The sequence below is a fragment of the Trachemys scripta genome, chromosome 15, assembly GCF_013100865.1.
Source record: "Trachemys scripta elegans isolate TJP31775 chromosome 15, CAS_Tse_1.0, whole genome shotgun sequence".
In the NCBI taxonomy this organism is placed as follows: domain Eukaryota; kingdom Metazoa; phylum Chordata; order Testudines; family Emydidae; genus Trachemys; species Trachemys scripta.
Genome location: NC_048312.1, coordinates 25,127,586 through 25,271,764, shown reverse-complemented (window position 1 = coordinate 25,271,764; position 144,179 = coordinate 25,127,586).

Sequence of the window (144,179 nt, the reverse complement as noted above, 5' to 3'; positions counted from 1 at the left end):
TGATTAGGGGGCTGGGGCACATGACTTACGAGGAGAGGCTGAGGGAACTGGGGTTATTTAGTCTGCAGAAGAGAAGAGTGAGGGGAGATTTGATAGCTGCTTTCAACTACCTGAAGTGGGGTTCCAAAGAGGATGGAGCTCGGCTATTCTCAAAGGTAGCAGATGACAGAACAAGGAGTAATGGTCTCAAGTTTCAGTGGGGGAGGTCTAGGTTGGATATTAGGAAACACTGTTTCACTAGGAGGGTGGTGAAGCACTGGAATGGGTTACCTAGGGAGGTTGTGGCATCTCCATCCTTAAAAACCTCTAAGGCCCAGCTTGACAAAGCCCTGGCTGGGATGATTTAGTTGGGGTTGGTCCTGCTTTGAGCAGGGGGTTGGACTGGGTCTCTTCAAACCCTAATAGTCTATGATTCTATGATTCAATCAAATAAGACTCTCAATACACCTGAAAGCATCATTATCCACTTTTCTCAGAGGGGAGGGGTGGAACTGATGGACAGAGAGAAGTGAAAGGTCACAAAAGGAGGCAGTGGCGGAGTGAGGAACAAAACCTTGATGTCCTGACACCCATTCCATTGCTCTAACTACTAGACCCCCACTTCTTTCCATGCACAAAACGTAGCCGTGTCCATGGACCACTATCCCCTTGGTTTCTGCCCAGAATTCTAGGTACATGTAGGCAGAACTCATCTGCTTGGCCTGGATATACTATGCCTGTTCTGAGAAGAGAGAGGCGAAGGAGGCCAGATATTGGTTTTCATACTGTGCGGGGCTTGCTCTACTCACCGCTGTACGGCGCCGCCTGCTGGGAGTTCTGGCGATAGCTCGGTCAGGCTGACACCCCAATCCAGCAATTACACCCCATTGGTTTCTGCTCTGCAGCCCCTCTCTCACTCTCAGGAGCCGCAGCTGTTCTCTTTGTGACTCAGCCCTCCGGCCAGGTCACTATTGTGGTTTCCCCTTCCGTGGGGGAGTGTATCAGGATTCCTGTGCTCCAGCAGTCTTAGGCAGTCTTCTGCTTCACTGTCTCACAGTACCACTCCTGCAGTGGCTGGCAGGGGAACACGGGCCTACCCTCTACTCCAGGTTCCGGCTCAGGGACCATTACTGCACCTTGCTGCCTCTCCCTGAGCCGCTTCCACTCCTCTCGATTTGCCAGTCTCCTCACTCCCTCCCTCCTCTCAGGGAGTAACTTTGGGCCACTCATCTCTGCAATCTCCAGACACTCCCCGCTCTTCCCAGAGTGGGACTGCAGCCTTTTCCAGACCCCCTTTCTGTTCCAGCCTCCTGGCTTTTGTAGAAACCCTGCCTGTCTCTAGCAGGTGAGCTTCTCTTTTATTAGCTGCCTCCAGCCTAAGGCTCCACTTTGTAGCCTAATCAGCTGATTTGGCCAGGTGGGCCCAATGCAGCTCTTGCCAGGCCAGTGTGGGGAGCACACCCCATCATACATACCTGAAGCCAGTGTGGGTTTCATTTTACTGAGCCTCCAAACTTCCAGTAGGACGAATTGGACAAAAGACTCTGATTTTGCCTTATATTTTGTTCCACTGGTATCAACAGGACACTAATAAGTGCTAGCAGCACAGACAGTGGGGAAACTCACAGTGTAAGGCTTAACTGGACAGCTCTGTGATTTTTCTTTTGGCTTTTACAATATTTGCTCTTTGAAGATCCAACAGTGTCACGGCTTAACTTTGAAAATGCCTCGTGACAAATCACAAGAAAGCAAACACACCAACATCATTGACTCAGCTGACTCCTTGAGTGACCTTGATATCCTTAGACCCAGCTCTGCCATCCTAAGTAACCTTACTTCGCAAGTAAGTAGTTCCAGTTGATCTACTTGTGGAGCGAGGTGCATTAATTAGTGGCAAAGAAGTTGGGTTGGGTTAGAGTTATGGGCAAACACTGAAGTAAAGGATTATATTGTAGTTAAGACACTGGACTGGAGTTCAGGGCATATGACTTCCATTCTTGGCCCTACCATGTGACACATCACCTAATCTCACTATGCCTCAGCTCCTCCTCTATAAAATGGAGATATAGAACTTTCTTTCTGTCTTGTCTATTTAGACTGTAAGAAGGCAAAGCCTGCCTCTTGCTGTATGTACGGACAATACCTAGCACAATGGGATCTCCTTCAGGGCCTCCAGGAGCTACTATGATACAAATACACAATAATAAATCAGTCGTCCCATCTTGTCACCAAACGACACTTTGGTGTCTCCATTACTGAAGCTCTTTTGATCCATATTTTGGCTAGAGCTGATACAGAGCTGGAATTTTTGTTCATTGCGAAATTCCAATGGTTTTTGTTTTTTTTTTTTGGTGGGGGGAATGGTTCTGAATTGGAACAAAAGCCAAATTTCCCACCAAACAAAAATTCTGAAAAATTTCAGTTTGATAGTGTTGAAACATTTTGTTTAGATACTGTCATTTTGATTCATTTCTTTTTGATTTTTATATTATATACTATGTGCAAAGTAACGCACATTGGAAAACAATCCCAACTGTACATACAAAATAATGGTGTTTACATTAGCTGTTACCACTCAAGAAAGATCTTGGAGTCATTGTGGGTAGTTCTCTGAAAACATCTGCTCAATGTACAGCAGCAGTCAAAACAAAGCTAACAATGTTAAGAACCATTAGGAAAGGGACAGACAGAAAATATCATAATGCCACTGTTTAAATCCATGGTACGCCCACACCTGGAAAACTATGACTAGTTCTGATTGATCACCCCATCTCAAAGAAGATATATTAGACATGGGAAAAAGTACAGAGAAAGACAACAGGGTTCAAAAAGAATTAGATAAGTTAATGGAGGATAGGTTCATCAATGGCTATTAGCCAAGATGGTCAGGGATGCAACCTCATACTCTGATGTCCCTAAGCCTCAGACTGCCAGAAGCTAGGACTGGACAACAGGGGACTCATCACTTGATAAACTGCCCTGTTCTGTCATTCCTTCTGAAGCATCTGGAACCAGCCACTGTTGGAAGACAGGATACTGGGCTAGATGGACCATTGGTCTGGCCATTCATATATATTAAAATATGCATTTATAATACATTATATTTGATGATATTTTAATTTACATACAAGTCAAACGAAACAAATCAAAAGAACACTAACAAGGTAACATTTCAACACTGCCAAAATGGAATGTTTTGACACTATTGAAATGAAATGGTTTGACTTTTTCCCATTGAAAAATGTAGTTTAAGTTACACATCCTTGAAAAGCATCCAACTTCTACAAAAGTGCATTTTTCAATAGAAAACTCTTCCATCAAAAGGTCTGGAATTTTGACCATTCATATGGGGCCAACACAGATTCCTCCCCTTCTTTCCCACCCTTATTTCAAAATCAGCCTCCAGTGAATATGGCTGCAAGTTTTTTTTTAATTTACACTTGCACGACAGCATTGCTGCTGCCATCACCTCATCTTTGGCCACGCAGTTTTGGGGTAGAGCCAGTTGGCGCAACTCAGTAGTCTTTTCCTGTGGCTTGGCATATTGCTGTGCCCAAAGGATACGCGCAAGCACATTGTAACAGTCGGAGGGAGGATGAAGTTACTTGACAGTCTCTCTTTAAAGATCACAGTGACTCATACTGGAAAATTAAATTAATTTCTTTCAGAAGAAACCAGGCAGACTGACTTCTGTGTTGCTTTCTCAGATGAGTGTAATATGGTGAAAGAGGGAAGACTGACCACCCTGGAGAATGAAGCCTTCCATTCATCCATGGTGAAATTTACCCCAATGCAGGTGGCCAACTTAATATTTAGGCACCACTTCTTTGAGGTCACAAGTGAGACGTAAGTGGCGCACAGGTCTTTGGGCTGGCCTTCTCTTTTACATACGGGTGAATTTTACTCTGAAGAGACACAGCACCCGCCATGGCAGTGCAAGCTGCCTCATGCCATCATGCCTCTGTCAATGAGTCTCCAAGCCAAGTCAGTCTTTGGACCTTCTGCTGATGCTGGCCATCAAGTGTCTGTTCCAAGTCTTCCCAATGGTGATGGCAGTTTTGGGGAGGCAGAATCCTCCACTCCTCAGAAATGAATTGAGACCAGAATTCGTTTCACACGGACCGCCAAACAACCATCAGATAATGACCTTTAGTCTCTAAGAATTGGGACTGGAATTGAACTCATGACCAATAGCTGGAAATCTCTCCAGCACATTGCGTGAATGAATTCAACTCTGACCCAAGGCAGTCTGCATTCTGATCAACCAGTCCAGCATCAGCCTGAGACAGGAGTGCGAGAGAAAAACCAGGAGAAGTAGATGGGAAATTGATCTGGCCCAGCTCCACCTGCCGGCACAGCCAGGCCATGGTTCAGCCTTGGCATCAACCTCAGATTTTATTATATAAATACTTTTGCCTTGACCTCATTTCAAGACCAGAAAGTCTAGAATGGGAACTGGCTGTGTAACAGCTACTAGATAGCACACAGCTGGGGCTGTGCCCCTCAAGAAGGAATTTTCCCTAGTGGGTGGAGATTTGTTATGTCCTAGGCTTGAAGGTTTTTTTAAAATTTAATCCCTCTCCCATTCACACGTCAGGCTACCCTTCAGGCAAAGGTAATGAAGGAGGAGGCACCGTGACAGAGAAGTATCAGTGGAAGAGGTGGCATCGGGAATTGCACTCTGTTGGGTGTGATGCACTTGAGTTCAGCTGACAAATCTGACTGCAGGAGACTCTCTTTGATGCTATCGCCCATTACTGCAGTTCTCCCTAGAGCAGCAAGTGCCCTATATCTGCGGAGAGCTACAAGCCAGAGTTTTCTGAACACTATGCCAGGATTAGTCAGAAACAACAACAACAAAAGTCTGACAGTGGGAACAGACGCAGAAAGGGCATTTCAGGAAGAAAAAAAACAAACAAAACCACCATGCACATGGAAAAGCTTAGCCGTTGCACAAAACCTGGCACTGGAAATCAAGAAGGAACAAGGACTGGGTAACCAGACTGCACACAAGTGAGACTTAAGTGGAGCACAGGTCTTTAGACTGGCCTTCTCTTTTAGACAAAGGTGAATTTCATTCCAAAGAATAGACATAGCGCCAGCAGTGGCCGACAAGTTGCCTCATGCCACTGTGCCTCCGTCAACGATTCTCCACGCCACTCTTTCAGCAGTGCGGGCTACAGGGAATAGTGTAAGAACACTGGCTTTGAGGTTGCTCCACCTTATGACAGCCACAGTCTCTCCGAGCTGATTGTTGGGGAGCTCCCAGCTATTCCAGCAAACCGAGTGACACCAAAACTTTTCGTGAATTCAGGTAGATTTTGCTGAATTGTTCATTTAGAAAACGATTAAAAAAAAAAAATCTTACGGTGATTTTTTTTGAAAATGAAGCATTTTGAGTTTGAAATGACTTTAGAATTCCAAATTTCCTTTAATTTAAAAAAAATATATCAAAAATGTTTTGAAATGGTTGAAGCCAAAATGAAAATGTTTTGATTTTGTCAAAATGAAATGTTTCATTTGACCCAAAGTGATTCCCATCCCCACCGCCCTCCACACCTGATTCACCAAAAATGTTTGGTTTTGGTCCAACTCAATTCCCCCCCCCCCCCTCTGTTTTTCAAAATCCATTCTTTGCTCAGCTCCAGCTAAGACAGATGAAGCAAATTCCCTCCAAAAGTTCCAAGTAATCATAGGACTGGAAGGGACCTCAAGAAGTCATCTAGTCCCCTCTCCCGCACTCACGGCAGGACTAAATAGCATCTAGACTATCAAAAAGTAATATTTGTGGGAAGTATCTTGCCACTTTTCAGCCAGCTCAGTTCTAAATCCTGCCTCTCGATTGGCTGGAACACCTTTGTATTCCCAAATCTTATCAGAGAGCTGGTTGGGAAAACACCAGCTTTGCCAGCCTCAGAGATATCATGACGATACTATCCTGTCTCAGTACAAATGCTACATTCATCAAAAAATATGCAGTGGGGCTAATCCATTTCTCCAATAGGAAGAACTGACGCTCTAATTTGCAAGATGCCTATTTTCTTTCCATTACATTTAAAGGGAACCCACATCACGTTATCTAAAGCCAAGTATTGAGGGCTTGGAGCATCAATATTACTGCCAGCTTCTTCTCCCACTACTTTCATTATAAGGCCCTCTAATGCTGGGCTACAAGGCAGAGGGCCTGCACTGTGGCCCATAAGTGCACCACCTTGATACAGCCTGCTCCACAATGGGGTGAAATTCACCCTTATGTGGAAGGCCTGGATGAGGCTTATGCACCCCGATGTCCTCAAAAACAGGCCTTATGTGGGACGCTAGCAATGCCTAGGTTTTGTGTTGACCCTCTGCAGTGCACAGAATTTCACCCAGTGACATACAAAGCCCCTTGCGTACCCAGAGATCTCCCATCTAGAGCGGGGGCTAGGCCATAAACGCAGGACTGATTTGTCTCCCTGCTCTGAAAGTCTAGGTCAAACCCAGAGCAGCGATGCTTGCTATCTCATTTAAATATTCAGCGAACACTGCAAAGATTAACATTTTCCTCTTTTGAATATCTAAATATTTGCCCACAAACCCCCTGCTAATGAGCAAAGACAAGTGCTGGTAAGTGGCAAGCAGCATTAAGCCTAGAGTCAATCAAATGAGTACAACAGGCCCTTCAGCACCACCACAAGGCCCATGTGAGTTAAATTCAAAACTGGTGGCTTGCAAATGGCCCTTCTCTCCCCCTAACTTCTGCCCCCCCTCCTTCCCCTCCCACCCACACATTCCTCTCCCTCCCCTGCTCTCCACCATCCTTTCTGCTCTCTGACCCACTTGGGGGCATGAAAAACTGGTACTGAGAAACCTGCCAACTGCTTTAGACTTTGGAATGCAGGCTCCGGTCTTGTCAGCTCCGAGCCTTCTGCACAATGGAAAAAAATTACACATTTCGCTAGCTAACTACTGCGCTGCTCATTTACACGTCAGAGGCAAATACTGGCAAGGTCGCAGCCAGCAGTGTGCTGTTGGGAGCTGCTGCTGCTGCTGGCAAGAGGTTAGGGCCTGGAAAAGCACAGCTTGGGAAGCTCTTTAAACACCTTGGAACGGGTCCTCCGCCTCAGAAGTCTGAGGTGTGGTGACAGCAAGGTGCTGAAACTGCACTTTTAAGAGCTATCAATCATCATTAATCCACATCCGCAGAGAATCTGCAGCCAACACCTACAGCATCATCTTGAAGGGTGCGTAGGAGGAAGGGAGAGAGAAGGAGGCAGGTGTGGGGAGGAGAAAAGAGAATACAGAAACATGTCTTTTCTCACTACTGTCACACGGAGAAACGTCCACCCCTCCTGCTTTGCAAAGAAACCTCGTGGTGGTGTATACTGTGAGGGTAGCAGCGACCTTTAGAGCTCAAGTGGTACTAGTCTAGGGAGGCAGAGTGGCCTCTATGCTAGAAAAAGAGCTAGAGAAAAGCTAGGTACTAATTATTATTATTGGTGCTTCTCTTGAAGCAAACACTACTAGGTGAAGCTGGGAGTGAAGTGGCTGTGACTTCTCGCACCAACGGCACTTTTACACTAGTCCTTAGAGCTAGTTGCAAAGGAAGGGCAGGACCAAACTAGCTGGGAACTGCCCCTTAGCCATCAAGCATATGCTGCCTGATATGTTTGGGGTGGGGGTGTCTGTCTACACCACAAGAACTACAGCTGCAGCATAGACACTTGCTACCAGCCCCAGAAGGGTTTTTCCTGTTGCTGAAGGAAATCCACCCCCTTGAGAGTAATAGCTAGGTCAGGGGTGGCCCACCTGTGGCTTCGGAGCCACCTGCAGCTCTTCAGAAGTTAATATGCGGCTCCTTGTATAGGCACCGACTCCAGCGCTGGAGCGACAGGTGCCAGCTTTCCAATGTGCCGGCCCCCACTCCACCCCTTCTCACCCCCTCCCCTCAGCCTGCAGTGCCCTCGTCGTCGTTCCCCCCACCCACCCCAAACTGCTCATCGGGAGGTGCGGGGAGGGAGCGAGAGGTGCTGATCGGCGGGGCTGCCAGTGAGTAAATTGGTAAATTCTGGCTCCTTCTCAAGCTCAGGTTGGCCACCCCTGAGCTACATCAATGGAAGAATTCTTCCATCCACCTTGCAGTGTCTAAACTGACCTAACCCCCGATATAACTATGTCTTGAAGGGATGTGAATTTTTCACACCCTGGGACGGCATACTTAGGTTGGTCTACGTTTCAAGTGTAAACCAAGCTTGGGCCTGGAGTGAGGTGCTTCTTCAGAGCAAGTACTGAGAGGGGCTGGGAATGGAGTCGTTGGGAGCTTGTTAAGACCTTTCGTTTTCAGTTTTTACTGAACAACTCCCAGCTTGGACAAGAGCTATTACACGGCTTTCAAAGATTTTCACCCGACTTTTGGACCACTCAGTAGATGACAATACTGACTCTGTTAAGACAATCCAATACATGATATAAGATAGATGTGTTTATGTTAATAATAAATTAGTTAAAGAGTAAATGTCAGGCTGTCTGTTAAAGTAAGGCAGTGCAGGGGAAGAGACACGTGCACATGCTGTTACCGCACACCTCATGAAATAAGCCACAGCATTAAACTTGCACTTTGGACACTCTTACTTTTCCCTTCTGTTGCTTTTTTTTTGGTCCCATCCCCCAATATCTACCCAGAAATTGGAGGTTATTTTGGCATTGATTTTTACATTGTTTAAAATTTTGTAATAAACAGTGCTAAATTCCCTGGACATTTTAAGCAAAATAAAAACTGCAGCCAAAGGGCCTGAGGCTGGGAGTGGCTCCCTCACAGCCAGCACTCACATTCTACAGCATTTGCTGTGCCCGCAATGGTTCGAGCTCCCCAGCCGTCAGGTGGGAGAGGTCTGGGCTGTAATAGTGTGCACCACCCCAAAGCCAGCGTGCTTATACTGGTCCCTGTAGTGCCCACTGCCGAGCAGGCTGGGACTGCAGTCACGTTAAGCTTTTCTAGCCAGCCATTTCTCCTGAACCACTGTCTCGAGTGGGGATAGCCTATCACAAAATGCAAGCACCACTTTCATAGGAGGATGCAAATTTTCCAAATGTAACATTTTCAAATTGTCAACATTTGAAACGTTAATGAGAATTTCCCCCTACTCTCTCTCTCTCACACACACACACACACACACACACTCTACATTTTCCCAGTCCCCGCCCTCCGCCCCCAACACACACACACACGCACACACACACACTCACTCTACATTTTCCCAGTCCCCGCCCTCCAACACACACACACACACACTCACTCTACATTTTCCCAGTCCCCGCCCCCCGCCCCCAACACACACACACACACCCTGAGTTTTGACCAGCTCTAACGCTTTAACCAAATCTCTCCTGCAACTATACACCCCAAATGCTTTTATAGGTAACAGGCGATTTCTCGCTCCGTCGGCTACTGTGTGAGGGACACGGGGCAGGGAAGAAAAAGGTTTCAGTGGGTGAGCAAGAAAAGGGTAGATATATAGAGAAGTCATTCCAAGCATCAGGAGTTGCAGAGAGGCTTCTGACAGCGGCAGCGGTATGAGAAACCAGTGTGAGAGGACTAGACAGGCAAGGAATGCTCTGCCCTTTAGCCAGACTCCAGCTTTCCCGCTCCTCCGCTTTACACCCCATCCCTGGAAAGTCTTCTCCCAGCTGCCAAGGTGGGCAGGACTGGTGTCAGACGCAGAAGAAAGCCTCCGAAGGAGTTGGGCGAGAAGCCAAAGAGAGCGCCTCAAGCAGCTGGCAGGGGAAGGCGGGAGGGCGAGGGAAGCGGTGCAGAGGCCTGTGCGTGAGCTGGGATGGAAAGGGTCAGGAGCAGGGGGAGGAAAACACTGAGTCACTAGATCTGAGAGAGGAAGAGAAATGGGGGATGGGCAGGAGGGGTGCCAGGGTTTTTGGCGCCCTAGGCAGGGGTCCTTCCGCGCTCCCGGTCGTCGTCGGCAATTCTGCAGCGGGGGGGTCCTTCCGCGCTCCTGGTCTTCGGGACACTTCGGCAGCAGGTCCCAAAGCGAGTGAAGGACCCGCCGCAGAATTGCTGCCGAAGACCCGGAGCGCGGAAGGACCCCCCCCCGCCGCCGAATTGCCGCCAAGGGTGGCAAAATGCCCCCCCCCCCAAATCCTGGCACCCTAGGCAACTGCCTAGGTCACTTAAATGGAAGCACCGGCCCTGGGGATGGGACAGAACACTAATGCACTGGGGGTGGATGGGTAAGTACCTCAGGATTTAAAAACAGGCAGCACAGATTTGAACGAGAGAGAGAAAACAGTCTAGGGCTTGAGAGAGCTCCTGAGAAAGCTAAACTCCACCTGGAGGAGCAGACCTGGTCCAATGGCCACAGACAGATGGGTGAACTTCAGACACCTCAGAACTCAGCTCCTGATAAGCAGCCAGGCTCCTGCGATCCAAACCTCTAACCTTCGTGAGGCCTGTTCACCTAGCATTGGCTAGAACAGGATGCTGCTGCATTGGGTCATAACAGTTATTCGTCCGGCAGCACTTATCCCACAAGGGATGGGGGCTCCCATCCCTTCCCCACCACCTCAGAGCGGCCGGGTCCTTCAGAACCCAGAAGGCTTTTCTTAACTTGCAGTAAGACGTACCGCCACAGGGGAACATCTGATCCCATCTCCCCGCCTATCAACTGCCTGCAAGTCTGACCTCCATCCAAGTGCTAAGCAGGCCCAGCACAAACTCCTGCTACTAGAGGAGATCACAGGCTTACGCATTCAGGCCGTGAGGATCTGTCCCCAATGAAAGCAGATGCTCAGGCAGAACTGAAGTAGGGGCTGGGTTTTTTGTGTCTGTGGTTTCCTTCCCCAAACCCTAGTATTATTACTTATAAAAGCAACGTTTTCCAACAGTGCATGTAAGAAGCTGCTGACCAAGCCACACTGGGGGGGAAATGAATTAGAAAGTTTGAGAGAGTTGAAATGAAACTGTCCTAACTACAGCTCTTCCCTGTAAGAGCCTATAAACCATATCAGGCACCGAAATCTTAAATATTTATATGGAATTATGCACCCTACTTATTCCATATTCCAGAACCTGCTTAGCAGAGAGGCTATAATTGTAATGGATTTAATAAAAGCTATCATATTCCATAATTCAGCAGGAAAGCTTATGCATCGCCCCTAGACGCAGCTAAGAATAGCTAAGTTTCTTTATGTTGGTGATTGTTCCAAGAGTCAGAAAGAAAAATGCCCTGTCCCTTCTTCTCCCCATCATGTCTGTTAGAAGCACTATGAGGCTGGTGCCGCTATAACCCATCAGCCGTGAGGCGCCATTGGCCCAGCCGTGGCCTCTAGGTGCCGGGAACGCTCTGTTCCCCTCTTTCTGAGCTTCAGAGTGCTGGGTTCATTAACCCTTTGGTGGCACAGGTTCTCAGTACTTAGCACTTCCAGAGACTTCTCATCCATGGACCTCAAAGTGCTTTACAGATATGGGTGAGCATCATGTTTTACAGATGGGGAAACCGAGGCACCAAGAGGTGACTTGTCCATGGTCACAGAGTGAGTCGGTGGCAGAGTCAGAAATCAGATCTCCCCCAACTCCCAGGCTTTTATCCAATTCACTGAAACATGCTGCCTCCCTTGCCAGTTAACTCTTTCCTTACCTGGGGTAGTCACAGGAGGAAGAACGGATGGCTCCCTTATGAACTGACAAAAAAAATGTGAAGCACCTCTTTAGGGTTAAGCAGTGAAAAATAGACCCACCCGGTCAATGGCACTATGCCACAGCTGTTTTCACCTTACTTTTTAGAGGTATTTTCCTCATTCGTCATGGGGACAGGGACTGTCTCCAAGTCCTTATTATATTTGTACACTCTGCTCAGCAGAATGGGGGTGGGGCCCTTATTTATTCTGGTGGCACCTAAATAATAATTCAGTCGTCACAATGTTTAATCCTAATCTCCATAATTCTTCTGAATTCTCACCCTCTCCGACACAACCTCCCCACCTCTTTTCCTGACATGGACCTTTGCTCTTATTAAAAGCTGAAAACCTTCATTTTGCAGGGGCTCCGATTCTGATGGGTGGTTCCTGGGAAGGCCACCAGTCCTGGTGCTGTCCCAAAGGAGGAGAGAAAACAGAGGTTCCCAAAAGGGGTGGGGTGCATATTAATCCACCCAAGCTTCATCTACATAAGTATGTTATCAGATCACACACCTATCAGCTTTCTAAAGTTACCTCAGATGACAAGGAACATAATAAATAGACCATAATATTAGGAGGAAAGACTAGGGATCTAGTGTGGGGGAGTCACCCCATATCTTTATCACCATATATTTTGCGGGAGCCCAGTCACTCTAAACTGGTCAGTATTGATTCCCATATGGACTGGTATCCCCCCTTTCAATGCAAAATCGTGCTTAACCCCAGAAACCCTAATGCAACTGTATCCTATCAAGAGGCAGCTTGTGCTGCATCCATCCCATTGGGCATCTCCATGCCCAGGGGCGGCTCTGTGTTTTTTGCTGCCCCAAGCACAGCAGTCAGGTGGCCTTCGGCGGCACTCCTGTGGGCGGTCCGCTGGTCACACGGATTTGGCGGCGTTTCTGCAGGTGATCTGCCGTTCCCACGTCTTCAGCGTACCCGCTGCCAAATTGCCGCCGAAGCCGCGGGACCGGCAGACCTGTGCTGGTGTCTGGAGCCGCCCCGTCCATGCCATAATCCTGCACATTCCTCTCCTTTCCCCCAGCCTCCTCCCTCCAGCCACATTTGCCCTCTTCCCGTCTGCCCACACCTCCCCTCCCTGTACTAACACTAATGTTTTTCCCAGATGTCAGGACAGCAGCACAGGGAAGTGGTGAAATGACAAATGAGAATTTTCATACTTTAATTTATTAGGGCAATCGTGCCTGGTCCCGCTAAGCCAATTGAGTCAGCAGAAGGGAACTTTGTGCCAAGTCAGTTACCCACCCCCGTTACTCAGGGATCCTCCTCCCTCTGGTCTGCACTCAGATTTATTAAGCCTCATTTTATTCATGAGTACATATTAACCCCAGCCAAGGCTGCCCTCTGCCACCAGATACACCCAGGGATCAACCGAATCCAATGGTGCTATACTTCCCCCGGACCTCAGTCAGTCCTTTCTGGTGGCTGGCAACACATGGATGTTCTTGCAAGGCACCCCAGTTGCTTCTTATCCCTTCCAACTTGTCGTCATCCTAACTGGCCTTTACAAATCTACAGGCCTTCAAGGGGAAAATCAGGATGAACCCTGCTTCCGAATGTCAACACCCATGGAGGGTAGAAATTAGGGGTCCACTGTGGCCCCACTTCCTCCCATTTCCCTTTATTTACACACATTATGGGGGCCCCCCACTGAGCCCAATACAATTGTCCTTCCTTCTCCCTCCCCACCCCATCAGCCCTGGGTCCAAACAGAGTGTTCTTGTATCCCATGCATGCTACAGAATGGGGAGCTGCTGAGTCACCCTTTTCTGCAGTTCTCCTCCCTCCCTGCTCAGCCATGTGCTGGTGTTACCACCCAAGCCAATAGCTGGCACTGTAGAAACCTACAGCCAGTCTTAGTTGACATTTGGTAGCCCTCTAGAAAATCCACTTGTTCCATCCCCTCCTATACAGCTAGAATAGACCTGTGTCTGGATAGAGAACACCAGGACTGTCAAGGCATATCTACCCCCACTGAAGGAGCATACAGCTCTGATTTAGCTGGTATGTCATTTAATTCTGGAGCAGTTAAAAATACAGGCCAGATTGGGGCCTATCAGCCCTCACTAGCTTAGGTTCACCCTACCACTTTTTGTGCTCTCCCAATACCCTTTGGCCCCTAGGGGTGCAACACTCCTGCCCTTTCTTTCTGCAGCTTCTCTTCCTGAGACGACACCAGGCGAGAACGTCAACAGGATAGTACACAGCTATGAGGGGCTCTTATGGATTTTATTTCTTAGATAAATCTCAGCTAACAGGCCAGAAATTCTCTGCTTGCAACTTCCCCTAGACACAAAGCTACAGTCAGACGTATGTTCATGAGCTGCAGAAAACAAAGAGTAACTAGCCTGAACTGAACTCCGGCTTGCAACTGGATGAACTACTCAACTACAAGCTTTTACACTACTGACCCTCCTGTAGAGGCCATAGATAGTCAAAGTACCAATATTCTCCCTATAAGCACGTGCCATCCAACCAGACAGACGTCTGGATCCCCTCACAGGGTTTGATTAAGGCAAGTTGGTTCTGGGCACAACCCACAGCTCCATCTCCACACCATGTCCTTCCCCTGAGCCATGATCCTGCCCCAGTTTGAGGTGGCAGCAGGTTTCAGTTAAAATGAAAGGAACAGTTCACACCACTTAGCACTATCATTTCAGGCAGGGGTTGGTTACACTCCAGTCACATTTCCACGCTTTTCTTGGCATCCATAGGCTGGAAAAACTTCATTAAAAAAAAAAAAAAAATGAAAGCTCAGATCTCATCCTTCACCTCCAGGTGCTGGGGCTCCAGGCATGGGCTAGCATGCTCATGCCTTATCTATCCCTGACTGCTATCCCTTCTATTCACCCTCTTGCTGGTGTATCCTTAACAGCTCCCTCCCCAGTTGCAGAATTCTAGGCCTATAGATTATATGGCTCGGAGGCCAAGTCTAGCTTTCAGCTGTTGTTCTTGTGGAAGGCATTCACCACATCACCTTCACATATCTGTTCTGTGAGACTCGCCGGTGCTGGCATGCCTCTTGGAAAGGATCTTAGACATTGTGCTTCAGGATTTAAACCAAACTAACTATTTGGATGAGATTGAACACAGAGGGCAGATTACACTGCATCTGGCTAGTAGGAGCCAAGTTAGTGGACTAGATGGTCCATGGATCTGATCCATGGTGGTAATTCCTACATTTCTAAACATGGACCAATCTTGGCAGCAAATTCCCTCCCCACCACTGCCCCTTTTGTCAATGACTGGTCAGCTACTCCATAGGAGTTTGTGGAGTTTTCCTCTCTGCCCGCCTGACAGAAAAAGAGGGCTATACAATGGGTTAATTCCCCCCACAACCCCTGCTGCAACTCAGCTGAAGTAACAGCTCTCACGGCATAAAAGCCAGACTAATGAGATTTACCTCCTTCCAGTAACATTAAAGATAGTTACACTTCATAACTTCCAACTGAATTCACTGTACAGCCAAGTGGTTCTAATAAGTCTCCCACATACAAACAGAGCTTAGCGTCCCTAATGATCATGCAGTAATGGTTGACTTCATTATGTCACTTTGGCAATAGCTAAGTTGGAGAAGAATGTGTCTTTCTTTTGGTAGGAATCACCTGAGCCTCTACCCTGCACTTAGGGGAAGGAATAGTGCAGGAGTGTTCGCCTTGGGGGGAGCTCTCCATTCTCAGCCTTTCCCAGCAGGAAGCACGGGATGGATTAGTATGAGTGCCTGCTATGGGGGAGCTGCCAGATATTCCAAGCCCAACCTCTCCCACCCCAAGTCTCCACTGAGGGAGGTGTGGGAACAACACCCAAAGGGAGGGAGCTCCTAGCTATTCCTTTCTTGACCTAGGTTTGCACCAGGAATGGTATAGAATGACCTCCCAGCAACTCCATTTTTAAAGTGCTTAGATAGGAAAGCTCCATGTTCTTCAATAGTTTTTCTGAAAGAAAGAAAGAAAGAAAGAAAGAAAGAAAGAAAGACACATTGCAGGGTCGAGAGTCAGATTTAAAGACGCTCCTGACATTCTTTCCTGTGCATTATTCAGCCCAATCTGTTTAATGGGTCTTCATCAGTGATTGTGATTGCTGATTTGTGCTGGCGACATCATTCAATGCGACGCTCCTTTGAAGCAGAAGAATGATTATTTCCCATCTTTCGAAAGACCATTTAATTCACGCTCCCCAATCTCTGGGAATAGATAACCCACATCCCTCTTAGTTCATTAACTCGCTGGGGCTGTCAAAAGATTCTCAGCCGCTTGGACAGAGATTGTGTCGTTAGGAACTTACAGCATAGGAAAGAAAGCTTGTAGCATCCCTTTAACCACAGATTTGCCATATCACCTTCCTAGGATATGGTACCGCATTGTCCCAACAGCTGTTCACTGCTTAATTCCTTCCTTTTCCTGCCCCTTCAACCCCCACCAGACAATAAGCAACGTTCGCTTGGGATGGTGTTTCAGTCTACACGGAGGCACTGTTAACACAGCCCAAACCAGTGTCTTATTTTGCAGTGGCTGCGCTGGGGGAGGGAGCGGGGAGGGGGAAGAAATCAGTGCCAGTTTGAGCCGCCGCAACATAGCATCAGCACAAGTCGAACTGACCGTGGCCTGCAGAGAAAGTCTCCTTGTGGCCGACACAGGAGTTGGCTAACAGCTAGTTTTTGGGCACAGCAAAAAGAAGCACCTGCATTGTGTACTCCAGCACAAGCCGAGCAGCGGAAGGCCCTCAATGAAGCAAGGGGTAATGGTGAGAGCTGCTGATTTCTCTTCCCAGTACCGTTGCACAACTTCTGCCGCCCTCCGGCTAGGGCTGAGTGCAGTCCTACTAAAAGGCAAAAGGGTGGGACAATTACAACCCAGAATTCATTTCTTACACTGAATTCTCCTGGGGCTAGTTCTGCAAGAGCGGGAGCTGCAGTCAAAATGCTCCACTTAAGAAGCTCGATTTGGAGTGGAGGGCAGCCTCTTAGCTAAATGCCTTAAGTCAGCCTGAACCCTTTCTTCAGGACGTTATTTATTGCCCAATTCCTCTCAGCCACATTGCCTTCTTAAATGCACCTTTATAGTACATCAACATAAGGGAGGTATTTCAAAAGTGCTCAGCATGGACCTGACAGCTTTCTCCCTCCTTATTCCGGTAAAACTGTCACTGATTTCAATGGGAGCAGTGTTATGCCAACACCCAGTGCTTTTGACAGTCCCACCCACAACAGAGAAAAGGCCATAGGCGCCGAGTCCGTGGGTGTTCCAGGGCTGGAGCACCCACAGGAAAAAAAGATAGTGGGTGCTGAGCACCCACAGGCAGCGCCACAGATCAGCTCCTCTCCCTCCCTCCCAGAACCTCCCACCTGCCATGATCAGCTGTTCAGCGGTGTGCAGGAGGTGCTGGGAGGGAAGAGTGGGGACAGGAAGAGGCAGAGCAGGGGTTGAGCACCGCCGAGGAACTCAGAAAGTCGGTACCTCTGGAAAAGGGCGAGGTCCAGTGAAGCCAGGAAATGTTTGATTTGAATCCTGGCTTTGCCACTGACTCCCCCTGGGTCCTTGGAGAAAAAAAAAAAAAAAAAAAAAGACACTCTGCCCAATTAGCCACTATTTGTAAAGTGCTTTGAAAATGAAAAGTGCCATATAAATGTAAGTAGTATTATAATTAAAGAACAGTTCTGGCATATGGCTTATATGTAACTGCAATGGACCATCAGTAACCAGAGTAGATTATTCCGTTCTCCTGCTATTCCCCAGGCCTCTGGGATTGTTTGTTAGATTTTCATAGAGGGGAAAAAATTACTTCCTAAAATGTTCAAAAGCTTTTCTTCAGTTTGTTATTAAAGCAATTATCTAGCATAACACACTGAAACAGCTCAAAGTATCCTAATGGGAAACAAATGTGCCAAAGAAGTGACCAAACTTGGAATCTTTATTGAAAAATGAGGGGAAAGCGATTAGTAGAAGAGGCAGCAACGGAAAGATTTTCCACCTGGCCTTGGGCAACACATCAAACAAACCTCAAAAAGGATGCTATTTATAATTGTTGTCTGGCTGTCTTTGGACTCCCCCCATCTGTCTGTCAGTCTTGTCTGTTTTCTCTCTCCACCTCCTTCCCCGACTCTGCACCATGTGTCCTGTGTGTGAGATGTTTGCACAATACACCCAGGAGTTAAGGAATCTAAAATCGTTTGAACCTATGGGACGGATTCTGATCTCACTCCCATTTTATTGTGGTTTAACTCCATTGGCTTCAGGGGGGTTATAATGATGCAAGTGAGTAACTATTGTGTATGGGGGTCTGTCTGTGTACTTACACTCCCAGCAAGTTTTTCACCCCACAAATTTACCTCGGCTTTCCAGCGATTTGCAGGATTACCAAGGCAGGCGGATGCTAGAGCACCCCATTGGCCAAAATTCAGTCACAAACTGCTTATTTCCTCAACGATGGACTCATTAAGAGAAAACAGGATGGGTTTGTGAACGAAAATGTGGACTGTATTTGCCATGAGTTTCAGTCACAGTAAATAGTTCAACCATGGCTAATAGATACAGAGGCACACACACAAAAACCAACCCACGCAGACACATACACAAGACTTAATTAACCAAAAAAGGAGGATCTATTTGAAGTTCAAATGTGAAAAGTACATCTGATTTCTCTCGGTTCGACTGCATTTCTCCACTGATGTCCAAGCCTCAGAGGAGTGAGATGTTCAGTTCAGATAATCACCCGAGACTTTGAGCACAGTCAGGTTCTAGTCGAGCTATCCCAGTCTCTTGTATATAAAGAGCAGGAAACCTCATGAGAAGCGAGATTCCCACCCTAAGCTTGTTGATACATTCTGCTTTCACTCTGATCATAAATACTGCAAGAGCAGCCTTTCTTGTAGTAGTTTAATGCTTCCCATCTCCCTCAATCCTGCTTAGAGCGATGCATTTGTAAGTGTATATATACACTGAAGATCAAGCCATGGGAAAAGTTGCATAAAGGAAACAGCTATTTTGCATGGAGATAGGGTGCTCCGAGCATGCTTACCGGATCAGGCCCCACAAGCAAGCAGAGGAACCTCTCTCTTGGAGTGAGGGTGGGCACCTCTCTCATCCCAGATGTCACTCTGGCAGTAGGGGTTGCTGTACTGCTGGTTTGGAGTATGGGCTCCTGGGTGTAAGTCTTTGGAAAGTATCCCCACCACCTGCAAGGCATGACCGCAGTCCAAGGAGGAAGAGAAAGGAAACAATAACCCCAGTCTGGGCTGCCCCTGCTGCTCTGCCCAAAGCAGAAGGTAAGTAGTCTCTGAAAGGAGCTGTGTTCCTAAACCCCTGAGCCTCTGAGAGGCCCAGGTTGAGTGCCTAGGGCTCTAATGTAAAGCAAAGATGGTCCCGCTACATCTCCAGAGGGTCCAGGAAGCAGAGGTTCTTCAGCAGCTTACTGGGTGAGCAGCCCCTACTCTGTGGGCCTAGGGAGCCGTAGCTCTGGCGTCTCTCTGCGTGCCACCCTGCAGGGGGCTCGGATCCTCCCCCATAAGGAGGATCAGGCATTACAGGTGCACCAAATTGGGGCTGGATGTGCTCAGAGGAGCTCTTTAACCCCTTCCTGATCAGAATGGGAGCCTGTGCCACCACACCCCAGTCTGAGGAGTGCTTAGATGGGAGATGGACACTCGTATCCTTAGAATGAGGGCACAGGGGCCATGCCCAGAAGCAGAAACTGAGGTGCGTAGGGAACTTTCAGAAAAAGTTTAGGCACTTACATGTTTAGGCAGTCACCAAGTGGGGGTTTTGTTGATTGCAGGAGTAACTACAATGGGGATTTAGGTGCTAGAGTCACTTGGTAGATGTGGCCCTCAACTACCAGAACTTCATGGGCCTCAAAGGGAAGATTTCATGGGTTTGTCTCCAGTGTCTTCTACCCTTATAAACTCAGCACAAACTGTGGTACGCCAAAGCCCCCGATGTCCCAAGAGCCACAGGATTTCAGCATTGATCCAGCAACTGGTCCATTCACATAGACACCGAGCATCCTTTCACTGCTCTTTGAGGCTGCATAGCTAATTCCCTGCTAGTACCTGACCCAGCTCTTCAGAAGAGTGTCAGTACTGAGGGGAAATGCACAGACGCGAACTCAGATGGCTTTTGCCTGTGAGCGGAACATGCTGTAGGGAGCAGCTTTCCTCTGACTCTTCCAGAGCTAGACATTATTGAATGACACCGTTCAGCAGGCAGATGGGGAGTACAGATATATGTAGTTAAACTACTGCCTTGAGGCACCATCTGGTTTCAGGGCCACTGTTGTGCAAGGCGCTGTATGCCTAATAAGAGAAAGCCCATGCTCTCAACAGCTTACAATCTAAAACAACAAGGAGTCTGGTGGCACCTTAAAGACTAACAGATTTATTTGGGCATAAGCTTTCGTGAGTAAAAACCTCACTTCTTCGGATGCATCAATCCGAAGAAGCTTAGCTTACAATCTAAATAGACAAAGAGTGAAAGAGGAAACTGAGGATGCAGCTTGCCCAAGGTCACATAACAGGTCGATGACAGACCCAGGTTTTGGACTCCCCATCCTGTGCTCTGCCCATTGGACCACACTGCCTTATATAGAAGCTGGATAAAGCTATGGACTCGGACGGGTCCTTTACTGGTGCCTCATTAGCACACAGAAAAATCGTTTTGTGCATGATGCCTCATTTCTTATGGGGAAAGAATATAGAGTCCAGTTTAATACTATAAAGACATTTAGAATAAAGATACATCTGCACTGAATTCATTCTGGATAGATCTCCCGGGAGAAAAACCCATGCTGAATTGGGTTTCTCTGGGCACTTGCAATAGAATTTGCCATTAGAGGAGCAGAATTTAACTGGGACTTTGGGTGCACTTCATGTGTGGAGCAGGACCACAAGAGTGCAATTATTCTCTGTGCAGAGGACCAGCACGAGACCTATGTATCATGTTAGCCCATGATGGTGCATGGACTGTATGTTGGTTGTCAGTACGTAGCACAAATTCACCCCGAATAGATTTTGGTGCTCATCTAAAATGGATTTTGAATGCAGATGCTAGAATGAAGAAAACCTAAAACTGATCTCTGAGACCACATACAATGCAGTCTGGGCATAACCCTGTCTGCAACGTAGGCGCTGTGCTTCTGGGCCTTTGTAGAAGAATACCCTAGCATAGTGCATGATCGTCCCATCCCTTCCCCTCTGAGGGAACGGTGGCTTGCTTTTGGTGAACATATTCCAACAGCAACTTTCCCTTCGCCCACAACTTCCCCTCTCCCCGCCCCTCCCAACCAAACCCCAAGCGCCTTCAGCCAAACACACTGGAATAGTTAAACATGCATGTCTTCTAATCCAGGGCTGGCTGTATCTGCAGAGCTTTCCAGGAGACAATGGCTTTATTTTCTCTTCTGACAAAGCCCGTAATACGATATAAGAAGAAGTCAGGTGAAGCACAGCAAGCATCAGCAGCATAAACTCCTGTGGAAACCATCAATCTTGAATGCATTGTCTGGATTCTTAATTCCAGTTGCAGAAGAGCATCTATGGCTGAATTACACAGACTGTCTCAGTCTGGTTTCTGAGCAGTACAGGCTCAGGGAAGACAAAAAACAAAATCGCTCTGCTCCAAAGGAGAGTTTTATTGTTCACAGCTGCCATTTTGGAGTGACTTTGAGTGCTCACAAAAGATGAGCTAGTCACATTTAGAGCCAGGGGAAGCACTAACAAAACAGCCCCGTTCAATGCCTCCTAGGATTAATTTGCAGCCCCTCTCTGCCTGAAATGGGCATGTCCTGCTCTCTTGAACAATGATCGGTAACGGGCTCAAAACTGCACCAGATTGTCAGATGGAATTTCACTTTTTTTTCCCCACTAATGAGCAATTGAGACTAAGGTAATACAATCAAACCCATATTACATGTACGCACCTATAAGTTACAGCTGAATTCATGTCTCCTCCAGAGAAGAAAGGCTGGTTGTTCTTTCCAAATGGTACTTTGTAAAGCTCAGAGGACAGTGTTGTTCTAGCCTAATATTCTAGCCTCAGAGTCAAACAACCTGGGTTCCAGTCTCAGCTCCACCACTGACATGCTGGGTGACCTTGACCGAGTTACTTCACTTCCATTTCCCTATTCTCTCTGGTCTGTTTAGATTGAAATCTCTCTGGCGCAAGGAATGTCTCCTCCTATGTTTGTCCAGTGGCTAGCACAATGAGGGCCCAGGAGCTGCTAGGTACTTTGCAATGCAAATAATAATCTCACCTATCTGTCTTCAGCCTGCTCTGGATGGTGATTTACTGTATGGAAAGGAGATTTCTCCAGCCTCTGGTACAGGGGACATTTTCTGGGCTGACTTCAGAGACCATTACCTCATCTGCAGGAGTGTGACTAAATCAGGAGTGCAGACAGCTGAAACCTGGAAAGGGGAAAAATAAATAACCCACATTTTCAACAACCTGTGAGTGTTGGCTTGTCAAAGAAAATCTCCATCTTCTCCTCCCTTAAAGGGCCAAGTGAAGGAATGGCTAAGGCTAGAAGTGAATTGTGGGATTGTATCGAGTTCTCCAGCTTAACTGGAAGCATTGGCTTGGTACAATAGTAGCATATGGCTATTTGTGTTATTGCAAATGAGGATATGCTGAATATCTTGTTAGCATTCAGTGTCCATGTATAGGGCCAAGGAGGGAGGCAGGTAAACCGAATCTTTACTCCCAAATTGGAGGCAAGGTCTGGGGTACCTTTGCAACATGGCTGCATCCAGCTATTGCTAAGTATGAGGAGTAGTCACTGCACATCCTACTAATCCTCTGCTACACAAGTTTGTGCTTATGTAGGTCTATGCTCTACGGGATCTTTCTGCCATGCCTCCAAAACACACTCATTTCTTTTCCTTCCTCCTCACTGCTGTTGTGAGTTGTGGAGACCCTACCATGGAGATTTATTCTCTGGCAGGCATGAATTGCTTTGCATGGGTTGCCATTGCTTTTGTGCACCTTCATTTAGCAGATCCACAGTTTTCTAGACATATTTGGCCCTTACACATTCACAGAGGAAGAGACTTAGAGCACCATAGAAAGCTGGCTTCCTGGACAGGCTCCTTAGTCCAATCCCTACTGAATCTCACAGAAGCAGTGAGACAACCAAGTGCTATTTCTCTCTTTGATGGAAGTGAACCCTAGTGGGTTACACAAACATACATAGATCAAGAGATGTCACAAGTTTGACCTCTGCCTTTCCTTGCTGGGTCACTGAGGATACATCACTGGCTGTCTCAGACTAGATGATCAAATACACAAATGCAACACCAACAAGGCCAAAAGAATTCTGGCCAAAAAGAGGGGATGACGACAAAAGACTGAGGGGAACAGATGAAAGGAGGTCACTTGGCAACTTTACCATTTTACAGCTACGAATTGGCTCTCAGTGGGGCTGATAATAGCTCACTTCCTGCCAGCTGATTTCAGAACATCATTTGGGTGGGCCTAAGAGGCATTTTACTTGTCCACTCTTGCCAGTGGGTGCTGCCCCTCATCCTTCCTGCTAGAGGGTCAAGTTTCTGCTTGCTTAATTCACTAAAGTCAATGGAGTTCAATCAGCAGTTCATTTGGTGCATTGCCTTCAGGGGAGTAATGCCAAAGTGGTGGTAAAGGTACTACACTAGGATCTCCATCTCTGGTGCAGGGTACAACCAAGGTAACTACAGGGTTATACAGAGTCCCTTCCAAACAAGTATCTTGATTCAGGTTATTTCTATGGCTTTCCTTCTAGCTGCATAGACAGCGAAGGCACTGCTTTGCAGAGGACATTAGGGCTTTCTGTAACATTTGCCATACTCAAGTGACCTGCTGCAGATACAGTCCTAAACCCACAGCCATACAGTTATTTCTGACTACTTACTGGGGAGAGATTGTGCTACATCAGAAACCAGTGCAAGTGTCAGAACTGTTGGCAAATGCTAAAATTACCAAGGTGATCATGGTTAGTCCCTGGAAGGGTTTTTAGTGCTCATACAAGGTGCTAGATTAACCCGTCCCCTGGAAATCCAAGTCTTCCAGTTAGGCCAGATTCTGAAGTGGAGAGTGGCTGCATGACCCAGGGGTTGATGTGGGGGAGGCTGTTCCACAGCTGCATTTGTTCTGAAGACCGAGATCCTGGGCTATGAACCTCAGCCGTTAAATGGTGGGCAGGAATCAGCCCAGTGAGCCAGAAGGGAGCTCATTCTCTACACGTTTCCATCTCCACTGATAACATCCAGGTTGCCACTGACGGCTTTTGGGCTGTGAATTTTAGTCTGGTAGGGACTGGACTGGGAATATCAGCTCAGGTCACAGAACAACCTCTGCCAGTCGCAGTGTTCAGTAACATTCATTTGTTACCAACATGGGCTGCATTTGAACTAAATGTAAGTTTTAACTGGGGCATAGAAAGGCTGTATCCATATGCCATTACATATCCCCTAGTACACTGAGCCCCATGCCCACTGGGGGGCTTTGAGGGGTCCAGGCAGAAAGTCATCCAGAAAGGGCCCTAAAAGAAATCCCACCCAACGGTATTTAAAGGAACTCAAGGCTGGTCTCTTTTGCTGAGTTCAGTAATAAAGCTCCCATTGATTTCAATGGAAGCAGAGTTAAGCTCGGAGCATCGGCCTTAGAACAATGCCATCCTGTAACACCCAGTGACTTTCTATTTGTAGTAGGAAATAAGTGGCATTTACAAGGGATCTTGCTCAACCTGGAAAGTCTCTTGAACATGTCTAGACAAGGATCAGGCAAGATTATGATCTCTCCTAGAACAGTCTTCATCATGTCTGTTGCTCTTTGCTTCCTTTCTTGTGCAAGGCTTTGCTCATTGGTCAATGACTGGAGCCTTGTATATTTTACAAGTTATACCAGAGCATGGGGATTATAAACATATGTATTCAGAGTGGTTCTGCCATTCATGCCTTGGAGATCATCTCCATTTTCACTGAACTACTGCCATTGGAATCATAAAATATCAAGGTTGGAAGAGACCTCAGGAGGTCATCTAGTTCAATCCCCTGCTCAAAGCAGGACCAACACCAGCTAAATCATCCCAGTCAGGGCTTTGTCAAGCCAGGCCTTAAAAACCTCTAAGGATGGACTCACTCTCCTCTACTGTTAGCAATAGCACCATTCTCTGTTTAAACACCACTCCTTCCAGTTCAGTGGCTTGTAGACCATTCTCTGGCAAAACAAAGACTTTTTGGGTAGTGGGCATCTAAGCTTCCTGTTGAGGGCAAGAAAGCAAGAGAGGAACTGTCTTGATATAGCCAGCACTAATGATTCCCAAAATCCCATCTTTGCCATCCCAAGCAGCGTAGCAAGGAAGGAGGACATTGCTGACTTACACAGCAGTGTATCCTGCATGGGATCCTCTATGAACATACTTTTCCACCAACAAGAGAATTACCCTTTTAGCAGGTCAGCTTTGACACACGTGAGGTCATAGTTAACACAAGCATTTCAGTCGCCACATCGAGAAAGTTATCAGTATTAAAATGTAGACCACCTTAACATATCACAGCCATAGCTTGCTGTCAAACCCTGTGATTACTAGAGGGTTCTACTTTACCAACAAAAACAAATTATTTGTATTATTGTAGTGTCTAGGAGGCAGTCATGGAGCAGGACCCCATTGTCCTAGGCACTGTACAAAAACAGAACAAAAAACAAAAAGAGAGAGTGCCTGAAGACAGCCACAGAAATCTGAAGGACCATGGGTATTTCAGCAAGTGCTGCAGTGTGAGGGGCTTTCTTCAAAATGTCCCCCCCCCCCATCATTTGGGTGACTAGCTGAACCTTCCAGGTTCATACATTACTAGTACAGAACCTCAATCTAAATGTAGACTAGGTGAGGTTTAAAATAGCTCATGCTATTATTCTTTATTATACCATTGAAAGGCTCCAACCAAGATTGGAGACCCATTGTAAAAACATACTAAGAGACCATCCCTACCCTAAAGAGCTTAGGCCCAGATTTTTAAAGGTAGTCAGGCACTGCTGTGCTCAGCGTCACAACACCTAACTGATTTAGAAGCCTAAATCTCATTTTCAAAAGGGATTAGGTACTTAGAGCTTAAATCGCACTGACAGTAAATGGAATTTTGGCTCCTAAGTACCCAAATCCCTTTTGAAAGGGAGACAGGTTTTGCAATGTTAAATACCTTTAAAAATATGGGCCTTATCAAGGAGAGATAAAGTGATTTCCCCTAATATTATATAGCAGAGCCAGGAAGACCATCTGGGTCTCCTGACTCCCACTCTAGTACCCTATTCACTAGACCATACTGCCCAAGTTGTTTGGTTTTTATCTTCATGATTCACTGAGAATACCCAGAGGATCAAAGACCTGCCCTGGCAAGGAGAGTACATCACCTGCACAGTTACCGTATAAAATAAATATACTGACAATGACCGATTTACAGTATCAAAGGGTGCCAGCTGCTTTACAGACTGTAAGAAGGTGAGATTCCCCGTGCCCTCTTAAGTCACACTGCCACAGACAAAGAATGCAGGATGTTACGAAGCACAGAGCACAGTGATTAAGTGCTAACGTTCCCATTGTATCATCTTAGTACCACAATATTTGGATATGTTCAAATGTGTAGTCAGTTTGATCACCACATCTTTGAGGAACATTGGAACAAGATCATATGGGGTCAGGAGAGGAGATCATGAATCACTGCTACTATTACAATAGTGGCAAGACGGTGCCGCCATGATCGAGGCTCCATTGTGCAAGGTGCTGTATAAATATGAGAGGTCTTTGCCTCAAAACACTTATCTAAATAAGATCAGAGGATGAACAGAGGTGAAAGGAATGGCTGACGATCACATGGTGGAAGACAGGTCACCTGATTCCCATTACACCAACCTACCCACTATCTGTTGTTGTTCCCACAGATAAGCAGGGGAAAAACAGGTTATAAAGATTCCACTAAACTCATGTTAGCAAATAACCTTGATGATGCCCAAGTATTTTTCCAGCTGAACCTGTGGCATCCATGTTCTCAGTTAAACCAAAGACTTATGGCCTTTCTGCCTTGATGAGCACAATTGCATTTTTCAGACAAGAGGAAGGTGTGATAATATTATGTTTTCTACACACTGCAATGTTTTCCCCAGTGGAAAAAAAAAATCCACCTTGCAAAAATAACACCTTGTTTCTACATATATTGGCACATGCACTGCTTCTGTGTCATGTTTGCTCTGTCAAAACAAGTTTTCCTCACCCCTCAGGGTCAACCTAGCTTTTAAAAATCAAGCTGTCATCTCCAGGCATCATCACTAGCAGTAGCCAGATAACAGACTACGAGTTCACATTCCAGAACGATTATGACTGGTGATGAACGAGCCAGCTCAGAGGCAGAAGGAATTTCCTATAGGTTAGGTTGACCTTCTGAGAAACATGTTTGTGTGTCTTTGCAAAGAGAGAGCAAACAGAACACTGGAGAGAGAGAGAGAGAGAGAGAGAAACACCACACCTAATTACAACCATGGTGAGAGCTTTATTACAAGAAAAAAATAATGTAATGAATATGTATCTGTGCCGAGTAGACACCATGTGCCTCAACAAAACATAAATGCAGAGTTAGAAGAATGAATATGCTCAAGTCCTTCTCAGAAGGAGAAAAATGGAGTAGATGCAATAGGTTACAGCCTGATACACATCATAGAACCTAAATGCATCTCTGCTTAGTAGTCCTTCCTGGAACAGCATCCCATGGTCAAGGAACTTGAAAGCCTCCTGCTGCAAGAACGGTGTTTACAGGAGGGCTTCAGCTTCCTTGAGCATGGGATGCTGTTCCGGGAAGGACTGCTTAGCAGAGATGGGGTCCACCTATGCGGTAGGATCAGAGGCTAAAATAGGGAAAGAACAAGTTAAAAATTACTTAGAAAAAATTAGATGTCTTCAAGTCACCAGGGCCTGATAGGGGGGAGGGATAGCTCAGTGGTTTGAGCATTGGCCTGCTAAACCCAGGGTTGTGAGCTCAATCCTTGAGGGGGCCATTTAGGGATCTGGGGCAAAAATCTGTCTGGGGATTGGCCCTGCTTTGAGCAGGGGGTTGGACTAGATGACCTCCTGAGGTCCCTTCCAACTGTGATATGCTATGAAATACATCCTAGAATACACAAGAAACTGACAGAAGAGATATCTGAGCCATTAGTGATTATCTTCAAAAAGTCTTACAAGACAGGAGAGATTCCAAAGGACTGGAAAGAGGGCAAATCTAGTGCCAATCTATAAAAAGGGAAATAAGGACAACCCAGGAAATAACAGACCAGTCAGCTTAACTTCAGTACCCGGAAAAAATAATGAAGCAAATAATTAAGCAATCAATTTGCAAACACCTAGATGAATTTGTCAAGAACAAATTGTATCAACCCAACCTAGTAGCTTTCTTTGACAGGGGTAACAAGCCGTGGGGGAAGTGGTAGATATGGCATATTTTTACTTTAGTAAGGCTTTTGATACTATCTTGTATGACCTCCTCATATACTAGGGAAACACAACCTAGATGGAGCTACTCTAAAGTGGGTTTATCTCTGGGAACAGTTTTCCAACCAGTTAGTAGTTATGAGTGGTTCACAGTCAAACTGAAAGAGCATACTGAGTGGGGTCCTGAAGGGATCATTTCTGGGTTCTGTTTAATACCTTCATCAATGAATTAGATAATGGCAGAGCGAGTACACCTATAAAGTTTGCGGACGATACCAAGCTGGGAGGGGTTGCAAGTGCTTTTGAGGATAGGATTCAAATTCAAAATGGTCTGGACAACTGGAGAAATGGTTTGAAGTAAATAGGATGAAATTCAATAAGGGCAAATGCAAAGTACTCCACTTAGGAAGGAACAATCAGTTGCACACATACAAAATGGGAAGTGACTGCCTAGGAGGGAGTACTGCAGAAAGGGATCTCAAGGTCATAGTGGATCAGAAGCTAAATGAGTCAACAGCATAACACTATTGAAGAAAGAAAGAAAAAAAAAAAGAGCAAACATTGTTCTGGGATGTATTAGCAGGAGAGTTGTAAGCAAGACACAAGTAGTAATTATTCTGCTCTACTCCATGATGGTTAGGCCTCAACTGGAGTATTTTGCCCAGTTCTGGGCAGCACATTTTGGCAAAGATGTGGACAGATTGGAGGAAGTCCAGGGAAGAGCAATTAAAATGATTCAAGGTCTAGAAAATATGACCTATGAGGGAAGATTGAAAAAATTGGGTTTGTTTCGTCTGGAGAAGAAAAGACTGAGAGGGGACATGATAACAGTTTTCAAGTACATAAAACGTTGTTACAAGGAGAGGGGGAAAATTGTTCTCCTTACCCTCTGAGGACAGGACAAGAAGCAACGGGCCATTGCTGCAATTTAAGCCATTTAGATTGGACGCAAGGAAAAACTTCCTGTCAGGGTGGTTAAGCACTGGAATATATTGCCCTGGGAGGTTGTGGAATCTCCATCTTTGGAGATTTTTAAGAGCAGATTAGACAAACACCTGTCAGGGATGGTGTAGATCAGTGCTTCTCAAAGTCAGGCCGCCTCTTGTTCAGGGAAAGCCCTTGGCAGTCCGGGCTGGTTTGTTTACCTGCCGCATCTGTGGGTTCGGCCCATCACGGCTCCCACTGGCTGCGGTTCGCCGCTCCAGGCCAATGGGGACTGTGGGAAGTGGCGCGGGCCGAGGGATGTGCTGGCCGCCCTTCCCGCAGCCCCCATTGGCCTGGAATAGCGAACTGCGGCCACTGGGAGCCGCGATCGGCCGAACCTGCGGACACGGCAGGTAAACAACCCGGCTCAGGCCGCCAGGGGCTTTCCCTGAACAAGCGGCAGACCGGCTTTGAGAAGCACTGGTGTAGATAATACTTAGTCCTGCCATGAGTGCAGGGAACTGGACTAGATGACTTCTTGAGGTCCCTTCCAGTTCTATAATTATTTATATAGCATATATCCCTGTAGTGTGCAGACATTGTAAAAGGATTACCAGTGTATTAGGATTCCTCAGTAGTCAGTCCTTTGTAGTAGCACTGCCTTTGGCAGTCAGATAGTCATCCTACTCAAAGTTGGGGCTGGATTTCACCTAGAGCATGAGGTCAGTTCTCGATCCCACTCAAGGTTTTGGGATGTTACTTCTGAGAGTCCTGTTGAGTTTTCACTAAGGCATCAAGGATCTCAGTACAGCCAGGGGAAAAGGGGGCTTTTTATAAAACACTTATTTTGAATTATACAAAGGATGCTATTTAAAAAAAAAAAATCTCCAGGCCAATCCTCAGAGGGTGTAAGGCAGTGGCTCTGTGTTGATTTATGTCAGCTGAGGATATGACCTTCAATAGTCATCACCACCGGCACTGGTAGTAATCATGAGGTGTTAGTACAGGAGACATTGCCGTAAAGCAATCACTGCAGAGGGGATACACAGATTTAATGGTGCCTATCAGGTTACTACAACTGGCTATTTCTTTTCTTCCCCATTTGACAAAAATTTCAAAATCTGAAATAAACATTAAAAACTGGGGATAAGAGCGATGCATTTGTTTGTAAATCCCATCTCCATTTTTGGCCAACTCTGCAGTTGGCTGCAGATTTTAAGATTTCCTTAGATTTTTGAGAAAAAAAATCTAGAAAAAAAAAAATGATGAAACGTTGTGAATTTTATCCCTTTTTGACCTTCTGTAGAGCTGTTGAAAATTCAAAACAAGAGTGTTTTTTGGGAAAGGGTGTGGGAACAAAACAGGAGAGTACTTATGAAAGTTTTGATGACGTTATCTGATTAAAATATGACCATATAGATCACTGTTGCAGCCACTGTTACATATTGGCAACAAATCTTGTACAAAAGATTGTCAAGTGAGGTGTCTATGAGGTGGTTATGATTTGCTGGTTACAATTATGCTATCTGTGTGTATGTATCAGTTTTGTATTTGAAATTATGAATATTGGCTCTATACCTGGATTTCAAACGTTTGCTCCTGGGGGTAATGCCCATGAAGTAATTAGCCAGCACATCTTGGAGGGACTATTCAAATTGAGTGTCCCATCCAAAAGGACATTTAACTCACAATGGACCATGAGAGATGCCTATCTACACTGAATGGACTGTTCTATAAACGTGCTGTCTGGAATATAGGTAATGGCTTCCTGCAATGATTGAGTGAAATTGGGCATGAACATGTGAACCCCTCCATTTTGCCTCTATCCTGCTCCAGCCTCTGGACTATATTAATGGGAGCATTCTAACCAATGGATTGAGGTCCTTCCAATGGTTTGGAAGCAACCAGATACTTATTAAGACAGCAGTTTATTCCATCACTGTTACAAGCCTGAACCAAGAACTTTGCAATTACTGTATGTATTTGATTCCTATAACCAATTTTAATTCTCACCTTTCTTTTTCTTTCTATGAATAAACCTTTAGATACTAAAGGACTGGCATCAGCATGATTTTTGGGTAAGATCTGTTATATATTGACCTGGGTGTGTGGCTGGTCCTTTGGGATCAGAAGAACCTTTCATTTGATGAGACTGGTTGTAAAGAACCACTCATCTCTGAATCCAGTGCTATAAGACCTGGAATGCCCAAGGCAACTGCTTTTATGACTTCTTGTTAGCCAGTGCGGTGAAACAGGAGTTTACTTTGGTTGCTAGTTTGGTATAGCTTATGAAAGAATAACCACCAGTTTTGGGTTGTGTTTGCCCTGTTTCTCAGCAGTTCGTCCTGAATTTGGCATCGTAAGTTGTGACCCACTGAGGCATGGTTACAGTTTCCATAATTTTTTCCCCACCACATCTAAAAATGACTACGTCTTGCGTTTGGCTGAACCAGAAACATTGAGGGCAGCCTCTATTTTAGAACTTCCTTCCACAGCAAGAAAAAAAAATCCAAACCTCAATTAAAAGTTTGGGTTCAAGTCAGTTCTCATTTTTCCATCTAGTTCATGCAACCCTTGTTAACAGTTTCATATGAAAGTTATTGACTTTAGATCAGACAAGGCAATGCATGGAGTAAGTAGATTGGTTGCTAGGAGTAGTGACAGGAATGCAGCCTAACTCACTGCTCAGAATTAGGAAATCAGGACAAAGGGACCTCCTGGGTCATCAAGTCCCATCCTCTGCTGTTGCAGGCAACCATCATATAGTCCCATTCATAAAACGTATCAAACTAGGTAAGTTGTTTGCCAGCCACGACTCCAGTTGGAAGCTGCTCCAGAACCTCCCTTCTCCGATGGCTAGAAACCTTCCAGCTTAAGTTAATTGATGGCCTATTTATACCATTTGTTCTAAAGCTTTGCCTCACTGCTGTTTATCCCCCATGTATTTATAGAGAGCCAAATCATATTCCCCAGATGATCCTTTGTTTTGCTAGGCTAAACAAGCCAAGCTCTTTTAGTATCCTCTCATAAGATAGAGTCTCCATTCCCTTGATCATTGTAATAGCCCTTCTCTGCACTTGTTCCAGTCTGAATTAATCTGCCTTGAACATGAGTGACCAGAATTGTACCCAGTATTCCAGAGGAGGTCTTGCAATTCATGAGCCTCGTCACCGAATTAACAGTAGAAATAATATTTTAAATGTCGTATATTTAGTGAACACATTAAAGTTTAGTGTGAATCATGATTCTTAATTTCAGGTAGAAGAAATAGCATCACATAAAGCCCTGTCTCAATGATCATTAGTTGGTCACTTTCTTGAAAAATCTCACAAGTGAAGGACGATTTCTCAGGTAAGGCACAAGGACTGGGACTCAGGTGCACTGTTTTCAACCCTTAACTCTGCAACAACCTTCCTGTGTGTGACTTCTGAACATTCCACTGTAGGTAACCTCCCCAATGAGTTTGGTGTCTATAGAAGTTAAAGCCCGATTCCTTTTGAGCATTCCACCTCCACTCTTTCTGTGCCTCAATGGTCCAAGAAAGGGGGATCATAATCTTTGCCTCCTCTCGTCTGTATTATGGAGGTCAGGAACTGTCTCTTAAGACAGAGGTTCTCAACCTTTTTCTTTCTGAGCCCTCCCTCCCCCCGCCCAAACAGACTATATAAATTCCATGGGCCACAACAACTGGTTTTCTGCATGTAAAAGCCAGGGCTGGCATTAGGGGGTAGCAAGATAGGCAATTGCCTGGGGCCCCATGCCACAGGGGCCCCCCAGAAAGCTACATTGCTCAGGCTTCAGCCCCAGGTGGTGGTTCTCAGGGCCCTGGGCTTCAGCTGCATGCAGTGGGGCTTCAGCTTTCTACCCTGGACCCCAGCAAGTCTAATGCTGGCCATTCTTGGAGGCCCCCTTGAAACCTGCTCACAGCCCCCCAGGGGGCCCCAGAACCCTGATTGAGAACCACTGTCTTAATGTGAATGTGAAGTACCTTCATAATGGGGCCCTAATCTGGTCATTATTGTTCTTTTATTCATTATTGCAATAAATCGCAAAGACTGGACTGACCTTGGTGTTGGAACTGAGGCCAATGTTGGGTAAGGGAACCTTGCACAGTAGTTACCTATGTTACTTGCTCCAAAGATAAAGCCATGACTCCACCATATGGCATCTTTCACCAGCGTATCTGAGGGATAACCCAGGTAACGATCTGTGTACATGCATGTGATTGTGCTTCTGATTTTGGCCTCTGAGAAGGAGTTTTTCAATTAGATGGAGTGGTCAAAAACATCCTCTAGAAACTCTGAGAGAGGCTTGAGGCAAAGTTTTCCAAGTCATTTAGGTGCTTTAGGAGCCTATGTCCTGTAGGTGTCCTGGAAAAGATTTACCCCTAGTTTCCGCTACTCTTAGCTGAAAGGATCGCTGCTTAAAAGGCAGACGCTGTTTCACCACTGAGGCAGAAGCAGTTCCGCACACCATATAGTTTGAGCCCCACTATTGTAAAGATATTAAATACAGCCATGTCCCCCTGGACTGGGGGGAAAAGGAAACACTCACAAGTGAGAAACAGGGTGGGAGGTGGTAGTTATCCCCCCTCCCCGCCGCAAAAAAATGTACTGCAGCAGAATGGCTGGGTCAGCTGGTTTAACAATTTTTCAAACGTTATCACTGTTTTTATTCCTCCCCCACTACATCACATCATATGACTAATGAGTTTGACCCTTCCTCAACCCCCCCAACCCCCATCTGCAGTATCTCACAACTCTGTCACCGTTTGCTTCCTGCCTTTATTAAATCAGATGGGCTGTCTGTGCTCGGAGTCCCGGAGCCAAAGGAACACAAGGATCAAGAGACATATCGGCCGGCCTCCCTGAGCCTCAAGGCCATGGGCCTCGCATTTCTTCTCAGTTGTGTTGCACCCTTTTTTTCTGCCTTCCAGGGTAAAAACCTTCCTGCTTTTTTTGGAAAGAAGGGGGAAACTCTAGGCCTCTCCATAACGTCACTCTGGACTGTGTATGACTGCACATCATTTTTCCAAGGCATCTACCACGGCAGTTACTTATACTGGATGGATGGCTACTGCAGCCTCTCCCTTCTGGCATTTTCCCTCACTATATCTCTCTCTCATCGCTTTTATGCCTTCATTTTATAGTTGCTTTTTGACAAGTCATTTGACCTCTCTATGCATGTTTTACCCATCTGGGAAATGGGAGTGGGTACTGTATCTGTGTAGGTGTTTCTAATGCACCTATCACAGATTTCTGGAAACCATAATTGCCTCCTTCACAGATGTGTTGGGATGCTTAATTCAGACCATCTTCCCATGTGTTTGTACCGCACTTAGCACATGGGTTGTAAGAGTTCCAATAAAATATTCTTCTCACCCCCACCCCGGCCATCAGAATTTGCTGATTCATCAAAATCAAAACATTCCACGGAGACAGTTTGACTTCAACAAAGTTCTGATGGAAACCAGGTGGGGACCTGATGGAGAGCTGCCCAGCCGGCTCCTTGGCAGTGAGCCACAAAGACTGCCCTGGAGTCAGGGATCCCAGGACATACAGCAGCCCAGACAGACTCCCTGGAGTTGGCCCTCCATTCCCTTTCAGAGAGAATTTTGAAAAAAATTTGGTTTTCATACTTAATCAGAATGAACCCAAGTTTTGAAATATCAAAATCCTCTGCAAAAATGAAATTACTTTTCTCACACTGGGCCCCCCCAATCTGGATATTACAGGCCAAGATCATCAGGGACACCTGACAAGGACTTTTGCAGTTCACCTTTCACTACCAGCCCTGATGACATCTCATTCAGCCACATCTAAGCAGGAGAGTTGTTATCTAAAGTAGTCCCATTATAGGAAGTGGGACTTGGAGGCAGAAACCTAAAATGTAAGGTCACATAATCTTAAAGTAGATTTATATAGTGTCAATCAGTGACTAATAGATTGTTAGTCACTTGTCATTGACTTTTATGGAGTCAAACTGATTGTTTATAAACACCTATAAACATTTTCTATTAATGTGCTTATAGCTGTCTCATTATTATACATAGTACCATGTCTGCAATATGCTTATAGCTTCTGTTATTAGCCCTTATAAACCATTTATAAGTCTACCCTTAATATAGAAGTGTGATCCAATGAAATAAAATAATAATAGGAGATAGAATGAACCATGAATCTTGCATCCAGGTTTGGCTCTTACGCAAAGGAGGTGTCCCAGTTCAGGGGTCCAATCTGGGCTCACTGCAGAGGATGGGCCTGAACCAGGTAGGAATCTATACCCACACATCCTCAGAATTCAGTGGGGAGCAGTTTAGATCTAGTGTCCTACCTCAGAAAGTGAGAAACAAGAGAGGGGAGGCAATGAGATGTCTGATGAAAAAACAGAAACCGAGGAGGTGATGGACACAGCCAGAGTCTCCAGTGAGGAAGATGGTAAGAGCCTTTGCAGAATCTCTCTTTAGGCAAAGCTCTTGGTAGTGTTATGGCAAGACTGCCATCCCATGGGTGCAGCCACTTAAAAATAAGAGAATCCACGACAGACCAATGAAGGGAAGGAAAATGAAGCTCACTACATCACATGAGAAAGACATCACCTGAAGGTGTGCAAAGAAATCCCTCCCTTCTGGACTCCATGGTTTGTCTACTGAAGTCAACAGCAAAATTCCATTTGACTTCACTGGGAGCAAGATCAGGCCCTATGTATTTTCAGACTAAGTTCTTGTCATAATGCATGATACCGAAAACAGAACAGGCAGCAAGCTATCCAAGAAGCCTGGTTCTCATTCACACTAAGGCCCCTTTACGCCATCGTGGCAAAGTGAATGCAAGTTATGCGCGTTTTAAATCCCCTTTACCTTTCCAGAGTGGCGTAAGGAGGCCTGAGGGTGAATGAGAATCAGCCCATATAAGTTTATTTGCGGGAGAGTGGAGTTTATTAGCCCACAATACAAAAAGTCAAGCATTTAAGGCATATTTCAGCAATAGTTAATGGGACTTTCCCACCAGTAAACCATGCACTAAGTGACACATTTCAACAGGAACGGAATCAGAATTTCATTTACAGATTCACAGTGTTTGTACTGAGGGCAACGCTAGAGGAGAACTTGCCAGAGAAAACAGAAGGCTTATAGGACAAGGGCTCAAGAGTATTAGAAGAAAAGCTGCCCTTTTTTTTTTTTTTTTTGGTATCATATTAGAAGAAAAGCCACCGTGGTTGATTTATGATGTTGCTTCATTTCTTTGTATGTAATTTACATGCAAAGTAAATTTTGGTTTTTGCATTGCATTCTTAGGCCCTGATCCAAGCCCATTGAAGTCAATGGAAAGTCTCCTAGGCTGCAAAATGCTACAGTCACCAAAAAGCTGGTGTGTTGTATACAAATGTTCATTAGAAAGGATTTATCTTCTAGCAATGGGTAAAGATTCAGTGATTTAGACTCCAGTTCAGCAAAACACCTAAGTACATGCTTAATATTAAGCATATGCTTAAATCTCAAATGGTACTAAAGCACACACTTCATTGTTTGCTGAAACAGGGCTAAAGTCCAGATTCTTATCTGCCCTCACTGCACAGTGATCTGCACAGTTGGGCTAGAGATGCTAGGCTGTCCACAGCTCAGGGAGTTTTAGACTCTCATTTCAGTCCTATCCAGGATTAAGAAGGGCGAGGCCGATGATGAAAAACAAAAAATAATCTGAGTTGTTCAACCTCAGAAAGCACTTTGGGGCCAGTTTAATTCTTAGGTAAAGGTTTGCACCTTGTTTTGTATGAACATCTTTGCTCATCCCTGTTATGCTTTTCTTATTTTGCTGTCCAGAGACTGCTCTGTATAAATCCTCCTGCCGCAAGAGCAGAAGGAATTGCTTATCTGGGTGGCAAAACAAAGCCATGTATCTAAGATCTTTGTGCCTTCTGATCCTTATAATCCAGAGTTGGCGTTGTCTGGACAAGATGACCTCATAGATTTTTCCATTAAGATCTTAGAGATTGACCAGTTCATGTGGGTCAAATGTGGTAATTCAGATATTTAGGACCAAACTCACCACAGGTAGCCAGGTGCAAAGGTGGGGTATGCGTCACATCACTTCTCAGACACACATGCCCCCAGTTGCAGATTGGTAGCTCTCTCTATCCAAGATATTGATATAGGCCTTATTAATGTAGTATGTGAACTCCTGTGAGGTAGGGCAGTGCTGTTATTCCCATTTTACAGATGAGGAATGAAGACAGACTAAGGCTTGGATCCACAAAGAGATTGAGATGTCTAGGGGAGGAAAAACAAGACAAGAGATCCACAAAGTACTAGTTAGAATAAAATATGCAACTGTATTATCCCAAAATTTCACCAAGAGTGGGAAAAGATTGCGGGGGGGGGGGGGGGCATTATTTTTATACCAGAAGGGACCACTTTGATAACTTAGTTCAACCATAGGATTCACCCTAATAGTCTGCACAGGGGTGGGAGTCTCAGCTACATGGTTAACTTTAACTAGGAACTATCCCCATGCCTCTTTGCATTGCTAGCTTGTCCCAAAGGAAGAACGTGAAGTCTTGCAGAAAAGTGCCAGTCCAATACGTGCCAATAAGCATCACAATTTTTCCTGCATTTCTGTGAACGGACCTTCCAAGAAAGGAAAATTTGTGCTAGAGTCACGGTAACGGGCAGGAGTCTCTTCGCTGCACAGAAAGGACAACGGAGTTGCTGGGGAGAGATCGAGCTGCATTTTGCATCACTGAAAGCCACTGGCAGCAGCAGTTAGAGACTCCGCCCCCAGCCTGATTCCAGCCAGTGGATTCATTGAATAGTGAAGACGAATCATTTTCAGCCTGTGTGGCGTTTACTTCAGCTATTTTCTATGTGGTATTTGTACTGTGTGATTGGTCATGTGGTATTGCTTCCACGCTCCAACTGGAGGGTGGAAACTTCTAAACCAGGACTACAGCAAAGCAGTTTGTTACAAGTTTTCAGACCAGGTTCAGGGCCTGAATTTTCCTGTAGGTGTTGCGTAAAGTATTAGTCACTTTTTACATTAAGTGTACATTTTAGAAAGGGTTCATTAATGATGATTAGATGTTAGGAATACACTTGGCTAGAAGACAATTCTGATTTGCCAAAAATGTGTGTTGAGGTTTGTTTTTGTTCCGATACAGAATGAAAGTGAGACCTTTCAAAGTAAAATTTTTTTTTAATATATAAAGAAAGAGCGCAAAGGACTCACCCCAGCATAGCCAGGGATTAGGGTATTCCCCTGAGATGTGGTGAATTGGTTTGAGCCCCTGTTCTGCCTAATTCTGTGGCTAGACTTGAACCTGGGTCTCCTATGTTACAGACAAGGGCCCTCACACCCAGGCTAGAGAGTCAGTCTCTCCTGTTGGCGCTGTTCTATTTTGCATAATTAAATATTCCTTGGGCCAGACAGAGAGAGACAGACTATAGCCTCTTGGCTGGGACAGGGCCTTGAACAGAGGTCTCCTAAGTGACTGCTCTAATCACCAGACTATTTGTTATTCTGGGGTGGGCCTGTATGTCAAACTTTCCCATCAAAGCTGACATTTTTCAGCCAAGAAGAGTTCGTCAAAAAATTTCAACCAGCTCTAGTTGTGAGCACATAAACAGATGAGTAGTGTGCTGTAGATGGTAATGAGCGCATCCGCAAAAGCGGACCTAGATAGTTATAAGCAACCTATTAACCTGTTGGACTTTAATAGTGTAAAAAGCGATTCTTTGTTAAAACATCCATTAGAAATGTATAAGCTGTTTATAAGTGTACCTTTGATATGAAGTTATTTATTCTGTCCAATAGTGCTGGGTGCTGTACCAACTCAAAGTTTCCTGTCTAGATGGACACTCTAAAGATGGCTTTGCTTTTGGGGAACGTCTGACATCCATATGAAAAACGGTTTTGCTGCCAATGCAAACTCCGATTGCAGTGGTCCTCACAGCTCTGTTTGCATTTCAGTCACTGCGTTCAGCTTTTTCCTCACGCTCTCCTTTAGCCTTCCTTCCCATGGGGGACCAGATCCTCCGCTGGTAGAAACTAGCAATGCATTGTTGATTTCAGCTGATGTTCATAACTGTGTTTTCAAGCATACAGGTCTGTCAGCCATTAAAAGGCTATCTTGTATTGGGCAATGCACTGTAAGTTGAGATCCACAAACTCACCCCCATTTGATCACTGGTTCTAAGGAACAGAACTCCCCAGGGAGTCAGACAGCACCCTGGATTAGGGAAAAAGTCAAGGAGAGAACAACGTTGCTGCAGTTTAATCTGCCTCCAGACTCTGCACTTTGCAATGCCAGCTCCTTGTAAGAGCCACGTCATCCAATCTCCCACAGTGATCCGTTTTGTTTTGGCTACCAGTAAGCAAACAGGAGAGGGAATGATGAGGTTCCCCCCCCACACTTTGGAAAGAAAAACAAACCATGATGTGCCATCCCTGAAGGGGTTAGAAACCCACACTAATAAATCAGAGACATTACATTCAGAGCATTGCTTAGGTGCAGAGTTTACATCCCATTCCAAAGAGCCCTTTACTGCTGCCACTCCCTAGCAACCTGTAAAGAGCAGCTTGTTTTACAATTCTCCCTAGCGCCTTGAGGTGTGGAGGGCTGACCTATGCTGTGCACAAGTCATTAGAAGATTAACATTTGTGCTTTGTAGCTTTACGACTCGGGGGGGGGGGGGAAGAGGGAAGAGAAAAGTCAGGGATAGAGTCATGCCCCTGACAAATGAGACCTGTCCTCGCTTACAGACAACCCCCAACCTGAAGCAAATACTCACCAGCAGCCACACACCACTGAACAAAAACACTTACCCAGGAACAAAGCCTGATGCCAACTCTGTCCACATATCTATTCAAGTGACATCATCATAGGACCTAATCACATCAGCCACACCATCAGGGGCTCGTTCACCTGCACATCTACCAATGTGATATATGCCATCATGTGCCGGCAATGCCCCTCTGTCATGTACATTGGCCAAACCGGACAGTCTACGCAAAAGAATTAATGGACACAAATCTGACATCAGGAATCATAACATTCAAAAACCAGTAGGAGAACACTTCAACCTCTCTGGTCACTCAGTAACAGACCCGAGGGTGGCAATTTTGCAACAGAAAAGCTTCAAAAACAGACTCCAACGAGAAACTGCTGAATTTCAATTGATATGCAAACTAGATACAATCAATTTAGGCTTGAATAGAGACTGGGAATGGCTGAGCCAGATTCAATGTTTGTAATATCTCCCCTTGTAAGTATTCTCACACTTCTTATCAAACTGTCTGTACTGGAACAGAGAGTCCTGTGGCACCTTTAAGACTAACAGATGTATTGGAGCTTTCGTGGGTGAATGCCCACTTCGTCGGATGCACCCACGAATGCTTATGCTCCAATACATCTGTTAGTCTTAAAGGTGCCACAGGACTCGCTGTTGCTTTTTACAGATCCAGACTAACACGGCTAGCCCAGTACAGACAAGTATCAGAGGGGTATCTTGATTATCACTTCAAACGTTTTTTCTCTTACTTAATTGGCCTCTCAGTTGGTAAAACAACTCCCACCTTCTCATGCTCTCTGTGTATATACACATCTCCTCAATATATGTTCCATTCAACACCCACCTTTTCATGCGCTCTGTCTGTGTATATACATCTCCCCAATATATGTACCATTCTATGCATCCGAAGAAGTGGGCTGTAGCCCACGAAAGCTTATGCTCAAATAAATGTGTTAGTCTCTAAGGTGCTACAAGGACTCCTGTTCTTTTGACAAATGAGTGCCCATTCCATCTCCCATGCAGGGTATTGCAAACCCTTTGGCATGAAACGTCTGCCACTAGGTGGAGGCTAGAGTGAACGCATTTTCAAGCTTGCGGGTCTGTCTGCTGTTTAGAATGAAGGCTACACCATAATGATCCTGACACGGAACACCAACATCAGATCAGAACCAGGCTATGGATATTTTGGACCCAATGTGTTTTATCGGCCCACATGTTTTAAGTGCAAGGAAAACTGGCCAGTTGTGTCATATAATAGTCATATAATAGTCGGTGGACATCTATCCCTTCTGTTAAGTGAGCCATCCATCAGCGGTAGTACACTAAAACACACACACACACCCCAGTGCATCATTCCTACTAAATCCAAAGGTGATAGGCAAGGAAAAGTTCACAAGGACTCTTCTCTGATTCTCAGTACTTAGCCCATGAACTCTCCTTGCAGCTCCTTCTCTAATGCTTTTGAGGGGCCAGATTGTTAATCCTAGGATCTGAAACATTCTGTTTAGAGCCACAGAACAAGTGAAATACAACATCACTTGTGCAAACTCCCAACATCAACATGCCTCAACCCTGAGCCGGATGGACCACCTGTTAGGGAAAGGAAGGAAGGAATTAAATCTGCATTGTCAATTCAGTGCTTTGCCTCTGCTGATGCCATCAATAAAGGTACCAACAAATGGCAAGGATGTGGACACTGTTTACTAGGCACCTAATTGAAACCACCACCACCTTTCATTAGGGTAGTCCCCTGGGACGTGGGAGACCCAGGTTCAAGCCCCTATTCTGCCTCATTCAGTGGCAAGACTTGAACCTGGGTCTCCCAAATGCCAGGATAACAAGAAAAACCTCAATCCACAAAGTGAATGACACTCCACCATGGAAAGTGTAGAAGTTTGACATTTCTTCCCTCTCACTCTGAGCTCAACAGCCGATTCCCTGCACACCAATTTGACAACACAAGTGGCAAGAAACACTGGCTGTAGCAGTTGTTTAAGGAAACGCCTGGGACAAACAGGTGCTGAACTGATGCCACTTCTAGGGAATTCTGACCATGCCTAGGTTGGATTTAACCAATGACTACTGTTTACTATGCAACCCTCACATGTTCCACTGTTACTTCATTATTTTCTCGTTCCTCGTCTATTTGTCTAATCCCCGTGTTGTGAATTGAAATATGGGTATATGTTCTTTGGGGCAGAGTCTATTTGTTTAATATATGTGCAGCCCCTAGTGCAATGGGACCTTCAGAGCTACACTAATCTGAACAATTATTATAATAAAGTTAGTGCTGTATTAAGCATCCATCCTGAACTTCTGGTTATGTCTACCCTGAAGCTAGGAGTGTACCAGCTTGGGTAGGCAGACACTAGTTCTGCTCCACCCGGCCACCCAAGTACAAGCCCACACAATCACCTGGGAATGAAATATTTTAGTCCATGTGTGTTGGAGGACATATAACAGGGTGAGTGAAAGAGAATGGACTAGGTGGCCATTTGTGGTTATTTTTACTCTCCTTTCTTATCTGATGGTCCCTGCAGCCTCAGCATCAGCTACCTAAGGGGTCATTTGCCTCCCAAGGGATCATGTGTGAAAACCTCATCTTTAAGTTACCAGCATGTGGTATCTAATTTACTGTCACTTTTGTTATTCGCTGGCTTACACAAACCCTGTTGGCCCCAGCTACCTTGGAAGTTACAGCACATTTCTCCTATGCCAGCTTTTAGGTGTTGCAGACTTACTCATCCTTTAACCATCAAGCTGACACACTCCTGATTTGCCCAGACTAGAGCTGGCAAAAGGAAAGGGAATACTGGTCAGCTCCAGGTGACTCACTCCCAGCAGTTTATGAAGTCAACAGAACTTATGTTCAGACATTCTACATAACTTTGCTTTTCCTTTTTTGGAGCAAGGACAGCTGCTAAACCGTGTATACACATTCATGATGCTCCTTGCACGTTTCTGGAAGAGCTGGTTTCAAGTGTCCAGGGTTCACATATTTTAGCAGCTATCCTGTTATGGGAGACTCACTTCTACCTTCGATGTCCTGGCCTCTTCACAAGCACTTAAGTTTCTGGATGCTCCACTGCAACATTTCTAGACTCTTCCAGTTTTCAGATACCCATCTGTCCCCCCATGCAGATCCATCTCGCCATCCAGTTTTCAATACTGTGCTCATCATAATGGCATGTGTCTCTTCAGACATCTCTGGATATGCCACCCAGTGTCATCCAGCATCTCCTTCAGCCATTCAAGGAAAGATGGGAGTGGACTGATTTGGGCACATGAAGGTCATAGACCTCGAGAGGTCATCTAGTCCAGTCCCCTGCACTCATGGCAGGACTAAGTATTCTAGACCATCCCTGAAAGGTGTTTGTCTAGCCTGCTCTTAAAAATCCCCAATGATGAAGATTCCACAACCTCCCTAGGCAATTTATTCCAGTGCTTAGCTACCCTGACAATTAGGAAGTTTTTTCTCAATGTCCAACCTAAATCACCCTTGCTGCAATTTAAGCCCATTGCTTCTTGTCCTATCCTCAAAGGTTAAGGAGAACTATTTTTCTCCCTCCTCCTTGTAACAACCTTTTATGTACTTGAAACCTGTGATCATGTCTCCTCTCAGTCTTCACTTCTCCAGACTAAACAAACCCATTTTTTTTCCAATCTTCCCTCATAGGTAATGTTTTCTAGATCTTTAATCATTTTTGTTGCTCTTCCCCGGACTTTCTCCAATTTGTTCACATCTTTCCTGAAATGTGGCGCCCAGAACTGGACACAATACTTCAGTTGAGGCCTAATCAGCACGGAATAGAGCAGAAGAATTACTTCTTGTGCCTTGCTTATAATACTCCTGCTAATACATCCCTGAATGATGTTTGCTCTTTTTTTCCCCCTCAATAGTGTTATGCTGTTGATTCATTTAGCTTCTGATCCACTATGATCTTGAGATCCCTTTCTGCAGTACTCCCTCCTAGGCAGTCACTTCCCCTTTTGTATGTGTGCAACTGATTGTTCCTTCCTAAATGGAGCACTTTGCATTTGTCCTTATTGAATTTCATCCTATTTACTTCAGACCATTTCTCCAGATCATTTTGAATTTTAAGCCTATCCTCCAAAGCACTTGCGACCCCTCCCAGCTTGGTATTGTCCGCAAACTGGATCCAGCCCATGAGACTTTTTAAGCCGGCCCACGAGCCGCACCACACGGCTCGGCCCCACTCCGGCCAGGCGCTGGGTCGGGGGCCGCACCACGTGGCTCCTAGAATCTGCAGCATGACCCTGCTATGGCTCCTACGTGTTCCAATGGGAGCTGCAGGGGCAGTGCCTGCAGATGGGGCAGCACGCAGAGCTGTCTGGCCACGCCTCCGCATAGGAGCCAGAGAAGGGACATGCCACTTCTTCCAGGAGCTGCTTGAGGTAAGCGCCGCTTGGAGCCTGCACCCCCTGAGCCTCTCCTCACACCCCGACCCCCTGCCCCAGTCCTGACCCCCTTCTGTCTTCCGAACCCCTCAGTTCCAGAGTACCCTCTTACACCCCAAACTCCTCATCCCCAGCCCCACCCCAGAGCCTGCACCCTCTCCCGTACCCCAACTTTGTGAGCATTCATGGCCCGCCATACAATTTCTATTCCCTGATGTGGCCCTCGGGCCAAAAAGTTTACCCACCCCTGCTGTATACCATTATCTAAATTATTGATGAAGATATTGAACAGAACCAGACCCAGAACTGATCCCTGTGGGACCCCACTCATTTTGCCCTTCCAGCATGACTGAACCACCGATAACTACTCTCTGGGAATGGTTTTCCAACCAGTTTTGCACCCACCTTATAGTAGCTACATTTAGGTTGCATTTCCCTAGTTTGTTTATGAGAAGGTCAAGCAAGACAGTATCAAAAGCTTTACTAAAGTCAAGATATATCATGTCTACTGCTTCCCCCCTATCCACAAGGTTTGTTACCCATCAAAGGAAGCTATCAGGTAGGTTTGACATGATTTGTTCTCGACAAATCCATGCTGACTGTTACTTATCACCTTATCTTCTAGATGTTTGCAAACTGATTGCTTAATTATTTGCTCCATTATCTTTCCGGGTACAGAAGTTAAGCTGACTGGTCTGTAATTCCCCAGGTTGTCCTTATTGCCCTTTTCATAGATTGGAAAAAGACAAATATAGTGCCAGAATCTCTCCTATATTCCATGACTTTATAGAGATAAGTGAGCTGAGCTCCACTCTGCCTTTTGGCTGTCCCAGTCTCACATCAGCTGTGCTTACAACATGGCACTAGAACCAGGTTGAGAACCTGAGGTTGCAGAGAGGTAGGCCAGATGTCAGCATTCCTTGAGCATGCAGGTGGCACCCTTCGCACTGGATCTGCAATACCCCTCCTGAACATCCAGTTTATTAGCTGTACACAAGTCTCTCCCTGCCCTGCCCCCCAGTCTTTCGCCAGATAGGAACACCTTTCTCCAGATGGAATAGCAGAGCAAGATAAGTGGTGACAAGGAAAAATTGGGCCCAATCCTGCTCCAGTGAAATCAATCAGAGTTTTGCCAATGGGCCCCGGCTCAAGCCCTCAAACAAGCGCCAGCATTAGGTCATGCCAGCAGCGATTCAACGAGTGAGAGAGACGGACTGTCTGGATTGTGACACGGGCTGATCATGAACTCAGAGTCTACTAAACCAACGTCCCTTACGGTTTGATGGCAATACAGCATGCAAGTTGTAATCACAATTATAATGAAAATTCCAGTAAGAGCGAAAGCTCGTCTTTGAAAGAGGACTCTACGGTGGGTCAAATCCTAAAGCGCTTGCTCAGTCCTCCAACTTCAGCATTCTGTTCTGCAGAGTTTCACTGCAGTTTGGTCTACACTAGAGAGAGTTTGCCAGCATAGCTACAGTGGTAAGCCCTCCTAGCCGAGATGCAGCTGGTACTGGCAACAACCTTGCTTTTGCCAGTATAGTTTATACCAATTCCCCAAACAAAATAAGCTATACCAGCAAAACTGGGTTTAGAGTCGTCCTTTTGCCAGTATAAGTCACACTTCTAACCAACATTGTTGTATGAGCAAGAGTTTCTTGTGTAGACCTGGCCAATGTATCTTTATATGTTACCTCATTATTATATGCTATTCTCTCTCTCATAACCCATGATTCACTGCGCTACTCGTGTCTTCAGATTACCCCCACACTGCCTGTAACTCAGACATTCTGTCGCTTTCATACCATCTGAGCCTACAAAGTGTAACTGAGGACTTGGCAGAGTGCCAGGTGACAATAGGGCATGTCCAGAAAATTAGAGGATTCCCAATGCCACAGAGGAGTGCTATTTGAGACCCTTGATTCTTCATGGTCAGGCCTGCCATATAGACTTGCAGCTCGCCAAGCATCAGGAAGCTGAACTCTGCAGAAGGCCCATTTTTTATAGAGCTGCACAAATATAGACCCAGGCAGCAAAGGCAGAATCAAACTTAGCATTGCTTACTGCAAGCCAAAAGGGCCACAATTCACTAAAAGACCAACAGGAGAATTTAGAGAGTGCTGTCAAATTTTAACACATAAAAGGACATTCCTAATACTTATTTTGCTAAGTTCTGTGGCAAATATGAAAACAGGAATCCTAGGGCCTGTTATTCTACTGTGCTATATACTTGGTGTAAGGATTTGGGGTGAGAGGAAATTTACACAGGCGCCTTATTACAAAAGTTGTCCACTATGGAGAATTCTTGCACCTTTATTGGAAGCATCCAGCGTAGACCAGATGTTGGCCTAACAGCCAGTTTTCTCACATTGTGGTTCTTGAGTGAAACGGGAAAGGAGAAGATGGCCACAAAGACCAAAATGATCAAAGGCAACCATGGAGTTTAATTGTTCCAGTCATGGGGTGACAACACGAGACACCCAGGGCTAGACTTTCAGAGGTGCTGAGCAGCTGTAATTCCACGTGTAGTCAGTGGGAGCTTTTGGGGTGCAGCCCTTCTGAAAGCCAGGCTCACTGGGTCACCCAAAAATTAAGGCACACCAAATTAGATGTCACTTTTAGTAATTTGGGCCTAACTCTCTCCAAGAGACCCAACATCCTAGCACTAGTTAATTGGTTCATGCACACACATGTATTTGACTAAGGAATTCATTCAGTCCAGAGAGGTCATTTCATAATGAGGGTTCATTGCATTGCTGACAGACTCAAACACCATGTTACAAGTACCTGTCTTACCATGGAAGAAGTTACCTCATCCTGGGTTTGCACTCTCCCCCGTCCCCAGTCTCAAAAGGCCCTCTCAGATGTTTGCAGGTGCCCATATTACGTGGTCCACAGCATCGCCCATTGTTCCAGAGCTCACAGCCCAACTAGAGGGATGGATTCAGATATAATTTGAGGACAGTAAAGTGTTGACTTATGGCCTTCACTTTCCCAGTAACATCCACAAGATAAATGAGTGCTAGCTTCCCCCATGCCATCCCTCACCAATATGCTTTAACCCAAGTTGGAGGCACCAGTTCTAAGGCTGAAGCAATAATTCAGTATTCCCGCCTGCCAGACAAGGATGCCAGTTGGTGTAGTATTTTATTTCATGGTGTGAACACCTGAACACTGGGAAATGGCGTCAGAACATCTGTTCATTTCCCATAAGCCACCAAGCAGCCATCACAATAGCACATAGAGGAACTTACCTGGCAGGTTGTGAATGTGGTTGTAAGGAACAGTCTAGTATTCGTATGTTTCAATGCCCTCTAGTGGTTGGAATTAGAACTGCTCATTTACATGTCAGAGGCCCAATATGGCTAATAGTTGAGAGAGTCTTTAACTCAGCTGCTAGGACCCTGTGATGGAGGTGGAGTAGAAGATCTAAACTCTAGTCTCGCCTGTCCGGGGGAAGTTGTATGTGGCTATAACATGCAGACAGCAGCTACTATGATACTTCAAGGTAGACATTGATTCCACTAACATCCTCCTCCTCATTTTACAGATGGGGAAGGTATAGAGGAGGTATTTAAGTGCCTTAATTTGTGGTACGGCTTTGGCTAAAACAGAGCCAGAAATAGAACCAGACCTCCTGACTCCCAATTTTGAGAGTCACCATAAGCACACACCTAACAATACAGCTACCAGTCTGGGCTAGATTCAGACTTGCAGCCTGGGGTCAGATTATCAGAGGAGCCCAGAGTCAGATTTTCAAGTGCTCAAAACCCACAGTCAGGGCCAGATTTTCAGAGACCACAATACCCATTTAAGCCTAGTAAGGCCCTCACACCCAACCTCATGTCCCCACAGGTACACAGGCCTCAGCTCCCTCTTGGGAGTTGCAATCATTTACTCAGACTCAGGTTCTAAGTACAAGACACCCCTTTGTGGGGGTCTCCTCTTGCAACTCTTTTTACAGGGTACAAAAAGCCCCCCCAATCCAAACAGTTTTCTGACCCTGAGGCTAATGCCTACAAGCATTTTCCCCCCCATGTTCAGGAGTTTCCAGCCCTCTGGAGCTGGGTTATCATGCAAAACAAACACACACTCCTCAGAGCAGGAGTTCATAGCTTTCCCCCTGGAGCTGGCATCTGCTTCAGGGCAGCTGTAGCCCTCAGTCATCTTTTTGCCAACTAGCCTCTTTTTACTCACGCCCATCAGCTTGGGGAGGATAACAGGTAGTGGTGGTGGCAATCATCCTCCTTGAATCCCTGGGAGATCTTCCCTCTAGAAGACCTTCTTCTAACTGAACACTAGTAGCCTTTTATCAAGCCCAGGTGCTCATTAGTCAGTTAGCAGCCAACCAGCCACCTAGGCACTTCACTACTTAAGGCTGGCCCAAGATAGGCTCATTATCCTTAACGAAGTCCATGATAGATAGACTGGGCCCTGACTCCTACTAAAGGGCCAGCCACCCCGTGACAAAGAGTGAAATCCACAAAGATATTTAGGCACCTAAATCCCAATTTTAGGCACCTAAGTCCCATTTTTAGCTTCATTGTGATCTACAAAACTCCTGCTCAGCTGCCGCCTAACTTTGTGGGCGCCTAAACTCATTCAGTGCCTAAGCATTTGTTTCTGGGCCTGTGTGCTTCAGCCTCACCTAGAGAGTACGATGCCCGTGTCCTGCACGAGCACATGCACTGCTGACTCACAATACCTCCCACCTGAACCCCAGAGTGAATCAGAACCTGGGAAAGGTAAGTGTTCAGTCACCTAAGTAGCGTTCGGGGGCCTGATCCAGTAGGGGTGCTCAGAGGCCACTTGGGCCCCTCAGGTGAGGTCACACAAAAAAAGTTTGGGAGATTGGGAGACAGGAGGAGGAAAAGGACCTCCCTTATAAGCTTTAGCCTAGTGGTTCCCCTCCTCCTGAGAGCAAAGGGATTGGAACAGAGATTGGCCATCTTTCAGGAGAGTGCCCTAACCACTGAGCTATAGGTTTGTTCTAACTCTTTCAACTGGACGTATTAATATTGAATTGTTAAATTCAAGTAGAACAATTTCAATCGCCGAGACTGAGGGAGTTCCGACTCAGAATAGCCCATAATTTACTGGTCAGGGCATTCACCTGAGTGGTGGCAGATCCTTGTTCAAATCCCTTCTCCCCCTCCTGAGGAGGGGAGACCTGAACTGGGGATCTCACACCTCCTGGATGAGTATACTAGGCCAAAAGTTATAAGGGAGTTTTTCTCCTGCTTCCCCCACCCCCCAAATAGCTGTTTTGTTTTGGTCCCTGCAGGTGACTTAGATATACAGCTGCCTATCTTCCCTGCTTCATGGAGTGCAAGCAGAGCTAGGTGCCTCCTTGGAACTTGGATTTAGGCGCCTATCTCCACAGAGGGGCAGAGCTTAGCACACCCCACTCTGGTCAACATCTCTCATTGGCTAGCTTAGGGAGCCCTCCCCCACCTAGTGTAGATGACAGCTGTGCCGCTGTAATGCCAGAGTGCAGAGGTTTCCTACCATGACAGAAGGGTTTTCCCATCACCTCTCCAAGAAGAATTATTCTATTGACCTAGCAACGTCTACACCAGGATTTAGGTCACCATAGCTACGCTGACCTAACTTCTAAGCATAGACCGAGCCCCAGGTGCCTCTCTCTCCCCATTCATTGTAGAGGGGCTTAGGCTCCTCACTCAGTCTTTGTGTTGTTCCTGTGATTTTCTTAGGTCCCTAAAACAGCATCACAACACCTAAGTCCTTTCCTAGATCTGGGCCAAACCCCCTAGAAAAGAGCCAGATATTCAAGAGGTCAGCACGCAAGATGAAGAGCATAACTGAAAATCTGAATGCTTTTTTCGGTAGCTAAGTGGAAGCTGAGGTCTTTTGAAAATCTGTCCCCTGGTGGAGTAACGTGACTTATTCTATTACCAGCAGAATAATCCATCCTGTTCCCCCATCACAGTGAACACTGTGATTACACTATGAAAGCAAACAATCTTTAAATGAAGGGGAAAGGTTTCAGAAAGTCTAATGAGCACTGAAACAACACAACTTCATCTCTACCACTGTATCTTAAAGGCAGATGTTCCTAAGCCTATTTCATTACAAAAGTCCCTTGTGGCAGTAGAACTGAGATGCAGGAAATCTGAAGCAAAATGGGATGTTTGGCCTCCTCATTTACATGTCACTTGTTAGATTTTTTTTTTTCCCCACAGCAAAATATTTATAATCCAGCAGCAAGTGGGTTAATAGTTACTTCTCAGAGTATATTCACAAGGGCTAAACTGGAGTCCGTCTAAGTAGGTGCCTGCTACATTCCAACTGTCTAGCAGTGCATGTCATCAAATACAAGGGCAAACTTGTTTGTCTGATACACGTGCTGAAATCAGATAGAAAAGGCAGTCTGGAAGCTGCTCAGAATGGCTGTGTGGACCTCTAGCTCCTTAGAATTGTTTTGGGGTCTTTAAACAAAAATTAAGACTTTATTAGAGAAATCAAAGTGGGAGCTTTGATTCCCCAGTACATCGATTCAAATGAAGTTACACAGGAAGGAATTTGGCTTATTATGACTAGTACCTAGAGTAGTTTTCTAGCTAGCAGCCTTGGGAACACAGTGAAAAGTTTGTTGGATGCAGTTTAAGACACATGCACCGTCCATTCACTGAATGTCCTGTTTATTCCACCCCATTGCAAGGCACCCTGTTCCTGTCATTACATTTAAAAGACCATTTTATCATTAAGCATTTAACAAGTCTGTTTCACCAGACCCAGACCCTACTGTATAATATTTTAAGTACAGAGCTAGCAGCAATTAAGCCAGTTTGTTCAGGGCTTACAGCTTCCCCCTGAAGATCCACTTAGTCCTTAGCGAGATTACTTCTTGGAAGCTCTTATGCAGAAACTGAGTAAGAAACATTAGGTCTTTGGAATGCACAAGTTTCATTAGCACTTAAATTGATGAAGACCCAAATTCCTGAGAACTCCTCTTCTACTCAGATCAGTTTTTGGATCTTGTGTGAGTCTTCCCTCTCCAGCTGTCAGTAGAATGCAAAAGATAGACTCCGTTACCTACCCACCACTATAATGCCAAGTTCTCAATGGCTGGTGTTTTAAAGAAGTGGAAACCTGGGTAAGCGTCACAAGAAAGAAAATATAGAATAGTAGATCCAGTTCTCTCACAAGTTTTAGAACAAGTGATTTATGGAAAAACACTAGGAAAAATCAATGGAATGTATCTCACACTATCTAGCCAAGAGCTTAGATTATGCCCAAAGCCAGTATATTATTTAACATGTATTTGAAAATTCTCCTCCCAAAATCCCAAGGATATTAAATGCAAAAACTATGATAATCTAATGTTAAAGGTGTACAATTTTTTTTAAAAAAAACCACAGAACACAAGGAAATGCAAACATTAAAATACCAATTGCAGCACTATTTCTGCTGTGCATTTCAATTTCTTTATATATCATTGTCCGTTCTGGTTTTTCCTGTTAAATGTGGCACTTAATAGATTGTTTATGTGATTAAATGTTTCTCATAAAACAGACACAATGTCCAACCCAGCTGAGGTAATGTTGTAGTTGAAACCTTCAATTTTGTATTTCTGGCCTCTTGTGCAATCTTAACATTGCCTTAATCTAGCTGTATTGCATTAAATTGAGTAGTAGTTTGAGCTGACAGCTGAGCTGCCACCACCATCCAGCACCTTCAATCACAGCTTAAGGGCCTGAATCTCTTCTCATTTACACCAAGTTTACATTGGCTCCACTGACTCCTGAGAAGTGAGATGAGATGAAGCTCAAAGTCTTTCTGAGAGTCTTTCTTTGACTGATGGACACCCCTTTCCCAACTGTAGCTTGTGAGGGCAAATCAGCAATCTTCAAACCTCCTTCCCCCGCCAACAACATGCTTTCTCCACTCCTAGGCCTGACCACTCTTCTCCCATTTCAGGAGATGGTAACATCCATAAAAGTCAATGGCAAAGACTTGCATAAGAGGAGAAACGACACTGCCTCTATTTGCAACATTGGCCCCAAACTTTCGCCAATTAGTTTAGCAAGGCTAGATTATCAAAGCCAGACTCATACATGATGCTCTCTCTCTCTCTCTCTGTTTCTCTCTCATAACCTCATTAATTGTTTTTCTTTAATGGATCTCTAATGGAGGAGAACTATTTAAAAAGTGATCACAATAAGGATATAAAATATAAATGATACGTATAATGTTTCTTCTTTACCTCTCTGCTTCTCTCTCTCTCTAGTGTGTACAAATACAGTGCCTCTCTATATAAGATATAACTATGTATCTTTGTGTACTGGAGCCCTGGGCTAATGTTGAGCTGACAATAGTGGCACTAATGCTAATGAATTCTGATTATTCGGATCGGTCATTAAACTAATAAGCCCATCTTCAAATTAGCGTGGCTGCTTCAGCCAGCAAAAATTTAATCAAATCTGCTTCATTATTTCAGACATGGTGCACTTGGCGAAAGTGACTGCGGGAGAGGAGAATGGGACCCTCATCTGATAATTTTATCACTTGACTGCCAGACCGTGAAAAAATCGGTGTGATGAAGTTTTTTGTTTTTTTTCCGGGGGGTGGGTGGGTGTATGTTGGTTGAGCTCTCTCTCGCTCTCTCCTAATTAAACTAGGCCCATCTTTTCTCGCTTTGCCCTATAACTGTTTTTTTCCATTGTCCCCCCCGCCCAGCCCCCAACCCCCATTCAACACTCTCCTTCCTTCCTACTCTCCCCCAGGTCCTCCTCTGCCTCCCATCTCGGAGGCTTTGCACACACAACCCAAGGAGCAGCTTTCAGCATCTGAGATGGAGGTTGGTGAGACTTTTATTAGCTATATGCCAACGTGAACAATCTCTCTCTTCCCAACTCTGGCATCCTCACACACACACACACACACACACACACACACACACATCTCCCCACCCCCCAACCCTTCCAGCTTGTTTTCCTCTTAATTTGTGAAGAAAACAGAAGCAGCTAAACATATCCCCAGGCAAAATTTTAATTTCAATTTTCCTTTCTTTTGTTTATTTGGGCTGTTCGCATTTTAAATTAACCAAGGAACATGGAACCCATGTACCATACACATATCATATAGAATCACGTAATATGCAAACTGAGGACAACGCAGGTACATGCAAACAAAAGAAACTAGATCTGAACAAGCATATACACGGTTAAGTGCTCGCATAAGGTAACCTTCCATCACTGTATTTTAGTGGTGGTGAGCTGGGATTCTTCCCTCAGAGCCACAGCTGTAAATCTGGAGCACCTCCATTGATGTCAATGGGATGGCACCAGATTGACATCTGTGCGACTAAGAGCAGAATTTGGTTATTATGTATTAAGTATAGTGTAGAACGGGGGTGGCCAAACTTACTGACCCTCTGAGCCGCATACGATAATCTTCAGAAATCTCAGAGCCGGGTGTATTGGGGCTTCTGCCCTGTGGCAGGGTGGTAGGACTAGGAGCTTCAACCCTGCTCTTGCTGAAGCCCCGAGCCCTGAAAGGCGCCTTCTGCAGGGCTGAAGCCCCTAGACCCCCTCCCCACTGGACAGAAGCCTCTAGCCCCACCACCCCGCCACAGGGCAGAAGCTCCCCCTTCCCTGATGGTAGGCAAAAAATGGGGGGATGTCGGGGTCTCCACAAGCCGCACTTTAACTGTAAAAGAGCGGCATGTGGCTTGCGAGCCGCAGTTTGGCCACCCCTGATGCACAGAGTGTGGGGATGGGAATGTAGTCAGAAGAGCAGCGTGAATAACTGATTTTTCAATTTCTTAGCCAAACCAAACATCTGAAATAAAATTTTGTTTTGAGTTGACCCAAAAGGAATTTTTTTAAATCGTTTTGGCAAACCAAAATAGTAAATAAATAATAAATAATAATAATAAATAATTTTAGGTTGAATGAAAACAGAACATTGTTTCATGTTTGAGGGGTTTTTCACCTTTTAAAAAAAAAACAAAATTGAGCTAAAATAAACTTGACTTGAATTGAAAAATCAAAATGTTTCATTTTAAAAATATTGAAATGAAATGTTTCAACATTTTTGGATTTTTTTTTAAACCAAACCCATCAAGCTAATTTGACACGAATTCATGAGATGTTTTGGTCAACCAGAGTTGGCATTTTTCGGCTGTAAAAGGTTTTGGCCAAAAAAATTTCACCAAGCTGTAGGAGGATTCGATTTCAGGTTTCTCTTGAAAATGGAGACTCATCCTTGGTATAGGCTGTAAGTGGTGGAAAGACCCAGCGGTTTCCATGAGAGGGTCAGAATGTTATTAATTATTATTATTATTATTATTATTATTAACAATCAATCAATAACAATTTGTATTACTGTAGCTCCTAGGAGCCTTAGTTCTGAACCAGGACCCCATTGTGCTAGGTGCTGTCCAAAACAGAACACAAAGATGGTCCCTGCCCCAAAGAGCCTACAATCTAATATATGCGTACCCAAAGCTCAGACATGGTATAGAGTACAATATACCCCACAGCCAGAAAATAACCAAATGACAAAAGAAAGTCAAGACCTAAGTCCCCACCCAGCCATTATATAACTGCTCTTAATGCACCCCTCTCTCCTCAAAACCCTGGGAAGATATATAGACTCTGCAATGTCTCTTGAAGCTCAACAGATTTAAGTTAGATCAGACCAAGCAGGAGAGCAAGCCCAAAGTTTAGGGCTCTTCACAGAGACCTCCAACCAGCTACCCCATCACCTTTAAATCACTTGGCTGCAGTCAGAGTGTCACTGCTGCCCACAGCAGTGTCATGTGTCCTGGGGGAGAGGTGGTCTTTCAAGTAGGCAGTCTCCAAGCCACTTAGGGCTTTGTAGGGCAAAACCAACACCGTAAACTCCTCAGAAGCCAATAAGCAGCCAGTTTAGATCCTTGTTTCAGTGGCCTCATGTGTTCTCAGTGTGAAACTGCACTTGGTGAGTGAGCCACCACATCCTGCCCAATGCTTAATTTGTACCAGGGTTTGCCAGGTCTGAGTCCCAACACTTCTAGGCTTGGCAGTTCATAGCTCCGGCACCTCTGGGCTTGCCACATCAGTTACGAAAGTTAAAAAATTGCTTGAGCCCTGGCACCTCTTTCATTACAAATTAAGCCCGGATTCTGCCCTATCTCCAGTTTCCAGATGGATTTATGGTGTAGTCCCACGTAGAGTGCACTGCCGTCATCTAGTCCTGAGGTGACAAACACATGGGCCAGAGTAGTAAGTTCTGCATCTGAATGCAGTCTCCTGCATTCTGTCCCAGTCATTGCTACAATATTTTTTATTTATTTTTCTTTTCTTTTCAGTTAGACCAGTCAAAAGCACCCATGCTCCAGCTGTGACCACCCTGCCCATTATTTAAAGGTTCAAAACCAAATATAAATTTTAATCAGCACACCCTTTCTCCCAAGCAGCAGGTCTTGAGACCTCGATACATCAGCCAGTAACTTCAGTCTGCCTTAAGTCGCCTCAAAGACTCTGCTGTCTGCCCTGAAAGTTGGCAAATCCAGGCTATTTTGGACAAGGGGTGTGAGCATATTCTAGAGCCCTACAGCCCTTATGGAGAGAACCCTGCCAGGAGCCCCCTTTATTTTATCAAGGGGGATCTAACATCAGTGACACACTGATCACAGCTGTGGCAGCATATCATGGGAAGGGAGATATCTCTCAGATACTCACATCTCGGTCCATTTCGGTCAACTAAGAACAGCTGGGTATACAAAATACCCACAAACTGTGAACTCTAGTACCACATGGTGGGTACTCACTCTCAATTAAAGTCAATGATATTCCTTGCCCTATTTTCCTGTTACATCCCCCAATATACCAGTACTATCATCATTTCAGTACTAGCCAGAGTAAACCTCAGTCAGATAGCCTTCACCCATGCCCTGATTTCAGCCAGCCACTAAGAAGGGTGTTTGATAGCACCAAATGGATCAGATGAGCTAGAAATAGAGAACTGAGTATCACTGGGACACTGCAAATGCTGTACTAACCCTCTCAATGGCCAGGTATGCACACTGAACAGGAGGGGTGACAAAATGGACCCACCTTCCAGGATGAGCAATTGTCCGAGACTCCCCTCTGGGATTGTGCATTGAGGAAACAACAGAGTCACTCAAGAGAAGCACCATCCACTCCTGCCCACAATCCACAGGAAAGTCAGTTGTATCTAAGGCAGTTGATAGATCTAACACTATCAATATGGGCACCTGAAATCCATCCACCGCCATGCGGAGAACTCCTACCAAAGCAATGAGTGTAGTCTGTGTAATATCCTGGTCCGAAAGGAGTCAAGTAGATCTGAAGCAGCTAGGTACTCGAAGAGTTGCCTTGCTGCAACCTTCTCTACAGTATTAACCAGAAATTAAAGATGAGAGGTAGGCTGCATTGAAGAGGACTACATTAGTGTGAATGTGGGACCTTTAAGTTCACAACCGCGGCATCCACCCGGGAGGTACAGCACAATGCTTTGTTGTACTCTTCTGTTCAGACCCCCTTAATCTGAACTATGGGGCAGTGTAGATATGCCCTCAGTGAGTGTTGCTGCCCTACACTCAACCAGTGCAAGTGGGACACCAGAACCAATGCCATCTTAACTCCATCCTGGAACTCATACATGAGATGGACACGTATCTTCCATCCAGCAAGGGGACTGGGATGGGAAGGCATAGCAAGAGGAAACTGGAATATGTGCAGTATACTGGGAATCATGGGAGGCATGGTAAGGGAACCGGTGACAGGGCACCTGGAGGCATGGACTGGGATGTACAGAGGACCAGGGCAATTGCATGCAGGGGGGTGGCAGGGACCGGGATGTATGGAAGGGGGAAGGCAAATGAACAGGGGAGCCATGGAAGGAGAGCAAGACGGCTTAATCTCCCCCTCCATTCCTCTCTACCATACACTGCCCCCATGCCCCATCCAGTCATAACTCTCCCTCTCACACAAACACATGTAACCTCCTGTGGACTTACCAAAGCCTGCAGGGATCCCTGCTAGTGCTAGGGATGTCACTATTTCGACTGATTTCACGTGGAAGTTGTTCAGATACTACAGTGACAGGCGGCAGTGTAAAACTTTAAGATGTGATGAGGAGAGGTTGGATCAGAGCCCACCTCCTGCAGACTCTATGTGCCAAACCTATTCAAACATTTGGCACCCATTAAAAGGCAGGGAAATTCACAAACGAAAAAACAAATGAAAAAGATTTCAGATGGAAAGTATGTTTCAGCGGAGTACAACAGACATCTCCCCTACTCCAAGCGGTTACATTTCTTTGCAAGAAAATCTATACATTTCCAAAACCTTGAAACATTTTTTAAACATTCTGGAAATTAATAACTAAGGGATTCAAATCATTCCCCACTATCACACAAACCTTCAACCCTCACTAACATCTCCTCACCCAACTCAGATTGCTTGACTAACTTTAATTGAACCTTCTAATATTTCCAAATATCTATAAAATTATCTGTAAGACAGGGGAGTTTTATCACCCCCATTTTACAGATAGAGAAATTGAGCACACAGTCAGGTGAAGTGACTTGGCTGAGGCCATTCAAGTCAGTGGCAGACTTTGGGATTTAACCCAGATCACCTCACTCCTGTACTGTAACCAGTAAACCATTCTTCCTTTCAAGCCTGCATTCAGGATAAGTGCTGATTACATTGGTAAGTGAAGCCCTTTTATTGGTGCTCTCAGCAACTCATAAGAGTGGAGAGGGTCCCTCTGTCTGATGTTCAGAAAGGCACTAATAAAGAGACATGGTCCAGCCCCCTTTAGAAGGAAGAATTGTCATTATAACTAGAGACTTACAGGCATGACAAAGAAGAAGAAGGCAGATAACTGTGGATCACAAATAAGGCTCCCCCCCAACAAAGAATATATTTCATTTCCAAGGGAGTTTCTTGATTATGGTGCATTAGGCCCATCTTGCCCTTCTGTCTCAAAGATGCAGAGATCCTGTTCGAGTTAGAGGGAATGCGGCCAAGCAGTTAGTATAAAAAGGCTGGGAACCACGATTTCTGGGTTCTACACTGACTCATTGTGTGTCATTGGGCCCATCACACAGGGCCAAAATTCATCCCTGGTGCCACAGCATTGAATTAAATGGAATCCCCGCAGGAATGAATGACTAAAATGGATGCCACATTTGTGCCGTGAACCATCATTAGTTAAGTAATGTTTGTAAAGGGATGTGTGAATATTACTAAAATTATTGTAAGATCCAAATAGATGCTGAAATAAATGAAGACAGAATTAATATTTTGGGAATCTCCACTGTTGCAGTGACAGCCCAAGCCAAGGTAGCAGCCCATTGAAGCTGGGACTAGACTGGATGGTACTGAAATACCTCTCCTTTCAGTGACCTCAGCAGGGGGAGAGGGTGCTCATCAGCCTTCAGACGCAGGATAATGCCCTGAGTCTGAGACCCCTGGTAGTGGACCCAAAGGCTGAGAATTGGAATTTGACCTGTAGGCAGTTTTGCATATCTCAGGCAAAGAGACCTGGAGAGGCTGAGCTATTATCATCTCCTGCTTTTTAATTCTTATAAAAGAAGAACTAGACATAAAAATGCATTTAAAGCCATGCCCAGGATAAGGCATTTAGAGAAACATTTTGCAGTCTTTACTCTCTCACTTCTTTTTCCACCAACAGGTCCCAAGTTACTGATTTTTGACTGGGTGAGGGTTGTTGTTTTCTAATGGAACAGGTCTGCTAACAGAAAGGTTCAAAATCTTGTCTCCCATTGCCCGAAGGAGGCAGGGACATTTAGATTGTCCTCAGAGAGGGCCGCTGAGACCTTTAAAAAATGACACGCGGGTTGGAGAGTCCTCAGATGGAAAGAGACAGGTATACCGGTGGCTTTCTCGACTTCTCAACTCTCCTTTCAGTCGTCAAGGCAAAACTCCAAAGTAGAAATGAACTATCCCCTCATCTAAAGGGCCTCACTATAGATCTGCGTCAACAGTAATTAGCCGTTGCCTGGCACGCTATCCATTTGCCATTTGTTAGGCCAAACATGCCAACATCAGTAATCTAATCTCTGGCTGGCAATGGCCTCTACTAGGTTAAATGTATTAGAGGAGCTGAGGAAACAGGGCCTATTAAAGAGGCTGCGGCCTGCAGCTTTCTGACAGGGCCTGACCCCACCCCCAACCCCCTCCCCCTGGAGATTGCAGAGGTCAGGACCTCCACAGCATGGAGCTGAGTAAAACACTAACAGAGAGAGACGAGAGGATATTGGAAACATATTCTAAAGGCCTCAGTGCTTTGGAAATCTGAGAGGAACATGAGGCGTTAGAGCTTTCACTGCCTTTTTTTTTTTTTTTTTTGACATGTTTCAGCAGGAATTCGATAAAGATATCAGTAAGGGAGGCAAGGGAGATTATGAACATATCAACAGCAAGGGAACATAGTTCTCTGGCTAGAGGACAATCCATGTCACAAGGTATTTTACCCAAAGGGCAACTGTTTTTTATTTGAGAAAAAAAATATTGTTGGAAGTAACTGTAAGACAAAAGAGCAATACGCTAGAAAACCTGGTGTTTTCTTGTATATTTAGGGCTGTTTGGTAGGATCCTGGTATGTTTGAGGCATCCCAGCATTAGAATCAATTATTTGTACCTGTTTGTTGCAAGTGGTGTTCCTGAGAAATTTTGCAACTGAGAATTGTGTCTAGAACACAGAGGAATTCCCCTGAAAGATCTTGAAATCAGGACCTCTGTCCTGCTCGTGAGGGGATTTTCACAAATGCATCCCAGAGTTGGGAGCGGAATGCCAGGCATTTACCTGCGAGACCATCCCATGCACATGGGGTTTTGGGAATATGTCTGAACAAAGTACACTCAGAACCAGAATCCTGTGCAGGGGAGAAAGGACTAGATTATCTATGGACTGAAGTCAATGGAGTGACACTAGAAAAGAATTTGACCCAGTACCTGTCAGCCTTCCCAGAGTCTGAACCTTCTCCTGAGTGTGAAAGAATGTCCCCAGAACAGTTTAACATCAGGACTAGAAGCAAGCAAATGTTTTAGAACTGGAAACAGTGTCCTGGACATTCCACAAAAGACTGAAAAACTGCTCAGCAACTTCCCGGGTTTGAGTGCATCATGGCAGCCAGTTGTATGTTGCTTCCAAGAGATCCGATGGACATGAGACATTTGCTCACACTCTTCCCACTAATTTTATTAGTGAGTATCTCTCTGCATCTTCTCCCCCTGCTCCATCTAATATCTATGGAGGCAACTTCTTGCACTGTAAACACTTACCCTCATGTAGTTAAAAACATGGGCATTGAGCATGCAGTGGCTATTGCAAACAAGGGGGTATAAAGGAAATTATATGGTCTTCAAACGAAGTGGAACAATACAGCCACACGTAACTGTATCAGGCCCTCAGTGGTTGTTTCAAGGACCCCAAAATGAAGGTGCTATATATGCTCTGGAGCTGGTTCTTTCCCATTGGTGCATCTATCAAGCAGAAATGTTTGCTTCTTGACCCTGGATTCTCTGAACATTCCCAGATGTTTATTTTTTAATCAGAAAACCCAAGCCCCTCTCTGCAGCCTGCCTGACTGCTTCACATCTTTCTTTATCAGTTATTGCTTTGGTGCTAATTCAGCCAAGATTGGTTGATGACACTAAAATGAGAGGTTTCAGAGTAGCAGCCGTGTTAGTCTGTATCCGCAAAAAGAACAGGAGTACTTGTGGCACCTTAGAGACTAACAAATTTATTAGATTTAAATTTATTAAATTAGTTAGTCTCTAAGGTGCCACAAGTACTCCTGTTCTTTTTACTAAAATGAGAAGGGTAGGAAATACACAGGATGGTGGAACAAGTCAGCAAAGACTGAGATCAGACCATTGGAGGAAGCAAGGAATTTGATGTTAATAAATGTACAGCTCCTGACACCCCAGGAAAAATATTTAACAGCACAAATGCAAAATGGGATGGATATGATGCAATAATTCCAAACCTCACATTGAAACAATTTCAGTTTCATCTTTCTCCTTAATCCTGTTCCCTTTTCCAATGTAACCAAGCACTCCAGTTGCAGCACAGATGGGGGTGGAATGGGGACTGGGAGGCTGGGAAGGGAGAATACTGTGAGCTGACTTTGTCCTAAGAAGTGAGCCACAAGATGCTTGTGTCTGAGAACCGCTGCCATGGGTGGTTGCTTAGGGCAGTGAAATGCTTAGTGATCATTCCATTCGTGGGAGTGGCAAGTGGTGATGGGTGAAACTCAAAACAGTCAGTTTGGATAAATACCCAAAAGTGCAAATGCTCATCCAGACTTCATTCCCACTCCCCAGCTCTGCCAGTCAGCTGGAAGGCTGAGGAGGAACAGGCTTTCTTGTGAGTTTTGCTTCTAGTCAGTCTGGAAAGACTATGAGAGCCACCTTTCTCACCATGTCTTGTAGCTTCCCATTCAGAAGTGTGTAAAAGGAACAGTTAGTCTAGCATTTCCAAATCTCCAACATGGCTTGGTTCAAATTTGGAGGTGAGGCACCTATCACATCTAAACAGGTTTGCACTACCTGAGGGACAGACATTTACAAAACTCACGTCACAAAGCTCATGTCTTCTACCTGCAGGTCTAATCCAATGCCCACTGAAGTCAATGGAAAGACTCCAATTGACTTCAATGGGTTTGGGATCAGGCCTTCGAGGTTTAGGTCCTGAGTAACTCAGATACTACTTCTACCTGAGGTCAGCTGAGTTGCTCAAACAACAATCCTCTAGACAGGTTTTTTTCAATGTTTGGATTCTGGAATTTGCTTCCCTTGTTAGTCCAACAGAGTTCCATCCTACTGACTTTCAGATCATGCTGTCAAGCTTACCTTTCCTCCCAGGTTTTTTGTTTCTAGAAGGAAGGTTGAGTAAGTTTTGGAAGTTTTTTTACTTTGAACGTTGGTTCCATTTTCTCTGTTTATTATTTAAATTCTGCACATGCAACCAGGATGTGGGAATGGGCATATTTATAAATACATAGAAATTAATGTATTATAATAACAAACTTTCTTGAGTGTGCCCTGCCACAATCCATCCCTTGTATTATAATTGTCCTTGCTGTTGTTTTTAACTGAGAGGTGTGGAAAGGAACAGCTTCATCCACAATATGCTATGAGCTAGAGCCTGATCCAAAGCCCATTGACTTCATCAGGCCCTGCAAGTGCAGACATGTGTTTTCAGAGGCTTGCGCTGGTAAGCTGTCCGGGGTTCTTCAGTGCTGCTAGGAAATGGAAGGGGAGCTGCAATGGTGAATTATTGACATGACATTACTCGTGGGATCCAAAAGGAGAAATCCTATTAAATAGAGTCCTTGTGATCTCATTGCTGTGTATTTCATGGCTCTTCAAGCAGTTCTGCTAAAGTCATTCATAGAAAATTTCCTCTGGAAGGGCTCCAGGGAGAAGGGGGCGGCATCACCAGTTGGTCTGTTTAGCATTTACTGCCCTAGAGAGCATGAGCTTAGTCTACAAGCAGCAGGCTGTCTAGAAATGCGATGAGATTTCTGGAGGAAAAAGAAAACTCAGCCAGGACACAATAGTTCATAACATTCTCTCTTTACCAAAAAGCTGCCACATCACGACTTCTCCTTGCACATCATAAGCAACCTATTGATAGAGCTCCCTCTAATAACAATGTCCTATAGTAACCGAAAACAACTGCATGCCGGAATAACAGCTATTGCACCTCGAATTGCCGTATCTTACCCTATCTACTGGGCCAGATAATCCCAGGATATTAATAACATTCCCACAGAGATCTAGATCAATGCTTTCCCTAACAACTCACCCCACAGTATTGTCAAAGCTCTCCCATTCTAAAGGGGCCCCCAGATCAGGACACCGTTCACATCATTGATTTCATCTCTCTATTAAAATGTAGCCACACAAATCTGGATGCTTTGTGTCTTCTACAAATCCTTGTTACTGATTAACTTAATCTGGGGCATGCCAGGGAATTTATTCTCACATGATCTGGGATCACTCATCCTTTTGCATTTTAATGATCTTTTCTTACCTTTTTATTGCCGTAACTTGGATAAACTAGGAATTTTAAGACTATTTACCCCTTTTGTCTATAATTGCAAATCCTCTATTTGTAACATCCCAACGGGCTGCAATTGCAAATGGTTGCAATGTCTCAAATGGGATTATGACATCACTGCTATAGGGGCCCGATCCTGAGGCTGCAAGCACAGCTCTTCTACTCAACTTTGTACTTGGAAACAATGGAGGATCTGATTGGATGAAACCCTCAAGATCAAATCAGGAACCAAGGTCCAAGACAGCAGAAATCACCAGATGCTGCTGAGTAGGGGAGAGAAACGGATGCAGCTCATATCCTCCCTCCAACACAGGCATGCGCCACATAGACTTTGTGTGAGGCCCTACACGCCATGCCTAGATGCGCCTATATTCTGCCCCCCCTCTCCCACCTCCCCACCCCTGCTGTGGCAAACTGCCTTGGCCCAGAGTAGAGATCTGTGCCATACACTGAGTTCCCTATGTGTTGAATTTCCCCTTCCATCCTCTCTGATGCTCTCACGTCAGTTATCTTGGGTATTTTTTCCCTCGGTGCAGAAGACCAGCACAAGGCCTTCTAAGCACCACCCTGAGCAGCTAAGTGAGACTTGGAAAGGTGCACAGGCCTTTTGCTGGTACCTCTGCTCTTGGAGAATCTCTTTAGCTGATAAAGAAGGGGGAATGAGAAAAACTCGAAGGGAGAGAGCTCCTGTGTACAGTACAGAGCTGTCAATAGCCAAGTGTTTGGGAGAGTGGCATGTTTTAAAGGCAAAACAAAAAGCCAATATATTTGACATTCTCATAAATCCTCAGGCACTAAGCATTTCAAAAACACAGTACGCTCTCTGTTTTCCCAGCAGCCATGGGACCTGGGTAAGGACACAAGGAGGAATTTGGGTGTTTAGATCTACTTTTATTTCCACTAGGATAAAAATCACATCCCACTGGGGGGGGAAAAAAAGCCCACAAAGGAAAATATTATGTTTAAAAGCTGCAGCAGATTTACGGATTAGTAACAGCATCAGGCGCTGCTATTCCCCTTAGCATACGGAACTGATCGGTTCAATGGTGGCTTTAAAACCAGGGCTCCCTCCGCATTCCAGAGGGTCTCGAACGTTGGAAGGCTTCCAGATTGCATCAGCATGACCACACCCCACGTGCTCATGGAAGAACATTTGGCAGGCAAGTCTTCCCCTACCAACCCCACGTAGCCTCTCGATCAGTGTGTTAAAAGAAAAACCAATCTAGTGAGAGCCCACGAGTGGATGTATACACACAGGGTACGTCTACACTGCAATTAAACGCCCACGGCTGGCCCTTGTCAGCTGATTCAGGTTCACAGGGCTCAGGCTGCGGGGCCATATAATTGCAGTGTAGATGTTTGGGCTTGTGCTGAAGCCCGGGTTCTGGGACCCTCCCCGCTCACACAAGCATCGTTGAGGAGGCCCCACCATAAAGAGATCCATTCAGTGGCCAGTATTTGCCTCTGTTGTGAAATGGCATGTACTGTAGGAGAGTTTAAGGCTCTGATTTACCCTGCAGGTCTCTTTAGCTTATGCACTTTCAGGAGTGGGGAGAATTGGTCGGCTTCTTGGACTAGTCCCTTTAAGAGTAGCCAAGCCTAAAGCGTGCTAGATTTACTTGTGCCATGTCACTTAATGCACTAATGGAAGATGCTCAGACAGCACGATGAGAAGCACAGTATATACCGAACTCACATAGACTAGACTAGAATAGAAACACACAGCTTAAAGGTGTCCAGCAAAAGAAATAAAATCCTCTTTGAGAGATCTGGCTTGGTTTTCACCTTAGAAATTCTGGCACTATCTAGTCTGGGAGACCCGACACTCTATGATGGTGACATCACAAGATTCAAGAGGCTGAAAGTTGAGCAGATGAGCTGGGCAGGCATGTGTAGTCAGGATATTTAAAGCTCTTCGATTTTTGCTTGTTTTTATTAACACTCATGTAACTCCAACGCCTAATGAACATTTCAGACAAAAATAACCTTTGTTAAATATGCCATTGTCCCTTCAGTTAAGGTGTCAAAGCACACAATAAACATCCTTGAGACCTCCCTGAGGTCTTACAGCAAAACCAAGGAAGGACAAATTTGATATACCCGCTACACCTTTACCTCGATATAACGCTGTCCTCAGGAGCCAAAAAATCTTACCGTGTTATAGGTGAAACCGCGTTATATTGAACTTGCTTTGATCCACCGGAGTGCACAGCCCCACCCCACCCCCCGGAGCACGGCTTTACCACGTTATATCCAAATTCGTGTTATATTGGATGGCGTTATATCGAGGTAGAGGTGTATTTGTAATATTTCTATTTTCATAAAAACAAGCAGCATAAAACATTTACAATTTACAAAAAAACAAAAGGCAAAAAAGAAAAAAGCACCTTTGGGGCCTTTTTTATTCATCATAAAGAAGCAAAATGGGCATCACCCAAATTTTTTTTTAGAAATCCTTTGCAGGGCATCTTTAAGCACACTGCCAGCCTCCGGGCACTGTGAACGGGGGTAGCATAATAGTGACCTTGTTTTCATGTAACCAACATCATTCTCCTGTGAAAGACAGAGAAGGATTGTGATCTGTTCTATACCTATCCGCCCGAATTCTGCCCTCGGTTACACCAATCCAACCCCTTCCTTCAAAGTGAATGAGGGTTGTACAGATATAACTGAGGGCAGCATTTGAAAGTTCACCTCTTCTTGCAGCAAAAAACAAATAGAAAGAGAAGGAGGGAGGCAGGAGGATGGTGGCTGAGAGAGGAAATCCTGGCTATGAAATAAAGACATCTTTAAAATAAAGAAATACAGCTTCATATTTTAAATGAGAAATTATTGGTCATTAGGACCTGATTCCAATGTCCACTAAGGTCACTTTGTACTATTGTGACAGTATACAGGGCCTTAAAATGATTATATATGTAAATTAGATTCACCTTAAGACACCCCCTCCCCCCCCGTGCGCTGCCGAAGAAGCATAAAGTGGCCTCGGTGGAAATGAGAATTAGACCCTGTGTATGATTTTTCAGACAAACCAAAAAATTTTGTATTGCTAACCAAGGGGAGGGGAAAGAAAGAAAATATAATTTACTGAGATCAGATAGTCACCAAAGGACAAAATGTATCTGTGCAGCAGCATCTGAGGCCTTTTCGAAAGCTTTTCCCTGCAATAATCCATTCCTTCCTGTGAGAGAGCTCCATACGTGAGCTCGGCCTGAAGCTCCCTTCACATCCCATAAGGAAAGACAATATATCCTAAATACCTGCTTGATATATGGCAAATAGCCGTTTCCAATTTCCAATCGCTCTTTTCACTTTTGCCCATATGTTGGTTTGAATCTAGTCTGAAGGTGACACATATTTATTTTCAAGGGGAGAGGGGGGGGAAATGTACAGAAGTCGACTTTCCAGGGAATTCAAGAAATGCCACTAAATTACAACTGAACGGGGAGACCTTCTGAAACAAATCTTTCCCCAAACTCAGCAGTAAATCAGACAGCAGCCATCTCCCGAACAGCTGTATCATGCAGATACAGGCATGAGAGGAAAGTGATCTTTCCCATCAGAGGTAAAAGATGCACAAGAAGCTGGGAAATAAGGGTGAGCAGATGGTTCAGGGAACAAACCTAAACCTTAACCCCCAGAGAATGGTGGTTTTTGCAGGAATTTCAGGCTGTTTAAAGATTTGTTTGTTTGTTTGGTAGGGGTAAGTAGGTCTCCTGGGCTTCTGTATTATATTTCAGCAGGATTTTAAGGAGATTCTCGTCTTCCAGGACTCTTTTTCCCCTGGCGATCACAGTATGGCTCTTGTAAGATTGTTTTACAGAGTCTGGAGAGCTTCATGCTCTCTTCAGGGAACAGGTTGAGAACTTCTCTTCTCAACTCTCGTGAGTTTGAAGAGTTTGGGCTTCTTGCAAGGATATGAGCAGGGTGAGTCTTGTTACTCTTGCAGCCTGCTCCAGAGTCTTGCTGCTTGGACTGACTCCCTGAGCCTAAGGCCTTGTCTACACTACGAGAGTAGTTCGATTTTACTTAAATCGAATTTTTGGAATCGATATTGCAAAGTCGAACGTGTGTGTCCACACTAAGGACAGTAATTCGACTTTGTGAGTCCACACTAACGGGGAAAGCGTCGACATTGGAAGCGGTGCACTGAGGGCAGCTATCCCACAGTTCCCGGAGTCCCCGCCGCCCATTGGAATTCTGGGTGGAGCCGCAAATGCCTTCTGGGTAAAAAAAAAAGGGGCCAGGGTGCTTTTGGGTAACTGTCGTCATCCGTCCATCACTCCCGCCCTCCCTCCCTCCCTGAAAGCGCCGGCGGGAAATCATTTCGCGCACTTTTCAAGTCATTGACAGCGCGGACGCCACAGCACTGTGAGCATGGAGCCCGCTGCAACCATCGCTGCAGTTGTGGCCGCTCTCAACGCCTCGCAGCTTATCATACAGGTTGCCCTGAGGCAGATGCAGAAAAGTCAGGCGAGGAGGCTACGTCAACGCGGTGATGGCCTGAAGTCTGAGAGTAGCACAGACCTCTCAGAAAGCAGGGGACCCAGCGCCGAGGACATCACGGTGGCAATGGGTCATGTTGATGCTGCGAAACGGCGATTCTGGGCACGGGAAACAAGCACTGAGTGGTGGGACCGCATAGTGCTGCAGGTCTGGGATGAATCACAGTGGCTGCGAAACTTCCGCATGTGGAAGGGAACTTTCCTTGAACTTTGTGAGTTGCTGTCCCCTGCCCTGAAGCGCAATGACACCCGGATGCGAGCAGCCCTGACTGTCCAGAAGCGAGTGGCCATAGCCCTCTGGAAGCTTGCAACGCCAGACAGCTACCGGTCAGTCGCGAACCAGTTTGGGGTGGGCAAATCTACCGTGGGGGTTGTTGTGATGCAAGTAGCCAAGGCAATCGTTGATGTACTGCTGCCAAAGGTAGTGACCCTGGGAAACGTGGAGGCGATCATAGATGGCTTCGCAGCGATGGGATTCCCAAACTGCGGTGGGGCCATAGATGGAACTCACATCCCTATCCTGGCACCGGAACACCAGGCCAGCCAGTACATTAACAGAAAGGGCTACTTTTCCATGGTGCTGCAAGCACTGGTGGACCACAGGGGACGTTTTACCAACATCTACGTGGGATGGCCGGGCAAGGTTCATGACGCTCGTGTTTTCAGGAACTCTGGTCTGTTTAGACGGCTGCAGCAAGGTATTTACTTCCCGGACCACAAAATAACTGTTGGGGATGTGGAGATGCCTATAGTCATCCTCGGGGACCCAGCCTACCCGCTAATGCCCTGGCTCATGAAGCCCTATACAGGTGCCCTGGACACTGAAAAAGAACTCTTCAACTACCGGCTGAGCAGGTGCAGAATGGTGGTGGAGTGTGCTTTTGGACGTCTCAAGGGGAGATGGAGAAGCTTGCTGACTCGCTGTGATCTCAGCGAAACCAATATCCCCATTGTTATAGCAGCTTGCTGTGTGCTCCACAATCTCTGTGAGAGCAAGGGGGAGACCTTTATGGCGGGGTGGGAGGTTGAGGAAAATAGCCTGGCTGCTGATTACTCACAGCCAGACAGCCGGGCGATTAGAAGAGACCAGCGGGAAGCGCTGTGCATCCGGGAGGCTTTGAAAGCAAAGTTCCTGAGTGAGCAGGGTAACCTGTGACTTTAAAGTTTGTGTACAGAGAAGCCGAACCTGCCCCCGTTTCTTTACCCAGTTCATGTTGACTATACTATCCAGTTACATACCCCCTTCACCCCACTTCCAACACACGTTTCAAAATAAAAATAGTTCTACTTTGTTAAAGCACACCGTTTTCTTTAATACTGTTTTCGCGGGAATTTTTTAAAACTGGGACGCAGACTGTGGTGCGGAGCGGGTGTAGTGTAGTCGCGCGAATGCAGCTTCTAAACTCAAGGACTGACAGGCTCCGCTGCGGTGGGATGGTTGTTTCAACGGAGCCTGTCACCCCTCCTGATAGGGACTGTGTGTATGGGGGGTCTATGTGACTTTGTGGCAGGGGGAGGACGGTTACAGATCCCCTGCTGTGTGGCTCTGTGATCCTGCCTAAGGACCGCCGCTTAAGATCTCTAACTGCCCTCCCCTGCCACAAAGTCACAGAGCAACCCACCCCCCACCACATAACATGAAAACAACCTCCCAGACTAACCAGGGTAAGTAGTCACTGCATCACTGCACTATGTATGTGCCCTGCTGCTGTGCCTGCCCCCGACTATGTACCCTGCCAAAGGTGACTGTCCTGTCCAATTACCAACCCCCTTTCCCCCCCTCCTCCAAAAGAACATGATGGAAACAGTAGTTAACAGAAACATATTTTTTATTATCAACTACACATGGAACTGGGAAGTGAAACTTGGACGGGGGCTTGTGTCAGGCGGGAAGGAAAGAACTTGTCAAACTTTGGGGAATGAGAGCCTTCTGCTGCTCGAGCTCTCTGCAGGGGTGGAGTGAGAGTTAGCAGGGACTCTGCCGCCTCTCCTTCTGTGCACTTTGGGTGAGGGGAGTATGGGACTTGGTGGCGGGGGAGGGCGGTTAGAGATGGACTGCAGCGGGGCTCTGTCCTCCTGCCTCCGTTCCTGCAGAACATCCACAAGGCGCCGGAGCGTGTCCGTTTGCTCCCTCAGTAGTCCAAGCAGGGTTTGAGTCGCCTGCTGGTCTTCCTGACGCCACCTCTCCTCCCGATCCATGTTGGCTTGGTGCATTCGGGTCAAGTTCTCCCGCCACTGGGTCTGCTGTGCTGCCTGGGCTCTGGAGCAGGCTATAAGCTCTGAGAACATGTCCTCCCGTGTCCTCTTCTTCTTATGCCTAATCCTCCCTAGCCTCTGGGAGTGTGATGACAGGCTAGGTTGTGAGACAGTCGCAGATGGGGCTGTGGGAATGGGAAAAAGGGAGTGAATTCCTCAGAAAGATACATGTAGTTGTGAACAAAGAACATAGTCTTTCTCTGTGAACAGGACCATGCACAGCACCTATCACATGCGCACTCAGCACAAGGTCGAATTCTCGGCCTTCGCATTCAGTGTCTGGGGTTTTGCAGAGCACATTTGAGAACCATGTCAGGACAACGGAATTGCTCTTGCACGCAGACATGGTAAGCCGTAGATTCGTGGCAGCTTAAAACTTTAATATTAGCAATGGCCTCATTTCACATTGAAATCAATGTCGGTCCCTGCTGCCAGCAATCCGGCAAGCAGGAAGTCTGCTCCTGTGCCACACCCTCGCGGCTGTCCCCGGGAACGATCCCTTTCGGCTGCCCCTCTCCCGCCTCCACCGCGTGGCTGCAAACCAGCGGTTACAGTTCTGTAAAGGAACGGTAAAGCAGTCCCAACACTAACATTCCCCTACCTCATTCAAAGCAGGTCATCATGAGCGACATCACCCTCATGAGGATCTCTGAGAGCGACAGACAGAGAATGCTCCGGGAAAGCCTCCAAAGACCAGGGCCGTATGCCGCCATGCTGTGCCAAGCAATGATTCCGGAGTACTTGCTAGTCTCGTGGCGCGGCAACGTGTCCTACTACGGAGGACCCAATAAGGCCGCTCTCCCCAAGAACCTAATGCAGCGGATTTCAAATTACCTGCAGGAGAGCTTCCTTGAGATGTCCCAGGAGGATTTCTGCTCCATCCCCGGACATATAGACCGCATCTTACTGTAGCTGCAGTAGCAGGGACTAAACAGTAGAGCGGCTTGGGCAGGACAATCATGCAAAACCGGACATTGCTAGATTTTTTTTCAATAGTTGCACTGCCCATGACTGAACCGTAAAGTTAATCAAACTAATCATGAGAAACCCATTTTTTAAATTGTTAATATTCATGTTCTGTTACAAATAAATGTTTAGATGTTTACAACACTTACTGGATGATCCTTCACCAGATTCTGTGTCCGGGGTAACGGCTGGGGAGGGTTGGTAGGGGATCTCTGTAAGGGTGATGAAGAGATCCTGGCTGTCGGGGAAATCAGCGTTGTGAGCGCTGTCGACTGCCTCGTCCTCCTCATCTCCTTCCTCATCTTCCCCGTCCGCTAACATGTCCGAGGATCCGGCCGTGGACACTATCCCATCCTCAGAGTCCACAGTCAGTGGTGGGGTAGTGGTGGCGGCCGCACCGAGGATGGAATGCAGTGCCTCGTAGAAACGGGATGTCTGGGGATGGGATCCGGAGCGTCCGTTTGCCTCTTTGGTCTTCTGGTAGCCTTGCCTCAGCTCCTTGATTTTCACGCGGCACTGCGTTACATCCCGGCTGTATCCTCTCTCTGCCATGTCTTTAGAGATCTTCTCATAGATCTTTGCATTCCGTCTTTTGGATCGCAGCTCGGAAAGCACGGACTCATCGCCCCACACAGCGATGAGATCCAAGACTTCCCGATCAGTCCATGCTGGGGCCCTCTTTCTATTCTGAGATTGCACTGCCATCAGTGCTGGAGAGCTCTGCATCGTTGCCAGTGCTGCTGAGCTCGCCACGATGTCCAGACAGGAAATGAGATTCAAACTGGCCAGACAGGAAAAGGAATTCAAATTCAAATTTTCCCGGGGCTTTTCCTGTGTGGCAGTTCAGAACATCCGAGCTCTTACTGCTGTCCAGAGCGTCAACAGAGTGGTGCACTGTGGGATAGCTCCTGGAGCTATTAGCGTCGATTTCCATCCACACCTAGCCTAATTCGACATGGCCATGTCGAATTTAGCGCTACTCCCCTCGTCGGGGAGGAGTACAGAAGTCGAATTAAAGAGACCTCTATGTCGAACTAAATACCTTCGCGGTGTGGACGGGTGCAGGGTTAATTCGATGTAACGGCGCTAACTTCGACATAAACGCCTAGTGTAGACCAGGCCTAACAGATGCAGCCAGAGGGGAGGACGAGTGGGTGTTGAGAAATTTTCTGTGGGAGTTGATTCCATTCAGCCCCAGTTCCCTCCTCCCCCCGATTATCATCAGAGAAGGATTTTGCTGCCCTAATCCAGCATGACACTGATTCACAAGGACTCTTTGAATTTCCTTTAGACACTGGGTTATAGCAGCAGCTCACAGGCCTCAGACTTGCCTCTACAATAAGCCCAAAAGGGAGACCAGAGCAACCCCTCTGCTTTGGGACGAGTCAAGGCACTACAGTGCAATGCAAGATCAGAACTGGGGAGAGAGATGAATAGGATGGGTAATGCTGTCCTGTGCCAGTTTTGTTCTTCCCAGTGCATCTTGGCCATGCTTTGGCATTAGCAGAAAAGAGATTCACCAGATAATTTTTTTTTTTAATTAAAAAAGGACACAATTGAGCAAGTTAGTTCCTGATTTTCCTCATGGTGCACTTGCCTTAAAATGATTACAATCAGACTCTCGTTAGGAATTTCCATCTGATTCTGAATTAAAACAGAAATTCATCATTCTGTCATGCCTATATTATGGAGAGGTAGGAGTGGCACAGTAGTTGGGGTGAGTGTAGTTTTTCATTTATAATAGAGATTCTACCTTTTTTTTTGTATAAAAAGTACAGTGTCTCTTCTTCAACCTTACAGCACCTACTCCTTGAATTTTCTGGCAATTTGCAAGTCTATATGTTTATTAACTTATTACTTAAATTGAATTAAGCAATTTTACAATTTTTCTAACCCTCTAGATAACAAATGGCTTCAAACTTTCCATAGAGTCAAAATGATTAACAACTGGTGAACGGGCTTCATTTGAAAGAATTAGGTTGTAATTAAGCAAAGTTATGAATGAATGTTGTCTAGAACTGCTTGGATTATAATTAGAGCCCATCCAACAGCTGAAATCATTCTGAACTAGTGTTGTGACATCAGAGGTAACTCAACCAATCATTACTCTGCCTTTCCAGTACATTTGCGTACTGTAATTCTGTTGGTTGATAGATTCGATTTGTTAATGGATTGGCGGTGACTGTACATGTGCCAAGAGTTCTCATTGATAGATTACCTGATCATCCTTAAAGAAATGGAAACATGCCCCTGGATCTGGGGCACCAGGCCTCATCCTCTCAGTACAGTTTCATTTCAGTGAGGCTGCAGAGTGCAAATGCTACTGTATTTCTCCAGGGGCAGTGTTTACCATCTCTCACCCACGACATAATCCTCAGCGCCCTTCATGGGGAAGGTAGGGAATGTGAGAATCTAACCAAATTCCCTTGCAAAAAGGCAGGCAACAGACTCTTCACCCAGCCATACAAAGGGTTGGTGTCAGATTTATCATCCGCAATGGGGGAACAAGTGGGGGCAAATTGCCTGGTGATGGAACTGAATTGACCAAAGTGAGTGGAAAGGGGGAAATAATGAGACTAAAGAAAACGATGGAGAAGCAGGAAATTCTTTGTTCTTGGTTGTTTGGCTAATCCCGGCCACCTTTCAGTGCACACCAAGGACAGAATGTTCAATCGGTCTGGGGCATTTGGATGCGCATTTTTCATTCTTTTAGGCAGCTTTGACAATCTCCACCCAGAAATCACACTTAAACTCATGACGAGATACCTCGCATGGTGAAAGCCATCATTCACTTTGCTTCCTTTAAAAAACCTCATGTTACCAAATAAGCACCAAGAGCATGTTCACAAAACCTCAGAAACACAGCAAATGAAACGACAGCAATGACACAAAAAGAGGAATGGTGAGCATGGGTCTAACATTTGTGATCACATAAGAAACTACATGCAATGGAAAAGCTGGGAAATTCATAAACAGACAATTGCCGTGTGGGACAGTGAAGGTTGCTCGCGGCCTTTCTAAAAAATATGCTCCAAAGTTATTGCTGTCACAGTTACTGGGTTTGATGCAGGAGTTACTGGTGAGATACTGTGGCCTGTGTTATGCATAGACGTGGTGGCTGAGACCTGGGGACCTTGTTGGTAAATCCCAGCTCTTTTCAGACTTTGTCTGCAGGAATGACTGGGGAAACATAGGTGCTCACCATCCCAGCAATCCTCCTGACCATGCACTTTCCATTTAGTTTGTGGGTTCTGTTGGTCCTAATTACAGTGCTCTTGTCCCTGATCCTCACTGCCCTTACATCTCCATCTGCTCAGGAGAGAGGGAATCCTGGCACGACGGATGAAAACAACATTAAACCCGGACCTCCAGCGGAACACTGCAAATTTTAAAATGGGATTATAATGCACCACAACAAAGATTAAAAGCCCAGACTGCAGGAGACAGAGAGAGGCAAGGACAAGCATAATGCACGGCAGTAACCGGACACCGTATTTTGCCTTTGCCTTGCAATTGTAACAGAAAAGGACTTGCTTCAAGCTCTGGCTGGTTTTATCGGCTAGTTCTCTCTCACTTTGGTGGAGCAGCAGCAGCTGTCAGAGCTGGCTCTTCCAATGTTTCCTATCAGCCCCACTTATGGACCTGTCAAAGGTTATGTCCTATACAGAGAGCTGGCGGAGGCATGAGGAAGACTAGAATTCCTAGATTTGTTATATATTTTATTTATACTGGTGTACATCTAAAATTTGATTAGATAGATAGATAGATAGATATTTGTCTCATTTTCCCAATCCAACCTCTGGGCCTTCTCTGGCCTATCTCAATACATAGAATTCTGCCCCATGCCTGTTCACCAAGCCACCACCTTTCCTTCATGTTCCCCCTACTTTACATAATTCACCTTTCCCCTACATAATTCTTTCTTCCCCGTGCCCATAAGAAGCAAACTAAAGCGCACATTTACAAAATTAGAACTCCAACTAATCCTGTCTCTGCGTGTCCCAGAGTGATCCATCCAACAAATGAGAAATAATACAGTTGCTACTATCACCATGGTAGGGAAGTGATGCTATCTCTCAACATTAGCAACACAATCCTTCCAGGGATATGCCTGTGTCTGCCATTTCAGGGTGGGGCAGAATTAACATGGGTGCATCTATACAGCACAGTTAACACAAGTTCTGACCCACATTTTAGCCTTAACTCCATCACCACAATGACCATCCACACAGAAAAATCTCTGCTATGAGGTTGGAGGAGTTTTTCAGGCTTGCCAGCTGAGCCAGCCGGGAGGGTGGGTTAGAGCCCAGACTCCATTTTAACTTGGGCTGGAAGTTGCCCACTTTGCAGGGAGGATGCAGGATAAGCCATTCAAGTGCTCCTGACAGTCCTCCAAAGGCCTTTCCATAGTTCCCCCGGAAGGACAGACAAGTTCTCCCACAACTGGCAGGTAAAGAATCCTAGAGTGTCTCAGAACAAAGAACCAGGGGATCTGCCCCCAGAGTGCAGAACCAGAGAGGACACAGTAACGGGGGTTGGGTTTTGCAGCAAGGACACTCAGACCCAGGCTAGGCAAGCCTGGGTGCTCAGACCCAAGTGCTGATCACCCTAGGGTGACCAGATAGTAAGTATGAAAAATCGGGACGGGGGTGGGGGGTAATAGGCACCTATATCAATAAGACAAAGCCCCAAATATCAGGACTATCCCTATAAAATCGGGACATCTGGTCACCCTAGATCACCCTGGGTTAACTCAGCAGTGAAGACATAGCCAAAGATTCTGATTCACACCAGCCTCTCTGGGGTGGATGACATAAGCCAGCTTTTGATGGACACCCCCCTACCTGCTTCTTTTCACCCCCGATCCTGGCTTCCTACACGAAGAGAAAAATCTCTCTCCTCTTTTCCATCAGTTCCTAGTAGTCATCTCATACCCAAGCCAGCTTCTAGTCCCATACCCCACATAATATGCCAACTAAGGAAGGATGAAGGAGAAAGAAAATGATTTTTTAATAAAATGCACAGTTCTGTCAAAGGTGGGGCTGAAAGTCTCACCTTAATGATGAGACTTTGTGCTTTTCATAGAAACCCCGAAGCACTTTGAAAGGAAGGGTAAATATCACTGGGGTCGGTTCTCTCTGCACCTTGTGTCACCATTTATCCCAGTGCAAAATGGGAGTAAACCGCTACCATCCTAACTCCACGAAGGGGCAGAGCAATGGCGAATCAGGCCCAGGATTTCTATTTGATGTGGAAACCTCGGCAAAGAGATGAACTGACCCCAGAGCCAGGCCTGGCACGCCTGATTTCCAAATCCAGCGCGCTGTTCACCATAACTGCCTGCCTTCTACATTGCCAGAGTGTAGCTTGAGCCATCAAACCCCCTTGATGGAATTTATTCCATGTAACTCGCTGTGGCCCATTTGTTGCTTTTTATAGAACATGGACTGAAGGCTGTTTTTAAGTTTCAAAACTTGTAAGACTAAAACATTAATTAGTACAACAACTATGTTTGGAAACGACTACAGCTATCAGCATAAAAGCGAAGGGGGTTTAGCCATCTGGTGTCTGTGTTGGAACAGCGCTTTCCAGAGCGCTCATGTAACTGATATGTCTGAATGTGTTTTTAAAAAATAGACCCGCGAATACGTGCTTCATGAGCCTCTCACCTGCACAGACCTGAGTTCAAACCCCGACTCCAGTCACGAGTGAAAATGGGTTTGGTGATCTCCGCCTAGTCCCCCATTTAGCTGTTCCACTAAATTTCACAAGACTGGATGTCTTGCTCAAGGAAGGCCCAAGGCAGGAATAGTACGGGGCTTGCAGATAAGGACTGAGGTGCATTGACAGAGCAGTAGAGGGACCATGGACTGGAATAGCAAGGGAAGCTACCAGTCAGGCTTGTGGTATGTTGGCACAGCAGTGAAGTGTAGTGCCCAGACTGGGACGGGGGGATGGGCTGAATGTCAGGACTCAGGCGCATTTGCAGACCGTGGGTATGGAGAGGCCAGGATTGGAATAGCTGAAGGGTGGAAAGAGGGAGGGAGGAAGAACAGGTCAAGACTCAGGGGCATTTACAGAGTTGTGGGCATAGCAGACAGGATTCGAATGTCAGGGGTGTTTGTGGGTCAGGTTGGGGGGCCAGGATTAGAATAGGGATGAGTGGCTTATCAGTCAGCACTGAGGAGCAGTAGGGAATCCAGGACTTGGAACAGGAGAGGGTGTCGATCAGGAACAAGGTGCACGGCAGAGCTGTACAGGTGGGAGACACTACAGTCCCTGGTCTGTTCTGTGCCTACTCAACCAGCACTACTAGCCTATCCCTTTAAGGATCATTGAATTCAATTACAAACGTCAAAGGACGGGGGGAGGGAGGGTGTGGAGGAGACCTTTGGGGCCAAATCTCAACCTGGTGTAAATTGATGTAACCCCACTGGAGCCTACGAAGTTACACCAGGCCTGAACTTGGCCTCAATGATCCATCATCCCTTCTGATGTCAGGTTGATGGATTACAACTTTCTAATGTGGGACTGATGCATTACGAGGCCCTAATGTTGGGGCAATTGATTGTGACTCTTTTTTTAAGTAAGGCTTACAAGGCAATTATTGACACCGTCCATGCATTAGAGCCTTAATTCAGCAAAAAGGACTGACAGGCCAGCACTATGGCAAAAAGATTAACCTATTCCAAATTTTATAGATCAGGGCAAGACAGGGCTTGTTCCAGGATGGGGCCACCCTCTCATTACAGGCCTTTGGAGACAGCAAAATCTAAACAGTTTATGCCACATCTTGAAAAAAATGACTTTATCCCTTCACCTTTAAGTGGATTCAGACGCAGCCGGTTGACTCGGGAGCACTTTGGGGTCAGCGCACACACGCCGGGACATGGAGAAAAAAAAATCCAAATTAAGGAAGGGGAGAGGTAAAAGCCAGCGCTTTCGGCTCCTAACCCTTAACATCTGGTGGATAATGGGAGTGTGGAACCAAGGTGGGGGATGGTTGTAACAGTGACAAACAAGTCTAAAGGGACTTCTCCCCTCTCAAATGTCACTGGAGGAAGTAGACAGGAGACGGGGGAGATAAGGAAGAGAAAGGGTCATGGCTGCAATCCCCAGACTGGGTGGACACTCAAATGTTTGCAGATGGGCGCTAGGAAATGGCAATCCAGTTGCAAATCACATCTGGCTTCCTCGATGCACCAAGGGGCCGCCTGGTTTGAATCATGCTAGGATCACCTTTGAAAAACAGAACTTAATCACAGGCCTAGTCCTCGCAATAGTGTTACATCCAGACTTCTCTCCAGGGGAGCCCAGAGAGGGCTGGGGAGTGGGGGGGGGGGGCGAGGAAACAAAGCTGTCCTCTGATTTTCCCAATCAAGCCTGGGACCCTGCTCAAATATTTCCTCTTAGTAGAGCTCAGGAGGGCCACTTTTGATTTTGTGACTCTTCGTGTTTCATTCCAGTTTACCTTCCATGTGCCGCCTTATTCAATTTCAGGGGGGAGGGGGACCTGTGCATGGGCATGTGAGTGTGATGGGAGGACACTGCTACCTTGAATTGCTCCTTTACTTACACACACACACACACACACACACACACACACACACACACACCCGCGCTCTACTACTGACTAAGAGGAGAGTCCTCACACTTTTCTTGGATAGGATTCAGCTCCTGCTAAGGGTACTATGACCCCACGGCATCCCTGGGCTGAGCGAAAGCCAGGTCAGAGCCCCAATCACACGCTCCCTCGTTCAGGTCCTGTCAGTACTTCCTTATTTGTTTTCCTGCGGACAGTGATTTCCTTGTGATTGACGGGTGGAGAGGAGAACAACTCCGCATATGCCCTGCTATAACTCCAAGCTAATTGCTACTGGAAGAGCTGCCCTTCCAAGGCTCCCGATGACACCCAACAGGAAACTCTCCCCCTTCCCAGACACCTTAGCTTCCTGCTGAGTTATGGAAGGAAAGGAGCCAACCACTGAGTTCCTATGAATGTTCTCCCAGGTTCAGCAGGGGCAGAGTGGATCATCCTCTGAGAACACCTTTTACTGGCCAGGGAGAAGAGTGGGGGGATTGCCTTTTCTTAAGCTCATACCAGGACTGTTTCCCTTTGGATCCCCTGTCCCTTGAGCATTGTAGATTCGTAACCAGCATGGGAGGAGGCAGCCTGATACCGAGTTCTTAGAGCAGCTCTCCACTTCGGGAGACACCAGGGCTCCTCATTCGACAAACCTTGTAACTGCAGAGGGAGAAGGAGGAAGAACAGCAGATGCCCCATCTAAGAGAAGTTGGGCTAGATTCCGCTCTCGCTTGCACCAGTTTTACGGCAGCTGAATTCCATTGATTTCACCTGCGCTGCTCCTGATTTACACCCCTCTGAGAAGAGAATCAGACCCACTGTCTGTAAAGAACTGTTCCTGGGTGGGAGTCAGTTACTCCCGGAGCAAATGTTTCAGGCTAGGGATCATTCAGCCCCTCCAGGATAGTCCTCCCTATTGGCAGGGCTGGCTTTAGACCAATTCAACCAATTCCCCTGAATTGGGCCCCGCGCCCAAGCCCCGGTACGGCATACCGGCGTGGCCCGGCTTCCCCAGGGGGCAATTTAAAGGGCCTGGAGCCCCAGGCCCTTTAAATTGCCACCAGAGCCCCACTGCTGGAGCCCTGGGGTAGGGCTGCGGGGCTCTGGGGGCTATTTAAAAAGTCCGGGGCTTCCGCTTCTTCTACTGCCCTGGCCCTTGAAATAGTCGCTGGAGCCCCACCGCTTCCCCAGGGCTCCCTCAGCTATTTCAAGGGCCGGGGCAGTAGAAGCAGGGGAGCCCTGGGCCCTTTAAATAGCCCCCAGAGCCCTGGGATAGCGGGGGCTCGGGGGCTATTTAAAGGGCCAGGGCTCCAGCTGCCTCTGCTGCACCCCCTTCCCTGCCCGCAGCCAGCCCATCTCCAGCCAGCCCTGCACCCCCTGCCCTGCCTCCAGCCAGCCCCATGTCCACTGGTGCCCTGCAGTTCCCAGGGCAGTAACCCTGTACACCTGCTTCAATGAGGGGAGCAGGGAGCAGCTGGAACCCACACATGTGCACACCCTACGGTGACCAGACAGCAAGTGTGAAAAATCGGGACAGGGGGTGGGGGGTAATAGGATCCTATATAAGAAAAAGACCCAAAAATCGGGACTGTCCTTATAAAATCGGGACATCTGGTCACCCTAGCACACCCCCAGGGAGTGGCGGGGACCCACACATGTGAAACAGAGCTCATTAATAACCGATCAACAGCATATATGACACAATGTACATAATATATAATTTTATTATTTATATAGTTATGGAAAGTAAATAATACATGGAAGAAATGAAAGGCTTTTTTTTTTTTTTTTTTTTTTTTTTTACACGTTTTTTGTTGTTGTTGTTAGTCATCCCTGCCGGGGCCCCGCCGAAAATGTTCGAATTGGGCCCTGCACTTCCTAAAGCCGGCCCTGCCTATTGGGAGACATTCACTCCCTGTAGCTCTGCTCCTGGGGGTTTATTGTTGATCTTTACAGGAACCCCAGAGTTCACAGAGGAAAGGGACCTGTTGAAGCTTTATTTTTTTTCAGAGCCAGCACGTGCATTTTAACACACCCGGCAGTCTTGTGAGCTTCAGGTGGCAGGGCTTGCTCAGCTGTTGCAACGTCTCTTAACTGTGTTATGTCCATGCACCATATGACTGGAAATGAATAGAATGGGCAGTGGGGACGTGCAGCATGAGGATAGCTGCTCCCTTCTCTCAGGATGCTACAGCATGAAGCATCAGGGCTCCAAAGGGAAACTCACAAGGACCCTGCTGACCAATGGGTCGTGTCTTGTAGTAGCACCATAGAGCACAGTAGCATGTGCTCTGGCTCGCCTCCTGCTCTGTTTGGAAGCTTGCAGAGCAAACATCAGAAAGGAAGAAAGAACAGAGAGAAACAGACTCTCCCTCAGACACTGATGTACTAGGCCCAGCCAGGAACGTTCCTTGGATGTAACATATTCACAGAAGAACCCAAACCAATCCAGCTCCTCTGAGACACCCTGGTCATTTGCTCTTCTGTCATCACCTCTTATCACCTCTTGTCAGCAGCTGTTGGGGGGGGGGGAGAGGGAGATCTCCTTCTTCATCCTCACTTTCTCTGCCTTCCCCAGTCTGGCTCCTCAGAACCAAGGGGAAGGCATCTCTCCTTTCACCACATCATGACTGACAGGTCGCAAATGAGCCTGAAACAACCATCAACCACGAACACAGCCAGCAAAGCAAACAACGGACATAAAAAGCAAAGAAGAAAGGAAGGAGAAAATGAAAAGGGATGGCAGAAAATGAGAGAGAGCAAAATCAACTAGCAAACGAAAGCATTCCAGAGGCATAGAAAGGGGAGGCTGAGCTCTTATAATTAGCAGCTACGGCATCACAAAACCAACAACAACCTTTTAGCTCTTGAAAACTAGTTGCTAGAGCAACAGTAGCTTGCCCTGCAAAGCTTTGCCCCATCTCTGCTCCTGTCCAAAATCCATAGGGAGGGGGAGGGGAGAAAATGCACTTTATTCTTGCCAGGTTGTTCTTGAGCTAAATATGGGTGTAAAAAGTAAAAGAAAGATTCCCAGATGCTTTTGCAACCAAAAGCACTGGGTTGGGGTCTTCATGTTCCATGGAGTAACAGGGAGCTGGATTCTCCTCTGCTTGTGTTTACACCTATACAGAATAGATCCAATATGGATGTCCAATGCTGCTCTCTCTAGAATAAGGCCCCGATTCAGAAAAGGACTTAAGCATAAGACTTAAGCACACCTTTCACGTGAAGAATGTGCTTATGTGCCTTCCCAAATCAGGGCCTAAAAGAATGGAGAATTCTGATTGAGCAGCATTTTGTCCCCACTTTCCACATGGACAGAGGGGATGTCTACACACAAATGTGTACAGTCTTAATTAAAGCTGATTTAATTTAACTGTTGCAAACCCCTATGTGGACACTCTTATCTCAGTTTGAGAGTGGTTCATGTTAATTTAGCTTAAAACCTGTTCCTAATTGGCTTAAGATAGATGGAGATAAACCTGGTGTAAACCAAAAGAAGAGTGTTCACACTGCCTTTTGCACCAGTTTAACTAAGTTGGTTTATAATCACCCCTTTAGTTAAATCAGTTCAACTCTGCATTTACACAGGGTGCAAGGCAGTGAAGAATCAAGGATATACTTAATTGCCACTGCATTACATCAGTTTTGCAACAGTTTAACTGGAGTAAAATAGTGGTGAATTGGGCCCATTATTTATTATTATTCAGAAGCATTCAGACTGTCCCATGTGTTCATGAAAATGATCACAATTCCTGATAGATTTGTGATGACTCCGCATTCTTCACAAAACTTTGTTATTCCACATTCATTATTCTTCTGTTTCAAACCTTCCTTTCATCCACTCAGAAAGCAGAAACAAGATGTGATGTAGATGTCCAATCACAAAAACAAACTGTGAATATTCAAAGCAAACAGCTTGCAAACAATCCACAAGTCTGAATATTGTTTGTCCAAACTAGAGCTGTTCAGGAAATATTTTTTATTTCTGTAAAAATGATGATGAAAATAAAAACGGTTTCATTTTCACTGAAATTTTACTGATTTGGGGCCTTTTTATTTTATTGTTTCCAGTACCAAAAGAGAGAGCAAGCAAGCGATTCAGCTTCCAATCAAATTTGAGGGGATTTTTTTGAATGAAACCTGAAAAAAAAAATGTCCAAAACAGATATTTCCCATGGAAATTTCCATTTTGACAAATATATACTTTTCATTTTAAAAGATAGGTTTTGAATGAAAAATTGTAACTAGTCACTGTAACTAGTCTCTAGTCATCTCTTGACAAATAACAAATCAATTCGCAAGATTCAGGACTGGATCATGAGTCATTCCCTGTCCAAAAAAGAAGTTCAGTTTAACACAAATAGTGGGCTGGATTAACTGGTATTCTCTGAATGTTTTACACCTTTCTAGTGATGCACAGCAGCTGTAAACCCAGTTTAACCACAAGGACCACAAGTAATTTTATATCTGATTAGAAAAACAGCTGAATTCCTGATTTAATTTCACACAAGACCTCAAAATTATAACAACAACAACAACAGTACCATACTAATAATGAACGTACTTAGCTATTATACAGCACTTTACAAACATTACCTAATTGATACTTGGAACAAGGCAGTGAATTAGTCCGATGGTGATTGTAATCTCTATTTTACAGAGTCAGAAACGGAGTCAGATATTAAGAGGTTAAGTGAGTCAACCAAGGCCACAGAGAGAATCAGTGGCAGAGCCAGAATTAAAATGCAAGCCAGGCATTCCTAATGGCCATTCCTGCAGTCAAACCACTAGGCTCTTTCCCCAACCCTCAAGCCCCCAGATCAAGTCCATTTAGCTCTAATAGGCTGTAAAATGACGTTGAAATGACAGGAGTTGTCTGGCAACAACAAAGAGCTATAGGGTGTGTGAACAGAATGAGGAACATCCCTGGAGGGGAAGACTTTGGAAATCTAACCAGGAAGCTTGGAGACAGCCTCCACCAAACCCTGACCTGCAGCCCTTAGGAGTGTGACAAAAGAGTCCAGAATATCACACCCTCACTTGCAGACAAGCCTCTGAGCAGAAAAATGAAACCTTTCTTCTCAGGACCAGTCTGATTACCTACTGCTGCCGAAGTAAGACACCAGAGACAGCCTGGTACAAGCTAGTGTGTTTTGATAGCCAGGGTATTGCACTAGCTTACACTGATATGAAAGAGCTCCCATCACAATGGCTTTTGCCCGGTGAAATTAGAGAGAGGAGAGAGCGTGAGCTAATCCTACTAATACACAGGGTTTGCTGTGCCACCTGCAGGGCTATCTTGATAAAATGCCTGCTGCAGGGATTTGTATTGGCTGGGAAGAAGTTTTCATATAGGGTGATGCAACTCTGTGGTGCCTAGTTTCCCAGCTAAGCAGGAATGGAAATTACATTAACTAAGGAATGATCTTGCCACTCATCTTTTCAGTTGTCTATTTGCCAGCAGCTGGGAATGGGCGACGGGATGGATCACTTGATGATTACCCGTTCTGTTCATTCCCTCTGAAGCATCAGGCATTGGCCACCGGCTGTTCTTATGTCCAGTTTCACATTCCTCTAGGAGTTTTGTTCTTATTCAAGGGATGAATTAATGAAAGGTGTGATCATGAAAGGAAAAAGTAGATTACGGTTTCTATGCAGGCTCTGTGTACGTTTCTTCCACGCATATTTCTGTCTGTTCACTTCAGCTCTGCTCTGCTCCTGATGCTCTAATCCTGGAATCCCAAACTGTCCAGTTCTGATTTTCATCATGGCCAACTATGCCAGTCTTGGCTATCCTAAACCGTTCAACCAATGAATCTCAGTCCTGACCTGCCATCTCCCCTGATGGTCAACTAATGGGGCGTTCAAGGCCTAATTGTGCAAGCGCTCTTTTACGTGGCACTCCCATGACTTCACATGGCGATTTTACAGGATTGGGCCCTTTATCAGCAGAGATTGGCAGTCATGCTGGATTGTGTGACAGCTTTATATGTGCACTAGAAAAGGCCAAAACATGGAACCATTTACTCAAAACCTCCCAACAAGCTGGAATGTTGAGGAGCTGAATATTGTGAGACCGAGAACTGATATCGAATCAAATCTGGTGCGTGCGGTTTTCCAAAATCATACCTGATCTCTCCCATCTCTGCTGCACAAAGATCCTTTAAGGATAAGGATGAGAAAACCAAATTCATTTCACCCATAACCAGGGGCAGCTCCAGGCACCAGCGCAGCAAACACGTGCCTGGGGCGGCAAGCCGTGGGGGGCGGTCTGCCGGTTGCTGTGAGGGCAGCAGTCAAGCAGTCTTCGGCAGCATGCCTGCGGGAGGTCCGCCGGTCCCGCGGCTTCGGCGGCAATTCGGCAGTGGGGATACCGAAGCTGCGGGACCGACGGACCTCCCGCAGGCATGCTGCCGAATCTGCATTACCAGTGGACCTCCCGCGGGCGCGCCGCCTTTCTTTCCCACCTCCCATAAGCTGACGGCTACAAACCTGGATGGCTACTCTTAGCAGCATCGCAAGTGATGAGACTGCCTGAATATATATATGTTTCATCCAGCTGCAAATGGGCTAAAAAAGAGTTAAAATAGGTCTTGCCACAATATGAAATGATAGTCCCAGATAAACTCTGAAAAGCCTGGTCTTCCACAACATCACGATGGTGGATGTTAGTTCTGCTACATACTCCACCCTGCTGCAGAAGATGCTACTGACAAATGTGCTAAAACTTCACTGCCCAATTCTCTCATGATCCATGTGAGGACATGGGGAGAATTTCAGAAAAATGCAGGAAGTAACAAAGGTTAGACAATTAGGAGTGGTTGTGGGAAGTGGGGATCCTTAATTTTAATTCACTTCTTCCCTTCCTCTTCAAAACAAAATCTCTTTTGGAAACCAGTGCCTCCCCCATTTTGTTCTTAGATGTTGTAGCATTGTTGAAAGCAAACACCAGACTAGTCCGCCATCCCAAGGGTAGAGCAAACGGTTTGTTGCCAGGTTGACATCCCAAATGGCTAAGGGGACTTAGGCATTAAGATCAAGGTTAACACCTTCATTCAACCAGTCAATCCAATCAGTCAGGGAATCACTCAGCACTTCTGGAAAGGGAACCCGAGATCTCATTGATTTCCTGCCTTTATTCCTTCCTGATGCAACCCTTATTCACAAGCCATCAGTGAGCAGAAAGTACCACAGCTAAAGGATATAAAATGCTATCATCACGCAGTAACACCGCTAAGGTTACATATGGTGAAGACTGAAGACAGACTTGATGGCACTTGGACACTTTATTACTAACATTTCCATAGTCCCTGTTCCATTGGGAAATGCAGTGCAAATTCATTGAGGAATACCTATATTTCTGCTAGCCAAACTGCTCCCTCAGCTGCCAGATTTAGGCACTATGCAGTAAACTATTTGTTAGGCCTCCATTCAGCAGAGAACCTTACAAATGCCTAACTTTAAGCATGTGCTCTAGTGCCTTGCTGAATAGGGATGTGCTTAAGTGTGTGCTTAATGTTAAGCACATGACTACGTGCTTTGCTGAATGAGGGTCTCACCTTCTACACACAATGCTCACCCAATCTTTCTCCAGTAAAGCTCACCCAGGTTGCTGACGGACTGGCAATGCTTTGAGTTTGGGAGCTGGACAATCAGGTACACGTGCCTTTCTTTTGTGGTATTAATTTTTAAATTAAAATATTATTTGGATTTCATCCCCTTTTGGTACCTTTTCATGCTCAGAGGCGTCCCACTTTTAGGCTCCTTCATCAGCTTTGCCTGTGCTTCTCTTCCTCTTGCTTCTGGTTCCTCGAAAGTCACAGGCTTAGATTGTCCTTCTGAGAAACATCCTTAATTCCTTTCCTTAATGCTACATTCTTCTATACCGACAATGCCCAACTGAGTTCCAGGAGTACTGTCTGTCCAACTGTTATTTCGTCTACTGAAAATGGCAACCTGTTTTTTCAACAGCAGACACCACAAATTGGACTATCCTAGTCAGTCAATCTTCCCAGTCCTGCTGTACATTTTTTTAATACATTCAGTGTGGCCTTATTACCTCCGTAAGAAATTTGAATGGAAATGCCCTAGGATCAGATATTGGGTACATGGCCTCTCCCGTAATGTTTGTTCTTCTGATACAGAATTGTCCATAACAATAATCCTCCAGCTATCTTCAGTTCTGTAGAATCCCCGTCACTAGTGCTTTTTAACAACAGGTTAAACCAATGCCTGCCAGGGATGGGCTAGGTATACATGGTCCTGCCTCAGCAGCGGGGGAATGGACTAAATGACCTTTCGAGTTTCCTTCCAGCCCTACATTTCTATGATTCTTAGGAGTATGGGGTCAAGTATCAGAGGGGTAGCCATGTTAGCCTGGTAGCTGCGTCTGACAAAGTGGGAATTCACCCACGAAAACTTATGCTCCAATACTTCTGTTAGTCTATAAGGTGCCACAGGACTCTTTGTCACTTTTTAGGAGTATGGGGGTTCTCTCTCTTCCTCCGGCTTATTTCTGTATCCTTTGTGTGGTGTTTACCAATGGGCTTGGAAGAACAAGTTCATTTGTAGTTGCTGGATTCCGCATACTCCAGCAAACCCCCAAACTGTCTATCAGTTATTACCACTAACTCCTCTTCAGTATTATGACCCCCAGTTCCACAAGAGCGTTCACTGGAATACTCACTGTTCTCTTGGCAACAGTGAGGGAGAACTTCCTCCTCTCCTCGTGGGACTGGAGGACACAAGCTTCATCACTTGAGTGACTCTAAAGCAGACGGGATAAAGCACCAAGCAACCCACTGTAAGGAACAATCCTGATATGGCTTGAAGATAAGGACAAGGTTGGCTGAAAAGCGGGGCTAAGGACCTATTTTTCCTCCTTCAACTTCAGTGATTCATCCCACTAGAAGCATCATGGATGATCCTGTTGAATCACAATATATGGCACCATCCCTGAGGTTTCCTTAGAGGGATTCTTCTGCCTTCCCTGTCCTTCCCGTGTTCTGCTTTACGATGCTGAGAAAAGCAGCTGAGAAGCCCTCCATAATCCACAGTGTATCTAAAAAATCCCCTAGTGCCCTCCTGAGTCACGGAGCGAAAGATGATAAATGTGGTATCCAGCAGAGTGTGCTGCTGACTCCTTCAATTTTTATAACCCTGAATGAAAATTTAGGACATCGTGAACCCATGAAGCCAAATAATGAATCCCTCAGGACCATCACATCCCATTCCTTCCTCCTCCCTCCTCCACCACCAAATGTATTTAACTGCATGAGTGTTATTCAGACACATGGCCTTCAGGAAGTGATGGGAACAGGATAGCTTTTCCTCCTCCTAATGCCTTGACTGTGTCCCTACAGCACGAGGTCCTTCATTCCCACAGTCCTGAGCCTTCTCTGATGCAGGGCTGGACTGTAACGCAAGGAACTGTGACCAATCAGACATGGGATTAGTGTTACTCTGAGACACTGCCGGCAGCATTTTGCTGGGCACTCTAAAAGAGCGACCCATTGTGATTCACAACAAGCCTTGTGTTTGCGAGACACAGAGATCTCATCCAGCAAATTAAAATGTCCTATGCTGTATATCAGTTTGTATGCTGGGAAGTCTGCCAGGGCCCCACACCTGGTCTAAATGATATGCACCATATCAATGAGAGTAAAAGCCACCTGCTCCAAAGAGCCTGCACCAGGGACAAAAGAACCATCTGGTCCAAATGATCTAGAGCATAAGGATGAGAGAGAAAGGTTGTAACTGGAATGGAGACTGTTCCACAAACTTTAGATCTGAATTTCCCCAGTGTTTGGTAAAGTTCTGATTTGGAGTTTTGGATTAGCCCACTACAGAGCTCTATCTATGTAGGGCGTATTGGACCATGTACTGGTGACATCTGACTCCATTTTACATTGGTCACTGAAATATATATTTGTTATTTTAATTGATATTTATAAAAAGCACAATTGATTGATTTAGAAGATGAAGATGTACAGGCCTCTGTCTTTAAGAGACCCAGTAGTAGCACCATCTGGATTCAGTTGTAGTTATGCATGCAGTGCGGGCTGCAAGGGAAGGGAATTTAAAGCCCATTGGTTGGAATCTCCTGGTTTGTTTCTCTGTCATAGCTACTTTTCTGACTGACAAAGCATTAGATACTAAGCCAATTGCATGGCAATTAGAGCAGGTAAAAAAATAGTACTTTTTTTTTTACAAACATTTTTGCAAAAACAAAAAACCCTCGGCTCTTTTCCCCCCAATGAAAATGAAAAGTGCAATGAGATTTTTAACAAAACTTGGCATTTCAAAATTTTTCTACCAGAAAAACAGAATGATTTTTTGTAAAAAGCAACACTGGCATTTACAACCTGACCTAGAGAACACTGAATCCAAAGGAAACAAACAATCGGGCGCAGACAGGGAGTAAGAATATAATTTCCCACACTGACATTTGGCCAGGATACTGGGGTTAATACCATTTCTCTTGTAAAATGTGCCATATCTGATCACTAATTGTCAGGACCATGGCTTTGCAGCTCTTTGAAAAGGTAGCATAACCTACAACAGGACAACTGGACAATTGTTTCTCTACTAACTCATAGAAAAGAGTTAATTGACCTTAGGACCATTGTTTCCTGTAGCACCAGCATTTTCCATGGAGGTCTCTCATCCAAGCAGTGATTACCAGGACTGACCCTGCTTAGCTTGCAAGAGTTAACAAAAATCACAGCTAAGGTAGCCTGCTTCCAAACTACAATGCTCCTGCCAAAGGAGCTAGATTTTTTAATAAAACACTCAGCTGCATCATGGGCTCCTCCTTTTCTCTCCCTCTGGCCTCCCACATTACAGATTAAAACGACGGTGCATCTGGCATTTACTGAGTGTCAAATACTTCCCTGAGACCTCCTGGAACAAAAAGGCCCTGGCTGCCTTCCTCAGAGCTGCTGATAGGTCTCCAGTCTTGTGCAAGGGGTCAGACATAGAAACTGTCAACAGCTCCCTAATGTATGCTGTTTCTCAGGGAAAGGGGTCCCGGGTTTTATAGCCTCCTAGGTTTGTTAATCGGAACACACACAGGCTGGGCAAGCCCCTGTTTGTTTTCTCTGACAAGTTTGGCATTTTCCTCCAGGGAGCCAGGAAGTTTTAAATGTGTACGGCTCTCCTCCTTCGCTGGACAAGCAAACCAGTTTGGACAGCCTGAGACATGTCACCGAGGCTGCCTAATTCAGAGCCAGAAGGTGCCATTTCTGGAGACTTTATAACAGCGTCAATGGGGTGAAAGGAAATGAACCCCTCTCCCCCTGTTTTGTTCATCATATTGAGCCAAATTCGTCTCACTTACAAGGTATAAATCTGGACTACTGATGGCAGTGGAAGTACTCCAGATTTATACCAGGGTTACAGGGAGCAGAATCTGGTTCACTGTATAGAAATCGCATGTGATGATGATAACAGTTCTTACATAAGGCTTTTGAAACCTCAAAAGTTGTCACAAACCATAATGGTCATTTTCTGGCCCACTCTGCTTTTAACTAGCACATTTTAAATGTCTGGTGTAGACAGGACAAGTTGAATTTTAACGTGTTAACTGACCAAGTCAAATCCTGGAGTGGCTTCACAGGAGGATTTGTGCAATCTGAGACTTGGCAACCCTTTTAGACTTATGGACTCATAGACTTTAAGGCCAGAAGGGACCATCATGATCATTAGTCTGTTCTCCGGCACATTGCAGGCCACAGAACCTCACCCACTCATTCCTGTAGTAGACCCATAACCTCTGGCTGAGTTACTGAAGTCTTCAAATCTTGATTTAAAGACTTCAAGTTAAAGAGAAATCACCATTTACTTCTACTTCAAACCAGCAAGTAACCCGGACCCCACGCTGGTGAGGAAGGCGAAACCCCCACAGGGTCTCTGCCGATCTGACCTGGGGGGGGAAATTGCTTCCCGACCCCAAATGTGGCGATCAGTTACACCCTGAGTATGTGGGCAAGACCCATCAGCCAGACACTTAGATGCTTGCTAAGCAACCCAACTTCTTCCCACGCAAAATCCATCCACCACCAAGACTGAATTAAAGCTCTCTTTTTCTCAGCCTGAGGCCATCCACCAGTGTAGCCTATCAGTGAAGCATACAATGCAATGCATGCCTTCGAACTGGAAACACCAGTTTGCAGGGTGCCATTGCAACGTTCCACAGCACAGAGCTAAAATACCAAACTACATTACGACCTCCAGCCCAGTACTCTATCAGTGTGCTTCCTGTCATGGTAGCCTGTGATCCCTGTGTGGCTTTCTTCATCTTCCCCTGCCATTCCACATGTTCTTTGTCTCTTCGTCTGGTGCTCTGGAGTTCCACAAACTCGGCTTCTTGCCCTGACGCTGAATACTAAATCACTGCATGATAGATAGGTGCATCTGCCACCATGGAAAACAAGAAATCCTGTTTAGTCCAACAGCAACACTTTGAAGGAACAAAGTGGTTGGTCATCATTCCTAAGGATATTACTGAACTTTATTTTTGCCTGTTTCCCTGGAGGCCTGCACTCATCTTTCCCCTTATAGGTCCTGATTCATCAAAGCACATGCTTACATCTCGCTGAAGTCAAAGCATGTCCCATTAAAGTTAAAATTAAGCATCCTCTTTAAGTGCTTTGCTGAACTGGAGCCATTATAACTATCCATTAGCTTTGATCTGGTTAATATTTGTCCAAATATGGTCCAGTGATGGAAAAGAGATAAACTGGAATGAAAGGAAAGGGGAACAGCTGGAACTGTTTTAAAAACAATGTAACGTACGTGTATACCCACAAACATACACCACGCAACAAATCTACAAGCCCTTTCCCTAGCTCCCCAAATTCATCCTCTTCCCATTCCCTTAGTTACTAGACAGTTTGTTGGGGTCTGATTTTTTTTTTTTAATTGCACTCGGGCTGTTCACCTTATTCACATGCATAGCTTATTTTGGCACAAAAAGAAAGGGAAGAAGGGAAGGGAAGGGAAGGGAAGGGAAGGGATCTGTTTGCAGGGTGAGTGTGTTTGACTGAGGGGAGTCACCACGTGCATTATTCAGACAGCCTAGCACTGGAGGAAGGGCAGACGCCATTCGATACTGTATGGCTAAGGAGGTTCAGCTCTTTACATTATTCACAAAAGCTAGGGGTGCTATTTGTACCATTGCAGGTTACTTGTCTGGTCCTCCCCTTCCTCCCCAAATGCACTCTGTCCATCTCCTAGCAGAAACCTGACCCAATGCAATCTCATTCCTCTTAAAGCACATTAATTGCAAGAATCAGCTGGGAGAAGCCACCACAGCAAAGTGTGAAAAGGAATTAACTCCTCCCACAACTCCAAGCTAAATCAAAACATCCCCAGACAGGACCCGCCCTCGATGAAGTCACTTAGTTTGTTTCCTTTCCCTGATCTGCCAGCTAACCGCTATGTCTGAGGTGATCAGAAATTCTCTGCTGGTGCAAATGGATGGCACACTAGTGATTAGAGTCAATGGAGCTCTGCCAGTTTACACCATTGGGGAATTTAGCCCTTAGCACATGTGGCAGGAACATGCTAGATGAGGAGGGAGATGGCTCCTCCTTGTTGTGTGTAGGCTGCTCCAATGCTTTAAAATGTCGGTGGACAGTACTGAAACCAGTGCTGAATGGCTCCCTCAGGCCCCTATCTCCAAGGGTGGGGGATTTCAGTCAACCCTTGTCACTGCAATAATGAGACTGAGACAATAGAGCTTTCAGTGATAAGTAAACAGTCTTAACTGGGCAACAGAAGTAAACACAGTTTCTCTCCATCTGCCTGATTAATCCAACATGGAAGAGAAGAAGAAAGAATTCGCCTCAGAGAAGTATGAGTATCAAGGCTGGGTTTTGGAAGCATATAAATGAAGGAAGCACTTGCCCAGAATAGAGTGCTGCTTCGACAAGAAGTTGGAGTTTAGGACTAAGGGGAAATGCTAGGAAGAAAGGCATAGAGAAAGCCCCAGTGTCTTCCCACTATATCAGGAAGACCTCTTAGGGAGGAGGTGGGGATCAGACCATTGTCCCAGTTCTCCACCACAGCCACTGTTGAGGAGCTAGACGGGAAATTGTTGGACAAAATGTTTTCTCATTGGAACCGAATCTTTTTGGGGAAATGTATCGGTTCCAATGAAACTTTCACCAGGAAGGCTGCAAAAGTCTGAGGTGGAATTTCTGATCAAAATCAGAGCGAGATCCACCCAAGAGATTAGTGTGGGAAACCAAGGTTCAAGCTAACAACAAAGAGTCCGGTGGCACCTTAAAGACTAACAGATTTATTTGGGCATAAGCTTTCGTGGGTAAAAAACCCACTTCTTCAGATGCAAGGTTCAAGTTCTGACTCTCATTCAGAGAAGGGACTTGAATTGGGGTCTCCTGCACTTCAAGTGAGTGCCCTTCCCAGCAGGTTATAGAGTCAGTCTCTCTGGGCTGGCTAAACTGAAAAGCTAGGCTGACCCAGCTACATCACTCAGGAGCATGAAAAATCCACACCCCTGAGCGACATAGTTAAGCCAACTAACCCCCAGTGTAGAGAGTGCTAGGCTGATGGAAGAATTCTTCCATTCACCTAGCTATCATTTCTCGGGGAGGTGGATTAACTACAGCTACAGGAGAACCCTCCCATGACTGTAGAGAGCATCTACACTGGAGCACTGCAGTTGTGCCGCTATAGCATTTGAAGTGTAGACATGGCCTCTTTCTCTGGCTCAATGAATATTTAATTATTGAAACAAAGTGGAACTGCTCCACCAGGAGTGACTGAGAGAGAGAGAGGATGACTCTACAGCCTGGTGGTTAGGGCATCCCAGGTGAGTGCCCAAACCACTGAGCTATTGGCTGGTCGGGGTGGGTTCGCTCATGTTTGTTCTCAACATGTTTTGGAAGGCCTCATTTTCGTTCCACAATGGAGCAAAACAAACTGCCACCCCTCAAAAATGTTCTGTTTAACTGACTTCTTGTTACCTGAGCAGCCCTATTAGAAGCCTCCTTTGAAATGCCTGCATTTGACAACCTAGTCTAGCTAAACTAGGAGCCAATCATAACGACAGAAGAAAGTTTTATTTCAGAGTGCTTTATTTCATGGGGCCCAGTGGTTAGATACCTAATTGGGGTCAGTCCCAGTCAGTCCCAGCTCAGCCACCGACTCTCTGTGATGTTCAGCTCATCTTCACAGCTGCTAGACATCCTTAGCTTACCTGTGCCTCAGTTTCCTCACCTCTAGAGTGGAGATACAAATAACACTACACACACTTTTGTAAAGTGCTTTGAGATCTTCAAATGAAAAGTCCTAAATATCATCATTATTCCCCCGTAAGACTGAGCCCTTCTTTAACTCTCGGGGGACAAACTAGCAGCGTAACGTAGATGGGACATTGATAAAGCATTGCTGTAAGTTCTGCAGTGCAGGAAAGCTTGGAAGCACTGGGTCTGATCCTCCTCTCATCCCCATCAGTTCCACCCCAGAGTCCTCGCATTCTTTCCAATGCACTTACTTCTGATTTACATGGATGGGAAAGGAAACTTATGCAAATTAGGTTTGATACATCTGTTGCTAAATTCAATAGAAATCCTGTCACTCAGACTTCAAGGCAACATGGAAATTACCTTAACAGATCAGACCTTCATCCATCCAGCCCAGTATCCTGGCTCAGAAGTGGCTAGAAGCAGATGCTTCAGCACAAGGTGTAAGAAATCCTGCAGTAGGAAAATATAAAATAATCTGGCTATATTCTCATTATTCTTATAACTATCCTGTCTTTCCTTGAATCTTACTAAGTTGGATCAGACCTATAATTTGTACAGTGCATGGGACATTTTTTCACTCCAGATTCTAAGACTTACATCAAAACAAAACAATAAACCAAACAAAAAAATTTCTCCTTTTATTATGTTTTTTTTATACTGTCACTGACTCTAGAGACCTATTTTTAGACCTTTGACACATACACAGAAATATCTGCTCCCACGGGAGTACTGTACCTCTTGTTACCGCAGTTACTAATGACTAGTCCAAATTTATTGCTTCCCATGCCATGTTGATTGTTTAGATTTTCTGATGTTCAAAAAAAACCCAAACAAACAAAAAGGAATGTATTTGTGGGTTTAGCTAAAAATAACATGAATTTTATATATGATCTGTACTGATAAACAATTTCGCTCTTCTACATATAGCTTTTAGGCCAAAGACCATAACTTGCTTGGATGTTTTTATGTAGGTTTGATAAAAATTTTATAGCCACACCAATTTTTTTTTTTAATTGAGTTTTTTTCTAACTTCTTTTTGCTTAAATGAAACCCTGCTTTGGATAGAAATCAGTAAGAATTACGTCCCCTCTTCCCCCAAATGTTCATGACTCCCAAAGTCTTTTCTAATTAGTGCTTGTAATTTCAAGCCCTATATTAAAGCTAAGATGCTATGTATAGTTTTCTCTCTCTGTGTGTGCACACATGCAGACTTTTCTTTCTGTGTGTGTGGGCGTGTGCACAGGTCTAGTTTTCTTTCTCTGGGTGTGGGTGTATGTGCTCGCACCTGTGTAGTTTCCTTTCTGTGTATGTACACCCACGTGTGTATGTTTTTACAAAGGAGCATTGGAAAATAATTCAAAATTGAGTTTACAATATAAAGCACTAGGCCAGTGCTACAATTTTCAAAAGCGCCTAAGTGACTTAGGAGCCCAATTCCCATTTTCAAAAATGTCTTAGGCGCTTAGGGACAGATTTTCAAAGGTATTAGACACCAAAAGATGCAGATCAGTTCCTAGTGGGATTTTCAAAACCACCTAGATGCCTAATTCCCATTGATTTCAAAGGGAGTTAGGCACCTGGACAGATCCTACTAAGTTCCTCACTGCATCTTTAGGCATGTCAATACTTTTGAAAATCTGGCCCTAAGTGTCTAATTCAAAATTGAAAATGGGACTTAGCCTCCTCAGTCACTTAAGCACTTTTCAAAATGTTATCCAAGGGCTCATCTGCTAGGATTTTACTTCCCACTTCATTGAAATCTGGTTTTCAATCATTTCTACTGTTTACTTTTACTCAGGCTGGACCTAGAGCATCAGAATTATCAAAAGAGCTCAGCTCCTATTTTGGCACGTAGAAAAAAAAAATAACCCGATTTTTCAGCACCTTGTGTGCTCAGCTCTAGCATCAATGTCCCAGTGAGAGCTTCTGGTTGCCCTTTGGAAAAATTGTCCCTCTTTCAGGTGTCTAAATGGTACCTCAGCACTTTTGCAAATCTGATCCCAGAGCACTTGAAAATATGGCCAAAGTCTCACATAGTCTTTCTTCCACATACACAGAAAGAATTAGGCTTCAGAGTGGTAGCCGTGTTAGTCTGTATCAGCAAAAACAATGAGGAGTCCTTGTGGCACCTTCCATTTATTTGGGCATAACATTTCATGGGCTAGAACCTACTTCATCTGATGAAGTGGGTTCTAGCTGAAGAAAGAATTAGCTTCACTGCTAACCTGTGTCCTTCTGAATGAAAGGGCATCCAGGCTCCCATTTCACAAGTGGGAGGAGAGAGGAGCTGGGGGCAGCAATGGTTAGCAATAAAAGTTCTGGTCTGTAGAGGACAGCAAGAGTCATTCTTGCTGGTGTTCATAGGACAAGTCTTCATCCACCACCCACACCGTACTCTCAGCCATCAGGATGATCTGCTATGATCTCTTTTCCAGCGTAACCCTTTATTACACTCTAAGGCCTTCAGGGCAGAGACCGTGTCTACCTACAGTTTTGAAAATTGTCACATCTACCACAAGGAACCACAACAATAATCTCTAAGAGCAAGAATAGTGTCTTTCTAGGAAGCACAAATCCTTGATGCAAGGCCTTAATTCAAACAGACTTTGGCACCCTATTGAATGTCCCCTTCTGGCCAGGTCTTTGGGTCAAGTACTGCAAGCTGTGATAATGAGGCTTGATTCTGACAATCCTGACCACTAGCTGTTGTCATCCTGGCTTTTTCCAAATCATCAACAAGACACTGAATGACTTGGGCATGGTTTATTTTTGGTATATGACTATAAAGGAGCATGCAACTCAATGTCACTATGCTTGTCACAATCTGCTGGGAAATCTTCCAGCTTCAGACAGCATATAAAGAACCTCCCAAGCAGATGGTTTGCTCACTCTAACATGATTTCTATCTTACCATTATTCAAATGGGCATTGTTTGCAGTCCAGGGCCCTTAAAATTCCACCTCTCCTGCAGAAGATTTCATGCCTCCGGGGAGAATTCCTTAATAAAGTGATGTGTACCTCACATGTCAGTAAGTAGCTAAGTCTTACTGAGTCTAGGGCCTTGGCTACACTTACCCGCTAGTTCGACGGCTGGAAATCAAACTTCTGGGTTCGACTTATCGCGTCTAGTCTGGACGCGATAAGTCGAACCCGGAAGTGCTCGCCGTCGACTGCGGTACTCCAGCTCGCCGAGAGGAGTACCGCGGAGTCGACGGGGGAGCCTACCTGCCAAGTGTGGACCAAGGTAAGTTCGAACTAATTCGAACTAAGGTACTTCGAACTTCAGCTACGTTATTCACGTAGCTGAAGTTGCGTACCTTAGTTCGAATTAGGGGGGTAGTGTAGACCAAGCCTGAGATAGTGTAATTTCCATGCAGAACGGCCACAAGAAAGGGGTATAGCAAGAAAGGTAACTGACAAGAGGGCGTAAGTTAAATTAGCTCCTATCTTACTTTCATTTTCATCTTCTTCTGACCCCCACAACACGTAAATTACACCAGCTGACATTCCCCTAGATTCTGTTACACCCAGTTTACACATTACCTCTTAATCTACTCTGGTGAGTTCCTATGTAGCTGTCACGCCCTTCCTGCAAGACAGGTGCAATTTTACGGCTCCAGGACTGGACATCTTATAAAGTAGCACTAATCACCGCAGTATGTTATAGGAAAGAGTCAAATGAGAGACAGATCCCACACCGAGCCTCTAAAAGACATCTGAAGCAACAGTAACTTCTCTAGAGAGGAAGGCTGGTGAGAGGAGAAATCTGGCCTTGTTGTTAAGGTCCTGGCCTGGAGATGTTGGTTAAGTTCCCAGTTCTGCCACTGAGTCCATGTGTGACCTTGGGCAAGTCATTTAACCTGCTAGTGCCTCAGTCTCCCCATCTGCAAAATGGGCATAATAATTCCTTCATCTATTCAGAATGTAAATTCCTCATTTCAGAGACTGTCCCTTGCTATGTGTGTGTACCGCACCTAGCACAATGGGTTCTTGATCTTAGTTGGGGTTTCTAATTACAGCTGTAATACAAATTCTACACTGTACAGTGACTTGAAGACAATGATTGGACATTTACCTATGCGTTACCAATAGCTGATAGGACATACAGCTGATGGCTCCAACTCACACTGAGCTTTCAGGAGGATAGCTGTACAATACACAGAGGGACACCATCAAAATCTTGATTGGTGACTGAGCATTACCAGTTATAACCTAAAGACAGGGAAAATAAGGGGGGAAACTCCTGTATTCTCTCTTGACCACAGCCCCGCAAGCCCATTCAAATTAGTGCTATTGAGCCCATCCTAATGGAAAAGTCCTATAGGGTGGAATAGAAAATGATAACCCTTTTATGAACTATTCTATAGACTCAAAGATTTATATATCGGCTATAGAATTTCATAGGAGGATTCATAAAAAACAATGGTCTTATCCCCATTAAGCTGTATAGGACTTTCCCAGAAGGGTGAATCCAGGAGTATCTCCCCTAAATGCCCGACCAGATCCTCAGCTGGGATAAACTGGTGAAGCTCCTCTGCAGTTCCTGAAGCTACGCCCCTTGACACTGGCTGAGAATCTGGCTCACCATTCAGAACCTGATGCTCTCCATCATTAGGAGTTGCTAGTTGGCTTTGACAGAATGTTGTAATCAAGCAATCCCAGATTCAAGGGCTGGTTCACCCAGTCTCTGATGTTAAACAAAGAATTTGGTTCCATCCTGTCCCAGGACCGGGACAGCCTGAGCGTGTCAGGTTAGGCTCCACACCTTGTCGAAGGGACTCTCTGCACAATGAATGTCAGACTGTTACGTTTCGCCTTGCACGTGCTGTCCAGTGATATAAGTAGTATTGCTACACTTATAAAATCGAATGTCTGAGAGTTAAGAGCCTGAGGCAAAGGCAGCAGAACAGGACTGTGTCCAATCCCAAAACCACTTGGAATGAAAGGCTTCATAACCCATTACCAACCCCCTGAGCCTGCAGTTCTTTTGTGCGATGTGGATAAACATCCGCAGGGCAGCACAAGAAAACTCATTCTCACTTGTTGTGACCATAGGCAAGATTTGAAACCAGGTCACCAGCAGCAAAAGGCTAGACTCTAGGGCCAGATTTTCAAAAGAGCTTAGAGCCGGACAGTCAAGTGCTCAGCACATACAATCGGGGCCAGATTTTCAAAAGAGCTCAGATCCTATTGGGTGCTGAATATTTGCAATATCTGACCAGAAGGGTCAGAAAGAGAGCGACAAGGTGCGGAGTGCTTTAGAAATATAGCCTATATTTAGGGGACTAACAGCAGTGCTTTTTTGAAAATTTACCCCCAGGTGTTAGAATATTCCCCTATAGCACCACTTGTCTCTCCATACCTGTTCAAACTCAGATAAGGATACAGTGGCTTCACTAGACTGCAGGATCAGGCCCTTACTACATCTAAAAGATACAAAATATCCTACTATCAGAACTGCTATTTCTCATTCTGACCTAGTGGAGAGATGTCTGGGTGAAGGGAAAAGGGAAAGGACCAATAGGAGAAATGGAACAGATTCAGGTCACAATTCTTCTCCCAGTGAAGTCAGTGGGAATTTTGCCAGAAGGACCAGGTTTTGAGCGGTTCTCTGAAAAGCGACCATGTAATAGTGGCACCTTTCCATTCAACAGAGCTGATGCCATCAGCTGGAATTTTGCTATTGACTTCAGAAGGAAGCAGCATCACATCAATGGTCTCTGAGCCTAGCCTTGCTCTTGGTTACACCAGCGTAAAGCCACAGTCATTCCACTGCACATCAACCAGCACTGAAATGCAGTCGCTGCTGGGTGGATAATGCGCAGCAAGACTTCACAGCGGCTTACCAGGAAATAGTATAGGACATATATGAATATTAATGCAAACTGCATATTATGCAAACACCTGAGTGACCCGAACAATGTAAGACTTGTGCAAAAATGGAAAGAAAACCCAATAATCACAATATAGCCTTTGTCACTGAAGCAGCCAAAAAATCACTATTGGAATGTCTAGCTGGGCTTTAGGATGGCAGCAGGAACTGGCTTTGCCCTGGAGAAGAAACCAGCTAACTAAAAAATCCAACGTTCAGGGTATAAACAATCAGTGCTTTGGCTCTGGCGGACACCACCATAAGTGTTGCTTACGGAATGTGATGGTAACAAGACTGGGCTGGTGAGGGGTGAAACAATGCTGGTAGCAGAGACCCAAAGAGGGAGGAGAGGGAGTCGGAGGAGAGGAGAACTGATCACACTGAACTCACTCTCTCTAGGCCTAGTCCAAAGCCCAGTGAAGTACATAGAATTCTTGCCATTGACCTCACTGCACTGGGCTTTAGATCACGCCCCGCTTCTTTCTTTTTTCTCTACCGTCACTTGGCGGGGTGAGGTGCTTGGAGCTGACGCAGGTGAGGAGGAAGGTGGCAAAAAGTACATGGTGACTGGGTTGGTCAGATGCTAGTGCCTAGTAACAATCATTCCATCACTTGGAGCCTCCACCTCTGTGTTTGTCCAACTGCCTGTAAGGAAAACCTCCAGGGATAAAAGGGCAAGGACCACAGCCAGCATAAATCCTCCAGATAAAGCTGCGGATTACAAGGCTCCTAACAACACTGCTACCTGTAATTATCACTCCCCCCCACCTTGCAAAAAAAAAGGTGAATCCTTGAAGATCCAGGATAAGATAGCCACAGACCTCTTAACAACATCTAAGCTTTGTCATAAAGGTTTATGGGCCATGCCCAGACCTTCCCCAAACAAGCTGTAGCTCTGATCTCTATCTAGGTCGGCTCCAGAGCTCCCTTCTGGCTATCTTCAGATCAGTAGCAAAGGTTTGGGGACTAAATGAGGCTTAAACTCCCACCCAGAGCTCACTGGTGGGTTAAATCATGACTCCAAAACATTGCTTCAGGTCTTTAACTAGACTAGGAGGGAAGGGCACTGACCTTTGGAGGTGTCTTGCTCCACAGCTTTGATCTTTGGCCTATGGATAAATCAGCTGACCATAAACTTCAGTGAGGTGCCCAGAATGGGTGGGGTGGGGGGGGTGGGGTGAGACAAGAAAAGAAGAAATATTCTGGATGCTACTAAAAGGTAAATTCAGCTTCTTAAGGAAGAGGGGGGAAATCAAAGAGGATTAGAGGTATCAGCTCCCCTTCCAACAAGGACTGGGTTTTTTTTTTATTTTGTGTGTGTACAGCTCCTAGCACAATGGAACTCTGATGTGTGGCATAGGGCCACAATGTGCAAAGTTGTTCTGATTCAATGCAAGCTAGATTCATGCACAAGAACCAGGGGCCCAATCCAAAGCCCGCTACAGTTAGTGGGAATGTTTCCATTGATTTCCATTAGTAGTGGATCAGACCCTTGGCGTATTCCTCGGCACTGAGTGGATATAAGTCTCAAGCCAAGTGCCCATCGACTGCCTTGATTTCAAATGCAGGATGAGAAAGAGGGTGGGCACAGGACTAATTGAGGAGACATACACTTAAGCGCGATGTGAATAATGGGGTTAGTTGCTTAGCTGTGCACACACACACACCCCACCTCCTGCTTTGATGACCATGCAGCAAGGTTCGCACCAGTGCAAGGTCAGGCTGTCTTGTGCTTTCATGTCTCCTCACTTCTTACCTTGCACCTCTATGCAGAACACTCCGTGCCAGTGCAAGGTCAAGCCCGGGGGTTTCCACCCCGTTAAGGTGAAGGCCCCTTCGACACTGCCCCTTTCCAGAACATTGAAAGGATTTCTGGAACATGGCTGAAAGTGCTGCTGACCGTTGTCGCGGATGATGTCACTCGGGTGTTCACTGGAGCGCCGTGAAATTATTTTTATTTTTAGGTAAAATCATTTTATTTTGTTTTCTCTTGGGAGGCCTGGTGGGAGGTCTGGTGCTGCCCTGGGGAAGGGGGTGGGGCAGAGGCCCTGGTTGGCAGTTGAAGAGTGACTCCACCTTGCACTCACCCCTCAGTGGTGGCTCCTGTCCCGCGGGACTGGGCCCAGCTCCCCGCTCTGGTAGTTGCGACCTGGCTTACAGGGTCATAGCATTATTCAGGTTTGGCCCAGGGGCCCACCCCCACTCCTGGTCTTGATAGAGGGGGTGGGCGAGCCAATCCTGAGCGGCGCTGCCCCCCCGTGCGACAGGTCACAATGCACAGAGGGGATAGCCAGGCCCAGCCCCACCGGATAGGAGCTTCAAGAGCTGCTGCTGCAGAGCAACTTTTAATTTTATTTCATTGTATAGGTTGTTTTTAGTTTTATTTTGTATTTGTGGAAAACATGGGGCTCTAACTATTTCTACTAACCCAATAAGAACTGTCTCCGACTCCTGGGTCAGCTATCCCCTTTACAACCAGGTGAATTACAAAGGTGCTGCTCCTTGGCGAACAGAGGTATCATGAAGAGCAAATGGCATATAAAGTTAATCACAATGCATTAAGGTGGCATTAATGCAGCTGTCACATGGACTTCCCCAGAAAGGTCACCATCATTGAGCAATTAACTAATGGGCCATTTCAAATTACTGAAGATTGTCAGAACTCTGCAGTCACTCCTCTTCAGAATGCCTGAAAATAAAGAGTATCTACACAGGACATGGAAAGCAGGGTTAAAAGCTTCTTATAAGTCAGATTCACTAACACAAAGGAAGGGTCAATGAACTCTTATAGAAGCATTTCTTCTCCTTTTGGGGTAGTCCAGTCTTAACTCTTAACTTAAGTCTTCCATATTTACATCTTTGAAAGGAACAGTGGTAATAGTAGGATGATGAAAAAATGCTCGAGCTAACAGAGGTGGATCCACACCCCACAATTCAGCTCTAGAGGCAAACTTTCCCAGGGAGGTTTGGATCCAGAGGTTTGGATCAGGCTCATATGTTTTAGTTGTTAGGCTTGGTTCCTGTCACCTCCTTAGCATGGAAGGTTCTTCTTCATTTGCTTGAAGAGATTTCTGCTTGTTTCTTTAGCTCCCTTTGACTAACATAATTTCACTTGCGTGAGCCAACAATATTCAAACAATCATAGAATCACAGAAATGTCGGGCTGGAAGGGATCTTGAGAGGTCATCAAGTCCAGACCCCTGTGCTGAGCCGGGACTACATAAACCTTGCCCATCCCTGGCAATGTCTGTCCAATCTGCTCTTAAAAACTTCCAGTGAAGGGGATTCCACAGCCTCCTTGAAAGCCTGTTCCCAATCGTAACTACCCTTGTAATTAGAAAGATTTCCCTAATATCTTAAATTTCCCTTGCTGCAGATTAAGCCCATTACTTCTTGTCCTACCTTTAGTGGCCCCGGAGAACAATTGATCACCGTCCTCTTTATAACAGCCCTTAACATATTTGAAGACTACCCCGCAGTCTTCTTTTCTCAAGACTAAACATGCCCAGATTTTTTTAGCCCTTCCTCATAGGCCAGGTTTTTTAAACCTTTTCTCATTTTTGTTGCTATCTTCTGGACTCTCTCCAATTTATCCACATCTTTCCTAAGTGTGGCACCCAGAATTGGACAAAGTACTCCACTAAGACCTCACCAGTTGTGAATAGAGCAGGACACTTACCTCCAGTGTCTGATCTTAGACTTTTTCATGACTGCAGCACTTTGTTGACTCATATTCAATTTGTGATCCACTTTAACCCCCAGAGCCTCTTCAGCAGTACTACCGGCTAGCTGATTATTCCCCATTTTGAAGTTGTGCAACTGATTTTTCCTTCCTAAGTGTAGTACTTTGCACTTTCCTTTATTGAATTTCCATCTAGTTGATTTTAGACCAATTCTCTAATTTCTCAAGGCTGTTTTTGAATTCTAATCCTGTCCTCCAAAGCGCTTGCAACCCCTCCCAACTTGGTGTCACCTGCAAATTTTACAAGCATACTCTCCACTCCATTATCCAAGTCATTAATGAAAATATTGAATAGTACCAAACCCCAGACTGACCCCTGAGGGCCCCACTAGATATACTTCTCAGTCTGATAGCAAACCACTGGTAATGACTCCGAGTTTGGTCTTTCAACCAGTTGTGCATCCACCTTATAGTAATTTCATCTAGACCACATTTCCCTAGCTTGCTTATGAAAACGCTTAGGATGAATTTCACCAGGTCTTGCTGACTTGAATATATCAAACTTATCTACATTTCTTTAACCTGTTCTTTCCCTATTTTGACTTGCATTCCTTGTTGTGTATATTAGTGATGTTGAGCCTTTTTGATGAAAAGCAAAGCAAAATAGGAACTAAACATTAGCCTTCTTGCTCTCTTTTTTAGCTCTCCTTCCCCACTAAGTAGAGGACCTACACTTCCCTTCATCTTTCTCTTGATCCTAATGTATTCAAAGAACCTCTTCTTATTGCCTTATATGTCCCTGCTAGGTGTATCTCATTTTGGGCCTCAGCCTTTCTGATGTTGTCTCTTTGTGCGTGTGCTGTTCTCTTGTACCACCTTTTAGCAATTAATCCATGTTTCCACTTTTGGTAGGATTCCTTTTTGATTGTCGGGTCATTAAAGAGCTCCTGTTGGAGCCATATTGGCCTCTCACTTTTCTTCTTATCTTTCCTTCACATTGGGATAGTTTGCAGATGTTCCTCTAGTATTGTCTCCTCGAGAAACTGCCAGCTTTCCTGAACAACTTTATCCCTTAGATTTTCTTCCCACAGGACCTTACCTACTAATTCTGAGTGTGTTAAAGTCAGGACCGGCTCTAGGCACCAACAAACCAAGCACGTGCTTGGGGCAACAGAATTTCAGGGGTGGCACTCCAGCCACCATTTTTTTTTTTTGCTTGGGGCGGCAAAAAACCTAGAGCCAGCCCTGGTTAAAGTCTGCCTTTTTGAATTCGACTGGCCTTATTCTGCTGCGGTGCTCATTCCCTCCTCTCCTTAGAATCATGAAATCTATCGTTTCATGATCCCTTTCACCCAAAGATGAATAAGACAAAAGGCAAGACCCATAGTAAGGGTTAAGGAGGTGAGCAGTGTCCTGTTCTGGTTCAAAGAGAGGACTGAGCATCAAGATGAGGCTTTTCAAAGATACAACTAGGAGTTAGGCACCCAGCGTCCATTAACCCTGTGTGCCTCTGATAATCTTCCCCAACACAACAGGGTTCTCTCTCTCCATGAAAAGGGGATAATGCTATCTACCTCACAGGGGATTCAGAAGCCTAAAGTGCAGCCCTATTGTGAAAAGTGACTGAAAAAACGTGGCCTCGTGCGGTTCCATTTTTACTGAAGAAAGGCCACAAAATCAAGAGATTTTTTTTTCCCTAACAGCCAACTGTGCCAAAACAGTCTCGGATCTGAAACTCAAGCTCAGTTCTTTCCTTCTCACCCATCATCATCAATAATAAAGGTTCAGCAGGACAGCTGCTCCCCTTCATGACTCTTCTGCTCCCCTATTGCCCTCCATTACACAGGTATCCCTGACTGGAACTTAGATAACCATTTTCTGCTGGCGGTGCAGAAGAAGGAAGAGAATGCAGCTCTCTCTTGCAGAGCTGTGTTGGTTGGGCAGGGCTAAGGAGTTAAAAACCGTAGAAGTGTATTTCTTTTCCTAGAGCCAGCAGGTCTGACTAGGAGTGGATCTGGTGAGCGGGCAGGTGCTGCTTTTGTATAGTCACTTTTCAGAGTAAACCTGCACATGACAATATTTCTAAAGCACTCTGAGATCCACAGATTGAAGGCCTTGGAGAGGGCACGAAGAAAAACACTAAGGAGATGACAGCAAAATCCCTTGACTTAATGGCTCTTGTTTTGTTTTGGTTTTTGACGGGAATCACACGGCGACAGCAAAAGGGAAAAAAACAAACAAAAGGTGAAGGTTCATCTCCTGACCATAAATGAGGGCAGGCGACAGCGAGGGCTGGAAATCAATGTGCACATTGTATGTTGTTTACTCGTCTCTGCGTGCAGATGAGAGAGCCATCTGACTTCAGCATACAGCCGCTTTCCCGGTAGCAGCCTGGTGCCTGCCTCCCTCTGCTCCAGCACTGCCATTGAAACGAGCCGATACAGACTTGACGGCGCCAGCAAACCTGCAATAACTTGCTCGTTGCCACAGCGCTGCCAGGGCCCATCCCCTCACCTATCTCCCTTCACGTTCCTCCTTATTGCTCACCTGATAACGATAGGCTCGGCCACAATTGCTGGGGTGTGCTGCAGAGTGGCAGAGAAGCGGATAAGGAATAGCTGTCCCCTTCGCTCTCAGTGTCAACGTGTAAAAGTTTATTCAAGGTTTTATGAGTCGCTGAGCAAAACATCTGCTTTAGCTGGGTCCTGAGGTGTTAATTGACGAGGAACTGGGAGATGGCCCTTGCAAGTCTACTGGACGTCTCTGAACTGGTTGACACATGGAGACATCTGTGTTAGGGAGAGGATTTCCACGGGGTGGGGGACGGAAGAGGGGATTTCTTCACATTTTGATGTTCTGGGGAAAGTTGCTGGTTGACAGCCTTGGAGAATAAAGACCTCTTTTCACCCATCCAACAGACAGAGTGTCTTGTCTGTGGAGATGTAGGCTTTCCCCCCACACTCCACTGCCCTGCCTCAAACCTTTCCTGGAATGACAACTTCTAAGGCTCAGACGGCAATTCTTCTGACACAAAATCCTTGGCCTCATCACTCAGACTGCTAGATTGTGAGAGTGGGTTTTGTGATATGACCACCCAACAGAGACCTCCAGTTCATTTTGCACATCACATCATCCACTGCACCGCCCCCAGGTAGTAATGGCTCCCAGAGCCAGATTTGCAAAGGTAGTTAGACACCTGAAGATGCAGACAGGTACTTTTGAAAATCTCACTTACAGTCTCTCTGCTTCTTTAGGCACCTAACTACCTTTGAAAATCTAGGCCTCAGTTAGGACCAACCTGAGGCAGATCAGAAGGTTTGGGCCGTATGCTCAGTTTGGCGTCGTTCCAATGATTTGACTGGAAGTATCCTGATTTATGCCAGCTGAGGAGCTTGCCCCAACACTTGAATTTTCCGGACTCAGCACCGCATTTAGGACTGGGTTTTCAAAATGGCCCCAGACTCAGCAGCAAACACTGTTCTCAGTGAGGAAGGGTGAGGGATTCCCCGTTATTCCCAGGGGGAGCTCCTGGGTCCTGATGTCTCTTGAAAATATGGCCAGTTTATTTAGGTGCCTATATGGGAGTTGAGCACATCTGAACATCCAGCCCCAGATGTGGGTGCTTGGGGACTTTTAAGAATCTGACCCTGAGAATGAATTCTTCTTGCTCAATTGCATGTGTGCTTACAGCAAAAAGAGCTGGCATTGGCCCCAACTACCTGAGCTCAACTAACTGCATTCCACGGGTACCTGCATGACTATTTTCATCTTCAGGGAAAGTCTGAAGATAGAATTCAAATCCTCATGCCCAAAAGCACAAGCTGATAGAGATCCACCACTAGTTGTTGGCCATATAGGGCATATGACATACATATGAAAAGTTTCGATTCCATCCAGTAGAAATCAGTAATGCACATACACACTATCGAGTTATATTAACCTATGGAACTCACTACCGCAGGATATTATTGAAACACATAGCTCAGCAAGATTAAAAAATGGATTACACACATATACATAGAGTAACTGCATTTGCAATTATACTGTAGGGTAGCAAAGATAATTATCAATCATCATGCTTCAGGACATTAATAATCAGCTAGGGTCAGGAAGATTTCCTTATGCTATCATACAGCATAATTTGCCAATTGTTATGTGTCATCTTGTTCTCCCACTCCCACCCCCGCACACACACACCTTCCTCTGAAACATTTAGCACATGCCACAGCTAGGAGGAGGACACTTGATTAGACAGACCATTTGGAAATTCCCACGTTCCTTATATCTCCCTGCCCCTCCTCCTTCCTCCACTCCTCATTCACCAGAACAATCTTTTTAATAATGGTACCAATCACACAAGAAAGCAATGGTTTCAAGCAATGTCCCTTATTATCCAGTGTCTGAGGGGATAAACATAGGGGATATTCTTTACATTTACAAATATCCTCATTTAGCCCTGTCACCTGAAGAAGGCAGGTGCTGCAAGCTCCATTCGGAAAAGCCAGGGAAGGAATGGCCACTCCATTTTGCCCATATATGCAGCCTAAGTCAAAGGGAAGACTGGGCTAAGCCTATGAAACTCATCTCACAAAGGCCAGCATGCACATGTCAGATGGACATTATAAATAGAGGAATCCAATTGGCTAATGAAGGTTCCAGCTGTAAAAACAACTTATAAAGAGTTGCTCAAGCTACAACACCTATGCCAGTCAGGAAAAATGTGGCAAAGAACTGTTATCCCAGAGATCCATCCCCCCCCGTTGCTTCATTATGCACCTGAGACATGAAAGTATATGGCTTTACTGCACATCCCATCACGTATTATTGCTGGTGGGCTCACCTCTGAAGGCTTGGTTTGATTCAAATAAGCATCCAAACATCTGGATGAAAAGGCTGTTAAAGTTATCTTGTTTTTATCCTTCGGCTTCAAAGAAATCATATTTCATATATATGGTACTAGAGCTTTGAATTATAACCCTCTGATGACTTTGTAGGGCTTATTTTTTTGTATGTATGACAAATATATTATTTTTCCACATGGGATAAACTGGGTTACAGAAACTTGGGAACAGAAAAACGGTCCAGTGATGAGGGTAGGCGAGGATGTGACTGAAGATGGGGAAAGGTGAAGAAAAAGAAATTGGAATTTCAGGGCAGCTGGAAACCAGAGGAGATGGTACAAACAGCCTATGGAGAAATGGGGAGAACAAATGAAAAGAGAGCACCAGGATTACATTATAAGGGGGGGGCAGGGTGTCAGTGACTGCAGAGCAGAGCAAGCACTGAGTAAAAACCGTAGCTGTGGTACTACAAAGGGTCCACCCTGGCTCTGTCATAAATGAGACCAGCTTTGGAGGAGGGCTGGAAAATACCACTGTTGGACTATAAATCTCCCATTGACAGGGCCTGGCAAGCACCAGCTAAGTGAAAGGTTGAAGTCAGCTCTGAAGCATATAATGACTCACTCAGGATTGAGGGAAATAGAGTGAAAGGCGACACTCGATATAACAGCAGCATTAATAAGTAATCGCCGCCTGTGTAAGTTTGGGCAGTTATAAAACATTGGCAGGCCACATCCTTCTTAATCTTACAAGCCTGGCTCGGGTGCACCAAAAAAAATGCTGTTTATCTAATGCCCCAAGGGAAGGTCCTCCCAAGGATCAGCTGTGATAGAGGATACTTTACTCCTCAGCCTCCACCACACCCTTTCCTAGAGTCTCTGAAGATTCCGGTCAATTCCCCACTTTCACCTTTAATCCCACGAGGGAAATTATTCCTGGCCAAGTCCTGCATGGCACTCTGTACTCTAAACAAAACAAATCGTTGGTAAGTAACACACAGCATCAGTGTAATCTGAGAAAAGAGCTTTTCGGTCATTAGAAATGCAGCTAAAACAAATAATAAATATGGTGCAGTGACATTTATGGTGAGAGCCGCCAGAGCTTAGGAGAATTCCCTGCCTGGTGCCGTAAAGGCCTTCCCAGCACCAGAGGCATTTAAAGTTAAATTAAAATCCTCATTAGCCGCTCTTGAGTGTGTTCGCGTTGATGAGGTCCCTGGTGGATGTGGTTTTATGAGCATGAAGTTAAACCTGTGTGGTATGGCTACAGTGTGAGCTTTCAGTTGCACTGATGTAACCTGGGTGTGATAACCGCCCAATGACTGAGATATTCCATTGCCCGTGAACCTGGTCTGAATGCCATATACCATGAAAAAATGCTTCAGCGCTGGTTGAATCATACTGGGAGATATAAGTATAGATAATTGATATGAATATAATAGGGCTGGTCTAAACGTTTATGATGAAAAGTTTTGAACGAAACATTTCGACCACCTCTAAAAAAGAAGGTGATGTGGCCAGGAGCGCCGCCAGCTTTTCTCCCACCCTAGGCGGCGGAAGGTCCCTCCCCGAAATGCCGCCCCCCACAGAGGCGGCGGAAGGTCCCGCTGTTGAAATACCACCGCGGTCGCCGCCCCTCAAATTGTAGCGCCCTAGGCGACCGCCTAGGTCGCCTAATGGGTTGCGCTGGCCCTGGCTGTGGCCAACTGGTACCAATAAACCAGTGGCTCACTCGGATACCTCCTTCCACCAGGATAGATATTACTCCCATCAGTTTAATTTTGAATCTTTAATTTTGTCAGCAGTACGTAGAACATAAAACCCTTCAAAAGGAAGACAGTTAGAAATATTAAACATATCCATCCATCCATCCTCAGATGATGATTAAGACACAGTCGAGGGACATACTGATTCTGATGCCCCATGCCTAAAGAGCTACACGTGGGAATGGGAGGAAAGGGGCCTCATGGGGGAAGGGGAGAAGGACCATATGGAAAGAAAAATAGGAAAACAAGCCCCTTCAGGGCCTGTATACAAAGGATATGTGAATTGATAGGAAGCCCCAAGGTAGCTAGTTACCTAAATCTAAATTAAATTAATGGAGAGATCTTATCTCCTAGAACTGGAAGGGACCTTGAAAGGTCATCAGGTCCAGCCCCCTGCCTTCACTAGCAGGACCAAGTACTGATTTTGCCCCAGATCCCTAAGTGGCCCCCTCAAGGATTGAACTCACAACCCTGGGTTTAGCAGGCCAATGCTCAAACCACTGAGCTATCCCTCCCCTTCTTGCACGTGAGAAAGGTGGTACATTTTGCAGCATGGTATCCCCAGCACCATGGTGAGATTTTCTGCCCAACGTCTTGATCAGCCAATGGAGGATGAACTATGGCAAAGGGGAGGGACAATATTCAATCAACATGTTGCCATTTTCTTAATGTTGAGGGTCAAATCCTCTATCGGACACCTACATTAAACATCTGCAAGAGAAGGATGTTAACTCTGATGTATAGCATACTTAGACTTTCAGAAAGCCTTTGACAAGGTCCCTCACCAAAGGCTCTCAAGCAAAGTAAGCAGTCATGGGACAAGAGGGAAGGTCTTCTCATGGATCAGTAACTGGTTAAAAGATAAGAAACAAAAGGGCAGGAATAAATGGTCAGTTTTCAGAATGGAGAGGGGCAAATAGTGGTGTCCCCTAGGGGTCTGTACTGGGACCAGTCCTATTCAACATATTTCTAAATGATCTGGAAAAAGGGGTAAACAGTGAGGTGGCAAAATTTGTAGATGATACAAAACTACTCCAGATAGTTAATTCTGAAGCAGACTGTGAAGAGCTACAAAAAGATTTCACAAAACTGGGTGACTGGGCAACAAAATGGCAGATGAAATTCAATGTTGATAAATGCAAAGTAATGCACATTGGAAAGCATAATTCCAACTCTACATATAAAATGATGGGGTCTAAATTAGTTGTTATCACTCAAGAAAGAAATCTTGGAGTCACTGTGGATAGTTCTCTGAAAACATCCACTCAATGTGCAGCAGCAGTCAAAAAAGCAAACAGAATGTTGGGAATCATTAAGAAAGGGATAGCTAATAAGACAGAAAATATCAGATTGCCTCTATATAAATCCATCGTACACCCACATCTTGAATACTGCGTGCAGATGTGGTCGCTCCATCTCAAAAAATATATATATTAGAATTGGAAAAGGTTCAGAAAAGGGCAACAAAAATTATTAGGGATATGGAACGGCTGCCATATGAGGAGAGATTAATAAGACTGGGACTTTTCAGCTTGGAAAAGAGACAACTAAGGGGGATATGATAGAGGTCTATAAAATCATGACTGGTGTGGAGAAAGTAAATAAGAAAGTGTTATTGTAACTTCTCATAACACAAGTACTCGGGATCACCAAATTAAATTAATAGGCAGCAGGTTTAAAACAAACAAAAAGAAGTATTTTTTCACACAACGCACAGTCAACCTGTGGAACTCCTTGTCAGATAATATTATGATGGCCAAGACTATAACAGGGTTCAAAAAAGAACAAGATAAGTTCACGGAGGATAGGTCCAGCAATGGCTATTAGCCAGGATGGGCAGGGATAGTGTCCCTAACCTCTGTTTGCCAGAAGCTGGGAATGGGCGACAGGGGATGGATCACTTGATTACCTGCTCTGTTCACTCCCTCTCGGGCACCTGGCATTGGCCACTGTTGGAAGACAGGATACTGGGCTAGATGGACCTTTGGGCTGACCCAGTATGGCCGTTGTTATGATGCCCTAGCTCAATTCAAGGACCTACACTCTCCCCACCTAAGCGCTCGTGTTGCTCCACTGCGTACCGTGCCCTTCGCTTTCTCTCCTGAAGAGTTGCTTAAACTGTAACAGTTACTGCCACATTCCATCATCGAAGTGGCTGCATTTCAATATTGAGTGAAACTAGGTGATCATTGTATGTTATGCACACATACACACACACACACACATACACACACACACTCCTTTATATTGCTATACATTTGTTTAAGGCTAGCAAACTGGGCTCGACAAATCATTTATTAATAATCATCACAACAGTAATAATACCACACCGTCGTCAACACCATCATTTGTGTGGTTATAATAGTGTGGGGGTGAGAAGTGTGATGCATCCATGAGGCCTATAATTCCCCCTCTCCTCCCGCACTGGTAGGCACCATGTGCAGCAGACATGCTGGCGAATCATGCGGATTGAAAATGCAATAAGGTATATGGGGAGCTTAGCGGCTCCATCGGTTGCCTGTTACTGCACAGAATGCAGAAGGCTTTAATCGTGCACTGCACAGTCCCATGAGGTTAGGTCAGACCGACAGTGGTTTCTCCTGGTTCACGTAAGCACAGGATGCTGCTGCATCCTGATGTTGGAAACTTAACTGCAACTTGTAGGCTTCTCGTGCATTCCCGAAGGGAGTTTTCCAGCCTTATCTTTATTAACTGTGAATTTATCTCCCTCCTCAGATATGGCGTCGGAAGAGGGAGTGACCTGGGTGGGGGGAGTTCCCTGCTGTACAAGGATCACATGCAATAAACAAGCCAGAGTGTGACTGCATTCACTTGTGCCCGGTTTAATTGCGCCCTTTAAAGCACACATTTAAACACGCGATCCCTGTGACCAAAGGTAAAAGGGAGTGAGTGTAAGCAAGCAATCACTTGATAAGACAACAACATTTCAAAACACTATAAATTAATTCTCTGGGCTAATTTGCCTGAGAGCAACGGAGATAATAAATCTCATCGTCAGCGTTAACGGTGACGGAAGAATCTGCTTCATGTGCCTGCCAGCACGCATCGGAGCAATGCCACGGGATGGAGACATCCTGGCTCCCATGGTGGGGGGGCATGGGGAAGCTGCTGCAGCCTGAGCTGGTGGGACTGCATACATCTACCCAGAGCTACCCTGGAGGGGAAAGAAGAAAAGAAAGGATTCATCCCACCAACCCATTCATGTAATGAGAAAAGTCTGGGAAATTTCACATCGCGAAATGCAAAGGGGATCCCTAAGGGCAAAAGCAAGAAATCACCCCAAAAGCACAGGACATAAATCTAAATTACTGTTGATTAATGAGCCAAGAGGGATAGGGTGAGAAAGGGAAGGAACATGTGCAATGTAAGGCCAAGTACTGCCTTTGACCAGTGCATGGACTTCCTATTGAGGTCAATGGGAGTTCCCCATGCACAGGAGGGTATGTGGCCCTGAACATTGATAACTCTGTCTCACACACACACACAGAGCCCCTCTTGCAGGAACATGGTGCTATCTTTTGAGCCCTCTCCCCTTACAATAGACCAGAGGTTTCAAACTATTGTACCGGTGACCCCTTTCACATAGCAAGCCTTTGAGTGCGACCCCTCCTTATAAATTAAAAACACTTAATATATTTAACACCATTATAAATGCTGGAGGCAAAGCGGGGTTTGGGATGGAGGCTGACAGCTCACGACCCCCCCTGTAATAACCTCATGACCCCCTGAGGGGTCCCGACCCCCAGTTTGAAAACCCCTTGCAATAGACCCTTCCAATATTGTACAGGCAAAAGTCTGATCATTAAAAGATCGCTGCATTATAAGGACTAGGCAGAGCCTTGGGCACTAACCCTGCTTCTTACATCCCAGCCCACCTCGAGACATCCCCTACATGGAGACCACGTAGGATAAAGTCAGCAGAGCCAACTTTACACCTGAAAAAAGGGGAAGCCTCAATTTCCCCATTAGGGCAACTTCCCAGCCACTTTGTGCTGGGCAGGCAGAATGATCTAATGGATACGGTACTAGACTGGGAGTCAGGAGATCTGAGTTTTATTCGCAGCTCTGCCACTGGTCAGCTGGGTGACCTTAGGCACTTCCTATCTCTGTGCTTCAGTTTCTCCTCTCACCCTTTGGCTGTCTTGCCTATGTAGATCAGAAGCTCTTCGGGAAGGGGCTGTGTCTCCCTGTGAGTTTGAACAGTCCCTAGCACAATGAGACCCCTGTCTCGGTGGAGGCCTCTGGATGCTACTGCAATATAAAATAAATACTACTACTAACAATACGGCCAGACAATGATCTGCAACCTCTTTTTCTTCTAGCCTTAGTCCCATCTAAATGGGGTCGGCTATTCGAGTCCTCCTTTAAGGTCTGTCTTGAGGCAATTCCTCAGGAACACTGCAGCTGACCAGATCTTTTTGTCTGACGTCCACCCATCTAGGTTTGGGCTTTCCAACCCCTTCTTACCCACCGCTTCTAACTTTAACACCTTGTTTCCCACATATTTTTCCGATCTTCTTTTCACACACCCACACCATCTATGCCTGGATGCTCTCAGCTTTCTTGCAACATTCTGAAGACTGAGTCCGCTCTTCCAAGTTAGGATATGCCCTTAATTTAGATAATGGTATTCTAATACTGTCAGTATTCTTTGCTGTGCTGGGGTGCTCTTTTGCCTACTCTCATAGCAAAAAGCCCCAAAGAACATAAATAAAACCAGCTGCAACATAGCAAAACTACATACGAGTACAAACCACAGGAGACTCTTCAAAGGACTGGAGGCTGGTTCAGATAAGCAGCTCAAAGTTGAGAAGCGTATTCCAACTATCCTGAACCTGGGGCCCTGATGTTTTGAAACCCTGCTGACTTTGATTTTAATATTCAGTTTGTTTTACCTGGACTATTAACAACATTATTATTGGGGCTAAGCAGTCCTGCATATCTGGCATGAATTCCTAGGCTCCTCTCTGCATCAGTGAATAAATACAATAGCCCATGTAAAAAAATCATATATATTCCATTCGTATATCTATACATAATATATAACACACCCATGCACGGGTATATATTTCATTAAATGTATTGCACACATACATTAGACATAATACCACATGCATATATGACGATACACTAAAGATTTTAAAAATAATTTAGAAAACTGACCAATTTCCATAACATTTTAGCTGTCATGGCATATGGTATTTTAAATACTAGGTATATTGGCAGATTTAAAAATATTTGTGATATATTATCACAAACGTTTTACATAGGAAATATACGGGGAATATTGTATTAATTCCAGATGGCTGATATCCAAACCCTCTGATATATGAATGATCTCCAGAGTGTCCTATATTTTCACCGTTTCGTGCGCTTTGCTTCTGGTTCAATCTGAAGAAGCAATTCATTGTGCTTTTGTCAGCTAGAGCAAAATGTCTTGCCTTTGAAATGAAAAGACCCTTAAAAGGGTCAGGTGAATGGTTCAACAATGGTGAATGGCCCAAGCCCAGTCTCTAAAAGAAGGATTTGGTATAATAATAAAAAAAAAAAAAAAAAAGAGTGTCTTTTGTATGGAGCAAGTGCTAAACTATCCTCCATCTTCACTGTTTGATTCCCTGTATCATTAGGGATTGAGAACAGTGAATTCTCAGATTAGCCAAGATGAATGTCTCATCTGAGGTTCAATTTATTCTACATTTACAGTACCAATTATTTGTATAATGCCATTCCTGTAAAGATAATGCAGCGCTCTCCACAGACAAGTGCAGTTGCATGAACACTATGGTGCAATATAGGTAGCTTCTGAGGGTTGAAGGTGGGCAAAAGGATGAACAGAAGTGCAGGATCAATGAGTCAGGCAGGAAAATTGGGCAAAGTATGCCAAGCTGGGAAATGGGATTTGAGTGTTTATCAGAGACAGGATTAAACATCATAGGCCAGAAGAAGAGATGGATCCTCTCTTACAGTTCTTGAAGGGGAAAGGGGGGGGGGGGAGAAATCCATGGAAAAATTCTTTAAAAAAAAAAAAAAACGAAAATTTCAGTCAAAAATATTTTGGTTTCTGATTTTCTGATGAAAAAAAAATCAAACATTTGCAATGAAAACAGCCACTTTCTGTGAAAAGAGATCCCAAACTCCATTTTCTATAAAAAATGTGTTGACAGAAAATTTTCAACCAGACCCACTTTTTTTATGGAGTTACAATACATTGGAAACCTACTGTCACATATTATGGGTAAAGCTATCTGTGTGACACTAGGCAAAAATCTGCCCTCTGCTACAACCACAAAACTACATTTACTTCTATGCAGGGCGTAACTGATGGCAGAATTTAATTCTGTATTCAGTGTTGTTGTACCCATGAAGACACCCCTTTCAAGTGGTTAACTGAATACTCCAAGTTTATATTCATGAGGGCAAAGGTAAAGAGAGACTTGATGAAGCAAATAATAAATAAACTGAACTTTTCAGAGTAACAAGGGTCATAAATGCAGAGCTTCAGTGTCCCTGAGTTTCCAAGGACAAATGATAATAATCCAGGTGTGATGTCTATCTGCATACAAAAGGGATTTCTAATACCATCTAAACTGATTCCAAACCAGCTGAGAAGTAAGGGAAGCCCATGGAAGACTGCAGATGGTCTACAACTATATTGTTCAGCCCCTTGGTCAAAAGACTCAAAAAACAAAAAAAAACATCATCGGAAACTCGCGTTAGAATGTGGAATCAGAGGGCAAGGAGTGGAATTGAGAGAAATGCCAGACATGGATTAAAAGAGACAGTGTAGCCAATTTCAAAGATTCCTTCCTAAAGGAATAAGACCTGTTAAAAGAATCACATTTTCTGGGCAATGAACCAAAGTGATAGAGACAAACAGTGGAACTCCTAAAACTCAGGTCCTGGTAAAGTAATTAAGTTGTTCGAAGAATGAAACTGCAGTGCACCAGAAGGTAACATGAAAGAGGAAGTGGATCTGTTAAAAAAATATATTTGTGTGCACACAAAACCAATTTATTCCATTTGGACTGTCCTTTGAAGCAACTGAGCTCTCCCACATTATCTGAGTGCCTAGAAGAGAAATACTGTAACACCTGTAAGGAGAATGTAGTTTTAGAGCGCTACAGTTATGCCTTTAACGTGCCTTTGCTGTACATCATCTAACTTCATATTACAACTTCTAGCTGCTCTCCACTTGTAATGAAGAGTCAGTGCACCAGAATTTGTTGCAAGTGACAGAGTAAAGACACTGCCCTCCAGTCAGTTGGGAGAATATTAGTAACCCCCTGGGTACTACAGCCTCACATTCCCTACCCCAAGAGGCATAATCTAAAAGGCACCAACCCATTTTTGCTTTGCTCCGGTTTGAATGACGTCTCCTGTGTATCCACAGCACAGACAATAGCTATGCAAACTTCCCAATCAATACACCTCCATCCTGTTTTGTCAAGGGCTCACTGCTGGGAAAATTATTGTCAATATTTATTTATATTATTGTAGTACCTCCGGTCCTCAGCAGAAACCAGGGCCCCACTGTACTGGGTGCTGTACAAACACATGAGAGACAGTTCCTCCCTGCCCCAAAGAGCTTAACCAGACAAAGGGTGGGAGGAGAAGCAGAGATGAGAAGCATCTTCCAGAGCCAGGAATAAAACCCCATTCCCCTGGCCCCCAGTCCTGTGCCCTAGCCCCAAGATCATGCTGAGTAGTTTTTGGTCCATGTCCACTCAGCCCTTGACATCTCTGTGGGATCGTGTGATGCTGATGTGGGCAGGTGTCCACTAACAACTGGTTTGACACCACTAGTTGATGTCATGTATGCCACCAAACAGTCATTCAAAGGACAACAACTTGCAGCCATTGGAACATGCTAGATTTGTACTAGTTGTGGACGGGTCCACCTCTCTCTATAAGTCCCCTAAGTGCTCCAGTATTCAACATAAATTAATCTTGAAATGTGTGGTAATGACCTCAAAAACTATTTCTCCCATTCTGGGTCCACTAGCCTGGACTATGAGGAGCCAAGGGACTTTGAGAAAGTCTATCTACTGAATTGGAACCAGAGAATATGATAAGTCTTTCGAGAACCCCAGTTCCTGAGAGATTTCCAAACCAATTCTGTAGACACAAGAGATTCAGATAAAAAGGAGCCTGATTCCTCTCTTACCCTATACCAATGTAAAGGCAGGAGTAGCCTCATTGAAATGCATGGAATTATAGTGGGATAAATAGAGGAGACATGAGCTCAAAGAAGAATCCAAACTATTGGGTGCTCAACTGAATCTACACTCTAACTTTTCTGAGATTCACCTCTCCCTGATAACCACACTGTAAATGTTGAATATGATACATCGAGTGAAATGTACACTTCCTGGTCATTATCACCAGCTGATCAGAAAAAGGATGGAAGGTGCTGCTGGGGAGACAGGCCTGGGGTTAAAATGGGGTGGCAGGAGGACTCTGGAGAATTTTTTTCCTCCCCAGTGTTATTTAGACAACATTTTAAATTGGCAAGAGCAATAATTACCAGTGTTTTTACCAACCATGCGTTAACAACAACAAAATATTGTGTCTTCCCAAGTTACCAACACTGGGCAGAATGCCAAACTGAATACCAGGCACAACGCCAAGGTCTAAATGTATACAATATTCCCATGATCTCTGTGCCACCTCTCTGTGCAGTTGAGCAGCTCTACATGGTGCCCATACATGATGCCGAAAGGAAATGAATTTGTCTAACTTCAACTGCCAGTCATTGGCTCATATTATATACCTTTCTTTGCTAGAGTGAAGAGCCCATTATTAAATATTTGTTTCCCATGTAGGTACTTCTAGACAGTCCTCAAGTCACCCCTTACCCTTCTCTTTGTTAAGATAAATAGCCTGATCTCCTTGAGTCTATCACTATACGGGCATGTCTTCTAATCCTTTAATCATTCTCCTGGCTCTTCTCTGAACCCTCTCCAATTTATAAACATCCTTCTTGAGTTGTGGGCACCAGAACTGGACACAATATTCCAGCAGCAGTTGCACCAGTGCCAAATACAGAGGTAAAATAACCTCTCTGCTCCTGTGCCCTAACTCTTAACCATTTGCAGTAAGAGGCTAACAAACCAATCAATATAATAACCATGATCATCATCATCAAATCTTATCTATAGTGATTTTCTTCCTAAAGCACTTTATATGAGAGAGAGAAGAGAGAGAGAGACTCATTTCACCCACCACTGAAATGAAGTAGTATCTGGTGTGTAAATGGTAGCAGCTGTTTAATAATGTACAGCAATATTACAAATACACAGCAGTTTAAGCCAGGAAATGAATAATGTTATGGTGTTCAGCTAAAACTGCAGAGGGGATTTAGGAGGCATACCAGAAATAGCATTTGGTCTGAACACCAGGATGGGTTCCCTTATTTTTGTGACAATGGCCACAGAATGTTTAATAGCCACAAGTGGTCAAAACTTCATCTTGACACTTATTCAAGAGAGGGTACATCTGTCAGCACAGCACCCCCTTGTGCCTGGCTGAGACTCCAGGCCAGTATTGACTCAGAGGAAGAATTCCACCTACTGATTTCCAAGAAGCACCATTTCCTGTGGTTGGGTATCCCAAACAAATATGGATCAGGCCAAGCCCAATTCAGCTGAGGGAGAGCTGATAACAGCTGGCTGTTAGTATAATTACGGGCTAATTTAAAAAGCACCCTGCTAGATACAGGCTTAGTATTGTGACTTTCACAACTCGTTCATCTTTCTGAAGGGTCAATTGTCTTTCCTCAGGCACCCAAACAACACAGACCAGGTTCATCAACTGCTCAAGAAATTAGCTGGGTTTAAATGTTTTTGTTCTTCTTGCAGAGAAGCTCTCTCTGCACAGGGGTCAGCGAGCAAGGCAAATCCAAAGTTGCTCCCCTGCCCCCCCCTCCCATGGCCCTGGGGAATTCTGGGAATCTGACTTTAAATGACACTACCAGCTGAGGTGTAATGGATTTTGGAGCTGCAGAAGTTTCCTGTCTAGCAGGAACCCAAATGCACAGGAATGTGAGAAGACTCCAGCAAGCCTCCTTAAGCAGCCAGCGTTAGCTGGAACTAGCGAAGAGATAAGGGATGCCCTTTCCTCCTCCACCCACACCAGAAGATAAGCATCGTATGCCTCAGACATCTTGTCCACTGATCTGGGCTTTTCAACAGTGTCTCAGTATCAGCCACATCCCTGCTTAATGATCCAGTCAGCGCCAGAGGTTTGATAAGGAGAGGATAGAGACTGCAGGGGCAGGAGGGGGAAGGATGTGTAAAGGCTTCACAGCCAGAAGACACCTGTCTGTTCCGGGGAGGAGACACGGATAAGAGACTGCCTGCTCCAGAGAAAGCAAACCTCTGTGTTTGAAGAGACAGGTGTGCTGCTGACTGACTGACGCCAGGCTTTAAAGTGATTGAACCCACAGGCTGTTTGGAGACCAGAACAGGCGTGTACAAATAAAAAGTTGAGATTATGGTGAAATCGGAATGCGCCACTCAGGTGAGGCTATACCTACTGACCGGTGAACTGATAAAGGGCTGATCGCTATTCCTTGTATTAGAGTAGCACCTAAAGGCCCTCTTGTGCTAGGTCATTCAGACACCTTAGTAACTGACAGTCCCTGCCCTGAAGAGTTTACAGCCTAAATAGACAAGACTGCCTGTCTTGTGGGACAGAAAACACTGGCAAGGAGTAAGGAAGTGGCTTGCTCAACCACACAGGTCAGTGGCAAAAATTGACCATAGAGTCTCCTGAGTCCTAGTTCAGTGCCCTAGCCAGTGGGCCGCTCTGTCTCTTGAAGTTACACGTTTCGGTTCAGGATAAATTTAGAAATGTAGGACTGGAAGGGTGCTCGACAGGTCATCTAGTCCAGTGGTTCTCAACCAGGGGTATGCATACCGCTGGGGGTACTCAGAGGTCTTCCAGGGGGTACATCAACTCATCTAGATATTTGCCTGGTTTTACCAGAGGCTACATAAAAAGCACTAGCGAAGTCAGAACAAACTAAACTTTCCTACAGACAAGGACTTGTTTATATTGCTCTCTATACTATACACTGAAATGTAAGTACAATATTTATATTCTAATCAATTTATTTTATAATTATATGGTATAAATGAGAAAGTCAGCAATTTTTCAGTAATTGTGTGCTGGGACACTTTTGTATTTTTATGACTGATTTTGTAAAGTAGTTTTTAAGTGAGGTGAAACTTGGGGGTATGCAAGACAAATCAGACTCCTGAAAGGGGTACAGTAGTCTGGAAAGGTTGAGAACCACTTCTCCAGTCCCTTGCACTGAGGCATGACTAAGTAGATCATCCTTGACAGGTGTTTGTCTCACCTGTTCTTAAAAATCTCCAATGATGGAGATTCTACAATCTCCCTGGTCAATTTATTCCAGTGCGAACAACCCTGGCAGTTAAGAAGTTTTTCCTAATGTCCACCCTAAATCTACATTATTGCAGTTTCAGCTCATTACTTCTTGCCCTGTCTTCAGTGTTAAAGAGAACAATTTATTACCTTCTTCATAACAACAATTAGCATGTTGTCGTCCCCCCCCCCCCCCCCCCACACACACACACACTCCTAAGTCTTCTCTTCTCCAGTGTAAACAAAAATACAATTTGCATTTCATTCCAAGGACTCCCAAGGCTCTGGAGTGGAGGGCAGCAATACTGGACGAAGGGAGATTTGGACCAAGAGGGCATCAGGCCCAAGGGGATGTTTTGGTCAAGGACACAGGAGCAAGCCTGATAAGAAAAAGGCCTTGGGAACTTTAGGTCCTGTCGATGTGAGGGAAATTCTCCCCCAAAATTATAACCAATTTCAAAACTGGTTTGGCCAAAACAATTCTAAACCTGGTTGGAGCCATCATAGAGTAGGCAAGGCTCCAGGAGACCTAAACCATTTTTACTGAAACAATTGCAAAACCTGGAGGTTGGTGGTGTACATTAGAACAACCTACCTCTCTCTTTCTTCCTTTTCTCCCTCCCTGAGCCTTTGGCTGGCCAACTTTTCCTTTTTACAGTCTCTAGGTTTTCTTGTTAATTAAAATGATTTGCTCATATTATCATGAGAGATTGTGCACTGCAGGCCAGATGAAGTAATCCAGAGCCCCTGGCTTGTTCTCTCTGCTCTGATGCAACGTGAGGTAGGTATCCCAATGAAATCACTCCATTCTGGGAGCGGGGTTTCCTTCAGGAGCTAAGAGTTTGCTAGGGGGTGAGAAATGCTATTTCATTCTGAGGGTAAAATTAGTAACAGTTTTGTGGCTTTTCTTTGTGGTGTGTGGTGGGTGAACAGGGAGCACTCTGCCAGCTGGAACAAACCTGAATTCCAGAGTGGCTTTAAAGCCATTTTTGCGGGCTTTCGCTCTGGTCTGTCCCTTCCAGAAGGTGAAGCTCAGAGTTTCAACCAGAGTCTTTGGACTCCTGCATTGACCAGGCCTTCATTGTTCCTGACTAGAGGTGAGCAAACCAGCCCAGAACACCCAAGGGACCCTTCTGAGCTTCCCTTGTTCCTAGAACTTGGCCTAAACTGAACCTGTGGAGGGTTCTGAAATGTGCCTTTCCCTTTGTTACTATCCATCTCTGTGAACCTCCACATTTCTCGATTCCAGCTGAGATCCGAAGAAGAGCTCGTCCTGCCAGATTTCTAATCAGACTTCGCATAAGCCAACCTCAACAGGCTTCCCCTATGGGCAGGTTATTCCAATCCTTAATTATGCGCCTTCCTCGGCAGCAGCTGGTACAGGCCACTGGCTGAGACTGGATACTGGGCTAGATGGACTTTTGGTGCCACAACTCCTGCATTGTGAAGCTCCAGCAGTTGGGATTGGCCCTCAGGTCTGCACTGCATCTCCAAACAGAACCCAAACTCTCAACCTCTCAAGGGCCAGCTGGGTCTACTGCTGACACTAATTTTAGTATATCATAGAATCATAGACTATCAGGGCTGGAAGGGACCTCAGGAGGTCATCTAGTCCAACCCCTGCTCAAAGCAGGACCAGACAGATTCCTGCCCCAGATCCCTAAATGACTCCCGCAAGGATTGAACTCTCAACCCTGGGTTTAGCAGGCCAATGCTCAATGAAATAATGTGTTTGTATTTCCAGTGCGGGCCACAAAATGGGTTCACTCACTGCCTGCCTGGCAGCTTGCTGCGCTCCCCCGAGTCTTAGGACAGCCAGCAATCAAGCTGACAGTTGGTGTTTCACTCTCTGTGCCTGCCCACCCCCCTCACCCCCTTGTAAACCTGACTATCTTTGCCGGCTATGATTGACAGACTCCTGAATTATGAAAAGGCAGAGAGAACATTGGTGGATAGTTTTATCCCCCTCCCCCCCCCCCCACCCCGGTATTGGAGCAGGAATGCTTTTACACAGGGGAAAAAAAAAAAAAAATCTATAGAGTCCTCGAAGGAACAATTTCTGCTCTTCTCAGCAGCCTGTCCTCAGCTTGGTTCCCCTTTCAATGGGTTGCTGGCTCCTAGATGTCTGCTGATGAAAAGGATTAGCCTAAGATCCTGAGATGGCATGGAGAAGGGGAAAGGGAGGGGTCAACATTAGAGGGGAGCGTCGTCCCCACCCCTGCAATTTGCTTGAACACAACCTCTTTTTCCTGCAAGAGGTAATTGCAAACGCTGCTTATTTCACCCCAGCCAGCCCAAAGTGTTCAAAAATCATGAGTCAGCCCCCTCAAAAATTATGAGATTGGAGTCAGAATCATGAGATCTTTAAAAATAACACATTCACAGTTCTTTCCATTTCTAATCTGGTTTTTGAGCCCGTTAGGTGCCACGTTTTCAAACCTTTCTTCACAGATGTGAAAGCTAGAAGCTCGCTTTTAAAAAAAAAAAAATGAATGCTGAGAAATTTTCTGTCCTGGGTACCTAACGTCAGGTACCTAACTCCATATTTAGTAATCTAAATAAGTGGCTTTTCTTTCCACAGATGCTGAGCACTGTAATCTCCTACTTGTAAAAGCTAGTATGTTTTCACAGCAGTGCCGAAATATGAATTTAGCAGCTTAAGTTTAGGCACCCGGCTTTGAACATTTTAGTTGAAGGGCTCACATAATTCACATGACTCCAGGAGCTGGGGCTTTGATAAAAAAAACCCACATCAAATACTGCAAGACATACCATGAAATCACAAGAGTTGGCAACACTGCTACAGCCCTTCATGCAAGATCTAATTTTCTTATGGTATCCAATCCTTCACTTTCTTGACCTACCTCTACCTCTGTTTCATGAATCAGTCCTATTATATTGTGCTTCCTTCCTAACAGGGAAGGGTAAGCTGTAAATCCTCCACTAAACTCCCCTGTAGTAGGCAAATACATATATACATTAACTTTTGTTCTGCACCTTCAAAAATGCTCCCAGACCTGAATTTAATGACTCTTTACCCAGCAGAGGACTCTCATGATGAAGTAGGCTGGTAGCTAGGAATGCAATTAAATGCATGGGAAAGAAGGCGCACAATAGCCTGGAGTGTGACATGATGCCCCAATAGGGGGGAGCAGGAAGTGTTGCACTGATTTCAAGCAAGTGGTGCTCTCCAGGGATAGCCAGGCTTCCCTATGGGGGAAATGTTGCATAGATAAAGAAACAGCACCCCTTCCTGGACTTTATGGAGCCTGATTCTGACGTCACTTATACCACTGTAAGTCAGGAGTCACTCCAATGAATTCAACAAAGTTATACTGGGGTTAAAAATGATGTGAGAGGAGAATCAGACCCATTTCTCTTCATTTGTTGCTGCATCCAAAGATCTATTTGCTGTGTTCTTTGTGCTTCAGACAAACCTTTCCCTACCCTTTTACCACCACCACCCCACCCACCCACACACACAAAGGGAGGTTGTTCAGAGACAAAGGTTCCTGGATTAAATGCGGGAGGCAGTCAGTCACACAGTCCATGCAGCCTTATAGGAATCTGCACTTCAGCCCAGGGAACTGACTCCTGAGAGGCGAGGAATCTCAACTGGATTCCTCTGCCCACCCAGAAAAGCCCTGCGGCTATGTCAGCAGGAGCACAGACTTCCAAAGTTCACAGGGCTAAGTCAACAGAAGCTGCCCAGCATTTCTGACTTGGCCCTAAATGACTTGTCACAGGTCACACAACGAGTCGGTGGCAGAGCCAGACTAGAACCCACAAGTCCTGACGTCAAAGCCTATGCCCTAACCACAAGACTGTCCTTCTTTCCCAAGTTCCCTCCCTTTCTGTACTTACATAGACAAAAACCACGCTGAATTATTTCACCTATTGGTCACGCTGGTGGCCTCTTTAATGAGACCCTCCACAGAGTTTTGAAAGCGAAATCTCTACCTCTAATCGCGCACGGCGCTTTGTGAGGGAGCTGATATCCCTGCCAAACATTCTGCACACCATCAATCAGTCAGACCTTTATGATCCTCAGCCCAATGTATATATTACTGCCCTTCAAGCTTTGCCACCACACGCCTCCACTGCTGATTCAGTTTTTAAACTTTTTAGTTTTTTGCCGAGTAACAAGGGAATCACTCTATGCATCCGAAGAAGTGAGGTTTTTACCCACAAAAGCTTATGCCCAAATAAATCTGTTAGTCTTTAAGGTGCCACCGGACTCCTTGTTGTTTTTGATTCAATGGAGACGTTTGACGGTGTGATTTTCCCAGGTACAACAGGCAGTTAGGTGCCTAACTCCTGTTGAATGACCACAGGAGTTGGGAGCCTAATTCCGGTTTGTGCCTTTGAAATTCTCCCCCTTCATCTCAGCAGGATACACGCCGTACATACGCTGCATCGGTTTATATTTCTTTCCCAGCGGTGTAAAAAATCAGCTTCTCACCCATTTTAAGCACACAAACGCAACTAGGCCAAGGCCTCGCTTCCTGTTTTAAGAAGTGAAAGCGCTAGGGCAGACTGCCAGAGGACTTAATATAGTCTCAGATCTAAATTTAACAACAATAACATGGCTCCAGTCTGACCCGACAAAGAAAAGTTTGAGGGAAAAAATAAAAAAATCAATTCTTCACAAATTAAGAAAACAATAAAGGTCCCTTTCAAGTGTCAAAGAATATTCTTAGCCAGCCTGCAACACCTAAATCAAGAGAGAGGTTGTTAAAATGGCATAATACCAGGAAACGCGACTACATGGCCTACTTCCTCCTTGGAGACTCTGACCTAGAGTGCAGGAGTCAGTGTGCTTGGGAGGGAGGGGGGAGTGGAGATTTGACCAAAGCACCTCTTGAAGAAAAGCCAAAGCTGGACATCAACACCAAAGCTCCTACTTCCGAGCTAATACGATAGATCCCATCTTCCTGGCCAGGATTCCAAGTCATATCAACAGCCCCTTTAATCCTTTTCCCACCCAACACTTCCTGCCACTGTCTGCAGAAGTCAACAAATTCAGACTCCGCACAGAAAACTAGCACTCAGACAACAAACCAGCCAAGTGCTAATGTGGCTATATTTATAGCACAGAGCCAGCCCCCCTCAGAGGAGTTATTAAGGATCCTGGTGGGAAGAAAACAGAACAAGAAGAAGGGCTATTCAAGGGAGTTAAAGATACACCTGAACCCTCCCTTCCTCTCCCCACCCCTCTCTGAGGTCATAACATCACAATATAGTCTGTCCCTCCCAGGACACTCTGATAGGGAAAGTGTGAATAACAAAAGCCCATTGTTAACAGGGAGCATTGGTGCCACTTAGACCCTCGTTAAGTTCCCCAAGGGATGCGGCTTGCGTTATGCAGGATTAAAAATAAAAGGCATTAGGACCAGGGACAAACAAATAATGAAGTCATTTCCGTGTACCTAAACCAGAAAGGGGGTTGCCAAGTAGGGGAACTGGTTATTGTTGGGTGTTAGCAGCATCCCCGGCATCCTCCACCTTGTCCACTCCCAACGTTTCCCATCAGATTGTCACATTAACCTAATTGTGCTCTGACCCACAAGTAGATGTTTGATGGGTTCCTCACAATGATATCATGTCATCAAAAGAATCTATCCCTTTGCTGTTACCATGGTATTTATATCTTGGGCCTAGTCCCATCTACTCCTACAACTAACCCAATATACAACCCTGGGGCCTTACAACGCCATTTGTCCCTGCAGGAAGGGTATGTGACTTTTAAAAGAAACTCAGTGTTGTTCAGTGGAATTCCTTCTCCGGGATCTGGGAGACTTTTAGGATATGTTTTCACAGCAGAGTTCACTCGAGTTATCTACACTCAAGCTAGCCTGGCTACCATCAGCCACGCTGAGATACAAGACCTGAGCTGCTGCATCCACGCTGGCGCTACATTCACTCATGTGTGGTGGCCACATCCCCATGGTTCTTTGCACAGCTGTAAAGCTGAGCAGAGCTGCTCTAGGAATTCTTTTCCCACTGACCACATTTTGAGAACCCTTGAATAGATCCTGTGTCTGGAGTAGCCATTCTGCCGAATTGGCAACTGTGCAGGGGCCATAGAGACATGACTCCGAAGAAGGTGCCTTTATTTGACTCTCATTTATGTTATCTTTTTTTTCCACCTCTGCTAGGAGTAAGCATCTGGTCTTTTGGGTGCTTTTCCAAAGCAAAGCGAGTCTTTTGCAGTTCCCCTACTGTGACAGCCCAACGCTCCTGGGTGGTTCAGGACTCACATGCAGTTCCGGCTAGGAAGATCAAATGGGCCACACAATGAAATAAATTTGTTAAGGAAATTGGCATAGCAAGAAAAGAAACACTCTGCGGAGAGCCAAGTAACTTCTAAGGCGCCTTAACCCAATTAGCTAAACACTTTGTGCTGCTGAAAAAATACCATTTGGAATTAGGATGAGTAAGTTTGGGGTTAGGGAGCATGTTGATAACCTCAAGGTTTCCTACATGCCAGAGCCATCAGCCAAGAGCCCTGTTGAGTCTAGACAAAAGGTTTGATTTTTAATTGAAAGGGGAACAATTTGCAAAGGGTAAAGCAATTTAGGTTTTGAAAAACAACCATGAATTTTTAACTATTAACCCAAAAGAGAGACAGGGAGACTCTGCCCGCCGCATAAGGCTTTTAATATTACCCGCTGGCATGGAAGACCAAGAGATTGGACTAATTTTAAGATCAGAGAGCATCATTAGGCCAAAATCTTGAATGTGCCCCACAACTGGAAGGAAAGGACAAGATTGCCAGAGCTGGAGAAGAGGAGGGTTTGATTTGTACTGAGATAATATGCTGGAATCATCAGTTCTGCTCTATTGGATGGTAACAAGCTGTGGGTGACAAAGTCACCAATAGCAAAGTGTGGTGATAAACACTCAGGGCCAGACTGTGCCTGATCTATGCATCAGTGCACAGAAGAGGAAAGGAGCAAGAACTCCGCTCCCCCAGCTTTGAACTTCTCAGGGCACGTCTACATCTACACAGCAGCTGGGACGTCTAATTCTCAGCTCACGTGCACGCACTGGCTCCGCCCACACTAATGTCTAAAAACCAAAGTGTGGCCATGGCCGGGCCAATGGTGGGATGGGCTGGCCACCCGAAGAAGTGGGCTGTAGTCCACGAAAGCTTATGGTCTAATAAATCTGTTAGTCTCTAAGGTGCCACAAGGACTCCTGTTCTTTTTGCGGATACAGACTAACACGGCTGCTACTCTGGATCCAAGAACTTAGATACCTATTCAGGCGGCTAGCCCAAGGCACTGCCCGGGCCACAATGGCCACACTGCTATTTTTAGCATGTTACCTCAAGCGCGGCTAGTGCGTGTACGTCTACCTGAGGTGGGAATTACCCCTCCCACCTGCAATGCAGGTGTACCCTTAGTAAAGGCTGTGCACAAACATAGTCCCTGTGTAGAGATGCCTCCCTCTGAGCCCCCTCGTAGGGTGGATCACAAGGAGGAAGCAGGCCCATGACTTTGCCTCCCTCCTCCCTGGCAGCAGAGCTGGCTGGGCACACAGGGGGGAGTGCGTTGCATCAGTCTAAGTAATGGGGCATCAGGCACCTTTTGCCCAAACACCAGCAAGGTCCAGGAGGAACTGTGCCTCTTTCGCAGTCCCAATCTCCCCTGGAGTCCAGCACTGGAGAATCATTGTTATTTGTATTACAGTAGCAGCTACAGGCCTCAGCTGAGATCTGGGCCCTGCTGAATCAGGCACTGCACGTGAACGTCGTATGAGACAGTCCCTGCTCTGCAGGGCTTACAAGCTAAATAAACAAGACAGACAAAGGGTGGAAGAAAGGAAGAAGTATTGTCCCCATTTTACAGGTGGGGAAACTGAGGCATAGAGCGACTGAGTGACTTCAAATTCACACAGGCCCTGAGTACCAGTCCAATACTTTAAAGATCATCATTCTTCTCCTAACAGGAACAGTTTTACCTTGCATCCAGGGGTTAAAGTAAAAGGGAGTATGTAGGAGAGGGGAAAGACAGCTCCCCTTCCTCTAGTAAAGCAGCTGAGAGATCCCCCTCATCTCCCTGGCTTGGGTAAGCAGTGCCCCGTCCACAACTCCCACTCCTGGAACAGCGAGGGCTCCCCTCCTATTTCAGTCAGCTGTAACCACTGCTTGTACCTTTCTAGAGCAGGATCTCTTCCGATTTATCCCACCCCTTTGAGCTGCATCTCTGTGGCAATAACCAATTGTTTCAATTTCCATCTCTCGCCCAGGTATTTCTATTCTTTAACAAACCATGTACATGTGCTACACAGAAGCCTTAGGGCTGCTGCAGGAGAAATAGGTCACCAACTGGGGACAGAAGTTCATATATTGGTGACTAAGGGCCACCACTTTGTCCTTTGATAGTAGAGCCTGGGCTTCCTTTCGTCTAGGAAACTGGTTGTGTGTCGGAGGAGGCTGAATGGAAGAGGCCTCCACTGATGTCACTCACAAAGGCAATTTTAGTGCCACATAGCTCGTCAAATTACATACTGCCCTTTTAAATATGTTCTATTTTCCAAGCACTGTGGCAATATGCTGGAGATGGGAATAGAACCAAGCGGGTACAAAGAGGGGGGCTCAAGAGAAGCTTAATTATATATGAGATTCTTGGCCTATTGACTTTTTGTGGCTTGTCTTATCTTATTCAGAGAAGGGAGTCATCTGGCTAGAGGGTAGATCCATAGCTCAGGGTTAATGCTTGATAGGCTCTGGGTGCCCTAGAATAACAATAATACCAACCTCTTATATAGCACTCTCAAAGCAGGCCAGTGTCATTAACCCCATTTTACAGATGGGAAAACTGAGGCATGGGAAGGGGGAATGACTTTCCCCAAATCACCCAGCGGGCTAGTGGCAGAGCTGGGGCTAGATCCGAGGTCACGTAAATCCAGTACGTTATTGACTGGACCACACTGCTTTCTACTGAATGAATTACACGGGGAACAGTGCAGGAGGGGCATGAAAACTCCCCCAAACCTAAAAAGATACTGAGGTGAATAATTTGCTATAGGCCTGTATGTTCTCGACAGGTCTCCGGGAATTGTTTTTATACCACTTGATTCACCTACACTAATCACAGACAATTAGGTAAGGGCCGGATTTTGTCACATAACATGCAGCTGCCCAGAGGTGAGGTGCCCTGGGAATTAGGCCTGAAGAGGTTCTGATCTCTGCTGCCAGCATCAGCTGAAGTCTCAGAGCACTCCAAAGGGCTCAGCAGCACGATGGGACAGCTGCACTCTGCAGAAAGTCTGAGGCATTCAGTGTATGACTGTATTCTCCTGACAATAACTGGAATGACGCAGACAGAGCGGGAAATGGCCCAGCATAAATCCATCCTTGCAACAATGCTTGTAATGAAGATAGTAAATGGTGCAGACGTGTTTAGGATAAATTGAAGATTGTAATCTGGTTATTATTCAGAGGGCCTAATCAGATACCATAGCGAGGGGATTTTATTGTGTCACCTCTGACCCACATGGCACATCTGTTCTGCAGAAGGACAATGTAGGCAAGGACCATCCTGAACCATAAAAATTGAGAGGTTTCGCAGAATGGGAAATTGCGTCATGTCCTGTGCCTACCCACGATCCTTTGTAGCACCGCATCATGCAGCAAACTAGCCACAAACAATGTTCTATTTCCTCAGCTACTGTAAATCGACACTGCCCCACTGAAGTCCATCAAGCTATGGCAGTTTGCACTAACTGAGGAGTTGGCCACATAAAATGCGAACTGGCCCAGAAAAGGGAGTAGTGGTTTGCACCAGCCTGAAAGTGAACCGAGACTGGCGGCAACCTTGTGAATTGTGACTCCTGAACCAGTGAAGAGAACAAATTTAACCCCGAGTTGAAGGAATTCCCCTACTGGGCTATGATGTTAGAGCCCACGTCCAGCCGGGAAGTCACTAGAGCAGCATTACAACAATGCAAAGTGGCGCTAAATGCTACCACTTTAATTCTGAAGGAGGATATCCAAAGAGGGGTTTAATGCAGTTTAATTAATTCACTTCAAATCCACACCTTTAGTTAACTCACATTAATTTTCCTGGAAGTCCCTGTGTAGACAAGCCCTAAGATTGTTACATGGGTACAAAAACTGTGTGTAGTCCAGCTCTAAGAGAAGAAGATGTGATCCCATTCCTTCACATTTCCTCCAAAATCCATTAGTCAGTCACTCTCTCCTTGGTTATCTGGTTGAGTCTGAGGGTCTGTCTACACTACAAGCACTTCAACTGCAGCATAGACACCTACTACAGCAAGGGACGGGTTTCTTCTGTCTGTAGTAAATCCACCCCCAAGAGATGGTAGCTATGTTGCTGTGTCTATAGTGGGAGTTAGGTCACCCTAACTACATCACACAGGGCATGACATTTTTCACAGCCCCGAGGGATGTGGCTAGGTTAGCCCAAGTTTTAGATGGAGGCTGTAGACCAGGCCTGAAATTCAGAAGGATTCCCTTTCCCTAATTCTAGCCCTTTGCCTGTTGCCCAGATCTAATTCCTCTGGCTTTGCATTGTGAGTTTGTGTTGTCACCTCTTGCTCCTTAGCTGTGTCCATTGTGATAGAGAAGAGGTGCTAATCCTCTAATAATTAGCACCTCATTGGGAGGTCAAGATGAGGTCAAGAGCGTGGATTTATTTATTTTGCAGAAGAATTCTGGTGAATTCCTTGTTTTCATTAAGGCTGGGAGATCCTGAAGAGTTCCAGGTTCAGCGTCTGCTGATGGGCTATGTCATGGGAGGAATAACTGTTATTGTTCCAGGCCTTCGTACTATTTTATCTGACAAAGCAGCCAGTCTCCGGGATATAATGGAACCAAGGAAGTGATTAGCTTGGGCGTTGACACCTCTAACCCTTTGCATATGGAGCCTCTGTAGGTTCTTTCCTTTGTCTGCCAGGCCACTCTTTGCTCTTCTAATCATTGCTGTTTCCATGTGCTTAACATCCGTATGGGCATGACTTAATACCCAGGCATCTACTTATTATTTGGTCAACAGTATTCCTCGCGCTCTCATCATCATAAACACCTGAAGTCTCCAATTTGCTCTTGATTGTTGTAAAAAAAATTACCATGAATTATCCATGCCATATAAAAAGGACACCAAAAACTCAACAGGCGCCGACAGCCGAATTATAGAGCAATCAGCAAACCAGACCTTTCCCGACCATAAACAGCTCAGCATAAGTGTATTTTGTTCTTACGCTCTCTTTTCTGTAATGCCTATAGAGAACTTGACAATAGTTAGGCAGCTAGTGCCTCATTGTTTCTCTGTGCTCCCTCATCTTTCTGTCCACCTGTTCTCTCTTATTTTAAGCTCATAGGTCCATCAATGGCTATTAACCAAGATGGTCAAGGATGCAACCCCGTGCTCTGGGAAGTTATAAACCTCGGACTGCCAGAAGACAGGGGTGGATCACTCCAAAATTGCCCTGTTCTGTACACTCCCTGGTATGGCACTGTGGGAGACAGGATACTGGGCAATATGCACATCCATGGGCAATATGCATATCCAGGCAGTGTAGAATCAACTCTGTTGAAATCCATTGGATAAGAAGAGCTGGGACGGGGGAGGGAGGAGACCGAATGGATACAGGATCAATATTTTCCTGGACAATAATAAGGAATTCTCCATTCTAAATAGGGACCGTGCAGCATATGCCAGGACCATGTCTTCATAGGTGTTTGTACAGCACCGTGCACAATCCTGATTGGGGCTCTAGGTGCTACATGAGGTGTTTTTCCTTGAGTATATCTCAGGGTTTACAGTGGTGGGCTTATTCCTGCTAAAGGAGCATGAGAACCAGATGTATGGGTAATTAGCAAATTGGAAAGGATACACTTTGTAATAGTACCAGGGGAAAGAGAACGCATTATAGGGTTAAAAGTGTGTCAAGCCGTTGGTCTCATCAAGAGGGTGCATTCACTGAAGGGACAAGGGACCAAAACCATTGAGGAAGAGTTTGAGGACGTCTTCCACGGGGTGGGGAAGCTCTCAACAGAGTACAGAACAGGCCTGAAAGAGCCCAACCATGTCACTATTCTTGCCCCTAGGAAAGTTCCTCTTTCCCTAAGGCAGAGGTTAAAAGAGGAGCTGGATGGCTTACTGCCCTGGGAATAACAAGTAGAAGCAGCAACAGAGTGGGCACACTCGGTGGTCACTGTGGGGAAAAAGACAAAACCTTCACTTGTGTATAGACCCAAAAGAAAAATATGTAAAAAGGGAACATTTTCCATTAGCTCCAAGGAGTGAAATATCGGAGGATATGGCTGATGCTAAATAGGTGTCTATGCTGGATGCAACAGCCGGGTCCTGGTGCCCTCAGAAAAACAGGGCACACCTCTGTGCACATTCACCACCCCACGCCTGGTACCACGCGGTGTTCAGTAATCACCCAGAGACAAGGTACAGTCCCCTACCCTGCCAGAATATAAAGATGAAAGAATAATGTCTGCAGCTCCTGTGCACACAGTAGGAGTCTGTCCTTTTACTCACTCAACACCTGGTATAAAGCTACACACCCTTTCATAAGCCCATGGGGGTTGCTGTGTTTCTGAACATCTAAGCAACCATAATAAGGACAATTGCTGGCTTCTGGGGAGGGGGTGTGATAAAGCCAACACGGGAAGTTATAGTCAGCATCACTACTATCATAAAAAGTATGGGGGGATTCAAAGCACTACAGACAGGGAACTGGACACATAGAAAGGACATTGGAATCTGTTCCTGGTTGCATTGCGCCTTGCAGCTGTGTTCTAATCACAAAGAACCCTGTCAGGGTGTATGTCATACTGCAAAAGGCCACTTCCCAGAGGGCCTACAGCATCCAGCCTTATCTACTGGATACTTAATAGTGCCAGCAGGAACTACAAGTGCAAAGGTGCAGGACAAGCTTCTTCTCTTCCAGGGTCTCAAGTCCCCTCTCCAAGGCCCTTTGCTTAGAGACTCAGAATGTGTCTCTCGAAATCACAGCCCAGGAACTGCTGCCCTCTGTTGCTGCTCAAGTCCCACTAAAGGAGGTTTGGAGGAGGAAAGGCCATGATTTAATTAACAGGGGTGAGCTCTGGGAGTCATTATTATATTCCAGTAGGACCTAGAGGCCCCCATTGAGCTCAGGGATACCTTGTGTTAAGTACAGTACACACAAGCTAACTTTATTACCTGCACAATGCCTATAATAATCTAGCATCAGTACACACTGGTTCTTGGCACTTTCAGGAAAAATATATGTTAATGATTATTTCCCATATCTTTGTACTAGATTTCCATGCAATTTATTTTTAAAATCATGTTTACAAACATATAAACCAGACTTAAAATACTACCAAATTGGCCAGGATTCATGGTACTTTCAAATATATTTGGCCCATCCCATGTGTTTTCAATATATTTCAACACATTCAGAATATTTTGTGTCATGTACAGTCCCATATACTTTACATATTAGTAAAACTGGCCAAGTATGTGCTATTTTTCAATCTATTTGCTCTGTCGCCTCATATATTTTAAAGACATGACTGCACAGCACATTTTAGGACAGATATTACAAATGCAAAGAAATCATTTTTCTCTTATGGACAGGCAGAAAGGATGAGGTCTCCTAACACACTTGGAGCAGGGAAGAGAACCTGAACTGGATGTCTGTGCCTAGCTAGAATAGACTAACAGGGCAGCCCCTTGGAGGAGCAGAACGGGATCTCTGTGCCACGTGGAATGGACACTGGGTTCAGATGTGGTGAGCCAGACATGGTGCAACTCACATTTATACCAAAACCTTCTGGCAAATGAGACAAAGCCAGATTTTGACACATTAAGAGTTGCTAAATTGTTGGGGTTTGTTTGGTTTGGGGGAGTGGAGGAGGGGACAGTGGGATGTCCACTTTGTTTGCTGCCTAAATGGATGTTGAGCAATCTTGAAAATCTGGCCCATGGGGCCATAGTGTAGGTTCTAGTTCGCTGATTGGCCAGTCATATCCTCTCCTGATCAAAGGGAGCAGCTGTCTTCTGTGCCCTCTCTCAGAGTAACCGAGTCTGCCTCCTGCCTCCTAAAGTGTTGTTAAATAAAAGTTAAAAGAAAAATTAATGGGTTTAAAAAACCTCCCACGTTGTACAGGATAAACCACAGAGCCATCTAATGCAGACAGAGAAGCTTATCAAACTCTTTAGAAGTTTTGGATAGCATGTATTTGTAAAATACATTAACACAATTAGCACTATTCATCCACAAAGAGATTAACAAAGGACCATACAGGATGGGCCACCATGGCTGCAAACCTCCAGTAATGGAGATGCCACATAAGAAGAGACGACAGTTACCCTGCAACTGGGGCAGATGTACTCAGGGAAATTGACAGAGACCTTCCCTGCAGTCTCTGTCCTGGATGTAGGAATCAGAGGAAAGGGACACTGAACTGAATCTCCCTAGCCAACTTGGTAGCCTTAGCCATACCAGTCGACTCACCTCTAATCCTTTAGATTTTAATGAACTGAGACTCCAGGGCTCCTTGGACGTCTGAATGTGACACAGGCTGCCTTTTGTCCTCGTGCTCATTTCGAGTCTGCTTCGTTCCTCTAGGCTGATCAGCATTCAGCCTGTCTGACCACAGGCCTCAGAGCAACGTCATGACGCATGACCTACCTCCTCTGCCCCTGAAGGCAAATGGTCCTGCACCCCAGGGAGGTGAAGGGTCACCAGAAATCCAAGAATAATGACTCTTAATAACGTCATCTGATCAGGCAATGGGACAGCCCGAGGGAACAGGACAGAAACATGATCAAGGAAAGGAGGAAGGACAGGGTGACGGGAAAGGAATCTTTTCCTGTTGTTTAGCCTTGAAACATCATTAAAGTCTCTTCCTCAGAGATAGGAGCAATTAATATGTCCTAACAGGAAGAAAGAAAGGAAGAAAGTCCCTCCTTGCCACTTGGCTGCATTTGTCAAATAAAACAGCATTTAGACTTGAACTTGGGAAACAATTCCTGGCTACTTTAGGGGCAAGTAGGGGAATGTTGATACATTGATGCTGAAAAGAAAAGTCACACTCGTTTCTGGCTAGCTGGTATTTTGCCCTCCATGCATGTTGGTACCATTAAGACGTTAGGACGCTCAGCAATGCTCGGGAGCTGCAGAGCCCCCAACAAGATCAGGCCCCAAAGGGAGACTTGGGAAGGGTCACAGAGTTGGAGCTCATTCTGACTGGCGCTGGCATAGCAACGCCTTTGCATTAAGCCGGTTGCTTCTGCAGCATAGCTGTGTCCAGGGCTCACATACCGGCCCACAAAGGGATCTGAAAAGATTTTCTTCTCACCTGAGCCCACCAGCTGCCTCCCTCAACTCTCTGCTGCAACAGTAGCCATCCATCCGCCTAGCTGTCCACACATGTACACCTTTTGCCATTTGCCAACAAAGCTAATTGCCAGCAAAGAAGTTCATTTTTCACTAAAGCAGGAAAATAATCTAGCCTTGATGCTGAGTTAGTGGAAACCACCATAGGTCCCTCTGCAAGCAGCCTCTGTAGGATTCAGCTCTCAATTTCTCCTCCCGTCCTTTCAAAGCAGCTTTTGTGGTCGTGCCAAGAAAAGTCCTGGGATCCGTGAGGCCGGAGCAAGCCCACAAAAGGCTGGGTCACAGGCCACACGCCTGAGTTTCAGCAGGTACCTGCTCCAGCAGGGCTCCAAACTGCCTCTTGCCCATTCAAAGCAAAGCATAGAGAGTTCTCCTATTAGCAATGGGCCTTACCTTGCCTCACACACACAAAACATCAAAAGTAAGCTGCGCCCTCTACATACCGTGGTAACTTCCCTCCTGCAGCAACTGCCAGCAGCTGGGGCTGTACAACAGGGGATGGATCACTCAAAAAACTGCCTGGTTCTGTTCATTCCCTCTGAACCGTCTGGCACCAGCCACTGTCAGAAGACAGGATACTGGGCTAGATGGACCATTGGTCTGACCCAGTATGGCCGCTCTTATGTGTTCTAAGAGGAGAGCTGAAGAGAAATTGTGCCTCCGAGGTAGGGTTGCCAACCCTTCCGGTTTGGCCGGGAGTCTCCCAGAATCAGGCTGGATCTCCCGGAGGCTACTGAAGCCCATCCAGAAGATTATAGGCCACTAAAAGTCTGGTGGCACAGCAGAGCTATGGTAGGCTCCCTACCTGCCCTGGCTCCACACCGCTCCCAGAAGCAGCGACATGTCCAGCAGCAGCTCCTAGGAGGAGGCGTGAACAGAGGGTCTCTGTGTGCTGCCCACTCCCCCCCCCCCCCAGCGCCAACTCCACAGCTCCCATTGGCCGGGAACAGGGAACCGCAGCCAATGAAAGCTGCGGAGGTGGTGCCTGCAGGCAGGGACAGCACACAGTGCCACCTGGCTAACCGTGAGCCTAGAAGCCACTGCTGGACATGCCACCGCTTCTGGGACCCACCCGAGGTAAGCACCGCCCAGCCACAGCCTGCACCCCGAACCTCCTCCTACACCCCAACCTCCTGCCCCAGCCCCCTCCCACACCCACGTTCCCTTCCAGAGCCTGCACCCCAACTCCCTGCCCCAGCCAAGCCCCCACCACACCCAAACTCCCTTCCAGAGCCTGCACCCGAACCCCCTCCTGCACTCCAACCCCCTGCCCCAGGCTCAGTCCAGAGCCCCCTCTCACACTCCAAACCCCTCAGCCCCAGCCCAAAGCCCGCACCCCATCCCACCCCACTGGCCCAGTGAAGGTGAGTGAGAGTGGGGAGAGCGAGCAATGGAGTGGGGGCTGGAGTGAGCAGGAGCAGGAGCAGGGCCTCAGAGAAGGGGTGGGGCCTGGGCAGGGCCTTTGGGAAGGGGAGGGGCAGGGCAAGAGTGTTTGGGCTTGTGCAATTAGACAGTTGGCAACCCTGCTCTGAAGGGTGTCCCTAAAGCCTGGTGTCTCCTGGGGTGGTACCTAAAGTCACAGTCTGGCTAAGTGTGTTTTGGGTCAGTGCCGGGGTTTGTCATTAGTCCTAAGATTCATGAAGCAATTTCAAAAGTGGGAAGGGACCTGGTGTGGTTCTACAATCCTAGAGAAAGAAAAAACTAGGCGCTCTGGGCTGGATAATCCTGGGGACAAGCTGTGTGCAGTTCAGTCACAGTACAGGACCATGTACCATGGCCTTGCAAAAGAAGCGAGTTGGTGAGAGGAGAGAAGGGGGTTTAAAAGCAAAAAAAAAATAAAAAAAAAATAAAAGGACAGCATCAAGGGAGCAGACCCAAGAGTCTCCAAACTACAGAGAGAGCACAATACAATAAAAGGAAAGAGGAGGAAACAAAAAAGGGAGGGACGTCCTGTTTCCGCTCTGTCTTTCAACAATGGCAACACTCCCTTGGTGGAGGATCAGGCCCTGAGTGTCCGCAGTGGTGCATTTGGCAGGTGTAGTCCTATGTGCTTTGAATCCTTCACATGCATGGGGAGGAACATATGTTCAAGCATGGTTGCTTGTTTGTGTACATCAGCCTGTGTGTGCTCGCTGTACCTGTGCATACATGCCTGCATGCTCTTATACACAGGCAATCCCCCCATTTGGACAACATGCTGTGTTGTTTCTTGCTCTTCACCCCAGAGGTGGCCACACTTCAGTGCTGTTGGTTTGTGAGGAGCTTTGAAAAATGCTCAGGTTTGAGGGTATTCACTCTCATGGTCCACCAAGGGCACTGATCTTCGAAGCTGTACAGTTCCCTGCCTACACGGTGATATCCCCAGCAAGCCAGACTACCAAACAGGTGGGCATCTGTGCTTTGCTTTCTCTTCAAAGGCTTGTGAACAGCATAACTGCCAGCAGTTACCACACAGCTCTTTACAAGCAATAACGTTGTTCAAGGAAATTGCCACATCTGTCACAGTTTTGGTCTCATTATCTGTCTGTACAGTGCCTAGCACAATATAGAAAATTCCCCTTCTGCGAATTAGCAGGAAGGGTTGTTTCACAGCAGTGATTAAATCAGCAGGTCATATTCACAGCGATGAGATCAGAGCTGTACAATAGAACTTCTCCCAGTCCTGTTGGAATCAATGGGGCTAATCATAGACTGAAGGTACTATTCAACTAGAAAGTCTGGCAAAACCTGTCCCAGCCTAAAATCATCTGACTGATGAAGTCTGGCAGAGACACTTTGATTGTTCGAGCTGAAAGGAAGCTTGAGGGCCAGATCTGAATGCCATTACTCATGCTGAGAGCTCTAAATCCACAAGTACACCCAACTTAAGACAATGACAGCTACTTGCTCCTAAATCCATAACAGGCACCTAACTTTAGACAATCAGGTTTGTAAATCTTAGCCACAGAGTCTGCGCCTGAGCCAATGCGCTGTAATGGAGACGGTAACTGCAGTGCAGCAACTCATTTAGAGCCAGATGGTGACTCAAGTTGAATAAGTCCCTTATCCCACAAAACATCCCTTTCCAGTCAATGAGGCTACGCATGGAGTAAGGTGTTACTTGAAGGCAAGAAGGGGATGAGCACATGGCCCTCAAAGGTAGCATTGGACAGGGTGGAAAAAATTGAGTTTGCATATCTGGAGCTTTTGTGTGCTGCTTAAAGAAGCCCTCAAAGGTTTATTTAAAAACTCAGGATTTTTACTTTGTGTGCACGCATGCACATACAAACACAGCCATAACGGTAGAAAGGCTGGTTGAAAATTTTTTTGATGGAAACTGTTCCATCCGAAAATGCTGTTACATTGAAACGGTTTGTAAGAGCATCTTGATTTTTACTACATTTTCAAGAGAAAATTTTTAACACAATTCAAAACAGAATATTTCATTTCAACTTTCTTGCTTCGTTATCGTTTTGTTTTGACTTTTAACGAACTTAACACTTTTCATTCATTTTCTATTGTATTTATGTTATATGTAATAGTCAATCCTATATTACAACATTTTGACATGATCAGAACAAAATATTTCAAGAAGGTTATTTCAAGGTTTGTGAAATCAAAATATTTTAGAACTTCCAGTCCATGAAGTCAACCTTTCATCCCAATTTGGGCCAAAAAACAAATTTCAGAGACAGAAATTTCATTTGTAAACCAGCTTTGTAACGAAATCTGGTCAGAATTTTTTCCCCACTCCCATGGAAAATGTTAACTTTTTGCTGATAAACCAAAACCTGAAAATCTCTGACCAAACACTGTTCAATTTTTGGTTTTTCAGTTTTTGACAAAGTAAGAGTTTTCCACAGAAAACAAACACTTTACACGCACAATTTTTTTGCTGAAATCCAACATTCCACTGAAAAATGGTTTTGATGGAAATTTCTCATCCAGCCCTATTTTGAGGTGTTACCTGTGTATGATTCTCTCTGTACAAAAATCAGTATTACAAACTACCTCCCAAGCCATTTTTGATGCTCTTTTCTATCAGACCTTTCTTCTTGCAGCCATTTGTCTTGCATGATTTGAAGTTTTATTAAAATGCCATCATTGTGGGCAATTTGAGAAGAGAAGAGAAGACTAGCCAAGGGTTTTTTGATTTGCTCTGCTCCAAATTTTCCCTTGAAATGGGGAAAGATATGGTGATGGGTTATCTGAAAGTTTGCTGTAATCCACTGGTGGCTGATCACTTCCTGTGAAAAGCATCCAGTAGAAACAAGCGAAAAAATTGAGGAAGAGCTGGTGGAGCATGGGATACTGCTGACTTGGCTATTAGCACAAGGCTCTACATAGAATACCAAAGAAATTCTGATTGGTTTCACTTCTGATTTGGGGTGTCTCAAGTGGGTCGCCTGAAAACTAAAGCAACTGAAATTAGTGGCCACTTCTGAAAATGTTGGCCTTAAGCGTTTTTTATTTGGTTTTCTTTGTGGGAGGAATAGGGAAGAGGTGGGTTGTTTTACTTCCTATGGTCTAGATTGTTTTTTGCTCAATGGCCTGTGCAAGGGGCTATACATAGCTTCACTTCCCTCAGCAGGAGCCCTGAGAGAGACACAATTCCTTCACCATTCCCCCCTTGCTCCTGGAAGAAATAGTTTTTGCCACTCATTTACTGGATGCAGATTACTTTCCATGGCTAGGGTGACCAGATACCCCTTTTTTAAAGGGACAGTCCCATTTTTGGGGACTTTTTCTTATATAGACACCTATTACCCCCCACCCCGGTCCCTTTTTTTCCACAGTTGCTATCTGGTCACCCTAGGGTTACCATACGTCTGGATTTTCCCGGACATGTCCAGCTTTTTGGTCCTCAAATCCCCATCCGGGGGGAATTGCCAAAAAGCCGAACATGTCCGGGAAAATGCCGGCATCCCTGCCCCAGTCCCCTGCTTACCTGAGCGGCTCCAGCAGGCTGCGAGTTGCAGGCGGATTCCCCGCTACGGCAGCAGCTGCTGCTGCTCCCCCCAGACACCTCAGCTCTATGCAGCTCAAGGGCCGAACTGCCCGAGCGCTACCGGCTTCATGGTTTGCTGGGCAGCCCCCAGACCTCCGGACCCACTACGCCCCCGGCCAGACGCTTCCCCAGCACAGCCGGAGCCCGGGAAGGGAAATGCCCAGCTGGGAGCGCAGGGTCTGGAGGTCTGGGGGCTGCCTGGCAAACTGTGAAGCCGGTAGCGCTCGGGCAGCTGTTTCGCGTGGCTGGGAGGGAGGAGGGGGAATGTGGGGCGCTCAGGGGAGGGGGCGGAGTTGGGGCAGGGAAGGGGCGGGGGCGGGGCCCTGTGGAGTGTCCTCTTTTTTAAAATCTTAAATATGGTAACCCTAGGTCACCCTATCCATGGCCTGCCAGCCCTCTGATATGGTGGAGAAGAATCACAGGCTCCACCCACTCCCCCCACATGCTGGGTTAGGGAGTCAGAGAAACACAGCCACTGCTGCCTCCCTCTGCCCTTCATGCCCTCTTACTGCCCTGCACAGCTGGATTAAGGCCAGGTATGATCTGGCCCCACATTTGTATTCTTTCTTTGAAGAGATTTGGCATACGGCTTTTCTAATAATTGCTGTTATGCTTTGGAAGATACTCGGTTTACTTTTACTGGGTGCCTAATTCCAGGTCCTGAACACACATCCCAAACCCCAGCACTCCCTTCAGATTGGGTTCTCAGTGGCACATGTAGGAGGCGATTGCTGTACTGAAGGCAGCCATCTGGAGACTTGTAGTGCTCTGCTTTTGTTACCCACATTAATTCTTGTATATTCCTGTTCCTTAAAGAGGATTGCCACCTTATAAATTGTGACATAGGCTCTACTTGTATTTAAACAGGAATCATCCATGAAAGGGGAAACATCACCACAAAAAGAAATCAGGCATTGACCCTGCATGTACAGATTCACTAAGAAAACAGATTGTTCTCAGCCCCAACTACCATGAAGTGTTTCCAAATCATAGCTAGGGGTTGGAGCAATTACAAGCAGCTATAATGACAAGATGTCTGATGCCAGGACCCCTGTGTAAAGATGCAGAGGTATTTTGCTGACTCACCTTGGCAACCAAACTGAAATAATTGCCACCCCCGACCCCATATGAACTTGGTTTAGTGTTTTTACAAATTTGTTTGAACTAAAGTGAATCTAAATTTCATTAAAATAATTGAATATTTACAAGTTTTATTATAAATAAAATTACAAGTACAGCGAACCCTCACTTGAACGCGCATCTGGATAGCACAATTTCGCTTATAGCGCAGGACCGAGCATGGATCGAAAACTGAGAACCGCTTAATTTCTTCCTTCCGGTCATATTATTAACATTTAGGATTCTCGCGAGTATGCTTACTAAATGGCGTCACGCGGTCATTGGTGGTTTCAATACGCACTATGACTGGTAGAATCGCGGCATCACTGATGCCACAATTACAAAAATGCTGCTATTATAAATTTGCCGCCCCTGCAAATTTGTCGGCCTAGGCGATAATACGCCGCTGACACACACCCATCCCTCAAGTATTAATTTTAAAAGAACGGCTAACCCTAGAAGAAGTCATCTGGAACAGTATCTTATGTGAGTCTCCTGTATAAAAAACTGCTAAGGGAGCAAAGGGACACAAGGAGAAATCTAGGGCGAGCAGAGTTAAGGACAGCAAGAAGGAGTTTAAGTATATTAGGAACAAAAAGAATCATAATATTGGTATTGGTCCATTACTAGATGGAAATGGTAGAATTATCCAAAATAACGCAGAAGAGGCAGAAATGTTCAATAAATATTTCAGTTATGTATTGGGGAAAAACAGATGATGTAGTCATATCATATAATAATACTCTTTCCATTCCACTAGTATCTCAGCAGGATGTTAAATAGCACCTATGAAACGTTGGCATAACTTCATCTACGAGTTCTAAAAAGAGCTGGATGTGGAGCTCACTGGACCATTAATGCTGATTTTCAATAAGTCTTGGAACACCAGGGAGGTTCCAGAAGACTGGAAGAAAACTAACATTGTGCTAATATTTAAAGAGGGTTAACAGGATGATCCAGGTAATTATAGACCGGTCAGTCTGACATCAATCCCAGGTAAGATAATGGAGCAGCTGATACGGGACTTAATTAATACAAAATTAAAAGAAGGTAATATAATTAATGCCAATCACCATGACTTTATGGAAAACAGATCCTGTCAAACTAACCTGATATCTTTTTTATGAGATTACAAGTTTGGTTGATGGTAATAATGTTAATGTAATAGACTTAGACTTCTATAAGGCATTTGACTTGGTATGGCATGACATTTTGACTAAAAAATTAGAACA